The sequence below is a fragment of the Polypterus senegalus genome, chromosome 13 (assembly GCF_016835505.1).
Source record: "Polypterus senegalus isolate Bchr_013 chromosome 13, ASM1683550v1, whole genome shotgun sequence".
NCBI classification, from domain to species: domain Eukaryota; kingdom Metazoa; phylum Chordata; class Cladistia; order Polypteriformes; family Polypteridae; genus Polypterus; species Polypterus senegalus.
Window position 1 is genome coordinate 35,336,012 of NC_053166.1, and position 123,094 is coordinate 35,459,105.

General features: G+C 37.7%; 4 protein-coding genes across 8 annotated transcripts; all 4 read left to right on the forward strand.

Moving 5' to 3' along the window:
* Window positions 1–12,711: 12,711 nt before the first annotated feature.
* Window positions 12,712–40,372, forward strand: lman2 (lectin, mannose-binding 2). 2 transcript variants are annotated; one of them, XM_039773938.1, is made up of 8 exons: window positions 12,712–12,940; window positions 23,472–23,590; window positions 24,239–24,356; window positions 26,918–27,000; window positions 32,951–33,112; window positions 33,354–33,468; window positions 34,102–34,221; window positions 37,533–40,372. In XM_039773938.1, exons 1-8 carry the CDS (start codon window positions 12,742–12,744, stop codon window positions 37,691–37,693), a joined length of 1,077 nt encoding a protein of 358 aa, XP_039629872.1. In that variant the 5' UTR covers window positions 12,712–12,741; the 3' UTR covers window positions 37,694–40,372. The 2 variants fall into 2 exon arrangements, with proteins under 2 accessions (XP_039629872.1, XP_039629873.1); XM_039773939.1 differs by lacking the exon at window positions 26,918–27,000 and adding an exon at window positions 27,051–27,130 and having other exon boundaries at window positions 12,716–12,940.
* Window positions 40,373–53,671: 13,299 nt separating this feature from the next.
* tmed9 (transmembrane p24 trafficking protein 9) lies at window positions 53,672–59,964 on the forward strand. Its single transcript, XM_039774512.1, has 5 exons — window positions 53,672–53,852; window positions 55,312–55,412; window positions 55,856–55,981; window positions 56,823–56,969; window positions 57,330–59,964. Exons 1-5 carry the CDS (start codon window positions 53,708–53,710, stop codon window positions 57,477–57,479), a joined length of 669 nt encoding a protein of 222 aa, XP_039630446.1. The 5' UTR covers window positions 53,672–53,707; the 3' UTR covers window positions 57,480–59,964.
* A 1,049-nt stretch (window positions 59,965–61,013) lies between these two features.
* On the forward strand, window positions 61,014–81,573 carry b4galt7 (xylosylprotein beta 1,4-galactosyltransferase, polypeptide 7 (galactosyltransferase I)). 4 transcript variants are annotated; one of them, XM_039774807.1, is made up of 7 exons: window positions 61,014–61,667; window positions 70,127–70,165; window positions 72,858–73,208; window positions 76,481–76,706; window positions 79,466–79,549; window positions 80,394–80,498; window positions 80,877–81,573. In XM_039774807.1, the coding sequence occupies exons 1-7, from the start codon at window positions 61,615–61,617 to the stop codon at window positions 81,030–81,032; spliced, it is 1,014 nt and encodes a 337-aa protein (XP_039630741.1). In that variant the 5' UTR covers window positions 61,014–61,614; the 3' UTR covers window positions 81,033–81,573. The 4 variants fall into 4 exon arrangements, with proteins under 4 accessions (XP_039630741.1, XP_039630742.1, XP_039630743.1 ...); XM_039774808.1 differs by lacking the exon at window positions 70,127–70,165; XM_039774809.1 differs by lacking the exons at window positions 61,014–61,667; window positions 70,127–70,165 and adding an exon at window positions 61,939–62,034.
* Window positions 81,574–95,988: 14,415 nt separating this feature from the next.
* LOC120543055 (homeobox protein notochord-like) lies at window positions 95,989–97,790 on the forward strand. Its single transcript, XM_039775897.1, has 2 exons — window positions 95,989–96,351; window positions 97,236–97,790. The coding sequence occupies exons 1-2, from the start codon at window positions 96,036–96,038 to the stop codon at window positions 97,592–97,594; spliced, it is 675 nt and encodes a 224-aa protein (XP_039631831.1). The 5' UTR covers window positions 95,989–96,035; the 3' UTR covers window positions 97,595–97,790.
* Window positions 97,791–123,094: the final 25,304 nt, after the last annotated feature.

Below are 123,094 nucleotides of genomic sequence, written 5' to 3' on the forward strand. Positions count from 1 at the left end.
GTCAACATTTTGAACTCTTTCTCATGATCCTCAAACCATTCCTGAACAATTTTTGCAGTGTGGCAAAGCTGCATTGTCCTTCTGAAAGAGACCACTGCTATCAGGGAATACTGTTGCCAAGAAGGGGTATACAGTATGTGGTCTGTAACAAGTAGGTGTTACATGTCAAAGTAACATCCACATGAATGCCAGGACCCATGGTGTCAACATAGGCCAGAGCATTACACTGCCTACACCAGTTTGCCTTCTTCCCATAGTACATCCTGCTGCCATCTCTTCTCAAGGTAACTGACTGAACATACCTGGCCGTGTACATGATCTGAAAGAATATGGGATTCACCAGGCCAGGCCACCTTCTTCCACTAGTCCATAGTCCAGTGCTGACATGAATGTGCCTTGAGTTTTTATTTGTTTTGTTTTTTCTATCCTACTGGTATCTGACCTTACTTTATTCTATATTACTTAGTATTGCTTAATCTTATTTTTGTTTCATATAAACTTTTCTTTCTTCATCTTGTAAAGCACTTTGAGCTATACCATTTTGTATGAAAATGTACTATATTAAATAAATGTTGTTGTTGTTGTTGTAGGCACTTTTGGTAGCCCTATAGACAGCAGGCAGTGATGAACTCTATGTTCTGACACCTTTCTCTCATGACCAGAATTAAGCTTTTCAGTAATCAGTGCTACAGTAGCTTGTCTTGGGATTAAATGAGTGAGGCTAGCCTTCACTCCCCACACACATCAATCAGTCTTTGGTGCCAATAACCCTGTCGCAGGTGCACTACTTATCCTTTCTTTGACCACTTTTGGTAGGCATTAACCAATGCATATCAGGAACACCCCCACAAGATCTGCTGCTGGAGAGGCTATGACCCATTCGTCTAGCCATCACAATTTGGCACTTTGTCAGAGTTGCTCAGATTATTACACTTGCCATTCATTTTCCCTGCTTCCAACATATCACCTTCAAGAACTGATTGTTCATTTGCTGCCTAATATATCCCACCCCTTGATAGGTGCCATTATAATGAGATCATCAATGTTACTCACCTCACCTGTCAGTGGTCTTAATGTTGTGACTGAGTATAGTGACATTCTTACTTGCCTGTACTAATCAGCATACACGACGTTCCTACTCTCCAGTGCTATTAGAATAACTAATAGTAAACAAATTCTGCTACAAAAGTAGTGAGAAGTCAAGCAAAATGACACCTTTCATTGGCTAACTGGAAAGATTACAATATGCAAGCTTTCGAGGCAACTCAAGCCCCTTCTTGTCATTTTGCTTGACTTCTCACTACATTCATAATGGCTAACATGGTACAACACCCTATCACTGCTACAAAAGTTAAACTATGCATTTTATGTCCCTATATATTGCAGCATGCTGGACAATACTTACCTGAATCTAAAGTGGCAAAGGAGTTCTTCATCAAAGATAACAGATTCATCATACAAAATAAGCAAAAACAAAGGGAGACCATAAAGTAACAAACCCTTTTTTTTTGGACCTCACTGTACAGTAAGAATATTTCATTCCTGCCAAGGTGGGATATACAATACAATTTCCCATTGTTAAAAATGTAGTGCCACAAGTGCCAAAACATTTCCAAATACCTCCCAAAATTCTGATACTCACTCCTGCTCTCTCATTCCAGCACTGGCAAAATTAATTTGATGGTGAAAATTGGAGTGAAAAATAGAACCTTGTAAGAAAAAAAAATCTTGCCAAGATATGTATAGCCAAAATAAAAGCATCTTGACTGAATTAATTGTATGCCTGAGAAACAATTTTCTGAGTTCTAACATAAAAACAATTTAAAACGATGATTCATAGGAAGAATACAGGATGATATTCACAGTGCACTGAGGCCACCTAGTGACCTGATTAGCAAATACTAAAGTGTATGTTATTACACATAATACAGTCTTGTGTTACCAGAGGCTATTTTTACAGCTTCTAGGGTGGCTTGCATATTCACTGCATGCTTCATGTTGTCATTCATGCAAGTTCTGTTTTTCCAATTTCATTGAACAATGATGTCTTCTGAAAAGACTTCCTGCTCTATTCCTAATGTGTACTTTCTGTTCCTTTCAAAGTAGTACCAGATAGATGCTTCATTTTTCGAAATACGTCAAATAAAGAAAAAAGATTAGTTTCCCTGCAACCCTGCTCAGGGTTGAAAATAAATGGATTGATAACGTACTTTGTTCTAATTGGGATCAGAACTATCCACATTCTGTGTCACTCATCATCAAAAGTGTCAGACTGATATTTGTGGTTTGAATTTGAGGGTGTGTCTGAAGGACCGTTTGCTGCCTGCCATGTCATATTGAACCTCCTTCTCTTTCATCCAAAATGTGCATTTGAATTAAACTTGTTCAAATTTAAGATACTGAATAAAGGTGAACATGAAGTTGCTAATATCCACGGATTATAAAAAAAAAAAAAAACAGAAAAAATATAACCGAGTTTTAGAATATCCATATGCAAAGTACTACTAGACTGATTCCAGAACTGCAAGTTATGAACTATGAGGAAAGACTGAAGGAGTTGAATCATTTCAGTTCAGTCAAAAAAAGATTAATGGGAGACATTACAGGACTGCTCAGAATTACAGTATGGTCAGATAGTAAGGCGAGTGGCAGATGTTAGTTTAAGAATTATGAAGATACTAGCCACGATACCCATTGAAGACAGGTAATAAAATATTTAATACCTTTTGCCCTATGTCTACCTTCAGCGCCTTTCTTTTTTATCCTCCCCTGTCTGAACCTCCCTTTGTCAAGGAAATCCCATTAAACTTGAATCTCATATTTTTGGGGTGCCTTGCTTTTTTCTGTCTGCTTTTATATTTCCCTTCTTTGAAGGCAACTCTTAGTGTGGCTCATACAGCTTTATCTCTCCTCGTGTGACTCACACTCGCACTTCCTATTTTGATTGTGTAACCAAAGCCAAATTGACCAATCACACCAAAGCCAAGCTCACCAATCAGATTGCTCGAAAAGACTGGACACACAGACCTTAGTGCTTTATTAGATAGATAGATAGATAGATAGATAGATAGATAGATAGATAGATAGATAGATAGATAGATCTAGATGCAATGCATGTTCTATTGTAATGTATTTCATAATGTTTGTAGTTATTAAATGAATGGCATTTGTCATTCCAACAGATGGTATATCGCAAACATTTGCAGTAATAAAATGCATTGCACCAGCCCTGAAAATGCCTCCTACTTACATGAGTATGAATACATATGGTATAAAGTTGACTCGCTCACTTAAATTTGGCAGGATGGTATATCTAGGCCACTAGTTCACCACTACAAAAAGACATACGTAGATGTAAACCCCCTTCAACGGGAAACCAAAATAATCCAAAATCTCAAATATGTTTTGAAAGATTTGATTGGAATTTGGTGATGTTATAGAAAAAGGAAAATTAGCCGTTGTTTTTCTTTATTTGTCCATATTTGTTGATAAAATCGTACCTACTGACTACACTACATGCTGCACAGCGCTGACAGAAGCCTGATGACAAAAAGTAGCAGCCACCCAGTAGAATCTTTTTGCAGCATGCCTGTATATACAAATGAAGGTCTTCAAAAGATTACTGGTGAAGACAAACAGAACAAATGATCGATAAAGTGGACTGATGAATGAAGAAGAGGAGGTGCATTAGTCAGGAAAAAGACACAGCATTGAGCTGTAAAGTGGAAGGAAAGAGGATCAATTAAAACATAACCCCTTTTGATTGATAACGTACCAATTCCACGCCATATAATATACATTAGGTTTGGAAATACAGCATCAAATTCTCCAAATTTTAGTGAGACAGCGAGAGAGATACCACATTATCTGATAACTCAAATAGTAAAAATTAAGATGATGTTGTAATGCATTTGAATGATATGCAAAATCTTTCAACCTACAGTAAGCTGCATGAAATAAGTGTGTTTAAAATTTACAGAAATGGTGTTTTATTTGCTAAATTTGTGGTAAATGACCGACCAGTTAAGAGACTGCGCTTTACAGGAGCTTTATGTGGAGGCCATTTTGATTTTTAAGAGCCTATTACTAATACTGATCTTGCTCAAACTCAAGATTAGTTACACCAAGTATCACAATTGAGTACATTCTCTTGTTTATCTGATATGACTGAATTATGTCAAAACCATACTGATAAAACAGGAAAACATAATCTGCATGCAAGATTTCTAAAGAATATCAGACAAAATAAATGTTAAAAATCTGTGTCTAAATAGGCACAAAACAATCCAGAGAGCAAAATAATTGCGGTTGCTACATACAGTATATAAAAAAAAATCAAAAAGTGAACAAACTTGTGATTACCAATTATGCACAAAAATTCATAAAGTGAAGAATTGCTATTGCTAAATACAAGCATAAACATTCAATAATTACTGGGCTACTGTTACTAAGTATACCTCAAAACATATTGATATGAACAGAAAAACTTCTCTTCAACATGCAAATCATAAAAGATGTTTGCCTTGGCTAAACAATTTCAAGGATAGGTTTAATTATAATTCACACATTAATTATGAATCTGTTAACAAGATTCTGTTATGGTCCATGAATGTTAAATGTCCATATTGTAGTAGCCAGCATTGTCACCCTAGAAGTGGGTGGGTTCTGGACGGGTGATTGACAGCAGGGTATTCACTGGTGTGCTGAGCTCTGTGTTCCAGGAACCCCTGGAATTTTTCAAGTCTGAGAAGGTCTGAGAAGGTAGGTGGAGACTTCTAGGGCATTATAAATAGAGCCTTGTAGATGATAATCGGAGATGGGTCAAAGGGACACCACAAGAGATACTGGACAATGATTGGGAACACTGCAAGAATGGAATAGCCTGTCTAGTGAAATGACTGATTTTTTTTTTATTTTGGGGCATCTTACTTAGTTTTTACAATGCAATTTGATGGTACTAGAAGACTATATAAATCATTTATTGTGGAACAAACGTGCCCGTTATTGGGCTTAACTCCCATTTGGTGTGTGTCTTGGTCTTTCCATCTCAGCACTCTTTACAATTGGTATTAGAAGTGGGATTGGACCGGCAAACAACCTGAGATGGAGGGCTGGTACCATCAATAGTTAGACTGTAAACTATTGGCTCGGCAGACCTCAATTGGTCTTTAGAAATCACCTTCAAGCCCTGAGTGCAAATCATGGGAAAACTGTACAGAATTGCTGACAACTGATTGTTTTATAGTTATCTGCCAAGAGAGGAAGCAGAGACTGGCAGAGCCCTCATTCCCAGAGGAGAAAAACTAAAAGTTGACCGGTACAATGGATCTGGCTCCTGGGAGGTTTAATGGAGCCAATTTACAGTTATTGCTGCTGATAATGAAAGGTGACTGAGGGAGTAAGTGGTGCATCTGGTGACAGTCTCAGAAGGAGTAATACCTGATGATCTGGAACCAGAAGATTGGATGGAGCTGAGTGCACTTTTTGTACCCATAGAACATTGGTTCGATCTCAGTGAGTCACTGCTGGGATTGCAAGAAAAGCTGAGTTCCTGGTCCCGGATGCACTGTGAAAGCCTGGAGAGATTCACAGCTAAGGTTCAGTTGTTAGTGCAATGGGCGTATCCACACTTTCCCCGAGCTGTGCAGAGCTCAGCATACCTGTGAATACTCTGCTGTCAATCACCTGTCCAGAGCCCCGCCATTCTCTAGGGTGACAATATTGTTGTGCACTGAAATAGACTGATGAACCAACTGGAATGTGCTGCAGAACTGGAAAAGTCAAATTATTACCTTTTGAAGACTTATTAAAGTTTAGTACAGTATTTGCTTTACTACCAGACTCAGAACATTTTCTTAGTGCTATAAAAAATATAGTAGTACATTTAAAATGACACCATTTGGAGCAAAAAGAATAACTGAAGGTAATTTAATACTGAATTTAAAAGTACAAGGAGAGGTGTATCATCATTGTCTTAGGAAATGCCCTGTAACACAGATAGTAATAAATAAAAACACAAACAAAAACAACATATTCATATTAACAATATAATCACAACACAACTGTGAATGAGATTAACCATGGAGAATGCTAATAGCAAATATCTAGTATTCTCTTTCCACATTTCCTTGTTTTATCATTGTCCGTCCACTGAGGTTAAGGACATTTTTAAACAATGAGAACATCCTGTGGCAGAATTAAAAAGAAAAGAACGGGGAGATGAATAATTTTAAAGGAAGCAACCCAAGGCCAAAGAGCAGACTATAGCTAGAAATAATGGGAGAATCATTTAGAAATCAAATATTAAAAATCACAAATGCTAAACCTAAATTGAAGTTTACAAAATGCTACAAATCCTAACTCTAGCCCTGAATCAAAATTCCTCCAAACTGTCACTAAATATGTTTAGATGTATTGAATCAAATGTTTGGATTGCTATGAAATCGTGCAAAGCATAGCTGGTGGTCAAGTGACTGACAACAGATACCTCTGCTCAGGGAATGTAGGACAGCAAGTGAGGATTAAGGATGAATGATGTGCATAGTGTACAATTAAATGGCAAAAACTGAACAAAACACATAGGTATACATATAATCCTGCACGTGTTGTGGGGTAAACCAAGTAGCAATTGTGGTGGATAATATGCCAGTTCTTTGCAGGGCAAAATAGCACAGCTAATCAGAAAAAATATGCTCTGTGCAGCCCAGTAACAAAAGCTTAAAAATAAAAGATCTATTTAGTTTTACTTTAGAACACTCTCTAGACGAGAACAGGCAATTCAGCCCAATAAAGCTCGCCCGTCCTATCCACTTGTCGAGTTTTGAAAGTCCCTAAAGTCTTACTGTCTACCATACTACTTGGTAGCTTATTCCAAGTGTCTATCATTCTTTGGGTAAAGAAAAACTTCCTAATATTTGTGCGAAATTTACTCTTAACAAGTTTCCAGCTGTGTCCCTGTGTTCTTGATGAACTCATTTCAAAATAACAATCCACTGTACTAATTCCCTTTATAATTTTAAACACTTCAATCATGTCAACTCTTAATCATCTTTTGTTTAAAATTTATAGGCTCAGCTCTTTTAATCTTTCCTCTTAATTCATCTCCTGTAGCCCTGGAGTCAGCCTAGATGCTCTTCTCTGGACCTTTTCTAGCACTGCTATGTCCTTTTTGTACCCTGGAGACAAAAACTGCACGCAGTACTCCAGATGAGGCCTCACCAGTGTGTTATAAAGGTTGAGCAGAACCTCCTGTGACTTGTACTCCACATATCAGGGTGCTATATAATCTAACATTCTGTTAGCCTTCTTAATGGCTTCTGAACACTGTCGGGAAGTTGATACCTCAGAGTCCACTATGACTCCTAAATCCTCATAAGGTGTACTCTTGATTTCAGACCCCCATTGTGTATTCAAATCTAACATTTTTACTTCCTATGTGTAATACTTTTCATTTACTGACATTAAATTTCATCTGCCACAAACCTGCCCAAGCTTGTATGCTGTCCAAGTCCTTCTGTAGTGATATAACGGATTCCAAATTATTTGCTAATCCACCTATCTTGGTATCATCTGTATCTATCATAGTGTCATGGATCGTATGTCTGACTTGCTTCCCTGGTTTGGAGGCCAGAAGAAAAAAAAAAGGCAGGTGTCTTGGCCATGAAATTGGCAGTAGGAGCCAACAATTTGTAGAGTGTGTCAATATCCCAGACAGGGGCAGATAATGGACCCTTATCTGGCTGGGAGGACATCATCATGAAACAACCAGGGAGGACTCCAAACTGTAGATGACAGCACCCCTGGGACTAAGTGTCCAAAAGTACAGTCACAGTACATGCTGGAAAATGTAGTGACATTGAGCAGCTCTGTTGAGCTCCATGAATGCTGCTAGAGAGTGCTGCAGGGAATTATGCTCTCTATTTTCAGAGAGCTCTGCTTGACTCAGAAGTACCAATGGGATATACTCCCAGGTTGTGGATAAAAGGAGTCACTCTGTCTCACCCAGGTGAGTTGGAGTCAGGTGGAAGAACAACAAAAATCACCTGGCAGGAGTGGAAAAGGAAACAAGAAGAGAAAAGGATTTTAATTGTGCTTGTCTGAAAATTATTATACTAATAAAAGCCTTGGTTAAGGTAATTTATTATATTAAACCTTTGATTTGAACCCAGGACTTCTGTCTGTGCAGTTGTGTCAGGGGTTACAGGGGCTGCAGCACCTCCTAGTGGTTACTCTAGTTATTTATTATACATATTTTAAAACATTGTAATTTGGTGGAGCAGCAGCTACATTTCATACCTTGAATGTTCAGGGGCTACAGCTGGGGATGGAAAAAGGTGAAGTCTGTTGTTTACTTTACAGTGTATGAAGGACTAAATGTCTTTTTGTTAATTGAGAAGTAATACTAACACATTTCCAGCATTCAAAGATCCTACCTGCTGCTGCTGGTAGCATCGGGCATGCACATTAAAAGTTAGGCTAAACACACATGTAGCATGCAATCAAATGCCACACATGGGGGGAATGTGCAGACTCCATACAAACCCTGAAACTGTAAGTCAGGCGTTCTAGCTCAGCACCACCACTCTGCCTATGTAGTAAAACCTTTGTGCTAAATTTACTAAACTTTAATCAGATTAAAATGAAATCTATGTCTATAACTTTTGTTGAGTTATTGTCACTTGATTGCAATCTACATGCTTTCTTAACTTCTCCCTCCACATGCACACCCAGTGCAGCAGGTTGCTTTGTGCCTACTCTTGCGCACTATTCCTAAACTTGAATACACATCTGGATAGAGCTCATTAAAAAGTTTGTAGTGAATATCAGCAAAATCCAGAACTGCAAAGGCTCCACCCACAGGGCTTTGTCCTAAAACACCACAATTCTTCAAGTCTGTGCACTTTAAATGGCCAGGGTTTTAGGAAGAAAACAAAAGAAACTGAGCAAAAGGCTTGATGATGAGAGAAAATAAAACCATAAAATTGCTGTTATCAGCTTAAGAGCTTAGATGTGAAAGGTATCTGTAGTTTAATGATTAATTTGGATATCGGAATGAGCCCAGCAATGGAGGAGATAAGACACATACAGACACACACACACACACACACACACACTGTCTGCAACAATATGTTTCTGTCATTTTGACTATTGCATCACCATATGGCACAACAATCCAGCATGACATGTTTGCATTTTCAATTAGACAGTAATGCTAATTTACTTTAGTTATTCTTTTAAACATTTACTCAGAAAATAGATGCTGTACAGCCTCATCTGCTGTTTTACTGGTGTTGTTAGGCAAATCTTTTGATTCGGGTTTTTTGAGTGGCGAAATTTGCATCTCTCTCTTTGTTATCAGCTCTCTTAAAGTCATTCCTTTTCACCTTTTTTGGGAGGGTGTGACACATTATTTACTTCTAATGCATATTTTGCAATTTATATTTTCACAAACATGGTTACCAATTCTTACATTGACACAGAGCTCATACGGTACCTGCAAGATATATTATTTACTTTTACCACTAGTCCATTGATGCTTGCAAATGCCAATGTATAATCTGATTTTGGAACAGGTTATGTCTATTTTTAATACATGCAGAGTGCTCTACACACACGTTACAAATGTTCAAATCTTCAATGCAAACGTACAAATGTTCAGTTGGGTTTATTTTTATGGAAACGTTTTAGCTGTAGACAGTTTATCGTACTTAGAAGCTTAATCTCAGTCAGACCAGGTTAATAAGAGCACCTCTGAGATTTGCAGTTCAAAATCACTGCCCCAGCTTTAAGTGCCACCTTCATGAGGCGTACCGCACGACAGCATGCAGTGAATACACTTGACTTGAGCATTCCTAGTTTTCATCCTCTTTCTGTGTACGTTTAGCATTTGTTTGCTCGGCGGTTGATGCGCTTCCTGCTTCCTGAGCAGCTCTTCTTTTCTCCACCCTAGCGACCCGCTGCTTCTCTTCTTTCGTCTGCATCTTTTCGCGTTAAAACGGATTCAGTTAGTTTTTGTGTTGTAATAACTTAGTACGTTTTTCTTAATTTTTCACTTAAGCTGGCACATAAATCTTCAATCTGCATCAAAAATGATTACAGATATTAAGAGGCAGGGGACGTGACCGCGAAGGTGGTAGGGAATGACAACGGCGCCCGTACGCATGCGCCACACGGCCCACTGCTGCGTGCTGCCGAGAGTTGATTCTACAATAAAATAAAATAAAAATAAATAGTAATAAATATCATCACCCCGAAAGCGGATAGTATATGTGTATACGTCACGTAGTATATGTGTACCAAATTTCAGGTCAATAGATCACACGGTTTGCGAGCTACAGGTGATTTAAAAATGGACAGACAAACGAACAGCCACTGTAGCGTATTATAGAAGATTGGGCTCTGCCAGGCTACTTCTTGCCTTATACCTAATGGTGACCGTAAACTGGAGGGATTAAATGTACACTTCAGCACATGTATGATTAAATGTACAGTATACTTGTAACTGTTATTCAGTTCTTGTCAGCTTGATTACATGCTATGCACATCGTAATGATGAGTTCCTTTTGAACTGGGAATTTGGAATTTCCGAGTTCTTAGTCGGACTTTTAAACTGAAGTCAGATTTCCTACTCGGGAACTCAGGCCTGGTCTGTCAAGCCTGAGTTTTCTTGACTTCAGATTATACAGTAACATTAATCCAAAATGAAGAAATGTACCCCAAACTTTAGTGAAAGATGTATTGCTATACTATTTATTAGCTTTTCTGTCTATTTGTCTCATTAAATCATCCATCCATCCATCCATTGTCTAACCCGCTGAATCCAAATACATTAAATCAGTTGTACATAATACAGTCTAACTTCTATCAGTGGATATGTTGCAACGGCATTTGCATGAGCAAAATATCGCATAATCTAAATTAAACTGGTGTTTATTCTGGAAAAGCAAGAGCAACAAAAGTCTTCCTGGAGGTGTCAATATTTGTATTCTGAATGTTTTACTGGAACTCAGTCTACTCCAGTAGCTCCAACATCCAATTTCCAGGGTAAATGGAGCATAGCACGAATCTATCCCTCGACAGCCGTCACATGACATCTGGTGGAGCACACGCATGCATGATAATACTTGATTATGGTTGGCAAAAACCTTTCTATTATAACGAAATATTTTTTGCAAAATAATGCAATACTTTTAAAAACTAACAAATTTTCTGCAAAATAACATTTTTTTTTTTTTTTTGAATGGCAGGAATGCTTCCGTAGAAGTGAGCCGGTACACACTTCTCAGTTTTTAGTAGCTGTAAATGGATGTTGTATCCAGTTTAGTCCATCTTCACAAAAATGTCAATCACACCTCAAATCAGCAATGGTTCATGATCAGGGCTTGCCATAGAGAAAGGTGTGATCCAGTATTGACTTCTGTGCAAGCTGATCAAGAAAGATCACTGATTTTGAAGTCTGACTGACATTTTTACCAGGATGGAACTGATTTGGATACAACAGGAGCACCAATTTTTTTCCAGTGAATCAGTGTAAACTAGAAAATCTCCCATTTCAAACATATGTGGCTGCTTTCAATTGAGTAACTCTGTCTTAAACATAAGAGTAGCGACACTTGTGTATATCAACTTCAGGCATTGACTGTCATCACTTGAATGTCATGGTCTATTTGAGTATTGTTGCTGACCATGTGTTTTACTTCATGGCCACAATGTACCCACCACCTTCCAATAGTTACTTCCAGCATGATAAAGGGTAAACTGGTTTTATGAGTTCAGGATTGTTTAGTGGCCTGCCAAATCACTTGAGCTGAATCCAACAGAATACTCTGCGATGTGGTAGAACGGGATATTCTCACTCTGCATGTGAAGCTGAATGATGCAATCATGGCAACATGGGCCAGCATCTCAAAACATCTTGTGGAACTAACAATTTAGTTTCATTTGCGAGAGAAAGGAGAAACCATTTGTTTAGTGTTTCTATTAGCCCAGTGACTGTATATGTTATATATCTTGATTGAAGCCACATGACGGCAGACTATTTGCGTTAAAGAGCTCAACTACCTAATTGAGTGGCCGTTCTCGTATGTCTGTAAGTAGGCCGACAGTCTCACAAATACATATTCACAAAGAACATTAACATATGAATATATTTACATATAAAGCGCCTTGATTTATACAGGAACACCCATCAGAGTATTGCACTGCCACTACCGCGTTGCGTATCTTAGAAGTTGCCCGCCGAATGAAACCAAGTATGTGCTCATTTCTGATTGGCTACAGTCAACGCTGTTCCGTCACTATAGTCATCACTACTACAACTCATGTTATTGCCTCTGTATTTATTGATTCAATTTTTTGCACTACTGTATATTCGCTTTAAATAATTTGGAAAGTATGAAAAGTGTTTTGTGGTCGGTTAATTTTGACGGATATGCGATTACCCAATGTATTCCCGATTTGAATTTACTGTCACAGGTTTACATTCTTAAAATGTTTTGAATGTCCGTTATATAAATAATACTCATATACACCATTGCAAAACATTTGTATTGGGCTATTTTGAATAAAACTTTTTACACTGACTCGTCAAATATGTGTAATTTAAAATAATCTTGTCTTTTTCTTATAAATTCACTTCAAAATTTTTCGTCTGACTTTCTTCGGGTAAGGCATGTTTCCAGACGTACGAAATATGTGGTGACACAATCCAGGAAGTCTGCAGTTTTTTTTTAAGCTGGCAAGATGGCGTTAGGACGGGACGGGAAAGTGATTTCATTGCTGGTCTGTGGTGTTCAGATAGGCAAAAGTAACGTTATGCTCAGAGCTTTTAGTCTTCTCTTTATGTTGGCATGTCTTTGTCACCGTGGTGCACTAGCAGATATTACGGATGGTAACAGCGAACATCTGAAACGAGAGCACTCACTTATAAAACCCTACCAGGGTGAGTAACTTAACTTTTTCATCAAGTGTTTTTTTGTTTTAAAAGTTTATGCTTAATCCTTTCATTATCCTAGATGTGTGTATTATAGTGAGATTTGGAATTTACCTCATTTAAGTTACTTTTTCCAGTCATGTTGTGAATGTCGTCGAATTAAGTTGCGTTCTTTTACGGAAAAGTTTAATATGAACTCGCGTCATAAACTGTTCCAGAATGTCATGTCTCGGTAGAGTGATTGTAAATTTAAAGTTTCTGTTTGACTAGCCTAATTTATAATACTGTATATGATCTTTATACATTCTTGTCCAGAAATAAACGATTTGCCGATTGTGTGTAGCTTTTGGATTTTGTGAAAGCAACGGTCGATAGCTGTATTTGAGTATCATGGGTAATTGTGGACAAGAGCCATGTCAGCTTCACAATTATTGTATCTGTCAGAGAGCACTGACTATGCAGGAAGCCGGACCTTGGCTTTCAATTTCTTTTGTTGGTTGAGTATGATTGGTTGTTACTGGGGTAAGAAGCGTTGAGCGCGCAGAACAGCTGCCTACGGCGTACCTAGCATACCCATGCGTACAGCCAGACAGGTCGATTTCGCAATTTGCTCTGGAAATGAGATGGCTGTTACCGATCAGAGCTGCTGGTGACTTAGAAATCGTTGGTAGGCGTTTTTATATACTGATAAACCTAAAAATGCAGTTAATAAATAAGCTATTAAATAATCAGCTTAATTAAATTTAAACTCTTTTTTTTGATCTAATGCTCAGACCACGCAGAATGTAATCGGAAAATACGAAATGCATCGTGTTACAATCAACAGCGTCTTACAACAGGTATTGAGGTAGATATTGAACAAAACCGCATGCGCAAGTAAATGGTTAGTGTATGTAGATCTATATTTTTGAAGAAGTTAAGAAGCACATGATCATGATGAGTTTTGCAGAGAAAACGTTGCAAGAGTCCAGTGCTATTCTTGGTAGAGATGGATGAGATAACTGGAGTCTGTGCTGTAAGTGATCTTGTGTCTGACAGTCGGCCCTAAAGCGGACTCTGCAGGTGAATACAGCAGAATGGGGAAACGCTCAAAGTTGAACGCAAGAAAGACAGTGTTGACAAATGGAGAGGCAGGAGCAGGAACCACATTAGAGCATGCGCATATAGAGCAGAGGTTCTCAACCTTTTTTCCTCCGAGGTCCCTCATTGTACCATGTGAATATAACAGGGGCCGTGATATTTACCCTCAGCCTTTTGCTGTAGTCATGACAAAGGTGCTTGTTTTTGAACTTAACAAATTCATATTTGCTGCTAGTGTTATTACACGACCTGTATTTTTAAAGAAGAAAACAAAATTAAGAAGCCATTTCAAAACTTCAGTTTTTTTATAAAATAAGAGGTTTTTTTTTTTTGTTTTTTTTTTAACTAGTGCCTAAATTTCTTAAACATAACATAAAATGGGTTGGCTTTTTTGAGATAAACAGTTACCAATCATTACCAAAATACAGAATTTGTCAAAACAGATTTTTCTTTTTACTATTCAATTGGCTTAAATATCATTTGCTATATATTTCTGAAAATATTTTAAATAAAAAAAGCTAATGTCATTTTTATAATGCAGAATTGGTTGTTTCAGACTTTTTTCACAACTTAATTACAGGAGCTAATTAATAGCTAATTCGCAGTGGAGAAGTAGTGTGTTAAAGAAGTTATGAAAAAGAAAAGAAAACATTTTAAAAATAACGTAACATGATTGTCAATGTAATTGTTTTGTCACTGTTATGAGTGTTGCTGTCATATATATGACACACACACGCATATAAACATATATACATACATATCTACATATACACACATACATACATACATACATACACACAAACAAACAAACACACACATATATATATATATATATATATATATATATATATATATATATATATAAATAAAATATACACACAGACACACCCACACCAAGCACACAGAATCGCCAATCCACCTAACCTACATGTCTTTGGACTGTGGAAGGAAACCAGAGCGCAGACTCTGGGAGAACATGCAAACTCCACGCAGTGAGGGCCCAGGTCTCCTAACTGCGAGGCAGCAGTGCTACCACTGCGCCACCGTACCGCCCATACATACATACATGCATACACACATATATATATACACACACACACATACACACACACACATATGGCAAAATCCCCAAGCTTTGCAGCGGCAAAGTACTGCTTTTAAATTTTAATTAAGAAGAAAAGTAAACCTTTTTAAACTGATGGAAAGTATACCAATAATTATTTGTTAAGGATCTCTTTTTATAACACGTTGTCAGTTCAGCCCTCCGGTTGTAATATGACCAAGCTGTGCACTGAGATTACTTTTGAGAATGCAACGTATAGCTGTCCAGGAGAAAAGCAATCTTGCCTTAAATCAATGGCAACCTTTTGTAGGTTCTGTCCCTGAGACTTATTAATTGTCATCGTGAAGCAGAGCCTAACTGGAAATTTGAGGCATTCAAATTGAAATGGGAGATCAAAGGGTATAACGGGGATGCGAGGAATACAAACTCTCTACCCTGAGCAACTGCCAGTAAAAATAGTTGCCTCAATTATGTTCTTTTACAGACACGTGACCTGAAGTCTCGTGCTGTTACAGAGTCTCGGTGGCTGTAAGGTTTTCAGTAACATTATTGGTGTCCCAACCCTCAAAATTAGATTATGCTCAGTAGTGCCTGGAGGATTCATAGTTTGGTGTGTATTAACTTGTGACTTTTTCTGTGAGTATTTGGTGACAGCATCACGAAGTTGCTTCCGCAAGACCGCGTTAGCTGCGGAGCTCAGCTCAGAGCGAAATGAAGTGAATGAAATGAGGTGAATGGGAGGGGAGATGATGACGTGACTCCCCCACCCACCTTAACTGTCAATCCCTCTACAAACAGTCTCTCAGATTGTGATGTCCACGGCTTTATTTAATGCTAGCTCAGACCTGGCACTTAAAAGTTTCTCGCACACTTTTGCTGAGTTTGTGCCAAACACTATTCTATCCCTGACGATCTCAACTCTCCTTTATATAAATCAGTAAAGGAGAGAGGACTAAACACTATAGAAAAAGAACAGTAAGAACGTGTCGGGTGCGGCGCTCAGCTCGGAGCGAAATGAAGTGAATGAAATGAGGTGAATGGGAGGGGAGATGATGTGACTCCCCCACCCACCTTAACTGTCATTCCCCCCACAAACACAGTCTCTCGGAATTAAGCACAGTCCTTCACCAGCAATTTTTAACTTAGTTATAAAGTGATCAAAACTCTCGTTTATACCCTGTGTCTTAATTAAACTTGTATCCCGCGAATATCGCGTTCGTCGTGGGCAAGGCAAACGCCAGCGGCAGCCTGTCTATGAACTTAATTTAAACTTTAGGATTACACCATGCTTTGTTTCTGAAGTAGCTGCACTCATGAATATGCATGTATGTGTCACTCACTTCATATTCTTTTTCCTACATTCTCAATTATGTAATGCGTGTTTTTGAACAGGTTTGATTCATCGAAGTGATCACTTGTACTGCGTTCACAGTCAGTTCACGTGAGCCGCTCTCTTGTGTGATCTTGCGATGTCCACGGCTTTATTTAATGTTAGCTAAGACCCGGCACTTAAAAGTTTCTCGCTACAGTAATTTTAACTCCGTTACAAAGTGATCCAAAGTCTCGTTTATACCTCGTGTCTTCTCATTAAAATTGTATCTTGCGAATATCGTATTCTTCTTAGGCATGACAAACCGCAGCGGGAGCGTGTCTATAAACTTAATTTAAACTTACGGTTTACACCGTGCTTTGTTTCCGCAGTAGCTGCGCTTCTGAATATGCTTGAATGCGTCACTCGCTTGATATTCTTTTGCTGCTTTCTCAATTGTGTAATGTGTTTTTTCTTCAGCGTTCTTTGGAGCTCTTCCTTGTTCTCCACAATCTTCACAGTCAATTCACGTGATTACGTGGGAGGCGTGATGATGCGAGACGCAACTCCGCCTCCCACATCCACCGAGCTGCAGTCTATTACAGTATATGGACGAAAATAGGTTTCAGTTATGACCGTTATGACCGTTACGTGTACAATTTTGAAATGAAACCTGCCCAACTTTTGTAAGTAAGCTGTAAGGAATGAGCCTGCCAAATTTCAGCCTTCTACCTACACGGGAAGTTGGAGAATTAGTGATCAGTCAGTCAGTCAGTCAGTCAGTCAGTCAGTCAGTGCTTTGCCTTTTATTAGTATAGATAATAATACATTTTATTTATATAGCACCTTTCCCATGCTCAAGGTGCTTCACAGAGTCTTAAAATAAACAGCAGGGTATATGTAACATTGGATATTCTCGATTCAGTACTGGACCATTTTCATTAACACGAGTGGAAATTCAAACGCTGCATCTCTGTGTTCAACAATCAGTTCAGTGGAAAATACAAAAGCACCATGTAGGGATGTGACAAGTTGGTGAACCCACCTTTAAAATTGAGTGCAGTGGGAGCAGGGGTGTGCGTTGCACTACATCTCCTTCATAAATCTGTCATGCGTTTAACATCATTCTAAAATGGAAAATTTTATGATGGTGTGGAATGTAATTTTATTTTTTTCTTTTGCAGTCTCCTTTCCATTTTAACTACATGCTAGTAACTAGTGCATTGTGCTGTAAAGATAAATGTAAGCATACACAAAGTGTTTTTTAATGTCAGTTGAAAATGTGATCTTTCTTAAATTACATATGGATACAAGCTGTATATGAAGCTAAAGTTAAAGGGGGTCTTTGAGAAAACTGACAGCCTTTGCACTCTGTATGTGGCATAGTGAAGTGACACCTTTATGAGTAAACAGAAGGTAGACACGCGAGTCAAAGAATGTGTTTAACCAAGGAAAGATTTGTTTTATTATGGTGGGAGATTCAAAGCAACAGAGAAGTAAGAGTGGTGCAGGAAAGAAATAAAGCCTTACTGTTCTGGTCATGGGGGACACATTATCTGAAGTGGACTGCTGTTGTCAGTTCCCCTTAATGGGACTGTTTGTTCCACAATGCATTCATAGGATGCCTCCTGTGTTATTCTGTCTGGAAGATCTCCTCCCTTTGTGTCTGTGCCATCTACAGACTCTTCAGCTTACAATCCTCATTTGCACAGCTGGCAAGCACCTTTGTCAGCTAGTGTTCTCTCTGTCATAGCCCTGTTCCATTGCTGCACCGATTTGTACAGATAGGGGTGCACATGTGATAATGTACCCTAATCGATACAGTAAGTTGGATATTCATGAAGCAATCTGTTTTTGGGTTGAATAGGTTTTATGCCTATGCTGTATGTCGATCTTTAATGATCTGCTTATTTTGTTTTGTTAAATTATCATTTTCAGTCACCTAGCGGCCCCCCTGGAAGTTTATGATGGACTCCTTTCTTTTTTTTCTTTTTTTATAACCACTAATATGGAGAAACAAATGAAATGCTAGATGTAAGCACATGTCAAATATAATGGTATAAGAGAAGCAGATACTGTAGGTGTCGAGCACTTTTTGTCCCCAGGGTGAAATTTGTTATACAAGCTCCTTAAATAAATAAATATATATACACATACATACATACACACACACACACACACAATGGTCTGAACACATGCCAGAATAATTATGAGAAAGATAGGGGGTTAAAAGTGCATCATATACCTGAGCCTGTTTGGTGTTTTTATTTTTTTTAAATCAGCTTGTTTATTCAGTACCTTATGTACCTGATCTTGTAGTAATCTTCTTGTAGTCTTCTTGTTTGTCTTTCAGCTGCTCCCATTAGGGTTTGCCACAGCCAATCATCTGTTTCATATTTTCCTGCACTCTGCATCTTGCTTTGTCACACCTACCAACTGTATGTCCACTCTCACCACATCCATAAACCTCCTCTTAGGCCTTCCTCTTGTTCTCTTCCCTGGCAACTCTATCCTTCGCATCCTCTTCCCAATATACTCCGCATCTCTCCTCTGCACATATCCAAACCAGCGCAATCTTGCCTCTCTGACTTTGTCTCCAAACCGTCCGACCGGAGCAGACCCTCAAATGTACTCATTTCTAATCCTGTCCATCCTCATCACACCCAGTGCAAATCTTAACATTTTTAACCCTGCCACCTCCAGCTCTGTCTCCTCCTTTCTGGTCAGTGCCACCGTCTCCATCCCATATGACATAACTCGTCTCACTACCGTCTTGTAGGCCTTCCCTTTCCCTCTTGCTGATACCCGTCTGTCACAAATTACTCCTGAAACTCTTCTTCACCCACTCCACACTCCCTGTTACTCTGTACTGTTGATCCCAATTATTTAAACTATTCTATCTTCGCCAGCTCTACTCCCTGCATTTTTACCATTCATCTGACATCCCTCTCATTCACACACATGTATTCTGTCTTGGTCCTACTGACCTTCATCCTTCTCCTGTCTAGATAATATCTCCACCTATCCAGGGTGGTCTCCTCCTGTTGCCCTCTCTCGCTACAGATCACAATGTCAAATTCAAAGCCAACTTTATTGTCATCTCAACCAAATGCAACTTTACAGATAGATGGAATTGCGAAGCTCAGGGTCCACAGTGTAACAACATGAAGTGCAAATAATAAATTAAAAATAGAATTAAAATTACAAACAAGACGAGACATTGTGCAAAGACGAGACAAAAGGAGTAGCAGCAATATTGACGCATAGTAAGCAATATGAACATTGATGCAATGTATGGTATTTACCATCTATAAACATAAATATAGTTTATGTTATACTTCTCAAAGTACTCTTTCCATCTGTTCAGCACCCTCTCCTCACTTGTGAGTATGTTTCCATCATTATCCTTTGTGCTCCTCTTTCCCAGTATGGGTAAATTTAGAAGTCCACAATAGGTTTATGCAATGTATAAGTACTGAATAAGTAACACAAAAAAAAACAATTTTAAAAATGGTAAAGTACCTGCATTTCTTTAATTTCTTGTCAGGAGATGAGTAGTTTTCAAATTCCTTGTGGTCAGTCATTTATTAGTAATTTTGGAACATCAAGGGGGAAATGAGCCCTTCATTTGTTAATTTGAATATATGTACAGTATATTCAATTCACCAAGTGGGGCAACGGAATGTATATATTAATGTAAAATGCAGACCACTTAAACAAAAGAAGTGACACATCCCCCCAAACCCCACCCCCAGCTCTTGTTAATCACTTGTGGAGTGCTGCAGAACAGTCCACAGGGTGGTGGAATGACGCAGCTATAAGACAGGGGTTTGGAAGGAGTTATCTGTTACTTCTGAACTGTTTTGGTAATTGTGCGGAGATCTGAAAACTGATATCGATAACGAACAGAGTCAACATTTTAGTACTGATCCAACACTAATCTGTAAAGAATGGCTTTTCAAAAATGTGGGGAAGCTTTGCTGTTTGATACTGTTCATGAGTATGGAAGAAAGATGTAACTAGATAGTGGGCAGAGGGGTTAACTGTGTAATATCTGCATCAGGGCTTTATCCCATTTGTGACTTCTAAAGGATCCCTTTTGGCATTGGGGAAAAATGTTATTAAAATAATATGGTGACTCATGGAAGTAGAACATTAAAATAAAGATGGAAAGTATTGGGTTAAGTACGAGAAGTTTGAGATGCACCGTTTTATTGTGGAAGAGAAAGAGAAGTTCCAAGTTGAGTGAAAGGACTGGTGTACAGGTAATAAGACATGAGCTCAATCTGGCCGAGGTGATTGGGTATATGGAGCAAATGGCTGAGGTGTGTTTATTTGGAATGTAAATGACCAAGGCCAACTGAGATATTGATAATAATTAGGACGCAAAAGCTGATGGTTGACTTAAAGGAATACTCCACCCAAAGGAAGGCAGCAGGTCCAGACGGCACTCCAGAATGTGTTTTTAAGATCTCTGCAAATGAGCATCAGCCAGTGTATGAAGCAATATTTTATCTGTCTATAACCCAGTTGTCCCAGTGCCTAAGAAATTAAGTACTACCTGTCTGACTGACTCATTGCACTAATGCACATAGCAATGAAGATTTTCAAGAAACTAGTCAAGAATTACATAACCTCTTTGATGCCAAAAGAAGTAGATCCATTACAGTTCACACTTCACCCCACTAAATCCACACGTGGTGCTGTCACTGTAATTCTACTGGCCTACCTGGACAATAAGAATGGGAATTGTGTGCAAATGCTATTTATAGATTATAGTTTAGCAGTCACCCCTTCTGAGCTTCTAACCAAGTTCGGGGACCGGGATCCAAACACTTTTCAAAATTGGTCCATGTGAGTGGCCACACTTCATTATCCCTCACTCTCAACAGAGGCACTTCACAGTACTGTATATCCCCAACGCATATGATTGCATTATGCATGTGATTCTAACATCAATGTCAAGATTGCTAACAACAATTACCAGGCTTATGGCATGATGTGCAGCTACATGAAGTTAATACTCTTATTATTTGTTAGTTATTGCATACTTTTATAATTTTAATATAATGCATACTATTGCTGATATTTAACAATGATTTTTATTGATATTTATAAATCTTGTCCTATTTGAATTCTACTTAATGCACAGTCTGAGTTTAGCAACTAAGTATTTCACTACATATTGTACTGTGTATACTGTATATCTTGCTATTCTTAGTAGAAACTGAAAAGTTAAATGGAGTATGTGCTGTAAGTGAGCCCAGCCCTAAAGCAGACACTGGAGGAGAATACAGTAAAATGGAAAGCCGATAGTGGAAGCAAAACACCAAAAGCTGAATACAAGAAAGACCGAGTTGACAGATGGAGGGAAAGGAGAAGAAACCATATCAGAGTTGAGAACATGTGTGTGTGTGTGTATAGAAGAGCTCTAAGGTAATGAAATACTGCATCTTAGTACACACTGTGAAATAGCAAGCTGTGTTTTTTGCCTTCTAGATCTGGTTCAATCGGCTACAGTGAAAACACACTTTTATAAAAAGAGCAGTTCAAGTGAAGGATCAATTACAACTTTGCACAAGTCTGATATCTCACTTTAGAAAGAATCTTTATTTGTGATTGATTGCAAGATACAATTGGCTTTAACCTGTTTTGAGATGCTTACCTCTTGAACTGCCTCGTCCACCCTGACCATCTACAAGGGGCAATTGTTTGACTTTTTTCTTTTGTTTTTATTCCACAACTTTAAGAATAAAGAGTGATTTTTTTATTTAAGTGTTTGTTTTATTTGTACAAATCTGAATATGGATGCAAATGGTGGTGGTTTATTTAAAGAAATACTCCACTCACAATTATACATTTTATATCTGTTACTTATTTCAATATTTTTTATTGTGATGCAAGACAAAAATTTGTAACCTGATGTTTAAACAAAGAACAGATAGAACAAAATTTCTCATATGATCACCTTCGGTGGGTGCCCAAATTTAGCAACGAACAATATAAAACATCCATGAAAAAATTTGAAATTACTCTTGTCACATAATCCAGATGTCATATGTCATATATCCAGTCATATGCTCGCAATAGGCCATACACATGCATTTTTGCTAAAATATTGTTATAGGAATCATGAGATGCACTCGGGACAATGAGTATCAGGAGTAATGGCACATTCACTGTCTGTTAGGAATGCACCAATAGTGCCTAAAAAAAAAAAAAAGTAAATTGGTAACTGTGAATGGGACAGAAACAGCATATTTTAATGAAAAACCTAAAAAGATCACTACAAACAGGGTAAGAGATGCACTCAATTGAGAATATTCCTTTAGGAATGTTTCTTGCCAAGAAATTCAAGATGGGAGCAAAGAATCAAGTACTGTAATTCCAAATAATACCCTGTAAACCGGTGGTTGTGGCTTTTAAATTGTATTACTTTTAAGGTATAACTAGATCAAAATAAAATTTTGTATGAACTAAGATGTATGTATTTGCCCATTGTCTGAGAAAAATACCAGTTACACGTATTTTTATTTTTTCATTTTTCTCTTCTTGTATTTGCTATTGTACTATAGGTAAGGTGCAACTATGGCTTAGCCAGTAAGGGGCTTGATAATTGCACTCGAGCAGCTTCATTCTCATACATTCTACTTGCAAACTTTGTTCCTATGATATTATCTGGATTGTGTGTTAATTGAAACATTCGTCAATAAAATAAAGGCTATAATAATTTATACATTTTTGTATTTTGTCACTTACCTAATCGTTTGTTCATACAAATGTATCCATACCTTGCTTTTCAGTATTTCTACTGTATCTGTCCATGTACTGGACCTATTTCTCTATGTGGGTTTTTGAGCTATTTATTTCCTTTTTCATTCTGATGCTCAAGATGTATTTTTTGAAAATTTAATTGGCTTGTCTAATTTTATTTGTGCTTTTTGTTTTGTTGAGAGAAAATTATCAAAATTTTATTTAATCGTAACAATGAGAAATGTCAGTGTAACTTTTGACTAAAATAATATTGTGAATCCTTTTTATTATTATTATCATTATTATTATTATTATTATTATTGTAAATTCCATAGGAGTCGGAACAAGTTCAACACCTCTTTGGGATTTTAGTGGCAACACGCTTCTAACTAGCCAGTATGTCCGTCTCACGCCAGATGAGAGGAGTAAGCAAGGCTCTATTTGGAATAGAGTGGTAAGTAGAGCATTTTGTGCAGTGTTGAAATTTTGCTAATTTGGCATTTCTTTAGATGTTACTGTTTATAGAGTAAGCTATGTTTAAAGTATACATCTTTTGGCCTTTCTTTTCAATGTTGGTATAATCTAAATAGTTGTTAAATTATTTTTTTTCCAAAAAAAATTCTGTAAATGAATTATAACACACTAATCCTTTAGCTGTGAACTGTCATTTTTGTGTAGTTTTTAGTGCTGCTGCTACCTTAACTTCAGTATCCTAGGTTCAGGTCACATCTTGGCCAATAGCTCTGTGAATTTTGTACTTTCTTCTTGTGTCTGAGTGTGCCCCCATAGGGAATACAAGTTTCATATCCCATTTTAAAGATATGTTGGATAAGCTGGTTGGTGATTATAAATTTGCCCAGTCTTTGTGAGAATACCCCCTGATACATTTGCGCTCCATCCAGGATATATTTCCTAATTGTGCCTGCCACTGGAGAGGTAACACCCTTGTACCCAATACTGGAAAAGTAAGGTTTAAAAATGACTGCATAAAATGAGTGAGTTTGTTTTTGAGACTTTTTATTGTGGTTCTGCTGCAGTCATTCAGTGTTGGCTTCTGGCTTTACTTTAACCAAGTTAGCTCTTTCCCTCTGCTTATTTTCAGCCATGTTTTCTAAAGGACTGGGAGTTACATGTTCAGTTTAAAGTTCATGGATCTGGAAAAAAGAATTTGCATGGAGATGGCATTGGCATTTGGTACACAAAAGAAAGACTTCATCATGGTATAGTTATATTTCTTTTGGTTACTTTAGAAAGAATGTTCTAAAGATATATAAACTCTTCTTCATATGAAAATTTCATTTCTTAATTAACATGGATTAATTGATCAATTAGTGAAACTGATTATTGATTCATGTATTGTCATTGGAAGTAAGTGTGCAAAATTTCAAGTCATTTCGGACAATAGGAAGTGGGTTAAATATCCATTACAAGATTTGAACCAGACAACAAACAGGTGAAGTTAAAATGAGTGTTGTAAAATATAACAAAATGCCTTATTTTTGTGACGTGTACTGATGAGTATTGCTGGCACTAGTTTTCTAAAAATTGCCTTCAATGGAATAATTTGTGATTTGAATGATTTAATGTGAAACCTCTGAAATTTTCATTTGCTAACTTTGTTTCTCTTTATCATTTATAATGTGGGCAATATGGTGGTGCAGATATTAGTAGTGCTGCCATCCCCGTGCCATAGGAACAAATCCCATACCTGTTCATTATCTGGGCAATGTTTGCTTGCATGAACTGAACTCCCTGTAATCATCTGCATGCTAATTGGCTAATTAGTGATTCTACATTGACCCAGTTTGAGTGTGGTTGTGTGCTTGAGTGGGCCTGGGCTTGTTTATGCTTTGACCCAGTGCTGCCAGCAGAGGTTTTAGCCCTGCCCACACACTATGACATTGGAGTGGATTTTGTCAGGTTTGAAGATGCTATTTATAATCTTTATCTACTACATCATTTGGAAAACATAACTATATTGTATCTTGAACAAAAAGCATATTACTGGTACTTAAAATTATAAAAGGCCACTTAATATAAATGAGTTAATTTGGACACTAAACCATTTGGTGATATTGAAGATTCTCTTTTATTTAAATGCATTTAGAGAAAAGTAAAGCCAAATGACACCTTTTATTGGCTAACTAAAAAGATTACAATATGCAAGCTTTCAATTACATCTTCTCTTCTGTATCTATATGCTTCCCGTTGGCCATATTATTCATAGCCATGGACTGGGTTATCATCTTTTTTGCAGATGACACTCAACTCTACTTCAGTGTTAGAAGTGGAATTTCATCAGAGCTTTCTCAGCTCACAACCTGCCTCAGTGAAATTAAAACCTGGATGGAGCAGAACTCTTTAAAATTAAATTGCAACAAAACTGAACTCCTGCAAATTGGGACTAAAATGCAACTTAATAAAATGAGCTCCTTCCCAGTCCATCTTGGCGGTGATCTCATCAGACCTGCCTCTATTGCAAAGAATCTTGGTGCCATTTTTGATTCCTCCCTCTCTTATTCCGCCCACATAAATCACATTAAGAAACTTTCTTACTTTCATCTCCGTAACATATCCCGTGTTCGCTTCTTCCTCTCCTTTTCTAATGCTGAGAAACTTGTCCATGCTTTTATCACATCCCGCATTGATTATTGTAACTCGCTGCTGGCAGGTGCCCCTTCTAATCTTATATCACAGCTCCAGCTTATTCAAAACTCGGCTGCAAGAGTCCTCACTCAAACCAACAGCAGCGAGCACATAACACCCATCCTTTTCTGTCTTCACTGGCTCCCTGTGTCTTACAGAATCGAATATAAAGCCCTACTAATAACCTACAAAGCCTTAAATAACCTCGCACCAAACTACATCAGTGACCTTCTCCATCACTATGTGCTTGCCTGCCCGCCCACTAAAGTCCTCTGATTCTTGCAATCTTGTTGTGCCCCACACTAATCTACACTCCATGGGTGACAGGGCCTTCTTCAGCTGTATAGCGCCCAGACTCTGGAATGACCTACCGAAATTAATCAGGTCCGCTGAATTCTTTTAAAAAACAACTCAAAACTCGTCTGTTCAGGAAGGCTTTTAGCTCTAGTTGACTTTACTATCCTTCTCTTAGTTTACCTCTCTGTCAAGATGCTCATGTAACCTGTATGTGTGTATTAGACCATCAGTTATGTTGTCTGTTAGGCTTCTCTCTGAATTTACTGTCTTAATCTTCTTTATTTGTTTGGTTTGTACAATGTTATATACTGTATACCTTGCCGTTTTTTTCTTATTCTGTAAGTGCCTTGAGCATGGGGAAGGTGCTATATAAATAAAATGTATTATTATTATCTTGCCTGAAGAAGGGGCCTGAGTTACCTCGAAAGCTTGCATATTGTAATCTTTTTAGTTAGCCAATACAAGGTGTCATTTTGCTTGACTTTTCACTACATCCATAAATAATGACTAACATGGTACAACACCCTAGTACTTTAAATGCATTGGAATTTTCAGAAAACAAACATAGGTCACTGTTCAAAGTAAATTTAAACAAGAAAGTGCCACAATAGTAGTACACTCCTTTTTAAAGAAAAGTAATACACCACTGAAATAAACCTGTAATATAAATTAAAAACGGGAATTTGCCTGTGAGCACAGTTATTAAAAGCAAAAGTCTTAATACTTGAGATTTTGTAAGGCAGAAGTTGAGAACTGTTCTTTTTGTGATTGGATGTTAGTAGCTAAAATAACTTTATTGTTAAACAGTTAATTAAAAAAATTATCTACCTTCATACAGGGTCGGTATTTGGGAATCAAGAGCAGTTCATTGGGCTGGGCGTGTTTGTGGACACCTTCCGCAATGATCTTCAAGGAATGGATGTAAGTTCTGTTGCATAGTTAATTTAATCATTCACCCTTTCTCTCCACAGGGCCGGTGTTTGGAAGCAAAGATAATTTTCATGGGTTGGCCATTTTTATAGACACATACCCAAATGATGAAGCTACTGACGTGAGTGATTAACACACTTTTTTTCCCCTTTTCTTTCTAGTAATTCTTTTCTGCTTGTGGTGGGTTGCTGATTGTTATGGGTTCAGATCCAACTCCAGAGAGAAACGGAAACTAAGGAAATATTTAAAATACACAGTTGTATACTGTATACATTATTTTTATATAGTACTCTCGTATGAAAGGTTAAGAATAGAATAAACAGCTTGTTTACGAGATCACATAGCTTAACTTTTTTTTTCTTTACATGTGAATGAGCATGCACTTCAGCATCTACTAGATTTGTCACTAGTATTTTACATCTTTAGTAGTTAATAGAACTGAGTTGGGCTGATTTTGTTTCCAGTTGGTGAGAAAGTCTGAAGCCAGTAATGCCTTTAAATGAATCCTTAGTTCAACAAATGCATTAAGTTTACCATGGATCTTTCCTATTTGGATCACTGGTTTGCTTTTATCCCTTTAGTTAGGGGCAGTCCTCTTGTTTCTAAAGGAGAAGACTTCATATTAGTAGACACAAGATGTGAATGATAAATGATATATTAGTACTGTACCATTCTCTGAACATTGGGCATTGTTTAAGGAAACAGTTGATCTGGCTGAATTACAGGAAATAGTCTTTTTTTTTTTAAACGATACAATAGGTACTAATGTTTTGGTGTACAAAGAAAACCTAGCATGACATGGTCTTATATCTATTCAATCATTCCAATACTTACAAGGTGGTATACATTCAGTATACATGGATATCAGTGCGTGTTGTAAAAAAGGATGGTTTTGTTTATAGTGATTAGAAAATAGTTAATTGAAACTCTTCCTTTTATCAGTAAAGTACATCTTCAATAAATATACTAGTTAGCTAAGAGAGAAGATTTTTTTTAATGAAGTTTGTAAATATTTTGGCTAATATAGTAAACTGACATATAAGGAAGAGATAAATTATAATCCAGAAAGAAATGTCTGTTATATGTGCTAATTATGACAAATTCAGTGATACTCTGTCTGCTACTGCCTGTAATATCTGACAGCTAATAAAAGCACATTTATGAAATGAGACATATATACAGTATACAGTATTTACAAAAACGGCTTTTCTGTCATTGGTTTTGGCTACCATCCTTGTAAGGTCTGAATTATGCTCAGTGGAATGTCCTACTTCCTCATTCTGCCTCTCATACACATCTTTCAGTAAGGTCAAAGGATTTTTTTTTTCTTCAATAAAAAAGCATAAAAGTAAAAATTAAGAGGTATATAGTTAGCAACTGCTAAAAGGTGTTAATTTAACATTGAAATGGCATCCACTGAGAACTGGAAATAGAATTGCATATAATGGCCAAAGTACAGATTACAGAAAAATGCTCCTCATAAAGTAAAGTTATCTGGGGATTAACATTTGAAGCTATGCAGAGAAGAAAGAGAAAAACAACTGAGCGTGTTTCCCTTTTATTGAAGAGTTTCTCCCGTCCCAACAGAGGAAGGGAACCTCTTCTGCATGTTATTGCACTGAGGTGGGTTTCCTTTGGGGGGCCCTCTCTTCTTTCTTGTAGTCCAGCAGTATGCACTTTAGTTTCCTTCCAAATATAACCCTTAAATGAAATGTACGACTCAAAGTAAAGGCTGTACACATGTATGTCATTTTAAATACTGATCCATATAGTTATCAAGCAGTGTTCGTCCTTAGTGCATGAGGGGCCTCTAGGCTTATTTATACAAACTAATTGTTCATCAGTTTCAGTTTCATTCTTTATCTTTAGACAGTTTTATGTAAACTTATCCTAAAGGTGCTTTCGCTAATACATTGTACTGCCTTTACAGATATTAATATTTCTGTGCAAACAACACTAATAAGTGCTACTGTAGCAGTCATGTGATAGACCCTGAAGCATCCATCTTATAGCTTGAATTCCAGTTCCTTATTAGGTGTCTTTGCTTATGGAGTGTTGTAGTTTTATACACCATAATCTGTGTTGCATACTGTTTGTATATATGTCTATGAATTATAACAGATACTAAGTACCGTATGCCAAGAATTCCTACATTATTAGATCATTATACTTTTTTTTATATGTTGTTTCAGATTTTTAGAATTGTTCCAAAATCTAGAATTTCATTCTGAACCCACTATCAAGGGTGTGTTTAATTTTATTTTTTGACGCTGTTCTTTAGCATGAATGCCTAACCCAGATGCTTATTTTTACTTCACAGAAAAAGGAAGATTTAAAGCCTGCTCCTTGCTTAAAATTAACAAGCTGTTTGAGACAGTACATTGTTTTGCTGAATATGTCTTAACCTCATTCTTAAGCTTAAATGCCTAACCCAGAAGCTTGTTTTTTTTACTTCACAGGAAAAAAGAAAATTAAATACTGCTCTTTGCTTAAAACTAACAAGGTGCTTATCCTATAGGGAAATAAATTGTTTTGTTCAATAAAGTGGTTGTATACTTTAATTTTCAGCATAGGTAAGGACATCATTTTTTGAGAGAGAGTGCTGAAATTTCCAAAACAAGAATTCTTTGTGATCAAGGTGGTAATGGCTGTTATGTTTTGATTGCACAAGTTAAATTTGTATTGATCATAATTGCAGTTTCACAATTAACATATTGAAGAAGTTGAAAGTTAACAATTAATGCTTTTTTTGAAGTCCGAACGGCCACCTTATCAAAGTCAAGCACTATTTAATACTCTAGTGACCCTGTGGTAGAAAAAAACGGTCTGAAGCAAAAGAAAATCTAAATGGGCAATGTAGATAGGGAAAATTATTTTAAAATTAAATTTGATGTTCTGTTTTGAAGGATCACCTCTAATCTCAGTGCTACACACTTTAATTTGACTGGATGATTCTATTCAGATGATGTGTTTTAAATAATTTTTAGATGCATTATGCAATAACAGTACAGATGCATTTAGCCATCTGAAGCTTAACTATAAAATACAGTGTGAAGAGTGGATTTTTAGTTACATTAGTGTTCACGATCCTGTTTTTGTTCATTATGGAAATTTTGGCCAAAAGCTGTTTAAGAATTGACACTGTATCTCTTCAGGAATCAAAGGTTATTGGATAAGAGTGTTTATTCTTATTCTTACTTGTTAAAGTGCAATTAAATAAATATAATGCCTATAATATGTTTAAGTATGGGGGTGTAATTTGTAATTACAGTTATCCATATTGTCAATACTAGTGGCCCTAATTTCAAGCATTGGCAACCATGCACAATAAGCACTATATTCATGTCATTGCTATTCATCTTGTATAGCATGATTAACTGAAGAAGTAAGCTACTCTCTTTAAACAGACATCTATATAAAAAGCAGTGATGGGAAAGTACTAAACATTATTTACATACATTATCAGAAATAATGTTTTTAATAAAATAAACAATAGACATTAGGGTTGTCACAGTACCAGAATTTCAAACTTCAATACAATACTAAGTACTGAAATTGCATATAATGCAACTCAATTAAAAATGTATTTAAATAAATTGCAATTCTGTACGCATTAAAATCTACATTGATGGAAACAAATAATTGAAATTTTTGATATTAAATACAAATACTTTAAGTAGTGCAATCTTTTGTGAAAGGTAACAGTAAAATTCTGTAAACAATAAGAAGTAAAGAAGTTAAAACCTGGTCAGCAGCAGCAGTTTTTATCAAAAAAAAAAAAATACTGTTACTGAGGTAGTACAGTGGAAAAAATTCATTTTTTTCCTCAGAATTCTACACACAACACCCCATAATGACAACGTGAAAAAAGTTTGAGGTTTTTGCAAGTTTTTTAAAAATAAAAAAACTGAGAAAGCACATGTACATAAGTATTCACAGCCTTTGCCATGAAGCTCAAAATTGAATTCTGAGGAAAAAAATGAATTTAATCCATTTTGAAATAAGGCTGTAACATAACAAAATGTGGAAAAAGTGATGCGATGTGAATACTTTCCAGATGTACTGTATATAAGCCGCCGGAGGAGTAATGCCACTGTTAATGCAATTGAGCATTGAAAAGTCATTATATAGTAATGCGATGAAATATAATTTTAAGATTGCCCATAATAAAAGTAGCAGTGTATGATCACACACTTCCCAGCGAGGTGTTAAAAATCAAGAATATGATAGAGCTCTAGTACTAAAGAGTGCTAAATGAACAACACAAAGATGTCCCAGTGGCAAAAATAATTGCAGACCCGTCTTCATGCATTAAATGTTTGGTTGACATTAAAAAATAAACAATAACCTGTAGAAAAAAATAAATGACACATTCCTAACATAACACTGTACCGCTTTATAAATATTAATATTTCCATGATTTAGGAATTAGATCATTCTTGAAATTCTTTGTGTTGACTCATGTGTCAGTCCTTCAAGTGTTTTGTTAAATTGGTTGTGTTAATCTAATTAGTTGGTTTTGCGCAGTAGCGAATCTTGCATATAGGCTGGCATGTATCTTGTGGGCTTCCGTCCCCATTTGCCATAAAGCTGAAGTATTTCCAGACACCACTCTGGCTGTCCACTTTGTCAGTTTAGCATGCTGGAGAAGGCACTGACAGGGCTGAAGTTGCCATCTCATTAACACCTGTGAGTGAGCTGAAATTGTGCTGTAACTCCAGCCATACTGATTGATAGCAAGCAAGGCTCAGCTGTCTAAAGCCAAAGAGAACTGGAAGTGCATTTGTAATATATCCTGTAGAACTGATACCATGAGAAATTAATATTGAAGTCATTTTAAAATGTCGATTATTTATTGTTACTTTGATAATTTTGACAACCTTAACAAACATATGCTGTAATAAGGCTGCTCACACTAAAGAAGAGGAAAACAAAATTACCAATTTACATCATTCTAGGAAAAGATGCACAATTTAAATTGGCAAACTAAATATCAGCCGCACTTTAGCCAATGGTCAGCCTAAGCCCTCCAAAACTTCTTTCAGTGCCACAGTACATACTTCGTTGTCATAACTGTATCATAATGATTAACATAATTTAAAATCATGTTTATTGTGTCTAGTAGAATACAAACCCACAGCTTTTTATTATATACCAGTAACGGCATGCTGCACGATAACGTGCAGTGAATACACTTGACTTGAGCATTCATAGTTTTCATCCTCTTTTTCTGTACGTTTAGCATTTCTTTGCTCAGAGGGTGATGTGATTGTTGCTTCCTGAGCAGCTCTTCTTTTCTCCACCCTAGTGGCCTGCTGCTTCTCTTCTTTTGTTGGCATCTTTTCGCATTTAAACTGATTAAGTTAGTTTTTGTGTTGCAATTACTTAGTACGTTTTTCTTGATTTTTTACTTAAGCGCCACAATCGGCCTTAAGAATGATTAAAGATATGAAGAGGTAGGGGAAGTGGCCGCGAAGGTGGTAGGGAATGAGAACGATGCATGTACACATGCACTGCACGTCCGCACTGCTGCAAGCTGCCAAGAGTTGATTCTAGAATAAAATTTAAATAAAAAGAGAATAAAAATTACCACTCCGAAAGCGGATAGTAGACGTCACGTAGTATATGTGTACCAAATTTCAGGTCAGTAGGTAAAACGGTTTGCAAGCTACTGGTGATTTAAAATCCTGGACAGATAAACGAACAGCCATGGTAGCGTATTATATAAGAAGATAGACAGTTTTAATGATTTATAATATGGTACACTTATTTTTATAGTCCTGTATTTTTTAAAACAAAGAAGAATTTAACAAATACAAGTCACTTATTGTATAAAGTTAACAGGGTGCATTCATTTTCTTCTCCTTTCTCAAGTTAAAAACTTAAAAAAAAAAAGTTCATAAATTTTGTTTTACATTTCTTTTTTCCACTCCTATAACAGCGTTCTTTCCCATATATTTCTACCATGGTGAATAATGGCTCTTTGACCTATGATCATGGGAAAGATGGACGTTTATCTGAGCTTGGAGGATGTTCTGCTGAGATCCGTAATAGAGACCACGACACGTATCTTGCCATTCGCTACTCCAAAGGAAGACTTACTGTAAGAATTCTGTCCATTTGAACTGAATAAGTGTTTTCTTGCCACAGTAGTAGCATTTTCAGCTAGTTTAAGAGAGAATACCTGAAGTCTCAATATTCTTGTAGTCTGTCTGACAGAGTAAAAGTAGCACAGCTATTTTTGGGGTTGTTTTATCATCTCTTTGAGCTAGTATAGTTATTTGACCACCATTGGTTTAAGTTGAGCATTAATATTTTGCTGCTATCTGTGGTCTTATGCTTAGGTAATGGTTGATGTAGAAGACCGTAATGAATGGAAGGAGTGCATTGATGTTTCAGGAGTTCGACTTCCTACTGGCTATTTCTTTGGGGCCTCAGCCGCCACAGGTGATCTTTCAGGTAAAACGTCCTATTTCAGAAAACATTGTTTTTGAACTTTCCAATGTGTTTTTGTTTTAGTATATTACATATCATAGGCAATTTTTTCCTTATTGTATTGTTTCCAGCAAACAGCAACTTCCTATTAAAAGCTTATCATACAATAAAAAAATTGCAAATACAGTGTGGCAAACAAATTTAAGAGGTGTGCCAAAAGCAGTTTATGGAGGGGTGTCTTTCCCACCCCACCCCACCCAAAATTTCTTTTAAAACAAACAATGGCAGTTTCATTTGAGTGCACATAATCTGAATATAGGTCCTTAAATCTGTGAGGACACATTCACTCCAGTGCAGACCAAGTGTTTACCACAAATGCCAGCAAGAAAGAGGAAATGGGGGGAACTGTTTGTAATGGATAATCAAAAATATTCTAGGGATCTGTCTCTCTCTTGAAATGTTATGATTAAGTGTAAAGCGTGTTTCCAGGATAATCTCCTATGGTATTTTTGTAAGCCAAAACTTTAGTATAATTCTGCCTATATTATGTAGATATGTAAATTTTATTGAAAATGTACATATCTTAAAAATCCTTTGGGTATATGCATTTAATTTTGTGCAGTTGTGCTAAAAATATTTTCCCCATCAACTCCTTAGACAATCATGATATTATCTCAATGAAGCTTTACCAGCTGATGGTGGAGCACACTCCTGAAGAGGAAAATGTAGACTGGACAAAAATAGAGCCAAGCGTTAGTCTGCTTAAGTCTCCAAAAGGTATGTATCAGTAAGTCAGTAATTGTAGCTTTCACAGGGGACACAACTACTAGGGCCATCACATTTTTATTAGGAAACACTGGCAACTTTACTTTGTTTCCACATACATATTCCTTATTTGTTGTTACTGTGAAAATATATTAGCAGCTAATTACTCTTGGTTAGAATGCTCTATTCTGAATTCTTAACTCCTCCTTGTCCACATTTATTGTACAGTTTCTCCCTTTTACCATGTAGTGATACCTAAAACTAATCGAAAATTACAAGTTCAGAAAATAGTTTTTGGTTTTTAACTTATTGCCCTGCCCAGCCTACATGTTTATAACTGCATATATACTAAATAAAACTGTATTTGTATTTGTGATATAACTGTATTTTATGTTAATATGAAAATGATATAAAATTATATAAAGTTTCCCAGCAGAACATTTCCCAGAGCATCACACTGCCGCTTTGAGCTTACAGTGTATCCTGCTGCCATCACTTTCTGAGATAAGTGATGCACACACATTCAACTGTTCACATAAAGTGAAAGTAAATGTGATTCATCAAACCTGACCACCACCTTCCATTGCTCCTTGGTCCAGTTCTGATGCTCACTGTACATGCTTTCAGCGGTGGACATGGGTTAGCGTGGCCGCTGCAATTGACTGGTCTGTCACTACGCTGCCCCATATGCAGCAAGCTGCAATGTACTATGTGTTTTGATACCTGTCTCTCAGGCCAGTGTTAAATATTTCAGCAGTATCTATTACAGTAGCTGTTTGCAATCAGACCAGACAGACGAGCCTTCACTACACACCTGTATCAGTGAGCAGTTGTCGTTCGTTGGACCACTTATTCTAGATACTAACCACTGCATAGTGGGAACACCCCATAAGACCTGACATTTTGGAGATGTTCTGAGCTAGTAATAAACATCTAGCCATCACAATATGGACTATGTCAAAGTCACTCAGAATCTTATGCCTGCCTATTTTTCCTGCTCCCAATACATCACCTGTAAGAACTGATTGTTCATTTGCTGCCTAACGTATCCCACCCCTTGATAACGGGTACCATTGTAATGAGGTAATCAATGTATGTATGTAATGTACAGTGAGTGTGCGCATTTGTGTAAAAAGTGTCATGCCGTTAAAGTCTGCAGTATGCACTTTAATCACGTCGGAATTGTCTGTCTGTCTAATTAAAAAATAAAAAAAAAACATCACCTCATTGTATATTACTAATTACATCTCATAACATTAAAACATGTGATCTATATCCATCCATACATAAATACCACTGACTCACTCATCACAAAATCTCCTGAACCATGAGGACTTGGGATTTGAAATTTGGAATGTAGGTTATCCTTGGGCCATAGGTGCTCGCTAAGAAACGGTTTTACAAATTTTGTGGTCCAAGTGCAAAATTTCGTATACTTTTTTAGACCCGTTTGTATATCTGTCCGCTTTTAACAAGAGAATTATTTAACGGATTTAGATCGGGTTTTTTCCTAAAATTTGCTTGAACATTCCAATGATTTTGCGACTTTCTCACCTTGCTAAGTATCATAGTTCGGTTGTGGTACCGATTTATTAGTGCAAATCTGAGAAAGATTCATCGAGCTATGTTGGTCGGGGATTATGGAGGTGGGGCCCTCCTCGCTCACATGTCTCCCTCGGGGTGCAACATTAACTTCGCTTAGTTAGCGAACAAGAGAACTACTTAACGGATTTGGATCTTTTTTTCTTTTTTCTTTCTATAATTTGTTTGAACATTCCAGTTGATTTTGCGACTTCTCTCTTTGCACTAAGAATCTTTGATTGCTTGTAGGACCGATATATTTGCGCTAATCCGAGACAGCAGGTGCTGGCTGAGGGGAGGGGGAAGAGTCACGTCAGGAGTAGAGAGCTAGCTGGGCCCCGCCTCGCTGTCCTGTTTCACTAATACGTGGCCAAAGCTGCGGGGGATGGCTAGCCATAAAATAAGTACATAAATCATGAAGTAATTACATAATGAATCACAAAAATAATGTTGAATCAACACAAACAAATAAAAAAAATGTAATGGCATAGCTTACATTTAAACAGTGAACCGAAACCTGAACTTTTAACAAAATAATACTTGGAACATGTACAATCTTAATTTGAACACCTTCCTAAAAAGCAAGATGAAAAAAAGGCAGTAAGAAAATGAGGCCAATGTATTATAAGCACCTACAAAAATAAAAAAAATGTGCCCAAGTAAAACTAAACAATCAAAACGACTGTTGACTTTGAACGCACTACTGAAGACTGATTTCATTGAAGGTATAAGCTTCTCCTGAAATGGCACACATTACACCTGAAAATACCATCCTCAATTGTTCACCATCATCAATGACTTGATAATTATACCCTACACACAAGTATTTTTTCAACTGGTATGCTGTGGAAATAATAACGAAGTGCCCCTGGGTCCTGACCTGAGAGAAACGCACTCCTCAGGTGGTCGAGTCCTGTCTGAGGAGGATGGGACTACTTGGAGAGGTCAACATAAAAGCAGCTCTGCAATCGCTGTAATTCAGACAAAGCACTTAGATAGCACTTAAGCAGCCAGGAGACGTGTATGGGGTCCATCTGCCTGGGTATGTGTTTTCCAGTGACCTCCGTGGAACTGAGGGACTGTGGGCATATTAGTTGCCTCTGACCCTGGGTCATTGGAGTGATGCAGAGTTAGGACCACTTGTATGAATGGACAAAGGGAAGAAGCAACTGGAAAATGGGTCCAAAGTGCTCACTAAGTGCTGTGTCTGTAAATGCCTCCCCTGCATCTGTGGTAGTATGTATAAATCAAGTAAATGAGCACCAATATGAGGCAATTGCTTTGTTGCCTGTACTGGATTTGACACTATTTTTTACACATTAAACTGACCACATTAATCATAAAAAAATTTAAAAAATTAACTTTCCCAGGCCATTTGTGTGTGTGTGTGTGTGTATAATCTAGCACTAACCTCTACAATATCATACCATCCCTCAATCAATCATACAGTCCTTTGTATTATCATCAACAATACACACCATCACAGGTTTCCTTATGGAGCGAACAGGATTATTACAATAATTATCAAATATGGAAAAATGTCTTGCCTGTCCATTTTAAAAGCCATAATTAACTTTGTAATATGTAGTTAGCTTGCGCTCTTGCATTTTTATAAGAAGCAATTAGTTTTTGCAATTTTTCAATTAATCTTAATCCATTTTACATAACAGAAGTTTTCTTTCCAGAATGAATATGCTTACATGCTGGTACACCTGAACTATTGTTTCACTGTTTTATTTCAGATAATATTGACGATCCCACAGGAAATTTTCGAAGTGCTCCTTTGACTGGCTGGAAGGTTTTCCTTTTACTTTTATGTGCTTTGTTGGGAATTGTAGTGTGCGCTGTTGTAGGTGCTGTTGTCTTCCAAAAGCGCCAAGAAAGGAACAAAAGATTTTACTAAGATAAACAGCACACATACACAAATTCAATGTGAATTTTAAATTGATTGTATTAAACTTCAGATGTTCATAATTGAAATGCTTGGAAGAGTGAATTGCTGTTAGATATCCCTAACAAAACTGTCATCAGCAAATTGACATCAGAAGTAGTAGGAAGTGAACTTGTAAGAAGAAGTAGACAAACTGCTTCCTGTTTTTTTTTTTTTGGGTTTTTTTGAACAAACTTTTCCCATTTTTGTAAAAGAACAAAAGATTTATTTTTAAGAAAGAAGTAACAAAGTTGCCATTTGTTTCAGGATTGTTTATAAGAATGTTATTTTTAGGTAATAAACTTTCAGAGTATTAAATAACATCTCCTTTCTTTGGTGCAGGTGATCAAATGCGTAGTTTTGTTAAATTAATTCTATTTATGTTTTCATATCTTTCATATTTTAATTGATTTTTCTTTCTGTGTTTAAATTCTAAATGTCTATGCACTGTATTGTTTTTGTTTACAATTACTATTTTTGAGTTTTGCATTGCTTTATTTTATGTAATGATTGAAAATGCCATATTCAAACAACCACAGATTTTATTTTTATGCATCCGAGTGCAAATTTTGTTTTTAATACAAAGTCTGTAAACTTCTAGTTGCAAAACGCAAATAAGAAGACAATTAAATAACAGAAGTAATCGAAAGGGTTACAGTTTGAAATCAAATCTGAATGCCTTGGAAATGTTTCATTTTCATGTTCAACCCATCGAAGCATGATTTTTAGCTGCATTTAGGCATTTAACACTTCCCAGGTGAACTTAGGAAAGACATTTGTATCAAGAGTCATAACTTCATTTTTTAAATATATATACTGGTATGAAGTGGAAAAGTCCAATTAATTGTTTTTCCCTAGGGTCTACAAAAAAAGAATTCTTACAACTTTATCTTATGTTACGAAAATTCCGTTTTTGGTATTTATTTGTAATACATGGATGCCCGCGACACAGAACTGTAAAATTAAAAAACAAATTTAAGTTGGTCATTTGCATTTGTGTATGTCATCAGTGGAATATAAACTAATGATCATTTTACTTGTTTAAGCTGCCCACCTCAGCAGCAATGGAGACAAAGATATATGTAGATAAAACCGTTTGTATAAAACATTTTTTTTTGTCTATAGCAGAGTGGATTTTGCTATCTTTTTGGAAAATAAAACCTGTGTATAAAACAATCCTTACCAGTGGGAATTTCCCACAGGGTGGCTGAAGCGAGACTAGGGTATTGTGGTTTTTAGATGAACAAAAGAAGACTGAGTTATTAAATAAATGTGACTATAAATCTATCATGGCTTATAGCCACTGAAGCTGGAAATAGAATACAGACCAATAAGACCCAGTGAATATTGCATTTTCTTAAACCTAATTTGTCAGTACTTTTCTAATTAGTGTGGTTTTCATGCATTGGAAACTTGTTTATAATTTTGCAGTCTAAAAGCCAAAACAGCAACAATTATGAGACTGTGTTTCTCCATTTTACATGCATTTAAGACCTTTGTACAATCTCTGCTACGTTTATTCTAAAAAAAAACACTATTTTCACAGGGCTCAGATACATTACCACACATATAGGGGAAAAAATGGAAAGTTGCTTGGAATTAACATAAGCCTTTCATCTAAAGTATGATATGTATGTTTGTTAATGTATTTCTTTATCCAGGCTAGTATATGTTTGCAGAGAGAGGGTTTGGGGCTTGACCTGGACAAAGCACAGTTTACGCTGCGTTCATGTGCTATTGGACAGTTAGAAGATACAAGTTTCCTTCTCAGAAATTCCACTTGAACGCCCTACAAACTTAGAGCTACGAGTTGGACCATTAAGATAAAACAAATCTACTCACATTCTCAAGTTGTGACCCCAAGTTGACCTTTCAACTTAGTCAGTTATATAAAATAAAAGTCCAGGCTGGTCATCTATAAGTACAGTTTTTTGTGGACAAATTGCTCTTGAAGCAAAGTAATAAACATTTAAAATGTTTAGTTTATCCCATATTTTCACAGAATAGAATACAGGGAAGATGAAGCGTCACAAGCCACAGCTTTAAAACTCAGATAATATGTGAACACCGCAGAAACCCTACAAGTCCAAAGTAGAGTAGTCACTTAACCTAACCAGCACATCTGGAGTGATATGAGTACAGTGATAGGGTTGAGGGTCAAATCCAGGATTCGGTACCTGTGAAGCAACAGTGCTAACCACTTCATGTTGTGTGGGATCTCAATGTATATAATAGAAAGCATTTCACTGAAATAAGAAATCATTGAATAGAGAACCGTCCATCCATATTTATTATTGTTTTAACTCTATAAATCATTTTAAGGTAAATTACAGTGTTCTTCAGGATATGGAAGTCCAAATATACTTGATGATATTTATGAATTTGGATTCATCTCAAAGACACAATGAGTATTTATTTTAGTCCAACTAGTGAGTGGAACCCATTGTATTTATCTTGTATTTACTGAGCAAAAATTGGCCACATGCAAGAAAAACACACTAGTACCTTGTCTATGGATCGCAATTGTAAAAACTGTCAATTTATTAAGGTGGATTTGAGCTGAAACGTGTGTATATGATATAATATCGCAGGTGGTGTTTACTGAAATGCTGTGAATGAATGAAACCTCTCAATAAATGCAGTTCTTAAGGGTTCTGTTTCCTTGTTTGCTGTTTTTATGGTCTTTAATATTTTTAACATTAATACAAACAATTGTAGTTTATTTCATTCACAGACTATATGTTATTAAAAAGCTAACAACAAGAATAGTCTTTTTTTGTTTGAAATTTTATTGTAATCATTCCATACAAATGAGTCAATTTTTACAAAAAGTAGGATTGAGAACAAGTCGACCCCCACCCCTGAGAGAGAGAGAGAGAGAGAGAGCGCAAGTCCAACAGAGTAAAACTTAAGGCTTGTAAACATACCTAAATTAATGAGTTTGATAAGCCAATAGAGATGAATGGAAAAGAAAAAGAAATGTGGAGATAACGGCTTCCTCGATGCTTTAAGAGCTTATTCTAAAATATTACTGATTAGATCCTGCCATGTTTTGAAAAAAATCTATACAGATCCTCTGAGTATTTGATTTTTTTCCAATTTCAAATAGTATAAAATATCGGTTTCCCACTGACTTAAAAGAGGAGTGTTAGGATTCTTCCAGTTTAGCCAAATAAGTCTGTGTACCAAAAGTGTAGTGAATGCAATCAGTTTGTCTTTCTCCACTTTAAACCCCTCTTGAAGAACCCCAAACACAGCTGTTAATGGGTTAGGAGGGATTGTGAGACCAAGGCTGTTCTGAAAGGTAATTAAAAAATTTTGGTCAAGAATGATGTTAATTTGATGCAGGATCAAAACATGTGGCCCAGTGAGGCTGGGACTTGATTGCAACGTTCGCAGGTTGGATCTTGCCCTGGAAACATTTTGGAGAGTTTTAGGTGAGACACAGGTGCTCGATATATAATTTTGAGTTAAATAATTGTATGCTTTGCGCATATGGAGCTCGAGTGAATTCTCTGCATTGCTACCTTACACTCTTTTTCTGATGTATTGATTAACAGATCCTTTTCCCACTGTCCTCTTAGATCTTTGAAAGGGAGAACTCGTTCAATTTCTTCTACTGCCTTGGGCTGATGCCCAGTATATGAACTCAGGGGAAGGTGGAAACTGGGTAAGCCAATGTAGGCGAGGTTATGTCATACGACAGACTATTGAGACTCATGACCGTGGTACGCTTTTCTTGTATCTTAAAAACGCAGGATAAAAGACACTTTTGAAATTAAGGTAATGACTTTGGAAACTTCAAATTCATTTCCTTTTCATTATTTCCAGTGAATGTCATATTGATGATAAATATTTTTGTTGAAGTAAAAATGCCTACTGCAAATGGCCCAGACCATACTGTTGTGTCTTAAACCCCAAGTGGATTACTTTGTGGTTCTGGTGTTTATCAACATGGAGAATCAACAGCGAATTGGTCGATACTGTAGGAAGTATGGAAAGAAGGAAAGGTTTTTAACAGGCAGTGTCTTTGGTCTCTTTCATAGAGTGCAAAATTGCAATATAGAGTTTGAAAAGGTACTAAGAAATGGGTAAAACATTTCAGTGGGTAATAAAAAAAAATAAATCTTGTGGACAACATATCTGTGGGTTTTCCTTCATCAGTTTGAAGTGTGTAGCATTGGCATCAAAAAATACAAAATATACATTCTGGTATTAAGACCAGTATTTGTTGTGATATGTAATAATTTTGGGGGGGAGGTTACCTTTCTGATATGCCTTCCATAGCATACAAATTTAATTTCAGGTCTTAAAGATTAAGAATTTCAAAAACAAATTACATCACTTTTTTTACATAGTCGCCATTATTTGTGATGCAATTTTCCCAGCATTGTACCAGCTTCTTAATGCCCAATTACTACTACTCCTACCTTCACTTTTTCCAACGAAAATATAAAAGTGTGGAAACTTTCTGAATGTCCTTTGTATATGTACTGTATGTTTGGTGGCATGCTAATAGTGATCAGTGCTTGAAGCCTGTACTTTACTTCTCACCCCTTAACAACCAAAGCTATAGTGACAGAAGATGGGATAAGGTTGTTGTGGTGTCCTATCAGGTAAGTGGATTTGTGTTTTCTTTGAAATACAGTGCATCCGGAAAGTATTCACAGCGCATCACTTTTTCCACATTTTGTTATGTTACAGCCTTATTCCAAAATGGATTAAATTCATTTTTTTCCTCAGAATTCTACACACAACACCCCATAATGACAACGTGAAAAAAGTTTACTTGAGGTTTTTGCAAATTTATTAAAGGTAAAAAAACTGAGAAAGCACATGTACATAAGTATTCACAGCCTTTGCCATGAAGCTCAAAATTGAGCTGAGGTGCATCCTGTTTCCCCTGATCATCCTTGAGATGTTTCTGCAGCTTAATTGGAGTCCACCTGTGGTAAATTCAGTTGATTGGACATGATTTGGAAAGGCACACACCTGTCTATATAAAGTCCGACAGTTGACAGTTCATCTCAGAGCACAAACCAAGCATGAAGTCAAAGGAATTGTCTGTAGACCTCCGAGACGGGATTGTCTCGAGGCACAAATCTGGGGAAGGTTACAGAAAAATTTCTGCTGCTTTGAAGGTCCCAATGAGCACAGTGGCCTCCATCATCTGTAAGCGGAAGAAGTTCGAAAGCACCAGGACTCTTCCTAGAGCTGGCCGGCCATCTAAACTGAACGATCAGGGGAGAAAGGCCTTAGTCAGGGAGGTGACCAAGAACCCGATGGTCACTCTGTCAGAGGTCCTCTGTGGAGAGAGGAGAACCTTTCAGAAGGACAACCATCTCTGCAGTAATCCACCAATCAGGCCTGTATGGTAGAGTGGCCAGACGGAAGCCACTCCTTAGTAAAAGGCACATGGTAGCCCGCCTGGAGTTTGCCAAAAGGCACCTGAAGGACTCTCAGAACTCTTTGGTGTGAATGCCAGGCTTCACGTTTGGAGGAAACCAGGCACCGCTCATCACCAGGCCAATACCATCCCTACAGTGAAGCAAGGTGATGGCAGCATCATGTTGTGGGGATGTTTTTCAGCGGCAGGAACTGGGAGACTAGTCAGGATAAATGGAAAGATGACTGCAGCAATGTACAGAGACATCCTGGATGAAAACCTGCTCCAGATCGCTCTTGACCTCAGACTGGGGCGACGGATCATCATTCAGCAGGACAACGACCCTAAGCACACAGCCAAGATATCCAAGGAGTGGCTTCAGGACAACTCTGTGAATGTTCTTGAGTGGTCCAGACTTGAATCCGATTGAACATCTCTGGAGAGATCTTAAAATGGCTGTGCACTGACACTTCCCATCCAACCTGATGGAGCTGGAGAGCTGCTGCAAAGAGGAATGGGCAAAACTGGCCAAGGATAGGTGTGCCAAGCTTGTGGCATCATATTTAAAAAGACTTGAGGCTGTAATTGCTGCCAAAGGTGCATCGACAAAGTATTGAGTAAAGGCCGTGAATATTTATGTACATGTGATTTCTCAGTTTTTTTATTTTTAATAAATTTGCAAAAACCTCAAGTAAACTTTTTTCATGTTGTCATTATGGGGTGTTGTATGTAGAATTCTGAGGAAAAAATGAATTTAATCCATTTTGGAATAAGGCTGTAACATAACAAAATGTGGTGAATACTTTCCGGATTCACTGTAGATAGGGAGTTCTATACTTTGAGATATTCTTGTTTGTCAAGGCCCCAGAAAGTGGCAATGTGTATAATGTTACTTGGACACAAAAGTAAGAAGTTCACTTGAGAGTAGTATTGCCACTGATGAACACTAAAATACATTAAACCCTAAAAACAAACCCAGTATGCTTTGAAGGTCTCAAAGTTGTATGGGTAATGCTGTTTTAAATGCAGAAGGCAGCAAACAAGATGTGGCAAGCTATTTGCTACTCTGTCTCTGTAAATATCAGCATACATATTGCAGAAAAGATGGCTTTGTCTGCTAATCTGTATATTCCAGAGTGGGGGGAAAATACTGCAACCTCGGGTGCATACTGTGCCAAATGTGCACTTGAGCTTTTGTCACAACAGGGACAAAAATTATTTCCTTGCTTTTTAAAATGAAGTCTTTTCTTCACAAATATTCCAAATACATACACATTTAGGCAGAAAAAAAATTAGGTTAAAGGGATACCTTGGTACTAGTTTTCTTTACAAGTGATAATAATAAAAATGTAATTTTCATGTTTGCCCCAAGTCACTGTGAATCTTAATGTTCTTCATACATTCCAGCTGCCCTTGCACATTTCAACCACACAAAGAGTAACGATGATTGGGGGCTCTGAGTGGAGCTGGTGAAAGGCCGGCACCGGGTCCATGGAAAAATTATTCATTCCTGCTTGACTGAGCAAGTATGCAAATTTAGGTAAAAATTGCTCAAAAGCTATCATATAATATACACTACCTGTCAAAAGATTTAGACCATCTCAGTTTTTATTGAAATGCACATGGTTTAATGTCTTAATATTTCATGAAATTAAAGCATATAACAAATAATGGCAAATTAAGTCAAGGAATTATGAAGTGTACAGTACAAAGTTTCATTCAAATTTTTGATTTCATAAAAGTAGCCTCCCTTTGCTGATGTAACGAGCAAACTGTGGTAACCATCTCCACATTCACCAACTCTGCCTCCAGCAAAAGAGCCCCAGACCATCACACATCATCCTCCATGTTTGACAGTTGGTGCCACACACTGAGGAAGCATACTTTCACCAAGTCAACAGCATACAAACACCCTGTGTGATGAAACATACATGTCATACAGTATTTTGACTTATCAGTCCGTAAGACTTTCTTCCAGTCTTCAGTAGTCCACAGTCGGTATTTCAAGGCCCTATTTTGTCCTTTAAGGAATGGCTTTCTTACTGCCACTCGCCCCGTCAAACCTGCAACACAATGTCTCTTCTTCACGGTAGAAACTGGCACTTGCTTTTTTTAACCACTGTTTGAAGCTGTTTGAAGCTGTTGTGCTGTGAGGCACCTATCACAAAAGCTGGTGACCCTCAGAAACTTGTCAAATAGATTGGGTGGTGACTTTGGCTCTACTAGATCTCTTCCTATCACAGTTTCTAACTGCCTTTGGATTGTGTAGGACACCACTGGACTCACTTTTTTTTTTGCAATTTCTCGAAATAAAAGGCCTATACTTCTACAGGTAATAATGCTCTGTTTTGGTTCATTTGCTAATTGGAATTTTCTTGTCATTATCACTGGAAGTTACAACTTTTACACTGCAATAATGTCCAAGTAGTACTGCACAAGCAAAGTTTTATAAAACCGTAAATACGTCTGATCCCACCCCCAAGTTCTTTTAGAAATCTAAAATCAACTTAAAACTAAGCCTGCATGCACACACTTTCAGCCACTTACCGCCAGGTTCCGCTAAGAACCATGCATAGCTTAAAAACGCCATTTATTAATATTCATGATGTAGTTACCATATATATACAGGGGGTCCTCGGGTTACGACACAGTTCTGTTCCTACAACAGTGATGTAACCCGAATTTTGGTGTAAGTCGAAACACACTCTAGCCTAAGTCACTTACCTATCTTAACACATTTGCAAAATCATAATCTAGAACATAAAAACACAAAATCTAAGCCTCAGAAAAAGGAAAAGGACATAAATATACTGTACTGTACACTGTACTGTAGTAACAGAAAAAATGAGTGTAAAAAAAATCCTTACCTTTATTCCTTCTCATGTCTCAATTTTTTAAAGTTTTTATGGGAGTGAGCATTGTAAACTCGAAACGTTGTAACTCGAGGACCCCCTGTATGTATATGTGTGTATATATATATATATATATATATATATATATATATATATATATACACACACACACACACAGTGGTTCATAAATATTTGGACAGACAACTTTTTTCTAATTTTGGTTCTGTACATTACCACAATGAATTTTAAATGAAACAACTCAGATGCAGTTGAAGTGCAGACTTTCAGCTTTAATTCAGTGTGTTGAACAAAAAGATTGCGTAAAAATGTGAGCCAACTAAAGCATTTTTTTTAACACAATCCCTTCATTTCAGGGGCTCAAAAGTAATTGGACAATTGACTCAAAGGCTATTTCATGTGGAGGTGTGGGCAAGTCCGTCGTTATGTCTTATCAATTAAGCAGATAAAAGGCCTGGAGTTGATTGGAGGTGTGGTGCTTGCATGTGGAAGATTTTGCTGTGAACAGACTACATGCGGTCAAAGGAGCTCTCCATGCAGGTGAAAGAAGCCATCCTTAAGCTATGAAAACACAAAAAACCCATCTGAGAAATTGCTACAACATTACGAGTGGCAAAATTTACAGTTTGGTACATCCTGAGAAAGAAAGCAAGCACTGGTGAACTCAGCAATGCAAAAAGACCTGGGGCCTCATGCATAACTCCTTGTGTAGAATTCGCACTATAACATGACGTAAGCACAAATGCTGAAATGTGCTTAGGCACAGAAAAATCTAAATACAGGAATCTGTGCATACTCCAACTTCCATGTTCTTCCGCTCCATAAATCCCAGTCAGCATAAAAAGTAACGCACATGCCTTCTGTCCCGCCCTCAACTCCTCCCAGAATTACGCCTCTTTGAATATGCAAATCAATATAAATAGCCCTTAAGCTCAGCGTTCTGTGAAAAGACAATGGGAAAAGCATGGGGGAAAATATAAGAATTTCAGCGAATACCTAGTGGAGGCAAAGGAAAAGCATACTACTGTATGAAACTCAAAAGCTCACGTTCACAAAGTTGCACAGTGCCAAAATAAAAAAGAAGTCGCATATCAAAGTCGCAGTGAAAAGGTGAGTTGTAGGCCACTGTCTGAGCTTATTAGGGTACAGACAAAAAATAGGCACACAGTGGGGGAAAAAAGCACAAAATGTCAACTTTAATCTCGAAATTTTCACTTTAATCACATAGTTTATTTTGTCAATAAAGTAGAACATCATAAACTTCATCTTAAAATCATTTACTAGTTTCTCAAATCTCATCGTAACTAAAGTAGCACATTAAATGCTTTGTTTTGTATTTGATCTTCAATGTGCTCTATGTATGTGAATCACTACATGCTTCCGTTCTTTCTCTTTCTCCGACAGGACACAGAATCCATTACATTCGTGATATTGCAGCTCTCTGAATAATTAAAATACTGAGATGTATACGTGGTATCATTTTCATGATGATTGGAATGAAAGCATGTTATTAAACATGGAAACACGGTGGCGCAGTAATTGTTCCTGTCTCACACAAGATGCTGCTGTGCCATGCGCGACCTTTGATGAAATAATTTATTGCAGCAGTACTGTCTCTTTCAAATGTACTAATCTCCAATTCCTGTCCTTACTTTTCTTTCCCCAAATGCCCAATCGCCACATAATCAGATCTGTAATAGACGTTAAGTCATCTGTAAGCTTACAACGACAATTCTTCAAAACTTTTAAGGAACATTGAAATATCTTTGTAGTACGTGTTTAATTATTCTGTTCATCTATCCTTCCAGTGTCACGTCAGCCTCAGCAAATATACAGCGCAAGGCAGGAACAAAACTGAACTTGCTAGCGCTGCAGCACTGTGTCCTCACATGTTTAAATATTAACAATACAGATTATTTAAATTAAGTTAAAGTTTTATCTGTATAATATAATCAACATATTTTGCTGCATTTCATCTTACAAATGATATCATCATCATATGTAAATACGCGCTTTATAAAGTGGCTCAGGTTGTGCAATATTATAACTGTAGTGCAAGTTTACAGTGAGGTAATTCTACTTATAAGTGCAAACAGTTCTACAAGGAACAATTGATTGAGTGCGTTTATAGTTCTTGGGATGAAACTGTTTCTGAACCGCGAGGTCCGTACAGGAAAGACTTTGAAACATTTTGCTGAGGCAGCGTGGGCTTGATGCTGTAATACCAATAATTCTCTTTCCGATCAGCTGCTGCTGTGATTCACACTCAGATACAGTGATATAAATACTCCGAGTGGTGCAGTGAGAGTAATATGGAAAAAGATGATCCGATGTGGCAACCCTTAAAGGGAGCAGCTGAAAGAAGAAAAAGAAGGTGCAGTGAGAGTAACAATGCTAAAGCAGTTATGGTATTTGGAATACTATGGCTGTTCCCTGGGCCATTATATTGTTACAAGTTAATTACAATCAGATGCATTACACTAATAAACAATATGCGGTTAGTTTCTGTGTATTTATAAAGCCGCATCAGGAAATTGAAGAGTAACCACACAGGAATAGTAGCACTGCTTTGACGCTGGGTGCCGCCAATCTGCAAAATTGAGCGGAGGACAGGGTATGAGGTACCGTGGAAAAGTGCGTGGCTTTACTCCAAGTGTAAGTTTTATACATCGCGATTTGAACGTGGAAAAGTTCTTACGCAACATTTCTGTGCGTACACACTGTTTATGCATGAGGCCCCTGGACGTCCACGGAAGACAACAGTGGTGGATGATTGCAAAATCATTTCCATGGTGAAGAGAAACCCCTTCATAACAGCCAACCAAGTGAACAACACTCTCCATGGAGTAGGCGTATCAATATTCAAGTCTACCATAAAGAGAAGACTGCATGAAAGTAAATACAGAGGGTGCACTGCAAGGTGCAAGTCACTCATAAGCCTCAAGAATAGAAAGGCTAGATTGGACTTTGCTAAAGAACATCTAAAAAAGCCAGCACAGTTCTGGAAAAACATTCTTTGGACAGATGAAACCAAGATCAACCTCTACCAGAATGATGGCAAGAAAAACATATGGAACAGCTCATTATCCAAAGCATACCGCATCATCTGTAAAACACGGTGGAGGCAGTGAGATGGCTTGGGCGTGCATGGCTGCCAGTGGCACTGGGACACTAGCGTTTATTGATGATGTGACACAGGACAGAAGCAGCCGAGTGAATTCTGAGGTGTTCAGAGACATACTGTCTGCTCAAATCCAGCTAAATGCAGTCAAATTGATTAGGCGGTGTTTCATGATACAGATGGACAATGACCCAAAACATACAGCCAAAGCAACCCAGGAGTTTATTAAAGCAAAGAAGTGAAAAATTCTTGAATGGCCAAGTCAGTCACCTGGGGCCTCATGTATAAACGGTGCGTACGCACAGAAATGTTGCGTAAGAACTTTTCCATGTTCAAATCGCGATGTATAAAACCTACACTTGGCGTAAAGCCATGCACTTTTTCACGGTACCTCATACCTTGTCGTACGCAAGTTCTCCATCTCGGTTTTGCAGACTGGCAGCCCCAAGCGTCAAAGCAGTGCTACTGTTCCTGTGTGGTTACTCTTTATTTTCCCAACGCGGCTTTATAAATACACAGAAACTAACTGCATATTGTTTATTAGTGTAATGCATCTGATTGTAATTGACTTGTAACAATATAATGGTCCTGGGAATAGCCATAGTATTCCAAATACCATAACTGCTTTAGCGTTATTAGTTTCACTGCACCTTCTTTTTCTTCTTTCAGCTGTACCCTTTAAGGGTTGCCACAGCGGATCATCTTTTTCCATATTACTCTCACTGCACCCCTCGGAGTATTTATATCAGTGTATGTGAGTGGGGAATCATAGCAGCAGCTGATCGGAAAGAGAATTATCGGTATACAGCTTCAAGTACACGCTGTCTCAGCCACGGCAAAACGTTTCAAAGCCTTTCTTGTACGGACCTCGCGGTTCAGAAACAGTTTCATCCCAAGAACTACAAACGCACTCAATCAATTGCTCCTTGTAGAACTGTTTGCACTTATAAGTACAATCACCCCACTGTAAACTTGCACTACAGTTATAATATTGCACAACCTGAGCCACTTTATAAAACGCATATTTACATATGATGACGATATCATTTTAAGATGAAATGCAGCAAAATATGTTTATTATATTATACAGATAAAACTTTAACTTCATTTAAATAACTGGGAGTGTCGTTAAGGATAGAATAATTAAACATGTACTACGAAGATATTTCAATGTTCCTGAAACGTTTTGAAGAATCGGCGCTCCCAAATTCTGATTTGGTATTTGGGGAAAGAAAAGCAAGGACTGCAGTGGTGGCTACGCCAATATATATTGAATATAAAACAGAAAGAGAAAATAACAACACAGCTAAAAACGCAGCGACAAATTTCGGCAAAAGTTAAATGCTTGTGTCATGAGCACGAGGCGGCTATGCAGTGTCTGCAATGGACGTGGCCATCCACCGTGCATAAGCTACCTTACTGACATTGGCGGGCAAAGGAGCCACCGATTCTTCCTCTGCCCAGTGCCACTACAAGCCTAGAGCCGCCCCTGAGTACTGCTGCAATAAATTATTTCATCGAGGGTCACACACAATTACTGCGCCGTGAAACTCATGTTTAATAACGTGCTTTAACTCCTATCATCTTAAAAATGATATCACGTATACATCTCAGTATTTTAGTTATTCAGAGCTGTAATATCACGAATGTCATGGATTCTGTGTCCAGTTGGAGTGCGAGTTATAGTGCGAGTTCTACGCACGGCTTTATACATGAGGCCCCTGGTGATGTCCATGAGTTCAAGACTTCCAGCTGTCATTGCCAGCAAAGGGTTTTTAACCAAGCATTAGAAATGAACATTTTATTTCCAGTTATTTAATTTGTCCAATTACTTTTGAGCCCCTGAAATGAAGGGATTGTGTTAAAAAATGCTTTAGTTGCCTCACATTTTTATGCAATCTTTTTGTTCAACCCACGGAATTAAAGCTGAAAGTATAAACTTCAAATGCATCTGAGTTGTTTCATTTAAAATTAATTGTGGTAATGTACATAACCAAAATTAGAAAAAAGTTGTCTCTGTCCAAATATTTATGGACCTGTTTATGGAGACTTTACTATTGTAAAGTAATTGCGCATTTATACAGTTTTGTTATTTACCTATATATTTGGCTGTACTGTATTTTTGAGTGACGTGTTTATTTTCAGATAATCAGAGAACACCGAAAGTGAAACTTCAGTGAGTGTGAACTTAAGGTATTACTGACATTTGGCAAATTTATGGAGTGGCAAGGGCGCCGGCAACACCTAACAAAAAGTGTGTGTGCCATGTTACTAAAGTATGTCTTTCTCAATTTTAAGACCACAGTTACTGTAAATGTATTTATTAATGAATTAGGTGCATAGTGACACAACAGCAGTCCATGACATGTGGATTAGATGAAGTGGCAATGCCAAGTTGTCCCCTGATGTGTGTGTGTTCACCCTATAATCGACTGGTTCTCTGTTCAGGGATTGTTCCTGTGTGTGCCCGTTGCATGGGAAAGACTCCAGATGCCCCCTGCCCTGGATAAGTGAGGATTAGAGAATGGATGGAGCAACGGATACTATACTGAAGTTCTCAGCAACATCGGCCTTACAGGGCCACATTGGCGCCAGGTTTTTATTCTAACCCAATTGCTTAATACAGGGGTCCTCAATCACAGTCCTGGAGGGCCGCAGTGGCTGCATGTTTCTGTTCTAACCCAGTTGCTTAATTAGAAAGCAATTCTTGCCAAAAATTTAATTTCATGGCTTGTTAGTGCTTTAACTCTACTATGTTAAGTCATTCTCATATCCTAGATTTTCATCCCCTTTCTAACAATATCATCCAAATGATTTGAACGATAAAATTGATGAGTTATTCTCAGTCCGTTACTTTTTTCTCTTCACTTTCCTTCCAAATATGTAATTAAACCCAATAGTGCATGATAAATAAAATACAGGTGTAAATGGAAACAAGCTAAATGGAGAAATGCTGGTCTCTTTTGTCATTTGCATCTCAATTAAAAACCAAGAATACAGCTGTTTAAGACTAAAATAAGCAAAAAGGGTTCAAAATCTCAATCTTAAAGCGAGAAAACTAAAGTGAAGCAGAAGTGTTACTTGAGCAATAAGAGCTTCTTATTAAGCAATTGGGTTGGAGCAAAAACCTGCAGCCACTGCGGCCCTCCAGGACCATGATTGAGGACCCCCGGCTTAATGAGAAGTCACATATTGCTCAAGGCCATTTTTGTGCTTCATTTGAAATGTCTTGCTTGTTGGAATTTCGAACCCTTAATTTCTTATTTTAGTCTTAAAATAGCTGCATCCACAGTTTTTAATTGCTCCTTATTTTAGTAAAAAGATGCAAATGACAAAGGAATTAGCAGTTCTCCATCTAACTTGTTTCCATTTACACCTGTGTTCGTTCATCATGAACCGTCGGGTTTAATAAAATAGGAAACTGAAGAGGAAAAGTGAAGCAGTGAAAATTATTCATCCACTTCAGACTACAAATTATGTGGATGATATCCTTAAAAAGGCAAAAAAAAACTTATGATACAAGAATGACCTGATATTGCAGAGTTAAAACATGAACTGCAGTTAGGACAAAAGCTAGCAACCACTGTGGCCCACCAGGACCAATGTAACTCACCCCCACAAATCCGTTTACTCTTAACAGCTCTCAATTCCATGTCACTAATCCTTTAAACAGAACACAGAAAGACAGAGCTCTGTTTCAGATTTATCTTGGCAGACGTTATTTCAAATTGAATTTGTTGTATTCAATAATTTCCTCTTTTACACACCCAATACGTTGTTAAAATTAATGGTTCTTTGATCACATTTTACTGGGTTGTGTGGTTTCATTGCTTCAAAAAATACCATTTCATTTTAGGAAAGGTTCTCTGGTCTATGAGAAGGTCCCTACAGTGTTAGGCAGGTGTAGTGGTTAAAGCTTTGCAGGTTGTGGGTTCAAAATGAGATTTTCTGTTCACTTTGTTGATCTGATCCTTAGAATTGCTAAAATGCCATCACCAAAAGTCTGTGTAGGACTTACAGATGGTCAAAACTTATCAAAACTCTAATCTATTTGCAAGTCGAATTCGAGTTATATGAATCCCGACTTTTGTGTAAGAAACGAAGAAATGTCTTAGGCTACGCAAGTTTCCGAGCGTAATCAAGTTTTATAAATGAAGGCTCTTGGACGTCGCTCTAAGAAGACATGCGCGTGTATCTGCCACAGCAATTACCACCCGCGTCTAATAATTTCTATCAGTTTTAGTAACATGTCAATTCTTCTTTTTTTTGTCCTGCTAAACTAATTTAGGGTCGACAGGAGCGGTGTTGGGAAACAACAGGTGAACCAAACCATTGATGGCATAAGGCAGTCTATGGCATCTACTGTTCGCTGTGAGGGAAACCACTGCACTTAAACATACTGTCTACGGACTAATGGCATAATACGTTACCTCCATAGGCAACTCCCTCAAATCTTGTATTAAATAAACGACGGCGAGAACTACTTTTCCCATCATCCAACACGGCAACTTCTCCAGCAGAGCATTGGTCAATTCTGCACTAGAGGTTACGTGGCACTGCTTCTCTTGCGCATGCCCGCTTGTCTTACCTTTCACTTCCCGGTAGTGAAAATGGTGGCGTTGAAAATGCAGCTCCTACTCACATTTCCTTTCCTAACAGTTATGTGTAGTTTATGTTCTGCTCTCTATTTTCATATAGGTGAAACGGAGAAAAAGTGTTTTATAGAAGAAATTCCGGATGAAACCATGGTTATAGGTATTTGTAATGCATGTTTGTTTTTTTTATCTCGTTGTTTTGTCTTACCATGTATCTGTACAAACCAGACGAAACTAACTGGGAATTTAAATACAATATTTTAACACTTTTAATTACCCGAATTAAATAGTTTTACTGTTTTGTTGTCTTGTGTTCGGGCTGTTAACGTTATCTTTTACGAAAGCAGTTATTTTTTCCCTCGAAAGTAAAATAATTTGTTCTTTATGACGATTGATTGTAATTTCACAACATACTGTACCTAAATCTAAGTGTTAATGTATTGTAGATTTATACACGAAAGTGAATGAGCATAAACATTGTCACAAATCAAGCGAAATAAAAGTAAATAAAGATCTTCTGGTGCCGGTGGATTCATTGCCCTATAAGAGCACTGAGAAATGTACCTCCGTATAAAAGTTTATTTCAGTTACACAAATTTTATTTTGAGTAAATCAGAATTTAAAAAATGTACTATATCAACAATAAAGTTTTTAATATGGTGCAGATGAATCGTTTGGTATATGGAAAATGTCTGCAGGATTCCGTGGTTTTGGAAGTTGAATCTAAATTTTTCGTACTAAAGAATTAGTAAATTCTGTTTTACGTTATCAAATTTAATTTACGCTATCAGCGTTTTTCACAGTAAGATTTTTACAAAGTAAGCAAGTACACGCATATGGATGATAATATAAATCACCAGGGAAATACATACTGCTAATACATCATAAGTGTGCACATACCACGTAGTTTCTGCGTATTTTATTAAATATTTAATATACATAGACGTTGGTTGACAGAAAAGGTTAAAGGCACAGTAGAGCTTGCGTCTGCACTGTTAATTCAGAAATGAGCCAAATATCGTGATATTTTTATATGTCACGTACAGTTTTTCAGGCTTACAATAAAATGAAAAATATTCAATTGGTGGTGAACTCTTTGAATTGTTTCCCCTCAGAGTACAGTCAACGAACATTTTACATGGTGGTGGTTCACTAGATTTTTCCTTGTATTTGGCCTTTTAAATATATTTGTAACTGATGGTTGATAATAAATGTTTAGAATGTGCTTCAGTTTAAATCTAATTAATGTAACTTTACTATTTATATAAAAATTAATTGAAAATACACAAACAGTCGAAAGGAAAGTTTAGTTTTTTGAAAGTACAGTGCATCTTATTAATGATATTCAAAATCAGTTGTATATTTACACCTGCTAACATACACAGAACATCTGAAAAGTAGATAGCAGAAGTGTTCGTGCCAGTTTTATTTTTAGTCCATAAAGTTGTAAATTAGAGTACTTCAATTTTGATCAAATATGCATCCAATGTAAAAAAAAAAAAATACTCTGGCACTGCAGTTGATAAATAATAAAAAATGTATAGTTTGAGGGCAAAAATATATTTCTGTGGTAATTTGTATGTTTTTGGAAATCATGAGTGGTATATTTGCATTTCCAGGGAATTACCGCACTCAACTCTATGATAAGCAAAGAGAAGAGTACTTGCCTGCCACTCCAGGCCTAGGGATGTTTGTGGAAGTTAAGGATCCAGATGATAAGGTAATGAGATTTCAGAATAGATCTGTCAGTTAAGGTTACAAGTCTTTTGTGGGGGGGGGAATATAATCAAGTGTGTGTGTGTTTTTTTTTTTTTTGTCTATGTAAAATTGAACATTTACTAAAGAATGATGCACCAGATGTTTCAGAATAAAGCAAGAGAAGTATGCTTCATCTTGGGAACAAGCCTGAAACACATTCTGCATTATCATATGAAATACTATATTTTTAAATATTACATAGAAAACTTAATTGTACATTTTTTTTTCTTTTTTAGAACTAGCTAACCGATTGTAGTAAAACTTTTTTTGACTTTACATCAGACTGTTTACTTTTTTAAAGTAAATGTGCATTCATACAGTTTTGTTAAAATGTTATATTTGGAAGGAGGGCTGCTCCATTGACTCTTAAGTTGTGAAATGTGTCATTTTCTTTCTTTTTCATAGGTTATTCTATCCAGGCAATATGGATCTGAAGGAAGATTTACCTTCACATCCCACACACCTGGAGAGCATCAAATCTGCCTCCATTCCAATTCCTCCAAATTTGCTCTGTTTGCTGGAGGAATGCTGGTAGGACTACAACTTAACTTGCAGCAATGCAAGGGTTTCATGAAAAAAAATGTATCTAAATGTTAACATTGTAGAGTACTTTTAAGTTAATAATTACTACAAAAAAAAAAAAATAATTAAACCAAGTAGTACATGCACCTTGATATGTTATTCTTTGGGGCCAGGATGCCCGCTGTCTAATAGTTGCACATACAGTTTTGTTGGTGTGGGTCTTCTCTAGGAGGTTAATTTTGCTTCTGTTGTCAATAGCCTTTTTTGATCAGATGGCAAATTTGAATGGCTTTAACGTGAGTGTGTGGCATTGTTTGTACTCTGCACACCCATTCAGCTTTGATTTCTACTGAAGCCAATTCTTGGTTTGATCTGCTTCCATCATTGAATTCATTGAATTGCAGTGGGAGCCAGTCAGTTCAATTTTCCCAGTTATATATGCAATGTTGAACAGCTTATCGAGCTAGTCCAGTGCAGAGCCCACTTACAAGCACTCACCACCCACACAGACCTAGTGTATTGTCATCAGTAATCCAAATGCCCATGTGTTTGACATGTGGGTGCAAACTTTGGACAGATTCAAGAAGAATGGGTAAACTTGACACGGAGATAACCTAGTCTCTTCTGAATTTTGAAGTAGTGAAAATGTATTTAACATTGTTAAAAATATTTTTAAAAAATGGAATGGCACAACCTGGTTATGGTTTATGTGATTATTGTACAAGATTTTTAAACCATAATTGATTGAGTAGTTATGTGTATATACCATTTTAAATGGTTTTCATTATCTCTTGTATTGTTGATATTACTAGAATATTGGACATGATGTTCTTGTTTATTGTATTTTCAGAGAGTTCACCTTGATATTCAAGTTGGTGAACATGCTACTAATTATGCAGAGATTGCAGCTAAGGACAAACTGACTGAACTTCAGTTACGAGTCCGGCAGCTAATTGAACAGGTGGAACAGATTCAAAAAGAGCAAAACTACCAAAGGGTAAGACATTATTTTTAATTCATACCAAAATATTTAACAAACAGCCTTTAAAAACTAACTCAATGTAGTAAAACCATACACATGAGAGATTCTAATCCTATTCTTGATATAGTTTGAATCATTACTTGGCTCCATAATTGTTTACATAATATGATTGCAATGTTATAATGATGCAGATAAATGTAGCACACTGTAATCAAATAGAATACTGTATGTAATTATGACTCTCAGATGTGTAATGAAAAACCAGGATTTTTTTTCAGTGTATAATAAAGATAAAAATGAATATGTGCCCCTTATTAATGCTGTCTGTAACACTTCTGTTCTTTTTTTTTTTTTTTTCTTTTCTTTTTTTTGTAGTACCGTGAGGAGCGTTTCAGACAAACAAGTGAAAGTACTAACCAGAGAGTTCTTTGGTGGTCAATTATTCAGACCCTCATTCTTGTTGCAATTGGTTTCTGGCAAATGAGACACCTCAAGAGCTTTTTTGAAGCCAAGAAGCTTGTGTAAATGTGTCCATAATTAAGTCACTGTATGCAGTATGGAGGACAAGCACAGTCAACATCATTTTATATATGTCTGAATCAAATAGGGCCTGTGTAACCTTTATTCTGTGAAGAATTTGTTGGTTAAAAGATAATTTGTCTTCCAGCTGAGCCAGTTGAGATTATTTTATTTTAATTTCCACAGCCCAAACTTAAAAAAGAGCCTCATCCAAAAGTATGTATACTTTTGCATTTTTATTTTGTGTTTTGATTTTTAATATTTTTTTTTTTTTTTTTTTAACAAATTGTATTTTTTTTTTTTTTTGTGTCAATGGCTAGTAAGTTGATGTGGAATGATTAACAGGTTGCTTTTTGTGTTTTAACCAATGCCCAACAAACTCTTACCAATGTAAAGGTTACTGTGTCTTGCAGTGTGGCAAGAGAACACTTTTTTTTCCCCCCCTCTCACTAAATGTATTTGTTGTTAAAAATGTAGGAAACTTGAAAGAGGTCATGTTTGGTCATTATTGCAGTGTCTCCAGTTGCAAGGTTCTAGAAACATATTTCTTTTTATGAAAGTACCAGTTCTGATGACAAAGGATATGTGCTATCAAATGCAAAAGACTTTAACTGAATGTTTTCAACATTAAACTACAATCGGTCACATCAGCAAAACTGCCCTGCTTATATGAAAAATGACTGTTTACCTGAAATCTATCATTGAGCAATTATTTCATGTTCTTGACCATTAAAATACACAATTCTGTAACCAATGTGCCTGTTATATTTGAAAGATGTTTAAAGAGTAATGTGGTTTTTTTTTAATATTACAATTTGTAGTTACTAAGTGGAGATAAAACATTACTCTGAACACAGTCTTGAAGTTCTTTTAGTATTTATTACCTATGATCATAGCTTTATAATTTTTTTCATTAAGAAAACTTAAATGCTAAACAAAAAGATATTGTAAGATAAAATTAAAGTTCAGATAGGTGAATCCATTTGTTTCCCATTGTGTATTGTGCTACAAATTACGTTCAGAGAAGGGTCAAATGTCATCTGTTTTGAGATTCTATTTAAAGGATGTCAGTTTCTGTTGCTGAATTGTTAGCTAATGCACAGCAAATTTTTTTTATTTTTTATTTTTTAAGTACAAACTATGGGTTAAACTACTATCGCGTATTTAAATAGACATTTCCTAGATTGGATCTAGAGGTTTTCAGTGGGAAATTTAATTATTATGGTGTATATATGTGTAAAAAATTATTTGATTTTTCATCATAGTGAATAATCGAGTTTGCCATTAAATTTTCCTGTTTATAGTTAAACTGTGATAGTACTGTTTTGTTGAGCTAAGCTGCTGGTAAACAACAATTAAAAGTAGTTACTTTTTCTTTGTTTTATTTAGCTTTTTTTTTCCTTCAGCAACAAATCGTTATATACTAATAACTTTCATACTGTTCATGACAAGAATGATTGTAAATTTTAGAACCACTTAAACTGAGTGTTTTTAATTGTCCGGCATATTATTTGATACATTAATTGACATTATTGCTGTATTCCATCATAGATCACATCTTGGTAGTCCTTGTTACTGAGTTTGCTAACCCTTTTGACTTTTGAAAAGTGAATATTTCCATGTAAAAGATGCTTTAAATCTGGATTGAAGTCACAGCTTTTGAGACATGTTTCAATCATAAGTTTAAAAAAAAAAAAGTGTAAAAATGTGTTATAAAGAGGAAAGAGTGAAGATTTTTGTGTTTTACTCACAGCTTTTTATTCTGTGGTATATTTGTATATGCCATTTGCATGACAATACTGTGCAGCTGATAAACTGTGTTTGCTGCACACAGAGCAGTTAATTGGCATATATTCTTTATTGTCTGTTAAGAGACATTTACATTCTTGTTTTTCCTGCTCAGAATTTACATTGTAAGATCAAAGAAAAATTTCAAATACCATACAACGGAATATTTCATTAAAAATACATTACAAAATATAAAATGTACAGTATTGAAATTATTGTTAAAAGTGGTTTAACCTTTTAGTATTGTTTTACTGGGATGTGTACTCTGTTACTTGTCTCTTGTCATGCTATTTTTATGAAGGGATAAAATTATATTTCATTTTACATGGTTGGGGAAGAAAAAATACAAAGTAAAGGCGATGTACTCTAGAAATGATATACAGAAATGGAAAGCTTCTATCCTGCCTTTCCTCAAGCTGTCATTTTGTTATTTTGATTGCACTGAGCTTACCCAGGTTTCTGAGTAATATGGGGAAAAAAAACCCAGATATTTTTTTTTTTTGTGCTTGCAGAAAAGTTATGGGAGAATTGTTATCTTTTACCAGAGTTAAAATAATACCTGTTGAATGACATTTTTTACAGGTGCAGGCCTTTTCCTTTAGTGCAAATCTGTATAAAAAAAGAATACGAGATTGTGATGAATATGATTCTGTTACTGGAAAAAAATCTTAATACTTTTACAAATAAAAGGAGTACAGTTCAACTTGTGTATTTATTTGGTAACATTTTAATATATCGTCAAACCTGATCAAGTCAGCTGAGCAGCACTGGACCACATTCATATAGTATCAACTGTAAGCCTGTAACCAACTCTGCGTGGATTGCCAGTCCATCATGTGTATATTACCATACCCAAACTCATATACGACCAATTTAGATCCAACATTAAACCTAAAACACTCTTATTTTTTTTTTTTTATTATAAATGAAGGAAAAGACTCATAGAGAATGTGCAGACTTCACAAAATCCATGTCTGGACCTGGGTATGCGGGTGCAGAAAAAAATGACTGAACTTGAACTGAGTGGTAATGGTGCTAACTATGGCACAATTCTTTTGTGTACATCTACAAGGAAGTTTCAATATTAATAATAAAAAAAATAAAGCATTCCTAGATACAGCCGTATTTAAATTGTCCAAGGAAGATTGTATGATTAAAATAATGCATTTGTTCATTTCCAAGGTTGTTTTGGGTATTCACGCTAAATGGCAAGTGCTCATCTCTTGTGTGTTGGATGAACAACCTGCTTATCCCAATTCTGTTGTGTCCAATAAAATTCTGGCGTCAATAGCATTGTGTTGTATTAATCGGTAAGCTAAATGTTAACTGTATAATGAGGAGCATTCCTAGAGCAGTTTCAACATGACGGAGTACCAAACTTCATATTCCTAATAGGTAATTGAACGCCCAGTGAAGCTGTAACTGTTACTACTGAAAAGGTTAGGATGTTACAGAACTAGAAGTGCTGCACGTTTTTTGCGAATCGTTACAATATGCAAATTAATATTTTCAAAGGCCACGTTTTTAAATTAAAAAACATTATTGCAAAGCTACAAAAAATATAATTTAAATAACGCAAAAATAAGTTAATTAAATTATTCTAGAAGACTGATTTGGTTCCAGCGAGGCATAATCCAGCCACCCATTTTTCAAAACTTGATAAAATACGACCGGAACACATTTCGTGGTACTCCACGTTCTTTTGATTATGCTAGGAACCTTGCCACTTATTTGATTTTTTCGCGTCGGACGGATATAAGGCTACGCATCTGGAGAAATCAGCCAGCGTGTATAGAGGACGCGGTTTATCTCTCGTGTATGATACAATTCTATATTTCAAGAAACTTTAAATGATAAATTATGGCATGAATAGTTTTTCTTGCAAGTATCGCAGTCGTCACCCTTCTGGACAGCACTGGGACCAACATCTCCAGCAGTTCTCTCGCCAGTTGTTTTTGGCTTAACAGAATGGTTAATCGGCTAAATTTAACAAGAAATCAGTACGGTCTGGTGAAGTAAGGTGTGTGGAGTTACAATGCAACATATAAAAACACAAAAGAAAAATCCTACAAAGAGCTATGCGAGGTCTGGAGGCAAAGGCATAGCCATGAGCTAAAGTAATGAACAGTTCCTCATTTCCAATGTTTAAATCAAAGCGGAAGAAACGCTAATTACCTTAATGCAGTAAAGTGTAAGTGGAAAAGGAAAAACGTTTAGAAATACCAAGCATCCTTGAAACTGAAATGCAGACTGTAACTCTAAAAGGAGTACAAGAAGCCGGAAGGTTGAGTTAGTTTGAAAAGCACCAGATATGGCTATCGGAGTTTGAGCAGAACCGAAATTCTATTTGAAGATGATGTACTCATCCAGAAGAAAGCCTGTCCTTTACTTTAAAGAGGACAGCAGGTAAGAAATGCATTGCGTGGTGGGAAAGGGCTCGTACATTCAAGTTGAGTCAGGCGGCTTCATTGTTACGCTGTGCTTGCCTGATGTAACACGTAAGCAGAGCAGATATTCCTACAACAGGTAAGTAGACTTGATATTATTGGTGTCTTAATAGGTGACAAAGTGACGTAATCCCTGTTGTGTCACTATTCGTTGGAAATCAATCCGCCCAAATAGCCTGTTTCCTGCTTTCAGCGTTTTTTCCTCTAGTCCGGAAACTGTTTTGGCACCTGATGATTGGTCAGTGGTCTTAAGCACGAACGAGGTCGATGCCACTTGGCAGGACCTGAAGGTGGAGAATGCGCTTATCAGTACGCAGAATGTACATGTAAGTGACTCCGATTTAAGAAGATCGTAGACCCCTAATGTAAGTTAGCGATGACAGAGGTCACGGAAAGCAATTCAGTATATGAATAAGAATAAAAAAGTTGATAAGAATGAAAAAGTTGGCTTAAACGGTAACAAAGTGGTACCATATCAGTGCAATACTGCAGAAGTATGTATATTAAGTCATTTATTTGCAATGTTAATACACACCAACAAGTTAGCTGTGTGTGAATGAACTGTGTATTTTATTCAGTGTGTATTTGTTGATTCTTATTTTTTGTGTCATTAGTTCCATAAAGCCAGAATATTTAATCTTGCATTTGTATTTTTATATTTTTTCTTTATGTTAATACTCTGAGCATGTAGTATATCTGCTCAACATAACTTGTTTATTTGTAGTATGTGGGTTTTTTGTTTTTTTTTTGCTTTTATATGGCAGTATGAGAATTTCATATCTTGGACTTGTGATCTGTAAATTGCTTTGGTTAATTACATCTGCTGTATTTTATCTGTCATTCTCAAACATACAGTAATAATCTAGTCAAGGGCACCAGAGCCTTTTCTTCAGTGTCTGGAACAAAGCATCATCCCTGGAAGGGACACCAATCTGTCTGCTCTTCATATTAATGTGTGCATGTAGATAGAGTGGATTCAGAAAGTATTAAGGCCCCTTCACTTTCTGCATTCTTTATTGTGTTGTAGATATTTTTAGATTTTTTTTTTGCCCCTTTAGTCTCCAGTTGGTGATCCATAATAAGAAAATGAAAACCATCTTTTTAGTAAGATCTGCAGATTTATTAAAAATCAAAAACTGAAATCTCTCATTCAGTACTTTGTAGAAGCCTCTTTGGAAACAGTTAGTTTCATTTTGGTCTTCTTGGTGAAGTCTTGATAAGTTTTTCACACCTGGATCTGGCAATGTATCCTAATTTTAGGCAGATCTTTTCAAGCTCTGTTAGACTGGATGAGCAGCATCTGTAAGCTGCCATCTTCAGTTCTCCTTACAGATGATGTATTTGCTTTAACGTTGGGCTTTACTGTGCCACTCACACTTGTCTGGAAGCCACTCAAGCATAGTTTTTACAGAATGCTTTGGGTCATTTTAGTGCTGAAAGGTGAACAATCACCTAAGTCTGAGGTCAAGTGCACACTGGAACAGGATCTCTCTGTATTTGGCTGAATTCATCCTCCCCTCAATTCTGACCAGTCCCTGCTGCTGAAAAGCACCTCCATAGCATAATGCTGTAACCACCATTCTTCACTGTAGGGATGGTATAAGGCAGGTGATAAGCAGTACCTAGTCAGCAGACACAGTGCTTGGAGTTCAGTTTTTCTCTCATCAAACCACTGAAACCTTTCCATGTGCCCTCAGAGTCGTTTAAAACTGTCAAATACCTTTTACACATGAGTCTAACTACTGATTCTCCTGATTGAGTGCCGCTTAGATGGTCATCCTACCAGCAGGTTCTCTCATCTCGGCAGAGGACTTCTCAAGCTCTGCTAGAGCGATCATTGGGTTGCTGGTCATCTCCGTGACAAAGGTCCTTTTTGCTTGGTTAATCACTTTAGCCAGATGGCCAATTCTAGGAAGAGACCTGGTGGTTCCAAACATCTTCCATTTCAGAATGATTGAGGCCACTGTGCTCCTGGGGAGACTCATGCCCTTTCCCTTACTTATCGGATAAGTATTGGTCATTATCATGCTAAAATACTCTCATGACAAACTCTTTCATATTAAACAGTTTGTCCGGAGCAAATGGTCTGACTGGAACATCCTAAAAGGCACCGGTATTTTGCGGTGCCTGAAATATGCACATCGTGGGTCAGGTCGCCGCCACCGCCAGGCTGCAAATGAAAAGACCACCGGCAGCATTTTCTCAGGAATACGCCATCCTACTCATGGCCCTGGAAATAGAAGTGTCAGTGTGCCAAATTTACATTATGTGAAAATAAACTCCGATCACGGCTCGGTGCAAGAAGAAGTCTCATTAACTAATATTGCATTGTTTAACTCGAGATCTCTTAATGGCAAAGCATTGGGGCTGTCAGAATTCATCACTGATACCAAACTTGATATACTGTGTTTAACAGAGACTTGGCAAAAACCAAATGAATTTATGTCTCTCACGGAGGTGACACCTCCTGGATTCACTTTCCACACAGAGCCTCGCAGCTCAAGACAAGGAGGTGGACTTGCAGTAATTGTCAGAGTAGATTTAAACATCAAACGAATCCCAATTGACTGTCCATTGTCTTTTGAGTGCCTGGCTCTTAAACTAATAATGGAAACAGGTCCCGTCTCCCTCATTGTTCTTTATTGTCCTCCAAAATACAACGCATCCTTATGTGATCTGATTGATCTCTTAACCAACTTAAGCTCTCACTCCCAGAGAATTATCCTCCTTGGTGATTTCAACCTCCATATTGACATTACTACATCTAAACTGAGAAATGAATTCCTATCCTTACTGGACTGTTTTGACTTGACACAACATGTTGATTTTCCCACCCACTCTGGTGGTCATATATTGGATCTGATCTGCACATCTGGACTATCTGTTGCCAACATTTACAGCACTGATTTGGGACTCTCTGACCATAAATCAGCAGTATTTTTCACTGCCTCTCCCTCCTCTTACCTGTAAACGACAAATTTCTTACAGAAATCTTAAACATATATGGCCCTCTGTCCTTTCTGGATCCATTTCTGATCTTTTACTGTCTGCACCTATTCCGTCAACACTAGATAGTCTTGTTGACCACTATAACTCAGCCCTTCATTCAGCATTAGATAAAACAGCTCTTTTAAAACATAAGGAGGTTTCCTTTAAGCGTTCAGCTCCTTGGTATAATTCAGAATTGTGATCTATGAAAGCAGCTGGCCTACGCCTTGAGAGAATGTCACGTAAGACTGGCCTCACCGTGCACATCCAGGCTTTCTCTGACCACCAAAGAGCTTACAGAGAAGCACTAACTGCTGCTAAGAACACCCACTATGGCAGAATAATAGAAAGTGGCCACGTAACCCAAGGGTTTTGTTTCTGTAGTTAATAAACTACTCAACCCATCTGGCCCAACTACCTCTTCTACTGAAGTCTGTGAGGAATTCCTCCACTTTTTCCGTAACAAAATTAAAGATCTAAATAATTCAACTAACATAAATACATCATCTGTTTATATATCTCCCTGTTCTCCCACTTCATCCAGCTCCTTCTCTAAGTTCTCACCAGTCACATCTGCTTTTGTTAATAACCTGCTTTGTAAGATGAGGCTGACTACTTGTGTACTGGACCCCATCCCCAGCACACTACTTAAATCCTGCCTTCATGCCATAATCCCGACTGTTACAACAATAATAAACTCATCCCTTGACACTGGCTCTGTGCGCTCACTTTTAAAATCGCTTCTGTAACCCCAATGTTAAAAAGTCTGGTCTTGATGCTGACAATCTTAACAATTTTCTGCCTATTTCCCACTTACCTTTCCTGTCAAAAGTTCTTGAGCGTGTTGTAGCCTCCCAACTCACCAATTACTTAACCTCTAATAATTTGATGGAACCCTTTCAGTCTGGTTTCAGGGTGCAGCACAGCTGTGAAACTGCTCTGCTACGGGTAACCAATTGCTTATGGCAGCAGACTCTGGACAAACCAGCATATTAATTCTATTAGACCTCAGTGCAGCATTTGACACTGTCAGACATGACATTCTACTGTCCAGAATGGAGAACATGCTGGGTATCTCTGGCACTGCCCTCCAGTGGTTCAAGTCCTATCTGACTGATAGGCAAGAGTTTGTTAGTCTTGGCAACAACAGATCTAGCTCAGTGCCAGTCACACAAGGAGTTCCTCAGGGCTCTGTCCTCTGCCCTCTTCTGTATTTACATGCTTCCCCTTGGCCATATTATTCGTAGCCATGGACTGGGTTATCATTTTAATGCAGATGATACTCAACTCTACTTCAATGTTAAAAGTGGAACTTCATCAGAGCTTTCTCAGCTCACAACCTGCCTTAGTGAAATTAAAACCTGGATGGAGCAGAACTCTTTAAAATTAAATTGCAACAAAACTGAACTCCTGCAAATTGGGACTAAAATGCAACTTAATAAAATGAGCTCCTTCCCAGTCCATCTTGGCGGTGATCTCATCAGACCTGCCGCTACTGCAAAGAATCTTGGTGGTGTTTTTAATTCCTCCCTCTCTTATTCCGTCCACATAAATCGCATTAAGAAACTTTCTTGCTTTCACCTCCGTAACACCTCTCACCTCTCCTTACCTAATGCTGAGAAACTTGTCCCTGCTTTTGTCACATCCCGCATCGATTATTGTAACTCGCTGCTGGCAGGTGCCCCTTCTAATCTTATATCACAGCTCCAGCTTATTCAAAACTCAGCTGCAAGAGTCCTTACTCGAACCAGCAGCAGCGAGCACATCACACCCATCCTGCTCCGTCTTCACTGGCTCCCTGTGTCTTACAGAATTGAATATAAAATCCTACTAATAAGCTACAAAGCCTTAAATAACCTCTCGCCAAACTACTATCAGTGACCTTCTTCATCGCTATGTGCCTGCCCACCCACTAAGGTCCTCTGATTCTGGCAATCTTGTTGTGCCCCACACTAATCTACACTCCATGGGTGACAGGGCCTTCAGCTGTATAGCCCAGACTCTGGAATGACCTACCGAAATTAATCAGGTCAGCTGACTCCATGGATTCTTTTAAAAAACAACTCAAAACTCGTCTGTTCAGGAAGGCTTTTAGCTCTACTTGACTTTACTATCCTTCTCTCAGTTTACCTCTTTGTCAAGATGCTCATGTAACCTGTGTGTGTCTGCTAGACTATCAGTTATGTTTTCTGTTAGGCTTTCTCTGAATTTACTGTCTTAATCTTCTTTATTTATTCATCTGGTTTGTACAATGCTATATACTGTATACCCTGTCATTCTTTCTTAAATTCTATGAAGTGCCTTGAGCATGGGAAAGGTGCTATATAAATAAAATGTAGTATTATTATTATTATTCCCTGATCTATGCCTCACCTCAATTTGATTGTGGCAGTCTACCGAGAGTTCTTTGGACTTAATGGCTTAGTTTTTGTCCTGACAGGCATTATAAATTACTAAACGATGTACTAAATGATGTCCAGTCTTTTCAGTTTGCCACAGGTGGACTCCACTCCAGTCCTCCCCACACTTAACTATATTAAAGATAATTAAAGCAAACGGGTGCATCTGAACTCAATTTGGAGTGCTACAGTGAAGAGTATGAATGAATACTTATAGAAATGAGAGCTTCACAAGTCCTCTGCTGATATGGGGGGATCTCTGGAAAGGACAACCATCTCAGCAGCGCTGTACACTGAAAAAAGTATAACCTCCATTCAACTTAAAATAATTAAAGTAATGATTCACACTTAATACAGTATTTTCAATCTGAACCAATATAATTCTTTTTATCTTATTGAACCCACAATTTTTAAGTTGAGGCAAATTATTTAGAGCAGGGGTGCCCACGCTTTTTCAGCTTGCAAGCTACTTTTAAAATGACCAGGTTGAAATGATCTACCTACATTAAAAATGCTATATGTATGTATATGTATATATATATATATATATATATATATATATATATATATATATATATATATATATATATATACTGAGTAGTATGTTGTCGTACCTTACATAACTGAATAACCTTTATGGCACAGTAACAATTCAATACATTTATGGTCACTACAGTATTTGGATTTAATAATTGTCATGTGGGAAAACGCTGACTCACATAAATAAGTAGAGCCGAATAATGCAGTCAAGGAGCTTTTGAATTCAACCGAGTGAACATGACGGCTGTCCGATTAACTGCGATTTTAGTTCCCTCTCCTTTCTCTTTCTCGGATCGCTTTTTGGAAGGACGTCAGTTTCGTAGTTTTTATGAACAGTTTGATAGTGCCTTTCCACATTTTCCTTCTTTGGAATAGCAATGATAGATTGACAGATCAGACAAGCGCAATTTGCTTGTGGTATTGTGAGAAAAAAAATCCTCTTCCAATTCCACATCCAGCCCATACCCTCCCCAAACAACCTAAAATATTAGGTTAACTGAAATAGGATTTTTTTGTTTTTTCCCTCCAACATAACTTACTTTGGTACAAACATTTTTTTTTTACTTTGATTGAGATCTGAAACCAAATATTTCAAGCTACAACACTAAATGACTACTCTTAAGTTGCTTGAAAGAGAAAATTTATGTTGAATGAACAACATCAATGTTATACTTTTTTCAGTGTAACGGACACTTTATAGTATGTGGGTAGACAGAAGCCACTGTTGAGTAAAAGGCAAATGGAAGCCCGTTTTGAGTTGGTCTGATGGTATTTAAAGGACTTTGAGAGCATGAGGAAAAATATTCTCTGGTCTAATGAGACAAAAAAAAAAAATTAACACTTTTGGGAAAATATTCAAGCATTATGTCTGGTGAAGACCAGGCAGTGCTCATCATTTGCTTAATACCATCCTTGCATTGAAGCATTAAGGTGGAAATGTCATATGTGGAGTTCTTCTTAAAGGCAGGAAAAAGGAGACTGGTCAGATTTATGGGGAGGATGACTTCAGTCAAGTACTGAGAGGTCCTCAAAGAAAGCCTGCTTCAGTGTGCATGCAGCCTTAGCCTGGGGAGACAGTTCACCTTTTAGCTCAACAATAACCCAAAGTAAACAATCCAAGATGATGTTGACGTGGCTTTGGAACAGGTCTCCGACTGTCCTTGTGTGGCAGAGTCAAAGCCTGGAAGTAAATCCATGTGTAGAGAGACCTGAAGGTGGCAGTTTAGAGATGATTCCCCTTCCACTCCAAAGGAATTTGAGAGGATTTGTCAGGAAGAATGGGGTAAACTGCCTAAATTCAGGTGTACAAAACTTGTTAAGACTTCACAAATAAGACTCAGAGCTAGAATTTCTGCTTCTACAAAGTGTTAAATTAATGATCTAAAGCAAACACATAAAAATGAGATTTCAGTTTTTGATTTTTTTTAATGTGTAAACTTTTCTGAAAACATGTTTTCACTTTGACATTGTGGGTTACTGAGTGCAGATTGATGGTCAAAAATGACCAATTTATCTATATAAATGTAAACACAATATAGTGTGCAGAAAGGGAAGGGGGTCTAAATGCATTCTGAATTGACAGTGTATATATTGTAACAGGAAGAGAGGTAGCCATAAAAGGTTTGGAGTCCAAGTTGGAAAACCCCATTTAATTCTGCACAGATGTCTAGAGGAGAATTAAAAGAAACAACAGTTGTTGTTGGTCTCTGGTCTCTTTGAATATCTTTGGCTTCCTTAACCAAGATAAAGACTTCGTTCGTAGAAGTTCTACCCTCTTTCAAAGCAGAACTTCAAATGAAATCCGACTTCCAGTGTCATGGTTGTTTATATAGCAGCAAGACCATGAAAGGACTAAACTTCCATGGACTTTCGTGGGCAGAAGTTACATTCCTGTCTGTCGTCAATGGCCTTCTCCACTCTTAAGAGCAAAGAGGGAAAATTAGTCCACATTTCTGTCACACACTTTTCATTACCCCAGATTCATATTTTAAGTCCTTAAAGCACCCCTAGGCTTACATGTCTAAATATATGTACTGTGTATCTATAGTAAAATAGAGTATGTATGTTCAGAAATCACTAAATTACTGGTATCGTGGTTAGCATTACTATCTCATAGATCTGTGAACCGAGGTTACCATTGCAGCAACAGTGATAAAAATGTGTTAGGTTGACTCTAAATTGCTCCGGCATAAGTTATTGTGTCCTTTGATGGATTTAAATATCATTCAATATCGGCCTGTACCTTGTGTCCCTTGCTGCCTTTTGCAGCTTTTGGCTTCTTGGGTTCAGAAAATGTGACTGACTTTAATCCTATATTCATTGCTCCAACTATTGTCAGTGTTACTTCGCCCTTCATAAAGAAGCACACAATAACCCAGTTCTCTCTACTAGTACATTCACTCTATTCTTATCTGTAGTTATGGTAGGTATAGTATATTTTCTTCAGGATGAAAGATATCAGGACCTAATCAGCAGTGTTTTCAATTAACAGAGCACATTATCAGAGAAAATTAGGAGACAATCCGCTGTTGTAAGTATATAGTAGAATTGGGTTTGCTGCTTGAAATTGCAAAGCAGTAACATGTGTCAAAGCGTCTAACTTAGACAAGTGCAGCACACTGGTTGCACTCGTCAGAGCAATGCATGATGTCCTATGCTCTTTATTGTTCTGTATTGGTTTGCTGTGAGCATTTGGTTGTCTTTATTTGTTAACAGTGTACTTTACCTTCTATCTGCATAATTTACATGTTTACCTTGTCAAGTGAATTTGTTTTTTATCCTCATAAAGCAACACTTCTATGCAGATTCTTTTAAGCTGTGTCAGGGTGGATGGCTATTTTCAGGACAAGCCAGAGATGTCTGATTGTACTCAAGTCCGAGATCTGGCTAGGCCTCTTAGGGACATTCACAGAGGTGACGCTAAGCCACTCCTGTGTTGTCTTTGCTTTGTGCTTAGGGCCTTTGTCCTGTTGAAAGTAGAACCTTCAGCCCAGACTAGGCTCCAGAAAGTTCTGGAGCAAGTTTTCATTAAGCATATCTCTGAACTTTGCTGTGCTTTATCTTTTCCCAACCCTGGTTAGTCTGCTAGTCCCTCCTACTGAAAAACAACCCGAAACGTATGAGCCATCACCATGTTTGAGAGTTGGAATGTTATTGCCCAAGTTATGAATGGTGTGTGGTTTCCTCAATACCTGATTCTCAATTGAAACCAAATAGTTCAATCTTGTTTTCATCAGGCCAGAGAATCTAGTTTCTAACAGTGTGAGAATTCTTGAGATACCTTTTTGCAAACTCCAAGTAGACGTACGTGTTTCTTTTACTGAGGAGTGGCTTCCATCTGGCCACTCTGCCATAAAGCCCAGATCAGTGGAGTTTTGTAGTGATGACTGTCTCTCTGGTAGGTTCTCCCATCTCCACAAGGATTTTCTGAAGCTCAGCCAGAGTGATGATCAGGTCTCTTAGCAAGGCTCTTCTGTCTCGATTACTCAGCTTGACTGGGCAGCCAGCTCAAGGAAGAGTCAAAGTTGTTCCAAACGTCTTCCATTCAAGAAGTATAGAGGCCACTGTGCGCTTGGGAACCTTCAATGCTGCAGGATTTTGTTTTAGCCTCCCTCAGATCTGTGCCTCGGCACAATCCTTTCTCAAAGCTCTGCAGGGAGTTTCTTCAAACTCACAGCTTGGTGTTTGTTCTGATAAACATTGTCAGCTGTGGGACCCTCTATAGATGGATATGTGCATTTTATGATCCTGTAAAATAAATTGAATTGGCCAAGGGTAGCCTTTAAACAAGGCGTAGAAACATCTCAGTGATGAGCAATAGAATATTGTCATCCTGTGTACTAAAACTTTTTTTTAGGTTCAAGGCTACAGACATCTAAATTAAATAGCAGTAAACTAATTTAAAAGGACTGTTTGTGCATGTCTGTCAGTGGATGGTTAATGTGCAGTTTCCTGCATGTTTCAATTCATACACCTGATTCATGTAGGAATAATGGGACAGCTGTGTTGCTCCAAATGTTTTATTTATTTCCAAGGCCAAGGAAAGTTACATTCAATTTTCTTCTTTTTACAAAATTTAAGTATGTGCACATTCCTTCCTTATGATACACTTGGAGCTTCAGTTTTATATGAATGCCTAATTATTCCTACATGCTAGCCAGAAGTCATAGGATCATACTAAAACTTAACAGGATAAAAGAGATGCTAAGAAATGGCTTGTAATAAAGAAACGTTTGTTGTCCTATCAAGTAGGTCCACATGTCATTTAATATTGGAATAAAATATGTTGACCTCACCTACCTCATACTAATAGTTCAGGCTCTATTTCTTTTGTTTTAAATTTGCTCTAAAAATAAATTTACATTTTAATAAATGAATATAATGAAAATAAGTAAAGGGTGGTGTTTAATTTTCTGTGAGGTAGTAAATTCGCTACTTATTCATGCGCAACTTCAGATTAGAGTACATACGAAGACGGCTACATGGACATTAGTAGTGCCAATCGATGTGTAAAGCACTTTAAAAATGGGAACACTGACATTACCGACCATCCTCTTAGTGGATGCCCGTGATGTGCCCATACCAATCAAAACAAAAATAGGACCACTCTGAGAAAGAGAGAAGCAATCCATTGATGTCATGTCATTAATGGGAGTTTCTGTTGTGAAAACTAGATTCTTTCTCTTTGTGCCAATTGTTTGTACTGCTTTCAGTATAGGCAGTTTGTACACAACCAACACCATAGGAGATTTCCTCAAACTCTAGAAATTTAAGCGCTGCCCTTTGTCCTTGCCAGCCACTTTTCTCACATTGAAATATGAATATATGACTCGGATTGGTGATGTGGTTTCTCAGTGAGACATGAGATGTTAAATTGAATCTACTAGAGTCAGGACCACAGTATCAATGGGGATTTCTTTATGCTGTTTATCTTTGGTAAGACCTACTATAAGGAAGAAAATAATTATGCTAAATCTGCGTTTAGGTAACTGTAAATAATGCTTTTACTGTTCTGAAGATATTGTCGTAATCTATTTGACAATGTGTGTAAGATCAGCAGCATGGGTGGAAGTCACAGGAAATGAATTGTATAGTGAAGACTTGGGTAGATGAGAGAGTATGGAGGACAGTGTGGTAATTACTGTTAATGCTATGTTATAATGCTTAGTTTCTGACATTTTCCTTTTAATGTGTTTTTTTTTTTTTTTTAAATTGCTTGCCAGGTCCCAACTCTTTTTTGGGGTATTGTCTAGAAAATGCACAATTTTTCGTCTGGTCTGCTTCTGTATAGTGATAGCATTTGCCTCCTTGCTGTGGCTTCAACTAAGCTGCTCAGGAGACATTTCCAGAAGAGTAAATTATGATGGATCTGTACCACAGCAGCTGTGCTCGCAGGATAAGCACACGGTAACTTCAGATGACCTTTCATGGGGGCCTCACAAGATAGCTGTACTTGTTCCCTTCAGAGAGCGATTTGAGGAGCTTCTTGTTTTTGTACCCTACATGCATTCATTTTTAAACAAAAAGAAGATTCGACACAAGATCGTCATAATCAATCAAGTGGATCATTATAGGTAAACCTTTTTAGAACAACCATTTTGTTCCGTAACTAATTGTAGTAGTTGTCAATCTATAAACTGATCTGTTTATGAATGTATGTTATGTGTGAAGGGATTTCTATAAAAGAGCATGTCGTTGTTTTATGACAATATTTCTTGGGAGTCCATTGGCCTGGATTATTTCTGAAGGAAGAATAATGTATGCCAAAAAGGCATTAAATCTCCAAAAAGTCAAACAAAGCAGGCTATGACCCTCACTAGTCTTCCCTGATATAGCCTCACTCCAGGCAACCGGCCTCCAAACTCCACAGGATTGCTTTGGCTTACACAGGCCCACATTTTGGTCCTGGTTTTTAAAATTCAAAATGTATCTTAAATGTCCTAAAACGCACCTAAAATACCAGTATGTTGAGTGGTGTCAGTGTTGGTACTGGAGGGCAACAGTGACTGCTGGATTTTGCTACTTATAATTTCTTAATTAATGCTGCTATTGCAACATACATTTCTGAACATAATTGTACTCAACATTAATTAGTTAAAGAAGATAATATTCAGAATGCTTAATTTCTTCTTTTAGCCTTAAACAGTTGCATTGACAGTGTTTAATTGTGTCTTGTATTATTAAATGGCTGCCCATTATCAGTGAGACACAAAAGGAACCAAAAGCTGAACAGCTCAGATGTACACATTTACACTTATGAGTTCAATATAATGTATATTTCAATAAAATATATATTGATCCAAGAGACACAAATGTCCAGGACTGAAAATGAATACTCTGCCACTGGCTGCAAAATATTTGGTTGAAGTTCTTTGAAAAAGAAAATCTGCAGTATTTGTAGTGACAAAATGAGAACACAATAATAGTGAGGTTTAGCTTCAGATTAAGAAATTGGTTAGAATATGGCCACTAAAAACCTGCACTATACAATCCTATACTAAACCTATATCCCCCGTTTAAATATACAGTATTAAGCATGGAGTGGCAGTTTCATGGGATACACTGACTTAATAGTCAATTGGTACCTCTTTTGCCTTAAAAAAAAAAAAAATGGAGAATACTGAGCGACCCAGACTGAATATGGTGTCAAATGTGATAAATGACAACTCCTGTATAGTATCGTTCTGTGGGCTATTAGAGGAGCACTAATCCAAGCAGTGTTCCATTCCAACAATGCTGGACTGACCAAGAGAAACCATTGTTTTAAGATCAATTCACTGTTAAGTTACATCTGAGGTCTTTCCTTGCTCTTTTGATTAAGAAAGCCCATTCATGCAGGATGCACTTTAAAAAGATTCACCTGATTGTAGCAGTAGTAGTATTGTTACCTATACAGAGTACAGCAAATATGACATTCAAATGTGGCTCTTCACATGTCAAATTAACCTTTCTGAGTTTTAAATACACACTCCACTCCAGTACATTGCAAGCACCAATCAGGTTGAGACCTGGCAGAAAGGTGCCAAGGACTCGAGTGTTTTTGTCCTATACTGGCCTTCTGTTCAGTGCACAACACCGTAAGATGAGATTCAGCAGGCTCTGTGATGTTTTCCTAGTAATCCAGGCGTTGTTTTCCTTGGCCTTTTGCAGTCATAGTTGTTTGATTTTTCTGTCACTGCAGTGAAACTTGATTTTTTTTGGCTGCTATACTTCATCATTCTGCTATTTCAGTGACACCTTTGTAATCTATTAATAATTGTCTGATTATGTGATGACACATTTTTCATCAGCTTTTTGTATTTTTGATTTAGCAGATGCCTTTATCTAAAGCAAATTATAAATACAATAAAAATGTTTAGAAGGTGCAAGCATCAAAAACAATAAAGAACAAGATTAAAAAAAAAAATGGGCAAGAGGGACTGGTACTACTAGGGGTGAACGATCTTTCCAAAAAATCCATTGTGAATAGATTACATGTATGTAAACAATGGCATTTTTCAAATTCTGACATTTTAAAACATGAACATTCTTTAAAAAATTGTAATCGGCACTTGTCACTCATTGTTGCAAAAATTTCACCATTCTTTAATTGCTTCACAACCCTCTGTCGGCAGTCACTATACATATGCAGAATGGCTGTATCAGAAAAATATTTGCAACTTGGGAGATCATATTGTGCATCTAAAATGTGCATCAGTTTCTTAAAACCCATGTTGTTTACAGCTTTGAATGGTACCATATCCTTAGCTAGATAGAATGTGACCACCTCGGTCACCTCTTTCCAACATTTTGCTGCTTTTATCATATTTTTTTTTAACTGCGCTAATGCATTGATCAGCAACAACTGTTTATGCTTCGCGACCAAGTGAGATACAAATGAGTGGGGTTATACTGACCGGACTGAAACAGTGTCAACATGTTTCTTTGGGTGTCTCCTTTTAAGATGCTTAAATAGATTTGTCATATTGTCTCCTGAAGTGCCGACCGTTGTCCAACAAATTTTACATATAACTTTACTTTGTGCAGTATCTGGCTGTGCATAGCTGAACCACTGCCACACTACTGATGTCAAGTTCTTCTTTGGCACAAGCTCCTCATCTGCCACGCTGCTTGTGTGCTACAAACTGTTTTCAAGAAAGCTGTGGTGGGGAAATGTAATATAATTTGGCCAATCACAACAGGAAATTGTTCTGTTGGTTTGCAGACTTGCTTCAAATCCATTAGTACTGAGTATTAGAAGAATATAAAAGACCACAGTCTGTACAATTCGCTTGAAAATTAAATTGTGGACGTCTTCAAGATCGATCACAATCCAAAATTGTCAGATCGCACACCCCTAAGTACTACTATTATTTGATTATACCTACAACTAGACTGAGGCACAAATTAGCATCATACATTTTTTCTCAGTACAACAGCAGCTATTCCATACAAGAGAAACTAAGCAGTTCCAAAATATTTAATGGAAAGGTACAGTTTGTATAGAGAAAGGGAGGTCATTCCGCAGCTTTGGAAAAACAATGGAGAATAATTGTCATGTTATAATGGCCAGAAATACCCATAATATTTTATTCTCCAAACTGATTAAGTGATGCTACTGCTTTTCCTGTATTACATTTTGTACTTGTGTAGCTTTAAAAAGTCATTTTTAGTTAACTTTCAGTCAAAAGATTGCAGTATTGTCATGTTAACTCAAGTGGCCATATTTCACTGTGTTTCAGTGAATATTGAGCCTGTTATGGTAATTAGTGGTAATGGTCTAAATATCTGCTATAGTTTATCGACTCTGTTTTCTATACTAATCTATTTTTATGTCTACTTTCATTTTCCTTTTTTTGTTTTTTAGGTTTAATAGAGCTTCATTGATAAATGTTGGGTTTATGGAAAGTGGGAATGACACTGATTATATTGCGATGCATGATGTAGACTTGCTACCCCAAAATGAAGCTTTGGATTATGGATTTCCGGATCGGGGACCCTTCCATGTTGCTTCTCCTGAACTTCATCCATTGTACCATTATAAAACATATGTTGGAGGAATTTTACTACTGACAAAGCAACATTATGAAATGGTAATGCAAGTATATTTTAATTCTCCTGCTACATGCCCAAAGATGTTCAGTATAAGTTTGCTGGCAATTACAAATCGGCCACTGTGCGAGTTTCGTTGTGTGGTGGGAAACCTGTTCTGATCTGATTAGTGCTGTACACCCAGTGCCACTAGCATAACCTCCGACCCCTACGTGACCCTGAATTCTGGGTTTGCAAATGTTATGTACTCAGATTGACTTGTGACCTCTTTAGGGTTGATCCTGCCTTGCACCATGTACTGCTGCAATAAGCTCTGGTCCCCTGCAGTGACTGAGAAAATATTAAGAAGTTTTATATTCCATGGGATGAGATTAATGCTAGATTGATTAGTTGATCTAGTAAATGGGCAATAAATTGAATGCCAGTTGTACTTGTATAATTTCTCTAAAGTGGTTTGTGGATCAGGGTAGTTAGCATTTTGCAATGGAAAGGGGATCAGGGGAGCATAATGACATACAGTCTCTTAATCATTTATCAATAATTTAATACCTTGAATTCATCCCTGCAGCACATTTATTATTATTTCAATAATTTGGTAACAAAGGTCTTAGTCATGGGTGTTAGACTCAGATCCTAGAAGGCTGTAGTGTCTGCAGGGTTTTGTTCCAGCCGCTTTCTCCATTAGTAATCAGTCACTGCTGTTAATCTGAACAGATGTCATTTGGTTAATGGTTTTGGTTAATTTTTTAATTCACTTGTTAAGACTCGGATCTCTTATTTTTGTTTTTTTGTTTTTTTTTTATTACCTAGCAGAAAAACAAAAATGAGATGCAAAGTGAGCCAGCATATGACCAGTTATAACAGGGGACCTCAAAATCCAACCAATTGCTTTTAGAAGCCAAATCATGATGTTTGTGAAACTAGTTATTTAATTCTATGACTTTTGGAGTCATATTCTGCCACACCAGATATTTTATTTATTTTTAAGGCACTATCGCATGTGGACCAAAACAGTTTATTTCTCAGACTTTCACCTAATAGACAAGCATATGCAAATTGGATAGGGTTAGGTTGTCGTGTTGGCTCATTGGCATATTGTTATGGTGTAATTGCTGATTAAAGACCTTAAAAGCAATTCAAAAAATAAAGCTGAAAATTGTATTTCAATAGTAATTGTCTAGTAATTAAAGCGGCTGGAACAAAAACCCACAGCCACTTTGCCCCCCAGGATCTGAATTTGACACCCCTATCCTTAAAGTTTCAGATTATTTTAACTGTCCGGAGGATGTTACTCGGAGACATGCTAAAAATGTATTAATCAAAATATATGTTATCAATATTCACTCTCAATTCCACAATTCTTTACATTATAACACACTATATCACACTATTATCACACTAAAATTGATCTCATTGCTTTAAGTAATGTTCAATTTATGTTCTGTATATTAAATCAATTGTACTGTTGTTTTTTTTTTTTTTTCAAATTAACAGTGAGGGTTGTGATTATACTGCAGTAGTATTGTCAATTGTTAAAAACATGTTTTCACACTTTTCTTTCATCACTGAAGGATCTACTGTATATACAGGTAGTCCCCAGGTTACTGACATCCGACTTACGAACAGGGCTGCAGCTGCGATGCATGCACCTCAGTAACTGCCACTCCGTCATCTTCAACCTGGGGACGCTGCAAGCAGAGGCTGGAGGGGGGCGATTTTCGCTGCTCACGTAGTATAGTGTCCCTCGGGCAGCTCCCGGTGGCAAGCGGTGACCCGTGGGCCATAGTCACCGAGGCCACAGCTATCGCTCATGTGCAGGACGGAGGCTTTATGGGGCGGTTTGCTGCCTGCCCACTACGCTGCTGCAACTACTGCTTCTGACTGGGTGCAGGCTGGATGAAGCGGAGGGAGGCGTTTCACTGCCCGCCCACCACATACAGCTGCCCCGTTCATTTTCTGTGGGTGGCTGGTAATGCTGCGGTGACCCGGTTGTGGCTGAACAGAGGCCATTGAGGGTGAACAGGGCAGCGGGGGTTAGCATTGTAGTGTGCATCAGGTCGCTGCCTGTTGAATGGGGGCGGTGGTGGGTGATTCACTACCCGCCTTTGGCCGTACCGTGTTCGTTCTCGGTGGTCGGACGCTATGGGCAGCATACTGTAGTGGAGGTGACTGTGTGATGGGCGGGTGATGAACTGCCCCTCGCTGCCTCCATTCATTCTCAATAGCAAGCCTGCTTGTACTGTTACGCACAAAGCAGGAAGAAGTCTAGTCAGTACATCACTACGTCTGGTGTCTTCCTGCTGTGGTAACGTGTACAATGCTGTGCAGAAGAGCTCATCTTAACCTTTTGTCTTCACCCTTCAAGAATGACTGTGAAACGCAAATCTGATACAAGTGCTGGTGATACAGTAAAGAAGAGAAAGGCCATCACCATTAAAAATAAAGTAGAAATAATAAAAAGGTCAGAGAGAGGTGAAACTCCATCATTCATTGGCAGAGCACTTGGTTACAGTTGGTCAACAATAGCATTTATTAAAATTATGTATGTTCCGACTTACATACAAATTCAACTTAAGTACAGACCTACAGTCCCTATCTCTTACGTAACCCGGGGACTGCCTGTACTCGCGGATAAGTTCTCCAGTGGATAAGTCGGGACTTGCTTTTATTGATATGTATAAAGATATGTGTAGATATATATAGATATATCAATAGTATTATTTATACTTTTTGGAATGTTGCTTTTTATACTGTTATATATGTTATCTTCAGCCTTTAACAGTTTATGTATAATTTTCAGTGCAATGGTATGTCAAACCGCTTTTGGGGTTGGGGTCGAGAAGATGACGAATTTTACAGAAGACTGCAAGGAGCTGGATTAAAGGTATCCAAGTCTGTATCATGCTGAGTTTATTAATATATTATTACATCTCTGCATAGTCAGGAGCAGCAGATCCATTAATGCTCCTTTCTCACTGGTCCAGGGATTCAGTTACAGCTGCCGACTCATTCGCTGTGCATGTGAGTATATGGGACTGTATGGGGTTTTTGAGTACTCCATTTTCAGGCAATCCTTAACTGTTTCAGCATCACATTGAATAAGTAAATTTGCCCAATATGTCCAATTCCGATTTCTTTTCTTCATTGGTCCTTTTGCTGCTGTGGGTAGACTTCAGTCCCATAATAGAAAAAAGGCTTCTGTAAATGTAAAAATGAAAGGACATATAGTGTGAGTAGTGTTTTCTTCTTTCTTAGAATAGTTAATTAAACAATTTAATTTTTAACATCATTGATGCATTTCCTAATTTGCTTAATCAGTTCAGTGCCACTAGACGCTGAAACCCAGCAGCGAATTAAGGTAGGCAGGAACCAACTCGGAACCAGCGTGGCAGTCCAACACAGGGCCCACTCATGTGCTTACTCGCATGCAGTTTAGAGTTATGCATTAATCTAACCTGCACATCAATGAAGATGTATAAGGAAAAGTTGAAGACCAATCAAGAAACCCATGGCAAATGGAGGACATTTAAATTCACACAAGGAATGACCTCATCAGTGGGTACCAAAAAAAAAAATGGCAATAAAAACAGCAATATGAAGTAGTTCTAATTAAGTGCAACACTTTCTAACCAGTATTTTGCCTTTTAAATTTGAAGTGTTAATGCTGTTTTAATTCCTGAGATGTTTTGTGCACAATTTTTAACACATATATTTTTTGCCTTTCGCAGCTTTTCCGACCTACAGGTATAACAACGGGTTATGAAACATTTAGGCACATCCATGACCCAGCTTGGAGAAAGAGGGATCAGAAGCGGGTGGCTGCACAGAAACAGGTTTCTAGTTTTCAGTTATTTGTAGATAGTTATTTCTATGAAATGTGTTTAATAGTAAAATACAGAATAATACTGTATATCGATGACAACAGAAAAATAATGCTTTCCAGTTTAAACAGGTGTATTGTAGTATCTACTAAACATATATAAAACAACTTTTTGTATAACTTTATATAATCTTGAAGCATCTCTTTTGCATTTGATGAGCTGCATATTTTATTTTATATTCTGCTTTGCCTGTCCAGCCTACATCCTTCCTGCCTAATAGCCTGTTGTTTTGTTGTTGTTGTTTTCGCTCTGTATTTGGAATATTATTCATTTTCTTTCTGAAGATGATCATTGTAATTTTCTTACTTGTTTAATTCTTTTGTATTACAGGAGCAGTTCAAAGTAGATAAGGAAGGTGGTCTTACAAACTTGAGGTACAAAATAGAATCCAAGACAATTCTTACAATTGGAGGAGCACCATGCACAATAATGAACGTTCTCTTGGACTGCGACCACAATGAGACTCCATGGTGCCTTCTGAGTTGAAGTCGAGGCCTGTTTTAAAGGAAGATTTCCTGCTGGACCATGTTAGACCTGTCACTGTGCAGATACTGTTTCTTCTTTGTGAAGGAGTAAAAACTTTTCTGCCAGACAGTAATATCTAAGAAACAACCTCGAACTTGACTATTTTTTCATGTATTGAACTGAGAAGCGTAGATTTCCACAAACTTTGAATTTGCACAACTGAGCTGTAGAATATTCAAATGCCTCAGATAAAATAATACAGATGGTAATGGGCAGCGGAAATACCGATACAGATACAATACCTCATTGGTCTGGGTTATGTTTTTTTTTTTTTTACGCATAGTATTTTGGAGATATCCCACCCCCTTCTTTTCAAATATAACCTGATTAGAAACTACCAGGAATTTAATTTTATTTGTATTTTTTATGCTTTCTTTAGACAGCAGTCTAGTGAGGTAGCATTGTTCATGTATGCACAATATTTATATGAAAACTAAAAGTGCAATGCCACTTTATTACAGTATATGTATAGTTTTATATTAAAGTAAGTATGATGAAGTGATTGATAAGTTGTGTTTTTACTTAACACTATATATACTTTTGCACATTTATTTGGTCATTGTGATGGCTGAGAGTGTGAGGTATGAAATTTGACTGATACGTTAGATATTAAAACAAGAACATTTCTATACAAATCAGACATTTTAGAGGGTTTACTTAATTTATTGCATATTTTTAAATATGTGAAACACTACTTGCTGGCTGTTATGTACAAGATGATTTTATTTTGGAGACACAAATATTTACTGTTCTTTTTTTTTATTAAACTGATCCTCATAGTGGTTTATATTAGCTAATGAATAAGGTTTTAATTTGTTCTGAATTAATGAAAATCTCCACAATATATGTATGGTTGTAATATATCCACTAAGAAGCATTGTTATAATTTAAGATATATGGTTTCACTATATTGCTACTCTCTTGTAGGCAGTAGGGACATTTGGCTGAAGAGTTAAACCAGCATCGACAAGGTCACTGGTTCAAATCTCAACACCGGTAAACTTAACATAAATTGCATTAACTTGAATAATAACTAGTATAATTAATACGAAATGTATTTGAATGCATGTTCATTAGTAATTAGTAATCTATTAGTAGTGTTTTTAACTTTATTACAGAGGCATGTAAGCATTATTCTGAAATGAATACATTTTGGGAGAGTGAAATACCCGCACAGATTTACATACAGGATTTGCTTGTAAACTTCTAAAGAAAATAGTCTTGAAGGACTTTTGGGTAAATCTGTTACTGTTTTTAGTAAAGGGGACCTGTCACTTTTTTCATTTGAGGGCTTTGAAAAAATCATAAAAAATCAACTATGCAGTGGTCTTGATAACACACTGATTTGCTCTTGGGATTTGAGTTCCTCCACCAGCTCAGTATTAAATTACCGATGTCTGTCTCCAGTCTCACCTACTCTCACATCTGGCCTGGTTTTATTCCCTTCTTTCTCCTTCTATATACGTTACCTACTCCTTCTTTTTCAGTGATAGACCCGTTAAAGTCTATACAGCTGCAACATTGTGTCTTTTACCTTCTTTTTTTTTTCTGCTTGTAAATAACCTTTTTTTTATTTTGCAGATACATGGTTACACAGGGCTACCCTAATTATGAAGTATTGCTATCTCTTTATTAGGCCTGAAGCATTTGTTGCCCTCCACTGCTTTTTGTGGAATTCATTAACAATTATCGGCTGAAATGTGCTCTTTTCAATCATAACATTCTGGTAGCACAACATTCTCAAGTCTGATTTGTCCGATGCAAGGTTGTCAAAGGCCAGCAGTACATGGTGCAGAGCAAGGGACCTGTCGTGGATGAGGTGCCAGCTTCTCACTGGAATCAGGCACTCACATGGCCATTTTGGAATTGCTAATCATGCAAGGTTGTGCAGTTTAGAGTATGTGAGGGAAACCTATCTAGATAATGAAAGAATATGCAAGCTCCACATTAACATTAAATGAGCATGAGATTCAAGCTGAAAATTCTGGATCTGTATGGTAGCAGCACTGTTGTGTTAGCCTAATATAAACGGTACATTAGAAATATAAATGGTCATTTATTTGAGTGACCTAGAGAAAACTGAACTGATTACACGTATTCATGCCATACTAGAACGCTTTATTTTAGCCAGAAAATTAAGAATTACCACCCACTGTGCCGCTCTGGAATATTAGTGAATTTCCCCTTGGGATTAATAAAGTATCTATCTATCTGTCTGTCTGTCAGTCTAGTGTTTGACATTCAGACTTTTTCATAGTAAAATTAGACCTTTTTCTTTGGAAACTAGCACTAAAGTTACCAGCGTTTTTTTAATACTGCTTACACTCCAGAAGGCTTCCCTTTTCTCTATAAATTTCCAAACTCATTTGCTCTTCTTTCCATCTACTGCCACAGATTATGTCCAGCTGTCTCTCCATTCTGAAAATCGGGGCATCTTGTGTAATCCTAGCTGGTAGGGTAAATTATCCATATCTTTTTACCTTTCTTTCTGTTTATTTTGTTTTCACACTATACTTTCAATGAATGTCTGTAGAATTTTCTATTTTTTATTCTATTAGTCTTTATGTGGTGTTTTGACAAATTCCACATTTGTTCTCAATAACCTTAGCAGATGCTTTGTGTGTAAATTTCCTGCTCAGGCAGTAAATGGACAATGTTGACAGAGGTTGTATTATACATTATAGATAACTGACAATGTCTGCAAAAGAGGTGTCTTAGGGAGCAGACTTTAGTATGGGCTTCTAGGGAAGAATAGCAAACAAAGCGGCTCTGCCATGGACTTGGTGGAGATCAGCAAGGTAATGAAGGTTTGACTCTGAAAACTGCAAAGCTAAAGTGGACTCCAGCAGCAAAGAGCCCCACCTGAGTGAATCTGCTGCAGCCATGTCCACAAGGAATTTAATGAGAATATCTAGAGAGGTATTATCCTTTTTTAAATTTTAAAAATCCAACAGTAATGGTACGTATGGAGAAGGCATGGTCTATCATATCAAATGTGTTTTTGATATGTTTTTATTTTCAATGCGCTGAATTTTCTAGACAAGGTGTATCCATGATGTGATTAGTAATTGCTGTTTTTGAAAGTGTGTACGGTCAACAAATGTGAACGACTATATGGTAATGGTTTGCTATAAGTACATAAATTTAAAACATCTTAATTTAGAGGAGTCATATTATGAAATTGTTTAGGGTTGTGTTGTCTGTGTGGTTGTGGGTGTTATTTATTTATTGTTTTAAGTTTAGTCTTTATGGCTGTGCTTCTCAAATTCATTCCTGGGGTCCCCTGTTGCTGCAACGTTTTGTTCCAACCAGTGGGTCATTTTACATCAAATTGATCTCATTTAATTAGCTGGTCTTTTTTTTTTTTATTTGTCTTATTTAGCCTTTATAAATGTGAAGTAGTGTGACACATTTATAAGTTAATATAGTAAAATCTGGTCTTTTTCTGATTAATTTGCCTTTTTCTGTGGAGTTTCCTCCTTGAGTTGTATCTTAGTTATAACAACATGCAGAGCAGACACCCAGCTTGCTTAACTAAGGCAGGATTTCACTTAAAAACAGAATTTCATTGGGATGACACCTGCAGCCACATAGAGTTCCCAGCACTGAATCTGAGATCCACTGCTCTAGATGGTTTTTAATAAATGCCCACCTATAAGCTGTGTCCATCTCCCTGTTTAGTTCTGGGTTCAACATCTCTTTTGTGTCACTGCTCCAGTTTAAACCAGGCATCATCCAAATAATCACCCCTGGCCCCATGGTCCCATGATGGAATTAAAACAGGCACTGTCTGATCATTGTGCCCCTAAAGAAGGCCTTGTAGACTGTAAAGTGCTTCACTTGAGGGATATTTGAAAGGTCAAGACAACCCTTTTATCTTGTTTAAGACTCAAACAGATCCTTGATGTTGGAAACCAAGATGGCTCCTTCAGTCTTCAAGGTATGATCAACACTTTTCACAGTTTCCAGTGTGATAAAATTCAACCATTTCCCTTCCTCTTTCCCCATGTATCAGTGGCTTTGCTGTCTGATGTCCTTAGCTTTCTGTGTCTTACAAGAGAAATCGACCTCTTTTTAGATCTTCTACTCGCTCATCTCCTCAAGTCTCTGATGTTACTCTGTAAATTCTTTTCATTTACTCTGTTCTTGTTGCCCTCACTCTGGCTTGAATGTATCCCTGCACTTAAAAAGCTAAGAACAAGGATTAAGGGAGCAGAATTCTTTGTTTACCATCCAAACTTCTGAAAGAGTTTATTATTTCGCACTTGAAAAATTACCTACACAATTTTAGTGTTAGTTTCACAAAACCTTGCCGTTTCTGCTGATTGCTGCACAATGCCACATCCCGAGTCCTAGCAATTGATTAGTGTGTTTATGGCATGACTGCTCAAGATTCTGGTTGGGTATCGGTTTATCTTTAGAATTCTGCTGCTGACTTACACACCTGTAAACTCCAACATCTGTACTAGCCCACTGTACCAGGCCGCATCATGCCACTCTCCTTTAGCTTTGTGTCTTCTCTGCCTGGGCCTGTCCATGAGGGGTCATCAGCTCTATCTTTCAAATTGTGCTATTTTTGTGTTTTATTTTTTTCTAACTAACTTGTGTGAGTGCACGTGCCTAAATAATGGACTGCCACCATATTCTGGTTTGATTTTTGACTTTCTATGTAATGCTGTCACAATAAACTCCAGACCCCCTGTGACACTCAGTTGGTTTTACCTTTGTATACATGGGACTTTCAAAAAACACTATTTCATGCCTAGGGTCTTTACGGCCAGGTTGTACTTCACACTCAGAATGCTTATACGCACGCACTGTGGCCTACATGCGCTCCCAACATTCTTTTGATGTGTCCTCTGAGCACGACATCAGAAATTAACTTGATGTGTGCGCGAGTTGCTTTACCAGCAAAAATATGGGTGGCATGTGTGTTCAACTTTTGGTACGTGACGTCAGTATCATTGTTTACGATGAGCATGTGACGGCAATCCAACAGGACTGATCTGTGCACTTCAATGTTTGATGAATCGTTCAATGCAGTGAATCAAATCATCAAACTCAAATGCTGACATGCAAAAGTATTCATGTTGCTTTTTTACATCCATTTCTCACCTAGGCAGTACAAGCGTTGCATATTCCCATTTGCAATGATGGAATACATTTAAAGGTCTCGCATACCATCTTCTGTGTTGCTGTTGCCAGCTTTTCTTTTTTTTCCTCCACAACAGGATGAAAATGTAAAGCTTCTCTCCATTCACAACACAATGAAACCAGACATTGTTTTGTCACTGTGATGATTTCTTGCACTACCAGCTGGTGGAATCCTCCAGATTTACATAAAGCACATGCGCCAGTAAAGTCAAAGCACTTCTTGAGTAGTAGCAGCGTCCACAACTGCACGTGTCACGTAGCGTTAAGTATATCCCGAATCTTAGAGGCCCAGCATATATTTATATGTAAATCAAGCCACAAATAGCCAGAACTGTCCAACCATTTGTTGAAACCTCCTCTCTGAACATTTTACTTCTAAAACTTTTTTTGGATACATTTCAATTTTAATACTTCTGAATAATTACACAATCATAGTCTGCTACTCATTACGATAATCTCAGACCACAGTTACATTTTCGTGAATAATACAATTTTGCAGTACAGTAATCCTGAACATATGTGGCCCTGTCTGTGTTTCAGGCAATGTGACTTGTGCTGTTTCACTCTATACAGCTACTACAGCTGCCTGCTCTCCTTCACCTTCAGCTTCCTTTTTCTCATCTGAGCTCTACCTCTCTACAATTCAGAATCTGATGCCATCAGAAGTATCGAGCAGCATTGCCATACTCTGTTGTTCATCGTTTGTCTCACTGCTGCTTGTTGAGTCTTTATCTGACTCGTCATCTTGCCATTTATGGCAGGGACTCTTTCAAGGGCTTCCTATGCTGATAATCGTCAGCAGCACTTCTTTTCTCATCTTGCTAAACTCATAAACACCTAAGTAATGAGCAACATGATAGAAGCATAGCTGTAATAACACCTTCTGTGGTTTTTGTCCACTTTAGCTTCTGTAAGAAGCTATTTCAGCTGATGTGCAGCTTCTGCAGCTGCTTGCCCCACTTTACCTTCAGCCTCGTCTTGCTCATCTAATCTCTGCTCCTAGACAATTCCCCACTTGGAACAGGAGTATCTGATGGCATCAGTAATATCGCTGTAAGTGTGTGTACGAGAGTGGGCCATGCAAGTCAATAGGACCAGTCCTCAGCTGTTTCCTGCCTTGTGCCCAGTGCTACCAGGCTTTGGCCCAATGTGACCTTGAATTAGGTTAGAGAATATGTATTATGTAAGTGAATGTTGCTATGTGCAGGGGTGTGTACCCCGTCATGCAGGGGCATAATGAAAACAACAACATTTGACAAACTAGAAGAGACTATTCAGTCCATCAAGCTTGTTCAATATCTCATTGACATATATTTTAAAGATTGTTAAGGTTTCTCCTTAAAATACCCAGTGTGGTAGTTGGTTCAAGATTCCCACAACTCTTTGTGTAAAGAAGAGCTTTCTGTCTTTAGTCCTAAATGCACTTCCCTTTTAATTTTTACAGGTGCCCTCCAGCGTGTGATTTCATCGTTTAGTTTTAGAATTCTACAGGGTCTACTTTATTAATGCCTTTGTGGATTTTGAAGACCTGGATTAGGTCTCCTCCCAACGTCCTCTGTTCGAGACCTCTAAGGGTGTGTCGGACCAGGACATGTCCTTAAGTCCTGCGCTCTTTGAAAATGATGGTCCTCTAATGGCATTATATAGTTTTTCACTGGGAGGTATGGTGCCTTGTAGAACTATTTTTTGTAGAACTATTTTATTCTGGGAAGAGTTTCTTTCCTTTTCTCTTTCTTTGATGTTGGTTTGTTGTGCTTTGAAAAACTTTTGTAATATGTAAAAAAAAAAAGTCTTTAATGTATGGTAGGCTACCTAATGGATTAAGAAAACCTGGGCTTAGCCTTTGTTACTGTACAAATGCAGCAAGAGTCCTTTTTAAAATCATGCCACATTTGACAAATCTGTTAGCATCTATTAATTTATTTAGATCTGTAACAGGCTCCATACAGTAAATACGCATTAAGGTTCTTTCTGGAACCTTCATGTGGATGAATCATAGGGGAATCAAAAAGGGTTCGCTCTGAAGAACCACTGCGGCTCTGTTATTTTTAAGAGTGTGGGGTGGACATGGTTGTTCTCCTCTGTGCAGCTTCAAGTGTTAACTTAAGAAAGAAAAGAAGTTGTAAACTTTGTGTCTTCTCTGCCCGGGCCTGTCAATGAGGGGCCATCAGCTGTATCTTTCAAATTGTACTATTCTTGTGTTTTATTTTTCTTTTTTCTAACTAACTTGTGTGAGTGCACGTGCCTATTGATGGACTGCCACCATATTGTGGTTTCATTTATGACTTTATTGTGACAGCATTACATAGAAACTCTAGACCCCCTGTGACACTTGGTTGGTTTAACCTTTGTATACATGGGAATCTCAAAAAAAAAAAATTCATACCTGGGATCTTTAGTTGGGGTGGCACGGTGGCGCAGTGGTAGCACTGCTGCCTCGCAGTAAGGAGATCTGGGTTTGCTTCCCGGGTCATCCCTGCGTGGAGTTTGCATGTTCTCCCCGTGTCTGTGCACCTCCGGGTGCTCCAGTTTCCTCCCACAGTCCAAAGACATGCAGGTTTAGGTGCATTGGCGATCCTAAATTGTTCCGTGTGTGTGTGTGTGTGTATGCCCGGCGGTGGGCTGGGATTTGTTTCTGCCTTGCTGGGATTGTCTTCAGCAGATTCCCCTGACCCTGTGTTAGGATATAGCGGGTTGAATAATGGACGGATGGATCTTTAGGTGCACTTGGTTGCTCTCCTCTGCGCAGCTTCATTGCAAAGTAATGCGGTTCACTATTACGCCACTAGATGGTGATGTTAAACCATGCGTTAAATGATGCAAGAAGATGCTTAAGTTCTTTACGAAGTCTTTCTTTAAATTACTGCGGAGAATATGAAAGAGTAGATATAGTTTTACTTCGACTTAAAATTGTACATTTCGAATCGACCTTACATTTTTGCGATTGTCTTATTTTAGCCAGTGGTTCAAATGCCGCCGTTGCTGTACGCCATTTACATGTTCGCCTCATATACGGCTATTTGGCTAGTCCAGGGTTACCATACGTCCGGGTTTTCCCGGAAATGTCCTCTTTTTAGGCGCCTGGCCGCATGAATTTTTACAATGCTGTTAGTCAGTGTTTTTCACACTGTGGCTCATCGTTCTCAAGCAGTTTTACTTTCTTTTTTTTTTTCATTTTGCCTCACTTGCTTAAAGTAATACCAGCTGTTAATAGGCTACACATCAGATGAACCGGCATTGGCGATGTCAAACGGTGCGCTGCGCACATTACGAAATTAAAAACGTTCAAATACGCTCTTTATATGGACAAAACCTACACATCGGAAGGCCGGACGTTTTCATTCCTGTGTCTTCCTTTTTTGGCTTGAGAAATATGTTACGTCAAGGCGAAACTAAATCGGCCCAGTACGAGTATATGCTTGGGGTGACCGGCGTCCCGTCCAGGGTTGGTTTCAGTGTCCTGCGCTGCCAAGACAGCCTTCGGCTCTAGAATGGCGGCTAGAAAAGTGGATGGACGAAATTTCCAGGAATTGTCAATATACGTATTAAGTGCAATTAAAAAGTATAGCTATGTGTATATTGTTTTATAGACGGGTCCAGATCGACCCTGAATAAACACTGTGATGAGGTTTTCAAAAGCTAAGTAAAATTGTATAATAGTACATTTAAACTTTCATCCACAGCAGGACGACACCACAAGATGTAGACGCAAATCGATCGGATGCGCCATGGACTGCACTTGCAGCTCCAATCGATTGCTTGCAGATCTTTGGGTTACCGACTTCGAATTAAATGTCGGAGCTTCTGCGTTTGGGTGAAATGGCCTCTCAAGACTCTCCGAGTAGCGTGTCAGAGGTTTTCTTCTTTTAGTTTAGTGCCAATGTGAAGAATCTGAAATAATCGGAAGGTTAAAGTTTGTTTGCACAACTATATAGGTATAATTGAATGTCAATGCTAATAAGGTGATAACTCTGGCAGGACTTTTGTGAGCAGGAAAGGAGATTTTGTACGACATTGTTAAAATGAAAGAAGTGGGTGTAGATACGACCTTTCATCTCCAGAGGTCAGTAAAGCATCGGTGCATAATGGCTCATGTTAACAAAGTGAAAACTGGGTGAAAAGTACCTTAATGGCCGCAAAGAATTAATGACTCGATAGGGTGACATAACGACACAAAACCCGCTGATGAAGGGTATTTATCTGCTCGATAATTTACAATGTTTGCGTTGTTCAGTGCATTGTTTGTTTAATCTGGATCTGCCATCTTGTTAATTGCTCTGTGAAAAGCTTTTCAATTGTGTGCGCTTTGAAGGGACACTACATGAAATAAAGTGCATGTCCCGGGAAAGTTTTAAGTGAGAGTTTGAATTTCTGGCACTATATCGTGGATGATGTTTAAATCTCAAAACTCCTTCGTTATGTGATTAATCGCTTCACAGCGAGATCGAAATCGCGCAGCATTCAGGACTGCTGCTGCTTCGCAGGGTTCAGTAAAACACGAAAACATACGAGAGCACCGGAGTATAATTTGGTGAATTCGCCCGGTGGACTCCCCTCACGTTTTAATTTGTGGAGGTTATAGCCTACCCGCACCAGCCATCCCGTTAGTTGGGTGTGTTGTTTTATTATTGTGGGAGCTCGAGGAAGATGGCACCTGTAACTCGGGAGAAAGAGGTCATTTGGTCACCGTGTGGGTTGCGTTTAATAATTGGTGAATTAAAGAGCGATCTTTGCCCACTAATAACAAAATAAAAAATTATCAATTAGTTTATTTAGAATTAAAACACCATGCAAACTTAGCTAAAAGTTATCTGCCATATTGGCCTAATGGTCCATATACAGTATCTCGCAATAAAATGCGACTGTTCTGAACAGAAGTAAATATAAGAGCGATTTAACGCAACAACAACAATACTATATTCCACCATTTATCAAACCGATTTCCCAATCTCTGTTCAGGACGATGTGCCTGTGCATGTGTCTGTGTGTGTGTGTATATATATATATATATATATATATATATATATATATATATAGTATAATATAGTGTGTGTGTATGTCCGTCCGTCCATCCATTATCCAACCCGGTATATCCTAACTACAGGGTCACGGGGATATGTATATATAACATCTTTATTTGTGTAATTCAAAGTGTGCTTGGCATTGCGGTTTATTTACGCTTTACTGAGCTTATGTAAGACTGGAAAGGAGGCAACATTTACACATAACTCTGTAGAAAAATGGCATGTAATTTACATTCCATGCCTTATTTGTTATGGCCTAATGCTACAATTTATTGAATATTTTGTAACACTCACGTGCACACGTGTATGTGTGTGTGTGTGTGTATATATGTGTATGTATATATATATATATATATATATATATATATATATATATATATATATATATCATGCTTTTACTTGTCATTTTGTACAATTTTTGAATTGCACTTCAACACATCGCACTCGGGTTTTATTCACAGTTGGTTCGTATTAGACTTTCTTTTATTTTATTATCGGTTATTGCCACGGCTTGTATTATTAATTTGTTTAATGGTTACCCGTTTGACTTGTAATCACTTGTGTATACGTTTAATATGCCGCTTTGTTGTGTCTTATTAAACTCTACTTTGATGTCGTTTATGGAATTTTGTATTTAAATTATTAGTAGGACTGGGGGCTGAACAGCCCTTTTATCTGAAGTTTACATAATTTAGTTTCTTCTTTTTTTTCATGTTCTATCATTTATATTAGTAGCATTCCTTTATTTGGTGTTTTTTAGTTCCCTTCAGTTGTCTTCTCAGCATTGTTTAATTGTCATTGTTGTACTCGTATGTTAGCAGTACTTTTTCATTCTGTTTTTATTTACACATTGCATTAGTCGTTTGTATTTTTTTTATTGCTGATTAGTATCACTTGTTTGTTTAATTTTCCTTGTGATTTTTTTTCTGTTTATTTCGTATTTTATATTCTATATTCAATAATCACTTATTTATGTTCTTTTTTATAGCCGCCTTTCATTTTTCCTGTACTTGTTTGATTGTGTTTTAGTAGCATTCGCTTAAAAACAAGGGCACATTAGATCCTGTTTTACTTTGTATGGTTTGTCATTTTTGTTGCATTGCAGATGCCAGTAGCTCTCCATTATTAAATGTGTTTATATGTTCTTTCTCTTCTCTTCTCTAATTTTCTTGTCTTTTTTCTTAACTGGACGTGTGATGCGCCTTTTCGTCTCGCTCGTTCAGAGTCATTTGACACACAACTTTCTACTTTTCTGGGGGTCTTTGTACCCGCATCAATAATTGATGAAAGGGGTTGGGATCGATCTGTTCTTAACTCAATTTTTCTTTTTGTAAAATCTTGATTGCTTTGTATGGATTGTAATAAAATTAATAAAAAAACATAATAATAATAATTGATGAAAGGATGTGTTACACTAAAAAACGAAGTTTGGTTATATATACTTATCATAAGGAGAGTCACAAAAAAATGCTGACAGGAAAAAAGGCAAATGTGGCGCCCCGTCCAAGGTGGGCTCCAGCGCGTGTGCCCCTGTGATGCTGAGTGGATATTAATGAAGAGCAAAGTTATTACATGGGGGAAAGTGATTAGGGCTGTAGACCCCCTATGTATAAATGATAATACACCTTACTGGGCACTCAGTCCATCTAAATGTGTCCCCCAGTATTTGTCAGTGTCGTTACAAGACTTCATGTCCCGCCTTTGTCGATTTAGAATTTAGCAGTAAGTTGAAACACTGCCGCCATTACGGGCCTGACCTGAACCACCCGCGGCTTCTATTTCGGAAGAAAATAAATCACTCATTTGTATCAAAATATTAAGACCATAAAAATGATCAAATGCAATTATTTAAACTGTGGATAAAATCATTTTTACGGCTGTGCATTAAGGTAAATGAACAGAGCTTATAGTTAACAGACAATTGTGAGTCGCATCGCGCTTTCAACTTTAATTATTTTCAAAAAACATAAGTTGGATTTTGTTTGAAATTTATTTTCAAAATAACCTAAGCCATTAACACAAAGCTGGATTTCTAATATTTCAGTTTGTATAAGGGAACTAATCTGGTGAGGTTATAATAATTGATTATGCATTTCAAACATTATTTAACAATTAATTTTCGGCATTTTTTCCAGTTATTTTTTAAACATTATTTGTGTATACACTTCTGGATTAGAGCTATTTATTTAACTAATAATAATGACAAAAGATGGGCAGCGTGGCGTAGTGGTTAAGGCTCTGGAGATTGCGGTTTGAAATCTCAACCAAACCCACCGACTGACACTGTGTGACCCTGAGCGAGTCACTTCACCTGCCTGTTTCAAAAACCAAAGAAATGGGACCAGTCGTAACCCGACTGCTGAAAGTCTCATTAGACTAATGATGAAAATAACTCTTATTAATTATAATCTGATTTAGGGCGCCAGCACTTTGTGTCCGTTAGTAAAGACCGCTCTAGACCTGAATAATGTGTGGACCTTTTAGAGGACTTCACTACACTGACATCGCTATGTGGCCCTTCAGGAAACCCAGTAACGATCCGCAGTGTTATTCGAATTAAGGAGATGTGTTCATCGGTGCCTGGAAAATATTTAATTCACGAGCAACGCTGGGAGATCAGTTACAATAGGAAAAGCAAAACGGATATTCGCAGGGCATAGTGCATTCCAAGTGATCTGAGATGTTTCATTATTATACTTCTGTCCCAGCCGGCTTTCCTTTTATCACTTCTCTCTGGTTAAGTTTATCTGTATAGCTTCGATTCATCGGTCACCTAATTTGGACATCTGCCGCAAAGGGCCCACTTAAAAAAAAAAGGAGAAAGGAATGTTAAGAAACTTACGGAGGGTGAGAAAAAGAAAAGAAAAACTACGCGTAAGTAGGGTGGAAATTGTAAAGAACCGCAGTCACTTCCTTCTCATTCAGAAATACTAAGAGGCTCAGGAGGAGTGCGCTTTGTGGCCCCGCTGCTCGGAAAACAAGCGCTGATCTCTTAAACACCGAAATTCTTAAAGCATAATTACAAGAAGATTCTCTTCTTGCTGGTGCACAACAGTCCTCGAATATATCAAACAAATTAGGGTGCTGTGGGAAAAGAACAATAGAATGGCAATATCCAATACGTGTCAAATTGAAGCAAAAGTCCATCTATTATATAGTGCCTTAGATAGATTATCTATCTATCTATCTATCTATCTATCTATCTATTTATCTATCTATCTATCTATCTATCTATCTATCTAAATAATAATTCTGAATTGAGTAGGACAAACTCTGTCCGAAATATAAAATACTTTTAAGTGATTATGAAAAAGTGATTAGAGCTACTTTATAAAAAAAGGTTAAATAAATGTGTGTGTGTGTCTGTATATATGTGTAATTGAATGTGTCAATGTGTGTATGCACAGTGTTCATATGCATTTAAAAATATTTACTAACTGATAAAAAAAATCGTAAGCTGCCATACATTATAAAAAAGTTAAAAGAATTTAGTGAATAATTCAGTACCAAAGGTAAAATCGAACTCTAGTTAGAATATTTCTATTATGGGTCTAAAAAATCCTTTATCTGAACGTGCTGTATTCACCGGCTAATCCAGAAGAGTGAATATTTTAAACTCTGTACTCAACATAGTATGAAGTTTTAATTTAAACGTAACTTTTAATTTCTCCCTTCTGTGGCTTATTGGTTAAAGCTTTGGACTTGGAACCCTGCGGTTGTGGGTTCAAATTCAGGTGTGACCCTGAGCAAGACTTGTCTGGGCTCTGGGGGGGTAGTTGTGTGTCACCAATTCTGTGTCAAGTCACCTTGGATAAAGGCCTCACTCAAATATGTTAATAATAGAAAAATAAAAGGGGAAAAAAAACTCTGATACTAAAAATAAAGTCGTCCACTAACTTTCTTATCACGCATTTCCCATAACAGAGCACAGCGGGCCCTTTCCTGCAGAATCATACACAGGGGATCAGGTTGTTTTGGGAATGGACGCCGTTAATAATAATAATGATTATAGTATATTTATATAGCGCCTTTCCCATGCTCAAGGTCCTTACATTGCAGGGCCTGCATTTCAGAAGTAGCCATTCTGAAACTAATGTATATTCACTGTAGATCTAAATATATATATTTTTAAATTGAAACAGCCAGTCATACCGTTTTACTGGCCACATAGATTTTAATACGCTTTTGCTGACGAACAGGAGAAATTGGTTTGTTTGTTTTTTTTTTCTATTTTGAATCGGGACACAATTGGATCATAATACATTAATTTGGATCAGTTAAACAGTTTATTTCTAACTTAACTGACAAATATACGTTTAACATATCAATTAATCTATCTATCTATCTATCTATCTATCTATCTATCTATCTATCTATCTATCTATCTATCTATCTATCTATCCAATTGCTTTCAGTACTTGCTGAATGCTCACCCTTAACAGTCCATGAATGGAGTAAAATAAAACTCGAGCTGCGAATGTTGTCACCTCATCATGTCTACCTGTCTGATCCTAAAGTGTGAAGTCCTCACCCTCCGCTGACCTTTTCGCACTACCTGGAACAGGACTCCAATCAAACAATCTCATTCATTGCTAATCTCATCAAAGCAGTTTCCTTCCCACCCCACCCCACTCCACTCCACCCCACCTCCCCAGGGGTATCAAGGTCCAAACAGTCACGGCGTTATAAAGCGCCGGTCATTTGGGACTTGAGAAAACAATGAGAAGCCTCTAGGATAACCAGTCCCTATCCTAAAGAAGCCACTAAGTGCGTTTACTAGAGAGACATGGAGGCGAGTTTTCACAGTGGACTTTTTTTGCACCATTGCCAAACGAATCCGATGGGGACTTCGCACTGCGAGAAGATCCCCGAATCGGGAAGACTGCACAGAAATCCTTTCAGCATCGATGCGATTTTATCCATGACACCCAAAAAAACTGGACCTTCGGAAACGAGTGCAACGCCCTACACGATGCCATTCTACTCGGCGCCAAGCGCCCCTGCTCTTCACGTGTGGAATCCGGGATTGCCGCAGCAGAGCCCACCTTACTGTACGGGGAGCCCAGTCGAGGGACGTCAGGATAAAGACTTGGCTGAAACAGGTGATGATCTGACAGAAATGAAAAGCGATTTTGACAAATGTCATGTAATATCTTTATGTGGTTAGAGTGTAACGAGAAGTCAAGAAATCATTTTGCTTGACTTCTCATTACGTCCATAATGGCTAACACTGTACAACACTCTATAGTACTGTAGTTGCAGTGAAAACCTTTCATGGTAATCCTTGTTATTCGTCATTCTGCACATAAGTTGAAACCCAATTTTGCGGAAAGCAAACGTGTACCCCATTAGTGTGCTTTACACATCACCTATGACGTAGATGTAGAGTTTGCTTCCAGTCGGTTTGTATGGACTCGGCTTGTTCTTCTTGGGTAGCTGCACATTTGTTTCAAATCCAGAAGACATGCACGGCGTGGTGGTTTGTGTTTATGATGGGATGGCGTCCCGTCAATAATTGCTTTCCATCCAACTCCCGATCGCTCTATTATACCTGCTTTCGTTTATTTTTTCAGATGATGTTAGCGCACGTTCTTACGTGCTCTGAGTGCATATCCAGTTCCGGGTCCGAGCCTATCCCGGTAAGCCAGTCCTGGCACCTCTTCATCTCAGAGTAACCCACACTGGATTTAGCGTTTCCAATTCGCGTATTGTGCACATTTGGAGGAACGTATAGCAACCGAACACCGCCATTTCTGCGGTTCAAACGAAAAACTCTACGGTCATGTTGCACCACCTCTAACCACTGCGTCACCTCACCGCGCTAGATAATTATCAGAATTCACTTTAGTGGCCAGATGCGTGTCTTGGTTGCACTACCGCAACATACAAGTACATCACAAATTTTATGCCATTATATTTTAGGCTGCGTGCTTTTTAAGAGTTTAGAAATCGCTAATTTTATTCTTGACCTTAATTCATTCAACAGGTTGCAAGCATCATAAATGGCGATCCAAGTCTACGTCCGTGAGGAGCGGCTGCAGACGATTTCGGACGATCTTCACCGAGGAGCAGCTGCGGAGGCTGGAGGCGGTGTTCAGCACGCAGCGCTACTTGTCCGGCGCAGACAAAGTTTTCCTGGCTTCGGCGCTGCGCCTCTCCGAGACTCAAGTAAAGGTCTGGTTTCAGAACAGAAGAACGCGGTTTAAGAAATCCATGGAGCCCCCTGCCAAAGCATTGCACGTGGACGGTAACAAAACCGACGACATTGAGGGGCGTTTGTTGTCGTCCGCCAGTTCAGAGACGGATGAAGATGAGTTTATTTCAGTAGACGATGCGGACAGCTGATCGCTTTTTTCTTTAGGATCACGGACTGGCTTTGAGAAGTTCACTGAGAGATGTCACTTTATATGAAATGTATTTAACACAGCAGATTATCTTAAGAACACATTCAGTTAGGTGGTCTGCGGGATCTTTCAAATAGTTGTACCTAAACTGTACATATAAAATATTTAATTTTCTTCCACTATGTGGGTGCTTTTTTCAGGTTAATGTTTTTTTTCTCTTTATGTGCCAAATAAGACATTGTCTTGATATGAAGCTGTTGTTGAGTGCACGTTGATTTTTTTTTTTCAGTCTAACCTATCTTGATAATTAGTCAGTGGGTTAAAAAGGACATTTTTAATTTAAAATTAATTAAAGTGGGCGTCTTTTGGGTGTGGGATGAAAACCCGTAACTGTGAACAAAAACACTGAGAGGACATGCGGCACTAAGCAGACACTGACAAGTCGTGAATGAGCCACGCTAATCACTGCGCCGCCCTCACTCTTAAAAAACACATGTGCCAAACTTGTCTATCAGAGTGATGCTGTAGGGGAGCAATTTTTTCTTTCCTAAAAGAACCATTATTTATATTAATAAGAAGTTCTGTTAATAGCAATAACACAATAAGTGTGAAATACCAGCAAGCTTCTTTTGAAAGAATGAATTGGCTAAGTCCAGGCTTTCTTGATCTGTTAGTATAATGTCTGCCTACTATACATCAAAGATTTCGGTTTGTCAACATATTAAAAGTCATTTCAAAGCCCAAGAGCCAATTTCTTATATGCAAAGAACCCTCTCCAGAATTAAACGGTTCTTTGTCAGGCAATGCGGTTCTACGATGTAGACTAACATATATTTATTTGGCTGACGCTTTAATCCACGGCGACCTACAACATTTGAGCTACAATTGGCTACATTTCTTTTCCTTTTTCTAATTGGAGCATACAGTGTTGGTACTGGGATTTGAACAGTCAGCCTCAGGGTTTGAAATCCAAAGCCTTAACCACTGCGCCACGCAGCCTAACCACCCATCCCAGTAAACTGCCTTTGTAAAACCGTTATTTTTAAGAGTGCATCTTAGATAATCCAGAACGTTGATGCCATTTGGCAATATAATGATATGAAAGTTTAGCAAATGATTATGTAACTGTTTTGCGTATGTTAAAATAAACGTGTATACACTTGCTATTAACGGCAAGTTCAATCTTTATTGATGCCATAACAAAAGACGCCATGAAACGAAATGGATGTGCCAATAGTCAAATACTCATTGGTACAAAGACTTTGACTTTTGAATTCTGACTTAAATTTCTATTTTAAAGGTTTGCTTCCAAACAAAGTCAAGTTTCCACCGTTGACAGGTAAACAGAGAGATAGATTGATAGATCTCTATCTATCTATCTATCTATCTATCTATCTATCTATCTATCTATCTATCTATCTATCTATCTATCTATCTATCTATCTAGTCCAGCGAAGGCAATAATTTGCTTTTGATATACAAGTTTGAATAGGCTATTAAACCTAACGATCCGTCATCTCGTTCAGCTTTCCTAACCCAACAATTCAAAACGAAAGCTTATTTGTTTGAAAACAGGACATTTGCTGTCCGGCATCCTTCCGGGATCTGCGCAAACAGCAAAAAAGAAGGCAAAAAAAAAAACACAAGTGTGAACGAGTTCAAGTCCTTCGACCAATTGGGGGTGTTTCGTGACGCGGAGGGCGTGGTCTACGCCGTCCACTCGGTCCGCAAAGTCTCTTGCAATGGTATTACGCTAAGGTGTACGGGATGGTAAGAGAAACTTCGGAGGGCTCGAATATAATAAACCCAATGCATAAAAATATAGAATCTTCGAACATCTAATCAACTTTTCCAATGTACCATCAAGGTAACTTGGGTGTACTTGGGGCACTGTTTGCAAAGGGGCCTTATATGCAAGGATAACCAAATATTGTCTAATACCAGCAAATATCCACGTTTTTGCCTAAAGTACAGGCACTTGCAGTAGTCCACCATACGCTGGACCCCAACGTCGATCATCACAGTTATAACCCTACCTAATCAGACCTAAATAAAAACCATAAAAAAGATTCTTTGTTTAATGCTTTATCGTGCCGCACAAGAGAAAAAGCCCAAATGGGTGGTCGCTCAAAGTAACAGCCCAGTGGCGCAGCGAAAAGAACAAAAAGAAAAGGAAACATAATTCGTTACTGTGGTGAGAAATATACTATAATAAATAAGTGGTAATTTGAACAAACCATAATACTGCATCCGGAACTAATGAGACTGACCTTCCAGATAATCCGGTAAGGAGAGGACTAATGTTACCGCTCCTATGCGCAGCCCAAACCCGTGGCGTCCTATAACACCTTTGATGGGGAGCCACAATGTAAAGGAGAACGAGACCACTGCCGAACCTGGACGAGGAGTCTTTTATTTCATTTGGTGTAAATGTACGAAACGCTTACTTACAAATCTGAAATATCTGAAACGCTCCCTTAAATATCGCCCTTTTGACCAAAAGCGGCGTAGTCCTTTTAAACACCTTAAAGTCTGATAACTTCGCTGACATTATAGGAGGCTGATTTTCCGCTGATATGATGCTGCACTCACCAATACGTTTGTTATATTCTTGGTGCTACATTAACGAACGCAAAAGGCAATTAAAGTTGACCTAATAGACAGTTTTGGATTTACAGAAATATATGATTCATGGCCTGTTTGGCCCCTCGTATTTTTTTCGTTCTCGATCCCTGTACCTGATTTGTCTTTGACATAATGAGAGTATATACGTGTGTCTAGTTGTGTTCTTTCGTACTCGACACCCAGGAGCCTGTGAGGGGTCTTAGTCTTAATCTGGCTTTGGACCAGCGCCGTTTCTTTTGTTGTGATGCTATGGGGGTCTTAACCTTGTTGTTGACGTCTTGTTCCTCCTCGTGATGTGATTTGCCAGCGCTCTGAGCCCGCGCTCAATGAAGAGCGTTATACAAAAAAAAAAAGAACTTTTATTGTAGTTTAAACATTTTAAAACTGCTTACTCGATTGTCCAGTGAGTTATTTCATGTAAAAAGAAGAGCGTGGTTTCGAAACTGCTTCCACACATATGAAACTTTGAGAAGTCGCTGCCCTATATATACAGTATGTGTAAAAATCGGAGTCGGTATGCTGTCAATTTCTGCTGCCTTGTCGAAATAAGCTACACATGCAAATATTTGAAATGTCGAAATGAACGTAACATTTTTATGGGATTACTCGCCATCAACTGATTTTTTTTTCTAAGGTTGCTCATACCAATCATGTTCTGCTTACAATCGAAATGCTGGACCAAAAAAAAAAAAACAGATTAAAATAGGAAAGGCATTGGATACATTTGCACCTAATGGCTAAAACACCAAATAATTTTAGGTGGGTCTATTTTAATTAACTTTATTTATTTATTATTTACTGTTGTTGTAGAATACATGTATACTGTGCATGCGCAGAAGCACATTACGATAGGTTGCATGGTTCAACAGAACGCCTGCTCAAGACATAAATGAACTAAGTGGCTGCATAGGAACCCACGGCCACCAGGGGAGTCCCACTGCTCAGTCCTTAATGGAAGATTGGAAAGACAGTGAGGATTAACTTGACAAATGATGATAGGACTCTTAAGTCTGTGGGCATGCTGGTGTGCCAACCAACCTGTGCTCTTCAATTACGTACAACAATTCAAAATGGAGTGTCAGCCACCCAGTTTTCAATCACCCTCAATGCTCTAAAGTGGACCCCCCAACACACTTTGCGCTGATTACTCCAAGGGGGACAAGTATGCTCTTCCATCACGTTCAACACTCTTAAGTGGATCCCCCCTTCTATTACTCTTATTATTCCAAGTGAGAGACCTCCCCCATTTCCTAATGACTCCTCTGCCTTTGTGAGACCTTTTAGTATACCTATTAAGAAAGGTAGTCCAAGCTTAATTTAGCTTAGGGCCTCACCAAGTATAAAACTAGTGATGATAAACATATATAATAAAATGGGCAAAATAGATCAGGGGCTTAGTGAAGACCCCTTCACCACTTCCTTGGGCATTGCACAGGCTGAACCCCACAAACTTTAATGACTGCATCGTGTGCACACAAGATGGACCTGCTTTTAAAAATAAACCTGTGCCACAACTGGACAGAACCAACCACAATCTGATCCATCTTACTCCCACCTACCAGCCTGTTAGTAAGTGGCAACCGCTGTCTTCTAATATGCTAAGCCAGAAGTCCTTGTATGTGTTGAGGTTGGGGTGATGTTAGTTGTAATATTTGTATTGGTATTATTTTTTTGGAGACTGATTTTTCCTTGGGTACATATAAAGTATCCTATCTATCTATCTATCTATCTATCTATCTATCTATCTATCTATCTATCTATCTATCTATCTATCTATCTATCTATCTATCTATCTATCTATCTATCTATCTGGTGTGGTTGGTTTTTCACTTATAAGGTGGGTTTGTGGTACATTTTGTTTGTTTTGTAATAAGTTAAATTTAGTTTTATTCGTAGAAATTAAAAACTAATTTTTGCACAATCACTTGTTCTGCCTTTCTCATATTTATTGAACAGAAACATGTTGTGGACCATGAAAAATGTATTTTCCCTCCTGAAATTCTAATGCATAAAAAAGAATAATTTTATATATAACAATTAGCACTGAATTAGAATATTTAACTGTTTCCAAAAATTTTATTTAAAATGCAATAATGCAAACTCTTCCTTTCAAGTTGGAAAGAAACTGTATTTTGTATTGTGTTATACAAATTGCCACATCTTCAGGGCTCATCAGATGGTAATTCCACCCAAAGTCAAGGGTTAGCGCTGTCACCTACTGCCTCTCCTATCTTTTTCCCTGCATTCTAGAAGATTGATGATATGAGGATGACTGACATCACTTCCGGTATCAGGTCATCTGAACCCACATCATCCACCTTATAACCTCCAACACCACCATCTTGTTTCAGTCTCACAATTGACTTGTGTCTAAAAAGATGTTAAACGTACTTTGTTTTTCAATTATATGGGGATTACCATCTGGTGCCCCCAGCCCTTATGAACTTTTCTTATTTTCTTACAAAATAAATTGTGTTATTATTGTTGTCTGTTAATCAAATGTAATCAGCAACTATCGAACCACGTTTTGCAAGGTTGTAAATATTATAATGCCCATATGTCACATGGGATAATAAATATTGTACACAAAACAAGTCAATGGCATTAAGAAAAACACACAGAAGACTCTGTAGAAAGAAGCAGGGGTCACAGGACCTTTGAAAGGCACCCATTCCGTTTTAAACTTGCTCTACTTCAGTGGGACCAAATTGTGGTCTATGTGGGCCTCTAAGTCATAAACTTTGTATCTGTACAATTTTTTTAATTAAAGGTTTGTTCCTTCCTTCACTCGACTGCTTTGTTTCATGTCCTTCTGAAGTAAGATACCTATAACGCTGTCTTATTGTCATTTTGTTAGTGTGGCAAAGGAACTATGCTATCTATCTATCTATCTATCTATCTATCTATCTATCTATCTATCTATCTATCTATCTATCTATCTATCTATCTATCTATCTATCTATCTATCTATCTATCTATCTATCTATCTATCTATTTATCTGTCTTTCTGTCTGTATAAAGTGTATATAGTGCCTTAACATTTATCTCTTGTCAAGCATGTATCTTTAGGAGACATCTTCTGGGCTCCAAAAAAGTATGCAATACCACTCCAAGCAGAGAGGGGGTGCTGTCATTAAAACCATCTCCTTTTCCACCTGCAGTTCAGAGACTCACTGGCCAGATGGTAAGTGACATACCTTCTGCTTCCACCAGGAACCCTTGCACCTGCTGGGTTAGCATTATAATCGATTGCAAAGCCGCTGGAAGTGGGTGTTCATTTGAAGACCAATGTCTGAGGAAGACAGAGCTCCAACGCAGCACCTACTTGCTTTTACTGGGCTGCATGCTATTATATTTTTCACCTTTGTGTGAATTTTTCCTTTGAACGTTTTCTAGTTCTACCTAATAAAAGGTGTTATTGGCTGGTACCCAGTGCGGGTGCTAGATTCTTTTTTTTTTTGCCCCAGGGCAACCTTTTTAGTGTGCCAACCAACTGTTCAGTAGCTAATCCGGGTAGCTGAGTTCACCCCCACTTATGGTCTGCGCCCTAGGCACCTTAATGGTCTTTTTGACTAACGGATTTGTGTTTAATCTTACAATATTTAACCAATATACTACCTTTATCTATCTATCTATCTATCTATCTATCTATCTATCTATCTATCTATCTATCTATCTATCTATGTGCATCCCTTTATATTTGCATACATAAAACTGTGGTTGGTTTATTTTTGAAATGGGAGCTAATTCACACCCAGTATTGCTTAAAAAGCATATAATAGGACTAGATTAACTGGCCAAATGAGCCTGTTTAGACATCAGGATAAGAGTTTAAATGATTGCGTTTTTATAAATTAAAATGCAAAGGGCTAGTTAGTCAGTCATAACGCAACCCGCTATATCCTAACACAGGGTCACGGGGGTCAGCTGGAGCCAATCTCAGCCAACACAGGGCACAAGGCAGGAACAAATCCCAGGCAGGGCATCAGCCCACTGCAGAAAATGTAGAAGGTATAAGAATACATTATAGGGGATTATAGATAAGATGTGGACAAGGAAAAAATAGGGATGCTGGAAAATGAACGTACAGGCCAAAACACACTAAACTTTCCTATCTTAAATGTGGGCTTCTGATCTAAACAAATGCAGTGTTTTATAACAATTAAAATGTCACATTTAGACACTTCTAGTTTATTATTTGCATATTGTAGAACAAGCCCCTCCCCTTGACCTCTTCACATGCCCAGCTCCTTTATTGCAGCAATATAAAGCCTGAAGCAAAAATTATCAGCACACATAGATAGCATCTTTTCTTTTTATTTCTCTTTTGATAACATTATCAGCCTTTCGGAGGCATTTCTCTTCTCGGAAGGCAGTGTTTACATTACAGGTGAAGTGTTTCATCCCCGTCCTGAATTATAATTGATGTGTGTATGAAGAGGCTTGAAGTTTGTTCTTTTCTTGCCCAGGGCCTCAACAAGGTGTCTTGTGTAATTATCAGATCACAAAGACACCACTGACTGCTGAGACAACAAATTACCCCGTGAAAAGTGAGGATGATCAGAAGCATTATTGGTGTGGTTTCCAGTTAATGTGTTTGTCTCAAAATCCCTCATCATTGTAATCTCCAGACTTGATCTGTGGGCAGCAGCTCTTATGTCCCATGTCAGTTCTTTCAAAGTAGACATTACCTGCACTCTTGGTGTTTGTGTGGATATTTTCAGTATTTTTTCCAAGGATTTGCTTAAAGCAAAAGAGATAAGTTCAAATGCCACTAAATCTGCTCCCAAAGGTGAACTGGTCCTCTGTCTTTAATGTATGTTCTTACCCAAGATTGTTCTCTCAGCTCAACGTGACATCAAGTAGGTGGTTGGCAACTTTTTCAATCTCATTCTAAACTGAGTGTTATGGGAGTGATGAATTGTAAAATGCCATTTTGGAGAACACAAATTAAAGTTGACCTGCAGTTTTAGAACTGGACATGACTTGAATCCTTGAAGAACACTGCTTAGACAAATGCATAAGTTTGCAATTATAACACTCAGAGCATTCAAATGCCAAGATCTTCATTCTAAGACAACATGGATAAGTGTTTAAGCAATGTGTGTGTGTGCGTGTGTAAAGGCCATTGCATTAAATGATTTTTCAAGCAGCTTTCATTTACATAATCTTACTGAGGCGGAGGCAGTCGTGACGCCATCCCGTGGCTGCTAGTCTTGCAATCCGTCATCCCCTCAATTCAACTTTTTTATGACTCACCCTGGCGAAATTGAACAAGTTTGATTTTTGTCTTTAGTTTTTAGACTCTGTGCATGTGAGAGCTGACAACCAATGAGCACTCAGTATAAAGGAGGTTTAATGCATGGAAATGCAACGGTGAGGGATAGAAAATGCCACAATTTTGAACCTGGCAAGCAGCAGTAAGACTCATCTGTTTGATGTCCCCTATTTTATGTACCACAACAGAATGGAGAAAAAAGATGAAATAAAATGGGCAGAGATTGCGGTTAAACTTGAAGTACCTAAAGCCGGCAGCACAGTACTGTCCGTCAGAAAAAGGGGAATGCTTATGATACACTGGAAATGTGAAATGGGGCTGGAAAGTCATTACACAGTCCATCGGTGATTTCCAGTTGTGTAGCCTGACACCTTCAAGGCAATGAGATCAGCAATGCTGTCATCAAGTTTGACACGTCCTCCAACTAGAAGTTGTGTAACGTGACATCAACTAGAGGCACAAATGGTTAGCCCTGTTTTGTCATGGAGACAATGTCCCGAGTTCATCTCCTTCACATCAGTAGTTGTTGTGTGGAGTTTTGGACGTTCTCTTCTTGTCTCAATGAAAAGGTTATGAATGGGTAGAAAGGTTTAAAGCAGGAAGAACAAGTGTAACCAATGAAACTCCATGTGCAACCAGCTGAGTGCAGGTCAGTAATCTGTTTGAGTAGCCATCTTGTGCAAACTGTACAGTTCCCCAAGTCATCATGTGCTATGACATGTGTGGATCCATAGCTGATATCCAAATGTGCAGCAACAGTGGACAGCATGGTCCGTTTTCTCTGATGAAGGCATTTGCCATGTTTACGTGGGCTTGTGTGCATGATATTGACCATATTGAGCTTCATTGGTTACACATGTTCTTCATGCTTTAAACCTTTGTAGCCATTCATACACTTTTCATTGAGTCATATTGTTTAGACTTCCATACTGAGCCAACATCCTTCTGTGAATTTTAGCAGATTTCACTCCCTCTGCCCAAAGAAATCAACAGTGGTGCAATCCTGCAGTGGAGCGTCCATTTTCATTTGACCTTGGCTTCAACAGGACTAATAGAGCGCTGCATTGTGTGTGTTTGAACTGCACATAAACCATTGCGAACATGTTGTATTGCATCAGCTTCTGTCCATTGCTGTTATTATGTACATTTTCAAATTGCCAATTACTCTGTGATTTACCCTCGTATATATGTTATGTTTTCTTTATCGCCATTGGCATTTCATTGCTGGATTCAATCTTTAGGTGCACTAAGAAAATATTTGTTCTGCTGTTCTTTGCATATACTTTTATTTTATATGCCTCTAACAGTTTTTAGTTTCTGGTACGTTGTGTTAGTTGTTAAATGTATATGTTTCTGCCAGTTCCCAAATTGGCCAGCCATTTTGCATTTTGGCTGAGAGGTGTGGTCCGAATTACTAGATATGACCAGTGTATATGCTACTTTGGCCGGCCATTTCGTGAAGTGGCAAGAAATCCCTGGCCAAAATTCGATGTGCTGATGTAAGAATTTCCGCTCAAGGTGCAAAGATGCTTAAAAATTCAGATGCAGATTCAGAAGTGAGTTTTCCATTGTCCATGAGAAACTGCTCACACTGGAATCCGTAGGCACATAAGAAAAATCACTACGAACCGTCACATCTTCCCAATCACTGACCGGCGGCCAAGGCTACACTCTATGCATTGTATTCAGAGCAGTGGATTCCCTGATATGCTAGATGGTAGCACATCCAGACAAGGAATACCACATGGATACCCACAAAGCATAATGGGAATTGTAGTCCCATGGGGCAGCCCATTTGGGTTCCATGTGGGCTGCCGGAGGGATCTGTTTGGATTGGTAGTCCCTATTGCACAAGACTGCTGATTTACCCAGAAGTACTTCCATTGGGTTATGCCCTGGAAGAAGAAATACTCCCAGGTCCAAGATAAAGGAGCCACTCTGCCACATCCAGCAGAATCATAACCGGGAGAGGATAGAGGCAACATTTGCCTGGGAGGAGTGGAGGAGAAACAAGAGAAGGAGAAGAGGAAGAATTTATAATTGTGGTGGTTTATATTGATAAAGAAACCTTCTGTAAAGTAACTTTCAATAATAAACCTTACATTGAGCACTTGTGTCTGTGCAATTGTGTTTGGGGCGGTCTGGAGCCCCCTGTGGTTCACATTTCACTGAATTAGCTCTTCTATGTTACTTTTCAGTTGGATTTAGTAGCAGAGTTTTTAGTTCTGAGGCCTGCCAGCTTCAATATCCGTGGCTCAGTCCTCCATGTGGAGTGTGTATGTTCTCCCTGCATTGTGTGGCTTATACCTTAAGTATTTTGCCTTTCCTCTCATGTCCCGAGACGTACATTTTAGGTGGACTGACGACACTAAAATGACCTCCATGGAAAGAGCTGATGTTTGTAGAAGCATTTTTCAACAAGGCTTATTTTTGTCCATTTGGGATACTTTGATTACCTTTGTAATTGTGTAACATTTAGAGGTTGCTCCATTCTGAACAATTTATTTGTTCTTACATATGTACTCTTATACAGAGTTCTCGACTGGGTAAATGATTAGTAAACAATAAGAAAAAATGAATTAGTGAACATTCCAGGTTTAGGGTGCACTTCTTTAAACATTCAAAAAGTAAGTGGAGATTTCCAGAGCATTCTAGAACCAAGTAGAAGTTTCCAGAACAATCTAGTAGTAAGCAGGAGTTTCTATTTTAGCCCACTGTCATAAAAGAGTCTCAGCAGAAACAAAGGAAAAGATGGTGCTATGCCTGCAGCGACCAACATTACTGGACATTCCATGATGTCTTATGATGACAAATGAATTTGAACAGCTGAAGTTGGAGGATCTGGTAACAGAAAGAACATTAAACGTCTTTGATGTACTTAAGGAGAAGAGGCTGAGACAGGTCTTAGTTGTTTCTCAAGAAACCACCAGAACAATGGAGAGATGATCCAACCTTCAACGAATTTTGTGAACTTTTGGCATGCATGACAATAGTAAATGACGTGGGTGAAAGAGTCTCATCGAAAAGGACAAGGAACAGAAACAGTTAATCCAACTGGGCACAAACCATCACAAGAATTTTCTAGCTTTATCAGACATGGTGCTAATGTTATAGACCTGCAAGTGTGGAAGTGTTGTGTGCTGCTCAGTTCAGATAACATACAAACTGCCACATGGAGTGATCTCTAAATGTTGTAAAACCAGCCTTGTGGAGAACTTAAATATGTCAGGTTTTTACTTTTGGACCACTGTAGTGTGTAGGCAGTGTGGGTGAGAGCCAGTTGTACCAGGGGCCATGGGGTGACTGCCATGGTTGTTGTTCCACAAAGTTTTATTTATTATTAACACATTTGCCTGCATGACATTACCATGACTCTTGGCCTTTATGTATGTTTGAAGTATCACTTTGAAGGTGATCATTTTTAATAGGATTTAATTTAATTCCACATGAAGTGAGCTTAATTATATTTATTTATTTATTTATTTGCATCAAGGCCCTTAATGTTCCAGTTCCGACACTGCATAAAGGCATGTGCATGGCTGGAGCCTCCATGGTCACCTGTCACGGTGTTTCCCACTTTGCACCCAGTGCTGCCAGTGTCAGATCTGATCTACTTGACACTCAACTGGATTAAGGACATTTGACAATGTAGGGGCTGGGATTTCAAATAATCCAGTTTACCACATATTTCTTTTTTCTTAGCTAGTTTGATAGCATATTGTTCCTTTCAGGCATTTTTACCACAAATGTATCTAAAGCGCTTGCTATTTTTAGGTTTAGGAGTCACACTGATGACACTCCTCCACATTCACTACTGTCTCTGTCAACTGGCTTATAAAAGAAGAAAAAGTCACAGAGCTGAAGCAGTACCACCACCATCTTGTGTCTACAAAGCTGGTTTGGATGAAAACAAGTTAAAATGTTCAGAAATAACAGCAAGGACTCTGATAAATTAAGTAACAGGCTTCAGACAGGAATATCTGAAAGGACTGAAACATGGTAGTGTTATTGTTGAGACTGAATCACTTTTAATTGTAAGACAAAACTTGTACCTTAGAAAATAGTTTTCCACATCATTTACATTGCAATTTTTTTTTTTTTTTTATTATTGTGCCATGAGTCTGTACTTAGTGTTCCCGTATTTTTAAGGAAAGTGAAAAATTCAATTGGAAAGGAAAATTAAAGTATTCCTAGTGCCTCTTTTAGGTATTTGTAAAACATTTAAAAGGCACCATTTAGCTTGGTGGCCTGCCAGAAGAAACTGAAAAGGCCCCTCTCAATGCAGAGCACAATCAAACTCCATTGTCAGTTAAGCTCAACGTAAAACACACAAACTCCTCACCTCACTAGAAGTTACACTCTTCTCTGTATCCAAATGAGGGGGAGTTCTCATTCCCAGATCTACTTACATATACGAAAACCTGTTTTATTTCTTCTTTATATTCAATTTGTGTAAAATGAGGTTAATAGATCAACTCTAAACTGCAGATGGCACCTTAAAGCTCTTGTGTGTATGAAATGAGGTACAGACATTATGTTAACACCCGTCCAAATGATTTAGTTCAGTTGTTTCATTGATAAAATCGAGCACATAGCCATGTAATCTCCATTGACAACCCCTGGCAGTAGAATGGGTCATACTGAAGAGCTCAGTGTGTTCAAATGTAGCACTGTTATAGGATGCCACTTTTGTCACATGTCAATATGAGAAATTTCTGCTCTGGTTGGTCTGCTGTGGTTGGTGAAGTGGAAGCTTCTAGGAGCAACAATAGCTCAGCCACGATGACGTAGACCACACAAACCTACAGTACATGACTGCAGAGTGGCACGGCACATAAAAATCACCTGTCGTCTGTTGCATTGCTCACAGCAGAGTTCCAAATTGCTTATAGAAGCAAAATCTGTGTAAGAACTGTGTGTTGGGAGCTTCATGAGCTGAGCAACTGCCCACAAGCCTTAAGATCACTATAAGCAATGCTAAGTGTCAGTTCAAATAGTGTAAAGCAATGCCACCATTGGACTCTGGAGCCGTGGAAATGTGTTCTCTGTAGTGATAAATCACACTTTACTATTTGGCAGACTGATGGACATATCTGGGTTTGGTGGATACCAGGCTATCATATGGACTGCAAAGTGTCTACTATAAAGTACGGTGGAGGAGGAATAATGACAGGGTTTGTGCTAAGGCCCCTAAGTCCAGTGAAGGATACTTTTAATGCTACAGCATGCCAAGACATTTTGGACAATCATACACCTCCAGATTTGTGACAGCAGTTTGGGAAAGGCCTTTTTCTGTCCCTGTGTACAAAGCCAGTTTGATAATGACATGGAGGAACTCAAGTGGTCTGCACAGAGCCCTGACCCCAACCCTAATGAACTCCTTTTAGATAAATTGGGGCACTAATTGTGAGCCAGCATCAGTACATCACCTCACTAATGTTCATTTCTCTGAACAGGCACAAACTCCAAAATCTTGTACAAAGCCTTCACAGAAGGTTAGAGGCCATTATAGCTGCAAAGGGTGAATTGGGGAAGGATGACTCAATATTAATGTCCATATCGGTGTGATGGTCAGGTGTACACAATGTTTGGCCATCTATATCTATATTGATATTTCTGTCGTTTCATATATATATATATATATATATATATATATATATATATATATATATATATATATATATATATATAGTGATACTGCGGTGGGCTAGCACCCTGCCCAGGGTTTGTTTCTTGCCTTGCGTCCTGTGTTGGCTGGGATTGGCTCCAGCAGACCCCCATGACCCTGTAGTTAGGATATAGCAGGTTGCATAATGGATGGATATTGTGATAAATGGCCGGCAGCTCAATCCACCCAGGACATCCCTGAAATGAAAGAATGAAAGAATAGATGAAGGCAGAATTTTCAGGACACTGCCTCCCCCAGTACGCTAGGTGGCAGCTCCTCTGGACGGTAGCTGTACCCCGGATTCCCTCTGGGCATCCTGGGACATGTAGTCTGTTTCCTCAGCCCTGTTGGGTGCCGTGGGTGCCACCACGGGGAGCTCATAAAGGACCAGGTTACTCCTATTTTTCTTACAACCAGGAAGTACTTTGGAGTCAGGAGGACGGAAGCCCACAGTACTTCTGGGCTGCTTGAAAACTGATGATGTGTCATTTGACCCAAAAGAAGAGGAGGAGCACTTCCAGATCAAGGAATATATAAAGGACAGGGCGAGACCCAGGAAGAGAGCCGGAGTTGAGAGGGAGTGTGACGGAGCTGCTGGGAGGAAAGGATTGGATTGCTGGGATTATTGATTATCGGTTATTGTGAATTGCACTTTATTTAAGAAAAGAATTAAAAATCTGCTTGGTGGTTTTAAATGTGTGTCCTGAACATCTGTCTGTTGGGTTTCACGGGGCAACAGCATCCCCTAGTGTCCACTATATATATATATATATATATATATATATATTCATTGCATTTGTAGTCTGAGTCCCGACCTGATTGTATGGGTGGTTACCTACCAGGTAATGCATGTGGTTGGTCTGCCATTCGGCAAACATTCGCCACGGGGCCCTCTTTCAGTTGCGAGAAGCAGATCATGGAATGTTGCATAGTTTACTGTCAAATAATGCAGAGTACGCAACACGTGTTTTGCCCTTATTTGGGCTCATCAGGCGTACACACTCCTGTTTAATAAAAGATGAAAAGGGAAAAATGAAGTATTACTTGTGTGTTGATCACAACGATAGGTCTTCATTACTAGCAGGTCTGAAATGTATACAGTGTAGAGCTGACTGGATAATGTAAGGCGATCAAAAGGCACAAGCTGAGTGACTTACAGAGGCAAAGTTAAGAGTATTCTTCAGGGTCAGGGCCAGTAGTTCGAAAGAAGACAACTAGTTAAACTCCTGTTGAACCTTCCTCAGAGTCATCAGTGAATTGATCAGCAGAAAGACTTTGAGAAGGCCAAGATTTTGCCATTATACCATTTCTATATGTGTACATGCAGTATCTATCTATCTATCTATCTATCTATCTATCTATCTATCTATCAACAGAGTACCTATAAAAAGCATTCACAGAACCCCCGGAAGATTTCACATTTTATTGTTACACAAAAAAAAATCTTTTCAATGTCAAAATGAAAACAGATCCCTGCAAAGTGGTCTAAATTAATGACAAATATAAAAGTAATTAATCACGTAAGTATTCACCCCTTTATTATGAAACCATTTAATCATCACTGGTGTAGCCAATTTGTTTTAGGACAGACAGAATTACTTCAATGGTGATCACTTGTGATGGATTTCTATTGACTGTAGTATAACTACGCCTTATCAGGAAGGTCCACTTGTGGTGAGTCAGTATGGTAGCCTAACCTACACAATGAAGACAAAAGAACATTCCAAGCAAATCAGTGAAAAGTTGATCAATAAGTACAAGTCAGGAAATTGGTACCTGAAAATGTTAAAGTCACCAGATATGCTTTGGAGTCCATTTAAATCAGTAATTAAAAAATGGAAAGAGTGTGGAAATAGCTGGAAATTTAAGTAGAGCAGGCTGTCCACAATAACTGTTTGATCATGTAAGGCCACCCAAAAAAACTGAAGCACTGAAGGATTTACAAGCTACACTGATTGAGATGTCATATTGTAATGCAACAGCTACACATTGTGAACACTGCCATGCCCTTTGGGTCAAGTTTGACCCTCCATATGCTTTAATCGATTTTACATTTTGTTAAGGATAGTTTTCTTATTTACAATCCTGAAAACATCCTAAATGTTATATTTGCAGCTCAGAAATGTGAAGGCTTTTAGTACAGTGACCTAACTTTAGAAAAAGAACAAAACAGTCGTTAAATGTCATGTTATTGTAGAGCTGCTACACATCTTGAAGACTACCTTGTCGTTTGGGTCAGTTTTGACCCATTATTGACTCCAATGTATTTTCTGTTGAAGTAAGGTGCTTTGCTTTTTCACAACCCTTCAAACACGCTAAATGTCATCTAAGAATTAGAATAATTAATACTAAAATTTAAGATGGTCAATCAATATAATCTAGGTTTGAGGTGAAAACTTTGAAGTCCAGAGCACCTAAAAGGGGGAGTCAGGACACATAAGATGCATAAAGCACAGCATGTAGTTAATAAATCAACACAGGCAACATCAGTCGCGCAGGGTGGCAATGGCTGCAGGTTTTTGTTCCAACCCAATTGCTTAATTAGAAACCAATGATTGCCAGTCTCCGACCTTATTTCATTTTATGGCTTGTTAGTCTGCAATGTTAGGTTCTTATATCACAGATTTTTTTCCTTTCTAAGGATTGCGTCCAAATGATTTGTTACATTAAACAGATACTTTTCAGTCTGCATGTTCACATTTTTCTCTTATGTGTTTTATTAAACCAAATAGTGCCTGATGAACCCACACAGGTGTAAATTGAAACAAGTTAGATGGAGACCTGCTGGCTCCTTTGTCATTTGTTTCTTATTACTAATAAGGAGCCATTAAAACACTGAATGCAACTGTTTAAAACTGAAATAAGCAATTTAGGGTGGGGAACCTTAACAAGCGAGACCATTAAACTGAAACATCAAAATGTCACTTGACTTTCATCAATAAGTGCTTTCATTAAAAAAACAAGGTTGGAACAAAATCCTGCAACCACTGTGGCCCTCCCGGACCAACGCTGACTACTCCTGCTATAAGGATTAATACAGGGAGGTCCAGATCTAATTATGCAGATCCAGATTGTCTGGATGACTTTGATTTATGCGGGGACGATTCCAGTTCGGCGCAAAGACGATTCTTCAGTTCGCACACTTCTCGATGGTCTGGAATTTTTCGGGTGATTTTCTATGTAATAAACTTAATAAGTTATAATGTAATGAAGATTGCATAATTAGATCTGGACCACCCTATATAGAGGTGCTGGTCATAAAATTAGAATAGCATGACAAAGTTGATTAATTTCAGTAATTCCATTCAAAAAGTGAAACTTGTATATTAGATTCATTCATTACACACAGACTGATGTATTTCAAATGTTTATCTCTTTTAATTTTCATGATTACAACTGACAACTAATGAAAGTCCCAAATTCAGTATCTCAGAAAATTAGAATATTGTGAAAAGGTTCAATATTGAAGACACCTGGTGCCACACTCTAATCAGCTAATAACTCAAAACACCTGCAAAAGCCTTTAAATGGTCTCTCAGTCTGACAGTATGCCAACCGTCCATTTCGTTAACCCTCTTATTCCTGTTTTAGGGTCTAACTGCCTGTTCTTAATTATCATACACAGCAACTAATTTTATATAAAGTCATAGAACCTAACAGAGGAGTGCCTGTCTAGATGGTTAGCAGCTATGTTTGCTCCGTACCATTTGACAGGATGATAAAGTTTTGACTTCTAATAATGGTGTTAAAGATTCTCACAACCATTGTAATGAAGTGTGTCCTGGCTTCCCTCACCCAGTGTTGCTCCACTAGGTGTTCTTGAATATGCAAGTCACAATTTAATAAAAAAGAACTGTAATTGATCAACTTTATTGTATCCTCTGAAAATACTGGAAACACCAGTTACAACCCAGTGTGGCATAGTGGCATAGCAGTTAGCGCGGCTGCTTCACAGTCCTGGGTGTGGAGTCTGTAAGTCCTCCCTATGTCTTCATGATGTTTCACATCCAGGAAATCTGATTTCCCTCACACATTCCATAGACATGCATGTTAGGTTAACTAGCGGCTCTGAACAGACCTGGTGTGTGTGAGTGAGTGAGTGTATGAATGAGTGTGCCCTGTAATGGTCCGGCACTTGCTCTGGCTTCACACTTAGTGATGCTGATGTACTTGATGAAAAATTGGATAACCTTCTCCTCTCAAGACTAGAGCAGGTTAAATTGCCTCAGCCTGCCAAAGTAGGACAAGTCCTGTAGTCCTGGGATGCACTTGGTTGTTCTCCAGCTCTCACTTTATAGTGCTGCGGGGTCTTTTTTGTCACGTGATGACCAGAATGACACACAGGACTCCAAATGTGGACTCACTAGCAGAAAATACAGCCTTAGCATACTGGCCCTTTATTTAAATTCAGCAGTTTTTCTAATATAATGTTATGTTTAAATTACTTTTGCTTGCTATTGAAACCATGCTGTTTCATCATAAAACCCTAAATTCTTTTCATTTTGTCATCAATCCTGAGTTTATAGTTAATTTTGTTTTTGCATTCATTAAGATTAGATTTGATTTGATTAGATTAGATTAGATTTTATTAATCCCGTCTGTGGTGGGCTGGCGCCCTGCCCAGGGATTTGTTCCTGCCTTGTGCCCTGTGTTGGCTGGGATTGGCTCCAGCAGACCCCCGTGGCCTTGTGTTTGGAAATAGTAGGTTGGATGATGACTGACTGATTGACTGACTTAACCTGTGGGGAAATTCAAATGGACACAGCAGCAGAAATATAAAAAACGAGAATACAGGCTCATTGGACAGATAACACAGCCAATCAATCAATCAATCAATCAATCAATCAATCAATCAATCAATCAATCAATCAATCAATCAATATCCTTAACGAGTACATTGGGTGGAAGCCTTGAATTGCCTGATAGCAGTGGGCAGAAAAGACCCCAAAAGGTGTTTTTTTCGCACACAGTAAAAAGTGCTGAATGTGCTCCAAGACAGTGCCTCCTGGTGGGGATGGAGGGGATTTTTCATGATAACATTCAATTTTGCCATCATCATCTTTTCCCCAATAGCTTCCAGTGTGTCCAGAGTTCACCCTGTGATGGAGCAGGTTCTGCTGGTAGGTTCATTCAGGCCTTGTGCTTCTTAAATGCTCAGGTTGCTTCCCTAGGAGAGTGCAATGTGTGGCCACAGTGGAGTGGGAGAACATTTCCAGCAGCTTGCTGCACACATCAAAAGACCTGAGAGTCCTTAGCAAGTACAGTCTGCTCTGTATATATTTCATATTATAGTAGACATGGTACCTATATTATATTATATTATATTATATTATATTATATTATATTATATTATATTATATTATATCCTCCCTGCGTGGAGTTTGCATGTTCTCCCCGTGTCTGCTTGGGTTTCCTCCGGGTGCTCCGGTTTCCTCCCACAGTCCAAAGACATGCAGATTAGGTGCATTGGCGATTCTAACTTGTCCCTAGTGTGAGCTTGGTGTGTGTGTGTGTGTGCACCCTGTGGTGGGCTGGCGGCCTGCCTGGGGTTTGTTTCCTGCCTTGCGCCCTGTGTTGGCTGGGATTGGCTCCAGCAGACCCCCATGACCCTGTAGTTAGGATATAGTGGGTTGGATAAAGGATGGATGGATATTATATTATATTATATTATATTATATTATATTATATTATATTATATTATATTATATTATATTATATTATTTCAGTAACATACATACATTTTATTGGAGTTAATGCTGGGGCCAGCCCTAGATGGGATTTCAGTCAATTACCCAGAAGAAGTTGAACTAAAACAATTTAGATATGTCATTTAACATGGCAATAGAAAATCCACACAGTGATAAAGTATCAGATTAAGAATAAAACCCAAATCGACAGAGCTGTGAGGCAGCCACGCTCACCACTAAGCCACCATGCCTCCAAATTACTTCTTAGAGTCTACCATCGACATTTTTTGGACAGGGCAACTTTACTTTGCAAGGGAGTACTGCAGAATTCTGGCGTTCAATAAATGAGTTTTTAAAATTCAGATTACCACTCAGCCTACCCCATGGTTTGCCATTGACCCGTTTGCTAGAATCTGTTGTCTTGTGGCCCTTTTATTTGCCCTTTTTTGCCTTTCTCAGTCCCATCCAGCGGTGTTACGCTTTATTATAAAGATGGAATAATTGCAGCCCTTTAAATGCCTTTCTTCCATGCATTCTCTATGTATAACAAAAAGATGTTAGTGAGACTTCACATCCCCTTCACTTTCAGTTGTCACATCCAGTAAAATACCCAACACGGCCTTATTAAGTTGCTTCTATTGTGTGGGGACTTAAGACCAGTTAGCTTGTTCCAGGCAAGGGAACAATAATCACTTTTATCTCAGCTTCACACCTCGAGTACCCACAAAAAATCCAACTGGTTAATACCTTCATTCAGGGAGCCTCAATATATAATTAATTGCCAGAGGCAATATTAATAGATGTTAATTGCCAGTGGAAATCAAAGGGAAAGGGGCAAAAAGCTGCAACTGAAAGCTATTAATTATATACTGAGGAATTAACTAGGCAGGGGCATGAAGGGACGAGACAAGGTTGTTATCGGACTCTGGAGAGTCCCTCCCCTCCTTGGTTCACATGGGGCTCCCCTGAGCTCCCCATGAATAGGCAGCGCTTGGACGCCTTTGTTGCAGTGCTCAGCCTTGATTGTCTAGAATGAAAAGAGTGACATCTGTCCTAGGGTTTTGGGGCTGTGATCTACTTTGTACCCTTGAGATTTGAGATGGTTACTGGCAAAGTAGTTAACCCATGCAGCTCAGTCCGGCGTGATTAGTCTCCCAAATCTTCCCTCAGGAGTCATTTTACTACTGTGTAGCCAAAAATACTGCAGGACCACAAAAGGAAAAGAACAAATGTGGCTGAATGACCTCCCGAACACGTACACCTTTCTGTGTCTTATATCGTTTTGTCGACAGAACATTACATTAGATGTTTTGTGGCAGTTACTCATTTGCATTTGCGCATGTATGTATTACATCCAATTGTAGGAGTAAGAAAACAGAGGGCAGAACTTCATGGCAATATTCCAGTTCAGAATAAAAGAGACAGTCAAGTTAAGCACGCATCTCTGTGTACTGCTTAACTGCTTCTGCAAAAAATCCACGTTTTGCTAAAATCACCGTTTCAAACATTTTAAAAACCTGCTGAGTCTAATTCAAGGGCTATGGGGTGCCAGAGTCTGTGCCGGCAAATCTGGGCACCAGGCAGGAGCAGCAGTCCATCGCCCTCAACTGTTAAAGGGAACATTTACATAAAATATAAAACATAATCTTTGGAACATGAAAAGAAAGCCAGAGAACCTGCAGACACACCATCAGAGACATGGAGAAAACCTGTAAAATCCACTAAGGGTTCAAATGACAGCCAGGGTTCAAAGCTGTGGAGCTCCCAGCATGGGAGGCGTTAAGCACTGCGCCTGAAGTGCAACAAAAAAGCAAATAAGTAAATAAAAAATGTTCTATACATGTGGGATTTATCATTTGCTATGGACTATAAAAAACCTAAATAGCTCATTGAAAATTATAATTATTTTAAGCTTTGCAGGAATTCAGATTTGGCCAGTGAAACTAAAGTAAAGACATAGTTTTTGCCAGAATTGTAACAGATTTTTACTTGAAAATCTATGAAGACCTTAGCTGTACTGTCATATGCTGCACGATTTAAGGGGAGATTAGAGATGTATTCACATATTCATAAAGAAGATTTAAAAAGATTGAACACACTTAATAACATATATACAGTGTGTGTTTAAATATATAGATAGATAGATAGATAGATAGATAGATTGATAGATAGATAGATAGATAGATAGATAGATAGATAGATAGATAGATATAGAATGTATAGACATATTGTATATATGTTATTAAATGGGTTCAATCTTTTTAAATCATCTTGTGTGTATATATATATATATTTGGTATTTGGTACACTATATTAATACCCAAGGGGAAACTGTCTTTTCGCATGTCCCTTTTGGGGTGTCGGATTGCAGAGTCAGCCATTGTACAGAGCGCCCCTGAAGTGATCTCTACATTGAGGGCCTTGATCAAGTGCCCGGCGGAGTAGGAGCCCTTCTGCCAGTAACTGGATTTGAACCGGCAACGTTCCTTGCTTTAAATAATAAAAAAAAAAAAGTTATTAAATTAGCGCTTGGCATTTGCAGAAAAAAATGATGTATGAGTGCCCTGTGATGCACTGGCATCCTATCCAGAACTGGTTGCTATTTTGCAGTAACTAACAGAATAGGGAATGGCTTTAAATGGCTCAATACTGAAAGAACAGGTTCAGAAAATGGCAAAATGAGCCGAATCGTCATTCTTCGTATTTATTTCTTGGCATGCTGTAGCATTACAAGGGCAGGTTTTGCATCTGGAACACAGAAGTTATTCACATTTGCACAGCTTGCAAAGAAGTTAGCGCAAAAAGAAACAATTAATTTATGAGTTCTGTTTCGGTCTGTGCTTACTGATACTATTTTAAATAAGTAGTTTTATTAATGATATTTTGACATAATATTGCAATTAAAACATGCTAATGGGTACAATTACATTAAAAGATAAAGGGCGGATGGAGCTTGCAAAAGAAGCTCCTCTAGTTTTTGCTGCACTCATTAAATCCATGATCTTCTACTCGGCCAAACTTGCTTTAAACGACGAGTACTCTCTGGGGGTCAAGAAACAAAGTGATAACAGCGACTAGCTCGATCAGCATTTTACACCTGTATGTTTGCTTCGCTAGATATGGTACGTGGCACAGTCGTTATAGGGGCCACCACACTGAATCGACAATCTGGGGTCGTTGTCCGTAGGAAGCCTGCACGTTTTGCACCATTTTGTTTTTCCTTGGACACCTCGGTTTTCAATTCAGGTTAATTCATGGCTCTATATTTGGCCCGTAGGTGTGAACACTCTGGTCGGGGGGCTCTTTTCCTGCCTTGCGTCTAGTGCTGCCGGCACAGGCTCCGCCTACAACAAAATGAACTGGATTTAGCGGGTTTGAGAATTAGAAGTTATAAATTACTGTAGAGCTGGGTAAGTTAGAAAATGTCTAAACAAACATACATCGCTGCAAATAATCGAGATCCGAGCGGCTAAAAGTCAAAACCGCACTGAATATTTGTTTGGGAAAAAGCAGGTTTTCAGAAACTGTGACTGCATAAAATAAGACTATTAATGCACATGGTAGTTCTTAACTTGAGTTTGTAGAACACTCACCAGTGAAACATTTTGGATAGCCACTTATTATCTATATGAAAATAAAAAAAACTCCAATAACCTGTACAATACATTTAAAAGAATATAAGAATATTGCGTAATCAAGAAGTTATGTAATAGTCTACTGAAACGTCAGATTACTTAAGCTTCTATAGCTTTGCTGCTTACGGTACATTTAGAGATTTCAGAAGCTTTCGTGTATATATATATATATATATATATATATATATATATATATATATATATATATATATATATATATATATATCGCCCTGTTCAGAGAATTGTTCCTGCCTTGCACCCTGTGCTGGGACAGTCTACAGCCGCCGCGATCCTGCACAGTTTTGAAAATCGTATATAGGTAAAATTTCATTTATGAAATGTGCTACATTATTATTTTTATTGTTATTGTTGTTGTTAGTCTAAATTAAAAGATTACATTTTATTAATTAGTATTAATGCAAGGCAAGGGCTCTCGCATAGACGCTGCTTCAACCTGGAATCGTCGGGTAAAATAAATAAATACAAGATGTGAAAACCACAGAGACAGATGTTTGGATTGTAAAGGTCGTATGCGGACAAATATTATCAGCCAAAGTATTTAACTCAAATAATACACTTTGCAATTGTAATAGTATATTGATAAAATAAATTTTGTTATTCAAGTACATTATAGATATTTGCAGGAGAAAGAGAATTTGATTGATGACTTCAGTGTGGGATTGAAGAGCTAAGTAAATGACATAGAGATTGCCAGAAAGTGTATTCTTGAAGCAAAAAATAACATATATGTGTGTGTGTGTATATAGTGTATATATATATATATATATATATATATATATATATATATATATATATATATATATATATATATATATATATATGTGTGTGTGTGTGTGTATTAATTGGATATCTATTTCGTATTGAGACAACACACAAAATGAAATAGTTCTTCTGAAATGGCAGGAAAAAAAGTTATTTATTTGATAGCTTCCACTTTTTGACTGAATTATGCAGATAGATAGATAGATAGATAGATAGATAGATAGATAGATAGATAGATAGATAGATAGATAGATAGATAGATAGATAGATAGAGCTTGGTTGCCCGTGTGAAATCATGTTTTTCTGCTGCAGTTTTCTACATTTCCTTGTCCATCGCAAAGTTTATCACAAGAGATTTCTTTGGAAAACCTACACATGCTGATTCTCACAAGAGATCTCGTAAAATGAATGAGCCTAGGAGGATTAGAGAATTAATCTGTTTAACTATAGCGGTTGGATTTCCTGAGCTAAATACAAAACAAAGTAGAAGCGCTTTCTGGAATTAATGGAGAACCTTCAAAGTAAGATTCGTTTGATGAGAGCTCGAATTTATGAGTATTCAGAACAACTATCCGAGAAAGAAGAAAATGTGATTTATGTAAAAATAGGTTAAAAAATTAAGATGAAAATGTATAGGTAAACATTTAATTCTAATTTTTTGTTTTATTTTATCCTTACTTTTCTTAAATTTAAGAGGAATTATATAAATTGTTATAATAATAATAATAATAATAATAATAATAATAATAATAATAATATCATTACCATTCCCGGAGCTCAGCAATACATTTATTAATTATTGTTATAATTGTATTATTTATTTATTTATTAAAAAATACTCTAGGACGTAGACACGTTTGCTCAGGCGCATGAAGGTTCGGTTTTGTTTTGGTGATAGATAGATAGATAGATAGATAGATAGATAGATAGATAGATAGATAGATAGATAGATAGATAGACCGAACAAGAGCTGGCTACCAGGATAGCTTAATGCGCGTTTTCTGTTTTGCAAGCAGCTTTAATGGAAGTTCTGAAACAGCCGCAGTAAGAGGGGCTCGTTGAAACATCTGTCTTTAAACATATGTCTTTATTTGTGTTAACTTTTGAAGATGAAGTTTACATTTATATATCCGCAAATAATACCTATTTTGATTAATAATACCTTTATTTTTAAATTATATGTGAATCACTCCCCGAATTCTGATAGCCTAGGATTTCTGTTTTGGAAATATGATGACTCGCTTCTGATTTATGGGTCTGTTTTTTTTTTTAACAATTTGGTGTAACATACAGTATAATTTACCATTAAAAAATAAAATGTAAAGAACAAAGTACAATAACACGAGTTTATCATTTTAAAGCTTCAAAATGTAAACACGGTAAACTATAGTACAATCCCACGATGTGTTTCACAAGCACGAAAGCAGCAAGTAATTTAATAATTTATGTATTTAGTGATAGATAAAATATTTTTGAAAATATTAATGAATGCGGCTTTTAATTTAAATTTTTTATTTACTTTTTTAATTTGTCTTTATATTTGATATTGGATCTTCTAATGGGACAACATACAAAATAGAATAATTCTGGTAAAATTGCAGGAAACAAATAAGTTATGAATTTAATAGTCTGCATTTTTTGACTTTTGATAGATAGATAGATAGATAGATAGATAGATAGATAGATAGATAGATAGATAGATAGATAGATAGATAGATAGATAGCAGTTTAAATTAACACCTACTGTGTGTATTTGTTAACGTTTGGTTTCCATATATAAACTTTTAAGGGTTACTTTAACACCATTACCGTTAATTTAACACTG

What these genes read in the sequence shown, in the direction of transcription:
- tmed9 (XM_039774512.1), top strand. Translation starts at nt 53,708, where the DNA reads ATGGTGGCGTTGAAAATGCAGCTCCTACTCACATTTCCTTTCCTAACA. An exon ending in TGTTTGCTGGAGGAATGCTG is followed by an intron (nt 55,982 to 56,822) that starts GTAGGACTACAA and finishes TTGTATTTTCAG; the next exon opens with AGAGTTCACCTTGATATTCA. An exon ending in AAGAGCAAAACTACCAAAGG is followed by an intron (nt 56,970 to 57,329) that starts GTAAGACATTAT and finishes TTTTTTTTGTAG; the next exon opens with TACCGTGAGGAGCGTTTCAG.
- b4galt7 (XM_039774807.1), top strand. Translation starts at nt 61,615, where the DNA reads ATGATGTACTCATCCAGAAGAAAGCCTGTCCTTTACTTTAAAGAGGAC. An exon ending in TGCAAGGAGCTGGATTAAAG is followed by an intron (nt 79,550 to 80,393) that starts GTATCCAAGTCT and finishes TGCCTTTCGCAG; the next exon opens with CTTTTCCGACCTACAGGTAT. An exon ending in GGGTGGCTGCACAGAAACAG is followed by an intron (nt 80,499 to 80,876) that starts GTTTCTAGTTTT and finishes TTTGTATTACAG; the next exon opens with GAGCAGTTCAAAGTAGATAA.
- lman2 (XM_039773938.1), top strand. Translation starts at nt 12,742, where the DNA reads ATGGCGTTAGGACGGGACGGGAAAGTGATTTCATTGCTGGTCTGTGGT. An exon ending in AAAAGAAAGACTTCATCATG is followed by an intron (nt 24,357 to 26,917) that starts GTATAGTTATAT and finishes ACCTTCATACAG; the next exon opens with GGTCGGTATTTGGGAATCAA. An exon ending in TCTGCTTAAGTCTCCAAAAG is followed by an intron (nt 34,222 to 37,532) that starts GTATGTATCAGT and finishes GTTTTATTTCAG; the next exon opens with ATAATATTGACGATCCCACA.
- LOC120543055 (XM_039775897.1), top strand. Translation starts at nt 96,036, where the DNA reads ATGGAGGCGAGTTTTCACAGTGGACTTTTTTTGCACCATTGCCAAACG. An exon ending in TAAAGACTTGGCTGAAACAG is followed by an intron (nt 96,352 to 97,235) that starts GTGATGATCTGA and finishes TTCATTCAACAG; the next exon opens with GTTGCAAGCATCATAAATGG.